Genomic DNA, 144,179 nt, shown 5'->3' with positions numbered 1-144,179 from the left:
CGCGCGCGTTCACAGGAACCAGAGGTAAACTAGCTGATCTACAGCCTGCCAGCGGCGATCGTTCGCTGGCACGCTGTAGATGCGATTTTTTAAACCCCTAACAGGTATATTAGATGCTATTTTGATAACAGCGTCTAATATACCTGCTACCTGGTCCTCTGGTGGTCCCTTTTGCTTGGATCGACCACCAGAGGACACAGGCAGCTCAGTAATAAGTAGCACCAAACACCACTACACTACACCCCCCCCCTGTCACTTATTAACCCCTTATTAACTCCTGATCACCCCATATTAGACTCCCTGATCACCCCCTGTCATTGATCCCCCACCGGTCATTGATCACCCCCTGTAAGGCTCCATTTAGACGTCCGTATGTGTTTTGCTGATCCGATCCATGGATCCGCGGATCCGCAAAACACATACGGACGTCTGAATGGAGCCTTACAGGGGGGTGATCAATGACATATAGCCCATATAGACTCCCTGATCACCCCCCTGTCATTGATCACCCTCCTATAAGTCTGGCTCCATTCAGAGGTCCGTATGTGTTTTGCGGATCCACGGATCCATGGATCGGATCCGCAAAACACATACAGACGTCTGAATGGAGCCTTACAGGGGGGTGATCCATGACAGGGGGGTGATCACCCCATATAGACTCCCTGATCACCCCCTGTCATTGATCACCCCCTGTAAGGCTCCATTCAGACGTCCGTATGTGTTTTGCGGATCCGATCCATGCATACGTGGATCCGCAAAACACATACGGACCTCTGAATGGAGCCTTACAGGGGGGTGATCAATGACAGGGGGTTGATCAATGACAGGGTGGTGATCACCCCATATAGACTCCCTGATCACCCCCCTGTCATTGATCACCCCCTGTAAGGCTCCATTCAGACATTTTTTTGGCGCAAGTTAGTGGAAATTGATTTATTTTTTATTTTTTTTCTTACAAAGTCTCATATTCCACTAACTTGGGACAAAAAAATAAAATCTCACATGAACTCACCATACCCCTCACGGAATCCAAATGCATAACATTTTTTAGACATTTGGATCCCAGATTTCTTCTCACGCTTTAGGGCCCCTAAAATGCCAGGGCAGTATAAATACCCCACATGTGACCCCATTTTGGAAAGAAGTCACCCCAAGGTATTTTGTGAGGGGCATGGCGAGTTGATGTAAAATTTTATTTTTTGTCACAAGTTAGCGGAAAGGGAGACTTTGTGAGAAAAAATTCATAAATCAATTTCTGCTAACTTGTGCCAAAAAAAACTTCTATGAACTCGCCATGCCCCTCACGGAATACCTTGGGGTGTCTTCTTTCCAAAATGGGGTCACATGTGGGGTATTTATACTACCCTGGCATTTTAGGGGCCCTAAAGCGTGAGAAGAAGTCTGGAATCCAAATGTCTAAAAATGCCCTCCTAAAATGAATTTGGGCCCCTTTGCGCACCTAGGCTGCAAAAAAGTGTCACACATGTGGTATCGCCGTACTCAGGAGAAGTTGGGCAATGTGTTTTGGAGTGTCTTTTTACATATACCCATGCTGGGTGAGAGAAATATCTCTCTAAAAGACAACTTTTCCCATTTTTTTATACAAAGTTGTCATTTGACAGAGATATTTATCTCACCCAGCATGGGCATGTGTAAAAAGACACCCCAAAACACATTGCCCGACTTCTCCTGAATACGGCGATACCACATGTGTGGCACTTTTTTGCAGCCTAGGTGGGCAAACGGGCCACATTCCAAAGAGCACCTTTAGGATTTCACAGGGCATTTTTTACACATTTTGATTTCAAACTACTTCTCACGCATTAGGGCCCCTAAAATGCCAGGGCAGTATAACTACCCCACAAGTGACCCCATTTTGGAAAGAAGACACCCCAAGGTATTTCGTGATGGGCATAGTGAGTTCATGGAAGTTTTTATTTTTTGTCACAAGTTAGTGGAATATGAGACTTTGTAAGGAAAAAAAATCATCATTTTCCACTAACTTGTGACAAAAAATAAAAAGTTCTATGAACTCACTATGCCCATCAGCAAATACCTTAGGGTGTCTACTTTCTGAAATGGTTGAGGGTTTTTTCTACTGTCTGGGCATTGTAGAACTTCAGGAAACATGACAGGTGCTCAGAAAGTCAGAGCTGCTTCAAAAAGCAGAAATTCACATTTTTGTACTATAGTTTGTAAACGCTATAACTTTTAGGCCTCATGCACACGACCGTTGTGTGCATCCATGGGCGTTGTGGCGTTTTCCATTTTTTTTCGTGGACCCATTGACTTTCAATGGGTACGTGGAAAAATCGGAAAATGCACCGTTTGGCAGCCGCATCCGTGATCCGTGTTTCCTGGCCGTGAAAAAAATATGACCTGTCCTATTTTTTTCACGGCCAACGGTTCACGGACCCATTCAAGTCAATGGGTCCGTGAAAAATCACGGATGCACACAAGATTGTCATCCGCGTCCGTGATCCGTGTCCGTGATCCGTGTCCGTGATCCGTGTCCGTTTTTTCCTATCATTTCAATGGCAAACTTGACTTAGATTTTTTTTTCATTTTTCATGTCCGTGGATCCTCCAAAAAACAAGGAAGACCCACGGACGAAAAACGGTCACGGATCATGGACCTACGGACCCCATTTTTGCGGACCTTAAAAAAAAACGGTCGTGTGCATGAGGCCTTACCCAAACCATTTTTTTTATCAAAGACATGTAGAACAATAAATTTAGAGAAAAATTTATATAGAAATATATATTTTTTTTTTTTAATTTCACAACTGAAAGTGAAAAATGTCATTTTTTTGCAAAATGTTTGGTAAATTTTGATTAATAACAAAAAAAGTTAAAATGTCAGCAGCAATGAAATACCACCAAATGAAAGCTCTATTGGTGAGAAGAAAAGGAGGTAAAATTTATTTGGGTGGTAAGTTGTATGACCGAGCAATAAACCGTGAAAGTAGTGTAGTGCAGAATTGTAAAAAGCGGTCTGGTCATTAAGGGTGTTTAAGCTAGGGGGGCTGAGGTGGTTAAATACTCTCACCTGCAGACCTCAGATCAGTGGGCGAATTCCGCCATGATCCAGCGCGCCGACTTGTAGCTCTGCCCCCCTCAGCGTGCATTCTATAGAGCGGAAGTTCCATTTGGAACGCACATGAGCCGCATACGACTTCCGGTGGCGTTATCGCGAGAGCCGAAACTATCGGATCGCGATGAGCAGCTTTCCAACAGACCGGATAGACTCACTGAGTGTCCGGTCACACATGGACTTCCGCACCCGACGCGCACAGCGGGAGGTAAGGAGCAGCAATCTGGCCATCTTCACAGCACCTCAATACCCAACTAGGGCACGGTGCTGTCGCTCCCTCATGTGCAGATAAGGCATGTCTTTTTTCTTACCGCTCTGCCTGCCTGAAACAGAACGGGCTCATAGCATGTGCCATGAGGATGATCCTTCTCCTACGTGGAGGGACAGGAAGACACTGAGGAAGAGCTGAAGGAGGGTCAAATTTATACATCCTGTCCCTACCTGGTTGGAGACGGGTCATGGTATGGTATGCCGTCATGGAGGATGAAAGGGAAAATTGGCGTTCCCATATCCCTACTACACACGTGCAAGTAAGTGTGCCGGCACACAAGAGAACCATAGGATCCAGCAGAGCATCAAGATCATTGGTCAGCGGAGGTCTTTGATATCAGATCGGGAGGGGAAGGGCTCCGACACCCCCAGTCCATCAGCTGTATGAAGAGAAGGTACACGCTGTGCACGCCTGCCGTCTCTCTTCCTGCTTGCCAGAGACACGACAGCGGCGAGCAGGACAGGAGACGACGTGCGCCTTCTCCTCATACAGCTGTGGGTGTGCTGGATGTCGAATCCCCGCCAATCCGATACTGATCACCTATCTTGAGGATAGATCATTAATATTAAAAGCCCGGAGAACCTCTTTAAAAAGTAGGTTTAAGAAATATGCGTAAAAATTTCAAGTATTGTTTCTAAACTTCTAAGGCTACTTTCACACCTGCGTTCGGTGCGGATCCGTCTCGTATCTGCACAGACAGATCCGCACCGATAGTGCAAACGCTTGTATCTGTTCAGAACGTATCCTTTTGCATTATTCTTTAAAAAAAAGTCTAAGTCAAAACGGATCCGGTCAATGGGGGACGGATCCGGTTTCAATTGCACCATATTGTGTCAGTAAAAATGGATCCGTCCCCATTGACTTATGTAACCCTGTGAAGTTACACAGGCTGCATTATCTGAAATGCCCAGTAGATGGCAGATGGACTCAGTATGCTGTTAATAAAACATTGAGCATTGGTCACATGATTGTGACATCATCGTAGGTCCTGGAAGCTTTCTGGAAGTTACTACATGCTGAGCCAGAGAAAGGACATGTTGTGAGAGACTGCAGCACAGAGATGGAACCTTGCTGAGAGAACCTGCTTCACCCAAGATCACACCTGCTGAGAGAGGGACCTGCTGGCAAAGACAAGCACTGAGTCCAGATGTCTGGTGAATCCAGTGAGAGGAGACTGCTGCTGACTGACCTGGCTAATCGTGTTGTGAGGGTAAGCCAAACCTCTCCCTGTATCACCACAGGGCACCTGTCTCCTCACTCACAGTAAAGACTCTGAGGTCCAGTGACGGACATTACACAGCTCAGGCTGCTTCAGTGACCCTGCCGAGCAGGACTTTAAGGGCCCCAACTCTCCTATGTGCACCAACGGCCACTAGGGCGAAGATAAGGGGGTGGGACACAGGCGTGCTTGTGGGTGGGTGAGGAAAATCCACATTGCATTGTTACCTGTATTACTCTATTGTATTTTCTTATGTATGTTGGTTAATTTGCTGCTTACTATATAAAGTGAATTCCAGTTAGGCTGTGTCAGTCTCATTGCACTAAGTATGTTCCCAGTGGGACCCCACATCCCTACCCCGGATGCTCCACTGGGTGGAGGCACTGCCGCAGACATGTACCCCAGCTCCCAGATAGCGGAGGCTCAGGATCCGCCTGTCAGGCATAGTGAGTTAACTAGGTTTAGGGACCCCAAAGACACTAGGGGGCGCCCTCAAAACCCCGTTACATGTGGAGGCACTGCTGAGATGAACTGGGGTACAACCAGTGAGAATAAGTTAAGTCCTCAGGCCACTCCCTCCTTTGCAAAAGAGTGGGCCCAGCAAAGAAATGTACCATTACAGCAAGCTGTGATGTTATGCAAAGTCCCATCCTGCTGTGAGATGAATCACGTCATCTTGTGTGTAGAAATTCGACTGGGAATAGAAATGGCGACCGTCAGGGATATCCTGCAGGATTCCGGAGGCCAAACTTACATGTTAATATATTGTCATACGGACTTGGGAGACCATGAGATGCCTACCAACGTTCATTTATATGGAGCCCCTGGATGAAGGATGCTCCTTAGTGTACGCTCTCCTTGATAAGAAAGAAAGGGTCTCACTGCAACAACCCTTTAAATTAGAACAGAGAGATTATGTCACAGAAAATTATTCTAAGCTCCTGACTCCCATCCCCGGGAAGACCGGAGCCATTCCTAAACAAGCTGCCCATCCTCCTAGAGGATAGGGGATGATTACTCCTAAAGCAGAATCTCATCCATCTACAGCATTACTGAAACCAGACAACCCTGAAGTACGCACCCTGCCTACAGGAGGTAGTGATGTATCGGACATACTACAGAAACTCTCAGAAGCCATAGTGACGGCAAACCACACTCATAGTTACCGCAAACTAAAGGTGTTTTCTGGGAATCAGCCTGTTCCTTCAGGAGAAGAGCCTTTTGAGGTCTGGAAGGATAATGCTATGCAGTTGTTAGAGGAATGGTCTTGTACGGATACCATAAAGAAACAGCGGTTGGTGGAGAGTCTCCGTTTTCCCGCTACAGACATGATAAGACTGTACAAGGGAGTAAATGGGCAAGCTACTGTGCACGACTATCTACAAGTTTTACAGGATGCTTATGGGAGATCAGAAGATTTGGATGATCTGTTGGTTAAGTTCCTAGCCACTAAGCAGAAGGAGCATGAAAAAAGCCACTGACTATATCAACCGGTTACAGCTATCGCTTGGAAAGTTATTCCATAAAGGAGCAGTCACTGCCTCTGAGTTGGATGCTCGGCTATCTAAGCAAATTCAGAGAGGTGGTTTGACCAATAATCCAGTTATGATTCTGCTGAGAGCCAAGTTGGATGATAAAGTTCTGCCTTATTCCACATTAATAAATACAGCCAGGAGATTGGAAGATCAGACGTGTCCACCCCTACAGAAGGAGAAAGAGGATACAGAACTGTCAGCTCTTAGGAAGAAGGTGGCTGAATTGGAGCTCTTATGCAAATCACCACCAGAGAGAGCAGATCCTCCCCCTGGAAGTGGGGGGCAACACAGGAAGACTCAGAAAAAACTGTTTCCTGAGGATTCACCCCGCCGAGGGGACTGCTTTAAATGTGGAAAGTCAGGGCATTTTCAGCGGGAGTGCCCTGCGAATTCCATGGAGGTGGATGTGGAGGTGCTGGCAACCGAGCTTGAGGAGACTCAAATGACCAGGTCTTACAAGCGACGGAAGACCCGGCCTACATATAGTTTATCTGTAGGGGCCAAGATTGGGCCAAAATCTTTGATACACGTGCAAGTAGAAGGAATTCATGCTTCAGCATTACTAGATACAGGTTCTCAAGTCACCATTATCTACAGAGACTTCTATGAACGTCATTTGAAACACATTCCTATGGAACCTGCAGGAGAGTTTCAGCTATGGGGCGTTGGGTCTCAAGCTCAACCTGTGGAGGGATGCATAAAAGTGACCATAACTATTCCCCAGTTAAACACCGGGATGATATGTCCTATGGAGCTGGAAGTTTTGATATGCCCTGCAGCCAAGAAAGTGTGTGCCCCAATAATATTGGGTACTAATGCAAAGATGGTACAGGATGTATTCAAGGCCTATCTGACCGAAGTGGGAGACGTCTCCTTAGACCGATTGATGGAGGTCAGCTCTGTCCTAGGAAAAGAGTGTAGACGACTAGCCCTTGAAACAAAACCAGGGTCGTGCCACTATTCAGGAACAGAATCCGCATTTGTGAAGCCTGGTGAGACCAAAACCTTACGAACCATAGCCTCAATGCACCATGAAATGTTGGGGGGAACTGGACAATACCTTATTGAGTCTCTGCCTGAAGAGGATCAGAAGAAGGGGTGGACTCTCATACCTGAGGTAAAAGATTGGCGAAAAAGGTGGTGTCGGAGCTTTCCTGTGATGGTACAGAATTTAACCCCCACAGAAATCCGGATTGATCGTCATCAGAAGATTGGCGTGATACACCATTTAGATCAAGTTTCGTCCATCATGTCTGTGAGTGCAGAACAGAAGGATCATGTGAAAGCACCTTTAGATTTTGATCTAGAAGATTCTCCTCTACCACAGCAGTGGAAAGACAGCCTTCGTTCAAAACTGGCCACCCGAGAGGGAGTGTTCTCCAGAGCAGAGATGGACGTGGGGTGTTCTAAGAGTGCCACCCATGCTATAAGACTTGCTGATCCTACTCCTTTCAGAGAAAGGTCAAGAAGAATACCCCCTCGAGATGTGGAAGATGTCCGGGACATACTCCAGCAGATGGAAGGAGCAGGCATCATCACAGAGTCCCGGAGCCCCTATGCCTCACCTATTGTGGTAGTGAGGAAAAAGAATGGTTCAGTTCGGCTATGTGTGGACTACCGTACTCTGAACAAGAGGACTGTGCCAGATCAGTACACTTTGCCCCGGATAGAGGATCTTCTGAACGCCCTATCTGGCAGCCAGTGGTTCAGTGTGCTTGACTTGAGGTCTGGATATTATCAGGTACCCATGAAGAAGGAGGATCAGGAAAAGACAGCGTTCATCTGCCCTTTGGGGTTCTTCCAGTTTACCAGAATGCCACAGGGAGTCACAGGAGCTCCTGCTACTTTTCAGAGGCTGATGGAGAAAACTGTGGGGGATATGAATCCCAAAGAGTGTCTAGTGTATCTAGATGACCTAATTGTCTTCGGGAAGACACCAGAGGAGCATGAACAAAGATTGCTAAAGGTGTTGGATCGACTTCAAGCTGAAGGCCTGAAGCTATCAGTGGACAAATGCCGATTTGCCCAGAACTCTGTCACTTATGTGGGGCACATAGTCTCCGCTGAAGGAGTAGCCACAGATCCTGCTAAAATTGAAGCAGTGTTGAATTGGCCAAGACCAAATAACATCAGTGAGTTGCGGTCCTTTCTCGGATTCTGTGGTTACTACCGAAGGTTCGTGAAAGACTACTCAAAGATTGCTCGAGAGTTACATGACCTACTGAAGATTACCTCTGACGTAAAGGGTGCTAAGGCACTATATCCTAAAGACCCCTTTGGAGAAAAATGGACTTCAGGATGTGAAGATGCCTTTCTGACATTGAAGAAGAGACTTACAGAAGCTCCTGTCTTAGCCTATGCAGACCCTGAGAAACCATATATCCTCCATGTGGATGCCAGTATGGAAGGCCTAGGGGGTGTATTGCACCAAAGTTATCCAGAAGGATTGAGGCCGGTGGCTTATATAAGTAGAAGTCTTACAGGAGCAGAGAAGAACTATCCAGTCCATAAATTGGAGTTTCTGGCACTCAAGTGGGCCATTGTGGATAAGCTGCATGACTATTTGTATGGAGCAACATTCGAAGTAAGGACTGACAACAATCCACTTACCTACATCCAGACTACAGCTAAGCTGGATGCCACAGGACATAGGTGGTTGGCTGCCTTGTCAAGCTACAGTTTCAGCCTGAAGTACAAGCCTGGGCCCAAGAATGTCAGCGCAGATGCCCTGTCCCGCAGACCTAGACTCCCTCCTCACCAAGAAGAAGAGGAGTGGGAAGAGATCCCTGGGCCGGGGGTAGGAGCCTTTTGTCAGATGTATGTGGTGGCCGAGAGTCAAGAAGAATTTGCCGAGCTAAGAGGGATAGACTCCATTAGCCACTCTCCAGAAGCCGTGCCTGAGGTGTTCCATGCTCCAGTCATGCTTCAGCAGTGGTCCAGTATAACCACAGAAGACAAGAGGAAGGCTCAAGCGCAGGACTGGTATATTGGGATAGTTATCAGAGCCATAAAGACTAAGAATCCTAAATTGCTGACTTCTCTACCTGTGAGTCAAAGAGAATTATACCGAAGAGAATGGAGCCGACTACATCTCGAAGATGGAGTACTCTATAGGGTTGTGAAGTATCATGATAACCCTGACAGAAAACAATTGGTACTACCGCACAGACACCGTGGCATGGTCCTGAGAGCTCTCCACGATCAACATGGGCATCTCGGGGTGGACAAAACCTATGGCCTAGTACAAGATCGGTTCTATTGGCCTCGCATGAGGGAACATGTCGAGCAACATGTAAAGACATGCAGGAGGTGTATCCAGAGGAAGACCCTGCCTGTGAGAGCTGCCCCTATGGGTCATCTGAAAAGTACGGGACCCATGGATCTTGTGTGCATGGACTATCTCTGCATTGAGAGCGATACAGCGGGAATTGGAAATGTGCTGGTGGTAACGGACCATTTCACCAGATATGCTCAAGCCTTCCCCACTAAAGATCAAAAGGCTGTGACTGTAGCCAAAGTCCTTTGGCAGAAGTATTTTATTCACTATGGACTACCCAATCGGATACACTCTGATCAAGGTAGAGACTTTTAGAGTAAGTTGATCAAGGAGCTGTTGGACATGTTGCAGGTGCAGAAGTCCAGAACCACACCTTATCATCCGGAAGGGGATGCACAGCCAGAACGATTCAATAGGACCCTCCTAGATATGCTAGGGACTCTCAAGCAAGTCGAGAAGCGGTCTTGGAGTAAACATGTGGAAGCCATGGTCCACGCATACAACTGTACAAGGCATGAATCTACAGGGTTCTCACCCTATTTCCTAATGTTCGGAAGAGAAGCTCGATTGCCGATAGATGTCCGTTTGGGAGTGTCTCCTGATGGAACAGATTCAACTTCACACTTTCAATATGTGAGGAACCTCAAACAAAACCTTCATCGGGCCTATGAGTTGGCTACCCAAGCTGCAGCAAAAATGGAAGAACGGAACAAAAGAAGGTATGATTCTAAGGTGAGATATCGGGAGATTCAAGCAGGGGATAAAGTTCTTCTCCGGAATCTAGGTGTGCCTGGAAAACACAAACTGGCTGACAGATGGAAAGATATCCTGTTTGAGGTTGTGTCCAAACTGGAAGGACTGCCAGTGTACAACATTAGGGGCCCGGAGGGCCGAATAAAGGCTTGGCATAGAAACCATCTGCTTCCAGTTGTGTATGCTGATGAAGAGGAAGAGAGTAGTGAAGAACTGGAGGAAAACCCAGCAGAGAGTCCTGGAAATGGGACAGAGGAGACCCCGGGAACTCCCAGTGCAGAGGATCAGTGGTGGTCATCACCCGCAGAAGAAACACAGCAATTGCCTCCTTTAACTCCTGTGGTTTCACAAAGTCCCGAAACCTCTCCTGGGCCACAAAGTTCTCCAAGGTTGAATCCAGAAAGTCCATGTTTTGTGCCTGGAACTTCCCTTAGAGACTCTACTTCGAGGGCAGGAGTTGAAGTTCCACAGTTGATGTCCCAAGATCCTCTCCCACAGCGAGAACTGAGACACAGCACCAGAGTGCGGCAACCCCCTAGGGCCTTAGTTTATGATAATATAGGAGAGCCCAGTTATGCCCCGCTGACACAAGCAGCATCTAAAATGGCCACTTTCCTACATGCACTAGCTGAAGTGGTAAATGTTAGCGACTCTTTACCCTAGATAACTAGCTAGCTAGGATGTTACTGTGTTAACTGTACTGTATGTATGCTAAACCTTTTTCTGTTGAGTTTTTTTGTTAAGCTCCCTGGCTAGGACTTGCCAGTGGAAGGCAAGTATTTTCAAGGGGGAGCATGTAACCCTGTGAAGTTACACAGGCTGCATTATCTGAAATGCCCAGTAGATGGCAGATGGACTCAGTATGCTGTTAATAAAACATTGAGCATTGGTCACATGATTGTGACATCATCGTAGGTCCTGGAAGCTTTCTGGAAGTTACTACATGCTGAGCCAGAGAAAGGACATGTTGTGAGAGACTGCAGCACAGAGATGGAACCTTGCTGAGAGAACCTGCTTCACCCAAGATCACACCTGCTGAGAGAGGGACTGTCATGGTCTTACCTTCTTACTGTTCTCCTTCGTTTGACATGTGCTGGCGGCCATCTTGGTTTCTGGGTTTCTTGTAGCCTCCCACCCTGCGGCTTCTCCTTCCCACTGGGAGGAGCTGGATGCCTAGCTCATATATATAGGAGGTCTGTGGCTTCAGTTCCTTGCTTGGTCCTCCTGTGTTCACATGCTTCTAAGACTGCTGCTGCTTCTGGTTCCTGATCCTGGCCTCGTCTGACTACCCCGTTGGTTCCTGATCCTGGCTTCGTCTGACTACCCGTTGGTTCCTGATCCTGGCTTCGTCTGACTACCCTGCTGGTTCCTGATCCAGGCTTCGTCTGACTACCCCGTTGGTTCCTGATCCTGGCTTCGTCTGACTACCCTTCTGGTTCCTGACCTCTGTCTACGTAGACCCTGCTTCGGTTTAGCCATCCGTTTGGACTTTTGCTTACAGCTTGCTTTTCAATAAAGCCACTGAGGAAGGGGAGAGACGTCCCCGAAACGCGTCTGGCGAGTTCACCCCCATAAAGAAGGATCCAAAGACATTGAGAAAGTCTTTCAGATATTGGAGCGCTCCATAGAAATCTGACTTACAATCATCCCGAGAAGAAACCGACCGGACCTCTCAAACAGGCAAATCCCGCGAGACTAGCATCACGTGACTATTGTCTCGAGCGAGGACGCCAAACAGCATACACAGAAGCTGATACGGCGTGGTGAATACCAGCGAGAGGGACAGACTTTTCAGCGATCGGATCCAGACTGGAGGGTAAGAAAGATTTGGCCCCGCTGTAACCCCTCGATTTGCAGCTGTGTATCCACTTTGTGACTCACCCGGCGATACACATGTATCGGGTAAAACTACACACTTTCCTTTTTGGATTATTCTTATCTGGCCATAGGCCACTGCTGGACAAGTGTTTATTTAATCAGAGGATCCTATTAGGAAGGACATTATTCTACACTAGGACGCACCTTTAAGAGATACTTACAATCACCTACAGATTGTCGTCCCCAGTGTCAATTGATTTGCGGTTTTATTCTCTTATATATTGTCATATATACATTGTGTTATATTTCCACAGGTTTTATCACCTTTTATTATAATTATTAAATGGTCTTAATTTTATGTCTGAATTTTATACGTGAATAAATCAATTTCCTGATTGATCCCACACATTTGAGTGCCAGCCTTATATTTGCTTTTGCTTTTCAATAAAGCCTTCTTATTTCCACTTATCTCTTGTTGTACGTCTGGTTCATGGTTCCATGACATTAGGACCAAGCCATGAATTTTGACGGTACAGGGCCATCCTCGCTACCTACGCTGGTTGCCAGACTTGATCAGCAGGATCACCTGTTGGGTCGGTTCGCTGTGGCGTTGCAAACCCTGCTTGAACGCACGGCTCATTTCGCTTCCGTTGCCGATGGGTCGGTTGTCGCTCCTGGGCCCGCTCCTACTGCCGCTCCGGTTGTTGCGCCAGAGTCTACCCCGACACCTGTTGCTGCGCCTGCGGTGTCTCGGGGTATGACCGGTTCTGCCCCCCTTCCACAGCGCTTTGGGGGAGAGCCAACTCAGTGCCGAGGTTTCCTTAACCAGGTGGGCATTTATTTCGAGTTGCTGCCACATGCCTTTCCTACTGAGAGATCAAAGGTGGGCTTCTTGATCTCGCTGCTCTCGGACAAGGCCTTGGCCTGGGCCAGCCCTTTATGGGAGAACAACAATCCGGTGGTTGCCGAGTTTTCCGGTTTTGTTGCTTCTCTTCGGAAGGTATTCGATGTGCCGGCTCGTGCTGCCTCTGCTGCGAAGCTCCTTATGTCCATCAGACAGGGTTCACGATCCGTAGCTGAATACGCCATTGAGTTTCGTACCCTGGCAGCAGAGGTGGGCTGGAATAATGAGGCTCTGGTCGCTGCTTTCTCTCATGGTCTCTCGGATGCCTTGAAGGATGAGGTTGCAGCTAAGGACCTACCGGTGGAGCTCGAGTCTCTTATTTCTTTCCTGATTTTGATTGACACCAGACTCAGGGAGAGACCTTCCTTTAAGGAGAGCCTGCGGAGGCCTTCTAACAGATTGGCGCCTACGTTTGCTGTCCCACCCGTGCCTCCCTCTTCTCCCACGCCTCCTGGGGATGACTTGTCTGGGGGTGAACCCATGCAGCTGGGGTTTGCTCGCCTGTCCGAGGGGGAGAGGGTACTCCGGAGACGCGAGGGCCGATGCATGTACTGTGGTCTCGGTGGGCATTTTCGGTTGGCATGTCCGAACCGTCCGGGAAACGCTCGCACCTGAGATCCTGTCGGGGGCAGATCTTGGGTGGAGTCTCCTCGTCCCCGGTTTCCCGTGTTGACAAACCACTGATCACTGTTGTCCTCTCCTGGGTCGGGGGCTCGGTGACGACCCAGGCGTTGGTGGACTCTGGTGCTGGTGGTGTGTTCATTGATAGTGTGTTCGCTGCCGCCAATTCCATTCCTCTGCAGCCTCGAGGTTCCCCACTGGCTCTTGAGGCGATAGACGGCAGACCCCTTCTGCCGCCAAACGTGACTCATGAGACCCTTCCAGTGGGGATAGCCATTGGTGCCGTTCACAGAGAGTCGGTCTGTCTCCAGGTGATTTCGTCTCCACACTACTCGGTGGTCTTGGGGTACCCCTGGCTCCAGAAGCATAATCCGACTTTCGATTGGAGATCGGCCGAGATCCTCTCGTGGTCACCGCAGTGTGGGGCTAGTTGCATCCATGGGCCTGTCAAGTTGCTGTGTACTTCCTCGGACTCTCTGTTGCCTCCTGAATACGAAGAGTACCGGGATGTATTCGATAAGGTGCGCGCGGTTGCCCTACCTCCGCACCGCCCATACGATTGTGCCATAGAGTTACAATCTGGTGCCGTTCCTCCTCGTGGCAAAGTCTATCCACTGTCGGTAGCGGAGAATGAGGCCATGGAGGAGTACGTGAGGGAGGCGCTTTTACGCGGACACATTCGCAAATCCTCGTCCCCGGCAGGGGCTGGATTTTTCTTTGTGAAAAAGAAGGGCGGTGAGTTGAGGCCTTGTATCGATTACAGGGGTCTCAATCGCATCACGATCAAGAACGCTTACCCGATACCCTTGATTTCCGAGCTGTTCGATCGCCTCAAAGGGGCCACGGTCTTTACCAAACTCGACCTGAGGGCGGCATATAACCTGGTAAGGATCAAGGCGGGCGATGAGTGGAAGACCGCGTTTAACACCAGGACCGGTCATTATGAATCCTTGGTTATGCCCTTTGGGTTGTGCAATGCGCCCGCAGTCTTCCAGGAATTCATCAACGATGTTTTCCGTGACCTGTTGCAGCAGTGTGTGGTGGTCTATTTGGATGACATCTTGGTATATTCTGAATCCATGGAGGCCCACATTATGGATGTCAGACGAGTGTTGCAACGGTTACGAGAGAACAGGCTGTTCGGTAAGCTTGAGAAATGCGAATTTCACCGATCCCAGGTAACCTTCTTAGGTTACATCATTTCCGCTGAGGGGTTCTCCATGGATCCTGAGAAGGTTTCGGCTGTCTTACAGTGGCCCCAGCCCAGTGGTCTCCGTGCCCTGCAGCGCTTTTTGGGCTTCGCCAATTATTATCGGAAGTTCATCAGGGACTTTTCTATGCTAGCCAAGCCTCTCACGGATCTGACCAGGAAGGGCAGTAATTTCCAGGTCTGGCCGCTCGAGGCCATCCGAGCTTTTGAGGCTCTAAAGTCCGCCTTTGTGTCGGCTCCAATTCTGTCACATCCCAACCCTGGGTTGCCCTTTGTCCTCGAGGTGGACGCGTCTGAGACGGGAGTAGGCGCCCTTCTGTCTCAGCGTAGAACACCCGAGGGTCCTCTGCTTCCTTGTGGGTTTTACTCCCGGAAACTGTCTTCCGCGGAGTGCAACTATCAGATTGGTGACAGGGAGTTATTGGTCATCGTGCAGGCCCTTAAAGAATGGAGGCACTTGCTCGAGGGTTCGGTGGTTCCGGTTCTCATCCTGACGGACCACAAGAATCTGACCTACCTTTCTGAGGCCAAGAGATTGACACCACGTCAGGCCAGATGGGCTCTGTTCTTGTCACGTTTTAATTACGTGGTCTCCTACCTACCCGGTTCCAAGAACATCAGAGCGGATGCCTTATCACGGCAGTACTCCGAGCTGTCCGGGGAGGAGTCGATTCCGACTTCGGTCATACCTCCGAATCAGATCCTGGCCGCCATTCGCACCAGCCTGACCTCTCCCCTGGGTGAGCAGATTTTGGCGGCTCAATCTGGTGCTCCCTCTGGGAGACCCAACGGCAGGTGTTTTGTGCCTGAGGAGTTGCGCACTCGGTTGTTGCGAACCTACCATAACTCCAAGGCCGCGGGGCATCCTGGAAAGAATCAGCTGTCCTGGGCTGTTTCACGTCTGTTCTGGTGGCCTTCTCTACGTTCCGACATCGCCGCATATGTAGCGGCATGCTCCGTTTGTGCCCAGAGTAAGTCCCCTCGGCACCTTCCGTTGGGCCTTTTGCAACCCATAGCCACTGGGGAGCGCCCATGGTCATACCTGGGGATGGATTTCATTGTGGACCTCCCTGCATCCCGAGGCCATACGGTCATTCTCATGATTGTGGATCGGTTTTCCAAAATGTGCCACTGTGTTCCTCTCAAGAAGTTACCCTCTGCACAAGAGTTGGCCACGATTTTCGCCAGGGAGGTCTTCCGGTTGCACGGTTTGCCCAAGGACATTGTGTCGGATCGGGGGAGTCAGTTTGTGTCCAGGTTCTGGCGCGCCTTTTGCTCCCAGTTGGGGATTCATCTCTCTTTCTCCTCGGCCTACCACCCTCAGTCCAATGGGGCCGCAGAACGATCCAATCAGGCCTTGGAGCAATTCCTTCGTTGCTATGTCTCCGATCACCAAGACAATTGGGTGGACCTCCTGCCTTGGGCTGAGTTTGCCAGGAACACGGCGGTGAACTCTTCCTCTGGGACGTCTCCCTTCATGGCCAATTATGGGTTCCAACCTGCCGTGTTACCGGAGGTATTCTCTCCCCAGGATATTCCGGCTGTGGAGGATCACCTTTCCGTCCTACGTGCTTCTTGGGTACAGATCCAGAGGTCCCTTGAGGTCTCTGCGCAGCGCCAGAGACTCCAGGCTGATCGCAGACGAGCGCCCGCTCCTTCCTACCAGGTCGGAGACCGTGTATGGTTGTCCACCCGCAACCTCAACCTTCGAGTGCCCACTCCCAAGCTGGCGCCTCGCTTTGTTGGTCCCTTCCGAGTGCTTCGCAGGGTAAACCCGGTAGCCTATGCCCTCGCGCTTCCTCCTGGCATGCGGATCTCCAACGTGTTTCATGTCTCCCTGTTGAAGCCATTGGTGTGTAATCGTTTCACTTCCTCGGTTCCTCGGCCCCGTCCGGTCCAAGTGGGCAATCGTGAGGAATATGAGGTGAGCAATATCCTGGACTCACGCCTGGTCCGCGGCCGGTTGCAGTTTTTGGTCCATTGGCGTGGTTATGGCCCAGAGGAGCGTTCCTGGGTTCCCTCCGCAGATGTCCATGCTCCTGCTTTGCTCCGAGCCTTCCACGCACGCTTCCCTCAGAAACCGTTCCTTACTCCGCGGAGTAGGGGCCCTTGAGGGGGAGGTACTGTCATGGTCTTACCTTCTTACTGTTCTCCTTCGTTTGACATGTGCTGGCGGCCATCTTGGTTTCTGGGTTTCTTGTAGCCTCCCACCCTGCGGCTTCTCCTTCCCACTGGGAGGAGCTGGATGCCTAGCTCATATATATAGGAGGTCTGTGGCTTCAGTTCCTTGCTTGGTCCTCCTGTGTTCACATGCTTCTAAGACTGCTGCTGCTTCTGGTTCCTGATCCTGGTCTCGTCTGACTACCCCATTGGTTCCTGATCCTGGCTTCGTCTGACTACCCCGTTGGTTCCTGATCCTGGCTTCGTCTGACTACCCTGCTGGTTCCTGATCCAGGCTTCGTCTGACTACCCCGTTGGTTCCTGATCCTGGCTTTGTCTGACTACCCTTCTGGTTCCTGACCTCTGTCTACGTAGACCCTGCTTCGGTTTAGCCATCCGTTTGGACTTTTACTTACAGCTTGCTTTTCAATAAAGCCTTCTTATTTCCACTTATCTCTTGTTGTACGTCTGGTTCATGGTTCCATGACAGGGACCTGCTGGCAAAGACAAGCACTGAGTCCAGATGTCTGGTGAATCCAGTGAGAGGAGACTGCTGCTGACTGACCTGGCTAATCGTGTTGTGAGGGTAAGCCAAACCTCTCCCTGTATCACCACAGGGCACCTGTCTCCTCACTCACAGTAAAGACTCTGAGGTCCAGTGACGGACATTACACAGCTCAGGCTGCTTCAGTGACCCTGCCGAGCAGGACTTTAAGGGCCCCAACTCTCCTATGTGCACCAACGGCCACTAGGGCGAAGATAAGGGGGTGGGACACAGGCGTGCTTGTGGGTGGGTGAGGAAAATCCACATTGCATTGTTACCTGTATTACTCTATTGTATTTTCTTATGTATGTTGGTTAATTTGCTGCTTACTATATAAAGTGAATTCCAGTTAGGCTGTGTCAGTCTCATTGCACTAAGTATGTTCCCAGTGGGACCCCACATCCCTACCCCGGATGCTCCACTGGGTGGAGGCACTGCCGCAGACATGTACCCCAGCTCCCAGATAGCGGAGGCTCAGGATCCGCCTGTCAGGCATAGTGAGTTAACTAGGTTTAGGGACCCCAAAGACACTAGGGGGCGCCCTCAAAACCCCGTTACACTTACATTGTAAGTCAGGACGGATCCGTTTGGCTCTGCATCGTCAGACGGAACAGAGACCAAAAGCGGAACAGAGACCAAACGCAGCCAGATTTATGCATTCTGAACAGATCCTTATCCATTCAGAATGTAGTGGGGCTGAACTAATCCGTTTTGGGACACTTGTGAGAGCCCTGAAACGGATCTCACAGGCGGACCCAGAAACGGCAGTGTGAAAGTAGCCTAAGCCTGTTCTAAAAAAATAAAAAGACATTTACAGAATGAGGAACATAAAGCAGACATATGGGGGATGTAAAGTAATAACTGGTTTACGAGGTATCACTATCTGCCGGAAAAGCTGAGAAATAAAAATTTTAAAAGTGTGAACTTTTCAATTTTTTTTTTGAAGGGGTTAATGCAGGGAAATCTAACCGCAGTTTGTCCATCATTTCACCATCACACATAATAAAGATGGCAGTTTGATACCTACATGGTGTAGAGATGGGTCTACACGGCTGATCTGTGGAGAAGACTTCTGGAGGGTCAGGATGCAAGACCACCGCTTCCTGTCCCACTTGCCTCCTTGCTTCCTGCGTGCCCTCTTGTCGCTAGGGACAGGGTTTCCTTCCTGAGTGTACGCGCACATAAACAAGTGGTGAGTATTACAGTGCCTTGCAAAAGTACCCCCCCCCTCCTGACTTTTTTCATATTTTGGTGCCTCACAACCTGGAATTAACATGGATTGTTTGCATCATTTAATTTACAGAACATGCCCACAACTATGAAGATGTTTTTCCTCTCTGGGGAAAATTGGCTTCTACCTCACAGTTTTTTTTTTGCCTTCATCTGGATGAACTTGCAGTATAACAGGCTGAAATGGATGGACAAATGTTTTTTTTTCAGCCTTAGGCCTCCTGCACACGACAGTATTTTTTAACGTCCCGCAAAACGTGGTTCCGTTGTACCGTGATCCGTGCCCGTTTTTTCTTCTGTGGGTCTGCCGTGATTTTTGGAGGATCCACGGACATGAAAAATGAAAAAAAAATCTAAGTCAAGTTTGCCATTGAAATGATAGGAAAAAACGGACACGGATCACGGACACGGATGCCAATCTTGTGTGCATCCGTGATTTTCACGGACCCATTGACTTGAATGGGTCCGTGGACCGTTGGCCGTGAAAAAAATAGGACAGGTCCTATTTTTTTCATGGCCAGGAAACACGGATCACGGACGCGGCTGCCAAACGGTGCAGTTTCCGATTTTTCCACTGACCCATTGAAAGTCAATGGGACCGCAGAAAAACACGTTAAATGGGACAACGGCCACGGGTGCACACAACGGTCGTGTGCAGGAGGCCTTATAAACTATGGTACTAGTTTTTTTATTTTAACAACAAATAGGACAAAATAACAGAAAAAGTCAATGTGCATAACTATTCACCCCCCTAAAGTCAGTACTTTGTAGAGGCACCTTTTGCGGCAATCACAGCTCCAAGTCGCTTTGGATAAGTCTCTATGAGCTTGCCACATCTTACCACTGGGATTTTTGCCCATTACTCCTTGCAAAACTTCTCCAGCTCCTTCACGTTGGATGTTTGCGCTTGTGAACAGCAATCTAAGTCTCTTGGCAGGTTTGCTGTTGTGCCATGTTCTTTCCATTTGGTTATGATAGTTATGATGTTGCTCCTGGGGATCATCAAAGATTTGGATATTTTTTTTAACCTAATGTCACGGCTGTTTAAGGTTAACCAGAGCATACACAGTAAGAAGAGCTACTGACCGGACCCAAACTAGGGAAGAGAAAGGGTGACCCCTGTCAGACCCTCAACACTCTCCCTATGCTGCTAAAGCACATGCCCGGATCCAAATGGTGGAACGAGGCATGCCCGCGTACCTTAGACTGATGAGCCCTGTAACCCCTACAATAGTAGAAGGGGCACGGCCACCGATGCCCTGCTCAGAATATGGAGGGAACCGTGGCCACCTCAGATCCAGTCAGGAAATCACCAGGTACACAACAAAGTCTGCACACTTAGCTGATGGAGCTGCAGCCGCAGAGAAGACGGATCCAAGGGCCACTGGCAATATCCGGAGTGCTTGCAGCAGCAGAACACAGGTCCAGAGAACTAGTAGCTTAAGAAGTGAAGATACTCAAGGCAGAGCTACAACTGAAAAGAGAAATATAATCCACGCCCTGCCATAGGAGGAGGGGTGATTTAAAGGCAGGGAAATCAAACGCAGGAGAGACAGCTGGGAGTAAAGACCTCATCACAGGGGCGGAGAAACAGAACAGTGAGAACACCTCCAAACTCTAAGTGACATCATCACAGGGGTGGAGACACAGAGCTGTGAGAACGTCTCAAAGCTCTGGTAGTGACAGTACCCCCCCCCCCCCCTCTACGGGTGGACTCCGGACACCCAGGACCCACCTTCCCAGGATGAGCCCTATGAAATGCCCTGATAAGGCGAGTGGCTTTAATGTCCGACATCGGAACCCACATCCTCTCCTCAGGACCATAACCCTTCCAATGAACGAGGTACTGAAGAGAACCGCGGACAATGCGAGAGTCCACAATTCTGGAAACCTCAAACTCCAGATTGCCATCAACCAAAATCGGAGGAGGAGGCAAAGAGGAGGGTACCGTGGGCTGGACATATGGTTTTAAGAGAGATCTGTGAAATACATTATGTATCTTCCAAACCCGTGGAAGATCAAGACGGAAGGCAACAGGATTGATGACTGACAAAATTTTATAAGGCCCAATAAACTTGGGACCCAATTTCCAGGAGGGAACCTTCAGTTTAATATTTCTTGTAGACAACCACACCAGATCACCCACATTCAGGTCCGGACCAGGCACACGTCTCTTATCAGCCACATGCTTATACTTCTCACTCATCTTTCTGAGATTACTCTGAATCTTTTGCCAAATGGTAGACAAAGACGAGGAAAATCTCTCCTCCTCAGGTAAACCAGAAAGAGCCCCTCTCGAAAATGTCCCAAACTGCGGATGGAACCCATATGCACCAAAAAATGGTGACTTATCAGAAGATTCCTGACGACGGTTGTTCAAAGCAAACTCAGCAAGAGGGAGAAATGAACACCAATCCTCCTGGTTCTCCGCCACAAAACAGCGCAAATATGTCTCCAGATTCTGATTGAGGCGCTCAGTCTGACCATTCGACTGCGGGTGAAAAGCAGAAGAGAAGGACAGCCGAACCCCCAGGCGAGAACAGAAAGCCTTCCAGAACCTGGACACAAACTGCGTGCCTCTATCAGAAACAATATCAGAGGGAATGCCGTGCAATTTAACAATATGGTCGACAAAAGCTTGCGCCAACGTTTTAGCATTGGGTAAACCAGGGAAAGGAACGAAATGAGCCATCTTGCTAAAACGGTCCACGACCACCAGGATCACCGACTTCCCCGAGGAACGAGGAAGATCCGTGATAAAGTCCATGGACAGGTGTGTCCAAGGACGGGAAGGTATGGGTAACGGGAGAAGGGAACCTGAAGGTCATGAACGAGGGACCTTAGCGCGAGCGCACGTCTCACAAGCAGCCACAAAACCCTCCACAGACTTACGAAGAGCCGGCCACCAAAATCTCCGAGCAATGAGATCTACAGTGGCTCTACTCCCGGGGTGACCAGCAAGAACCGTATCATGATGTTCCTTAAAGAGTTTGTGACGTAGCTCAGGAGGCACGAACAACTTCCCGGAGGGACAACGGGCAGGTGCCTCAGTCTAGGCAGCCTGGACCTCGGCCTCCAAATCGGAATATAGAGCAGAAACAACTACCCCCTCCGCCAAAATGGGACCCGGGTCCTCAGAGTTTCCTCCTCCCGGAAAACAGCGAGAGAGAGCATCAGCCTTCACATTCTTGATCCCAGGGCGGAAAGTAACAACAAAATTGAATCTGGAGAAGAACAGAGACCATCTGGCCTGTCTCGGATTCATACGCCTGGCCGACTCCAAGTACACCAGATTCTTATGGTCGGTAAAAACGGTGATAGGGTGCCTGGCCCCCTCCAACCAATGGCGCCATTCCTCGAAAGCCAACTTGATGGCCAACAACTCCCTATCTCCCACATCATAGTTTCTCTCTGCCGGGGAGAGTTTTCTAGAGAAAAAGGCACAAGGTCGCCATTTGGCAGGAGAGGGGCCCTGGGACAAAACTGCACCCACACCCACCTCGGAAGCATCCACCTCAACAATAAAAGGTAAGGAAACATCGGGATGCACCAAGATGGGAGCAGACGCAAAACTCTCTTTAATCTTAGAAAAGGCTGCAAGCGCCTCCTCCGACCAAGAGGAAAAATCCGTCCCCTTTTTTGTCATGTCAGTAAGGGTTTGACCACAGAGGAATAATTCAAAATGAACTTTCTGTAGTAGTTAGCAAAACCCAGAAAGCGCATCAATGCCTTCTGATTTTCAGGAAGCTCCCATTCCAGCACAGCACGGACCTTCTCCGGATCCATGCGAAAACCAGAAGCAGAGAGGAGAAAACCCAGAAATTGAATCTCCGATACCATAAAAAGACATTTCTCCAGCTTGGCATACAGTTTATTCTCCCGCAGTATCTGCAGGACCTGAAAAAGATGATCCTGATGGGTCTGAACATCAGGGGAAAAAATCAAAATATCATCAAGATACACCAATACAAATTTCCCCATTAAATGATAGAAAATACTATTAACAAAATGCTGAAAAACGTCCGGAGCATTCATCAGGCCGAAAGGCATAACGAGATTCTCGAAATGCCCGTTAGGGGTATTAAAGGCCGTTTTCCATTCATCCCCCTCTCTGACCCTGACCAGGTTGTACGCGCCTCTCAGATCCAATTTGGAAAACACCTTGGCCCCAACAATTTGGTTGAAGAGGTCCGGGATCAGAGGAAGGGGATAGGGATCGCGAATCATGATACGGTTCAGATCCCTAAAATCTAAACAAGGTCTCAGAGAGCCATCTTTTTTTTTAACAAAAAAAAAACCCGCGGCAACAGGTGACTTTGAGGGACGAATATGCCCCTTCTCGAGACTCTCAGAGATATAGGTTCGCATTGCGAGTCTTTCCGGTTGTGAGAGATTGTAGAGGCGTGCTTTTGGCAGCTTGGCGCCGGGAATGAGGTTAATGGGACAGTCAAACTCCCGGTGAGGAGGTAGCTCCTGAACACCGCTCTCGGAAAACACATCCGAGAAATCAGAGAGAAATGATGGCACAGTTTTAGTAGACACCTCTGCAAAAGTCGCTGTGAGACAATTCTCTCTACAAAAGTCACTCCACTCATTTATTTGCCTTCTTTGCCAATCAATAGTGGGGTTATGTCTAGTGAGCCAGGGTAGCCCCAAAACTAGAGGAGAAGGCAATCCGTTAAGGACAAAACAAGATATCTCCTCCACATGAGTGTCACCTACAGCTAGCTGGATATTGTGAACAATGCCTTTCAGAGATCTCTGCGAGAGTGGAGCAGAGTCGATAGCAAAAACAGGTATATCCTTTTCTAATGTACAAACCTGAAAACCATGCAATGCTACAAATTGAGTGTCAATAAGATTGACGGCCGCTCCACTATCGACAAAAATCTCACAAGGAATGACTTTGCTCTCTAGCGCCACCCTGGCAGACAGGAGAAAACGGGAACTGCAGGTCAGAGGAATAGCATCAATTCCCACATCAACTTTGCCCAAAGTAGCAGATGAAGCAGAACTTGATGATCTACCTCTTGAGGTTTTTCTCTTATTATCGCTCTTAGTACAGTTCAGGAATCTCCTAGACGGACAAACATTTGCCAAATGACCTATGCCCCCACAACAAAAACACACCATATTCTGAGGACTAAATCCTCTTTTATCAGGGGCAAGTCGGCCTAGCTGCATGGGCTCCTCCTCAGAGGGGAGCGAGACAGGATGAGACCCCTGCATACTGAATGAGTCCGCACCATTGCACCTAGACTGACAATGGCTGGACGGAGAGGTCTTGTTTCTTTCCCTTAGACGCCTGTCAAGGCGTACCGCCAATGACATGGCAGACTCTAAGGACGTTGGTCTCTCATGGAAAGCAAAGGCATCTTTCAAACCCTCTGAGAGACCATGACAGAACTGACTTCGGAGTGCAGCATCATTCCAGCCTGAATCAGCTGCCCATCTCCGAAATTCAGAACAATAAAGCTCCGCAGACAGTTTGTTCTGGCATAAAACACGTAAGTTCGATTCTGCCAGAGCAACACGATCCGGGTCATCATATATCTGCCCCAGGGCCACAAAAAATCTTTCCACGGATCGAAGGGAGGGATCCCCTGATGACAGCGAAAAAGCCCAGGTCTGAGCATTACCCCTGAGCAGGGAGATGACAATCCTCACCCTCTGTTCCTCATTACCAGAGGAGTGGGGACACAAACAAAAATGGAGTTTACATGCCTCTCTGAAGCGAACAAAATTCTCACTGCCCCCGGAGAACATTTCCGGAAGTGAGACCTTTGGCTCGCAACAGACTCCATGAGCCGGAGCAGAGCCCAATGTTTGTAGCTGAGTCACAGATTGACGGAGATCCGCTACTTCCAAAGAAAGACCCTGCATGCGGTCAACCAAGCCAGAAAGCGGATCCATGTCAACAAGGACGGTTTTGGTGGATTATAATGTCACGGCTGTTTAAGGGTAACCAGAGCATACACAGTAAGAAGAGCTACTGACCAGACCCAAACTAGGGAAGAGAAAGGGTGACCCCTGTCAGACCCTCAACACTCTCCCTATGCTGCTAAAGCACATGCCCGGATCCAAATGGTGGAACGAGGCATGCCCGCGTACCTTAGACTGATGAGCCCTGTAACCCCTACAATAGTGGAAGGGGCACGGCCACCGATGCCCTGCTCAGAATATGGAGGGAACTGTGGCCACCTCAGATCCAGTCAGGAAATCACCAGGTACACAACAAAGTCTGCACACTTAGCTGATGGAGCTGCAGCCGCAGAGAAGACGGATCCAAGGGCCGCTGGCAATATCCGGAGTGCTTGCAGCAGCAGAACACAGGTCCAGAGAACTAGTAGCTTAAGAAGTGAAGATACTCAAGGCAGAGCTACAACTGAAAAGAGAAATATAATCCACGCCCTGCAATAGGAGGAGGGGTGATTTAAAGGCAGGGAAATCAAACGCAGGAGAGACAGCTGGGAGTAAAGACCTCATCACAGGGGCGGAGAAACAGAACAGTGAGAACACCTCCAAACTCTAAGTGACATCATCACAGGGGTGGAGACACAGAGCTGTGAGAACGTCTCAAAGCTCTGGTAGTGACACCTAATCCTGACTTGTATTTCTCAACAACATTGTCCCTTACTTGTTTGGAGAGTTTCTTGGTCTTTATGGCAGTGTTTGGTCAATGATGCCTCTTCCTTAGGTGTTGCAGCCTCTGGTGTGTATATGTAATGACAGATCATGTGACACTTAGATTGCACACAGGTGACATCATCTCACTAATTATGTGACTTCTGAAGGTAATTGGTTGCACCAGAGCTTTTTATGGGCTTCCTAACAAGGAGTTGAATACATACGCACATGACAATTTTCTATTTCTAAACAATAGTTTTATTTATATATATTTCTCCTTTCACTTCACCAACTTAGACTATTGTGTTCTGATCCATCACATAAAAGTCAGATTAAGAAAACATTGAACTTAAGGCTGTAATGTAACAAAATACAAAAAAAGTCAAGGGGATGAATACTTATACAAGGCACTGTATATTATACACTGATATAAAAGGCTTCTCACACACAGCAGCGCCAACCCCAAGATGAAGGCAGCAGCTGAAACGCACGTCGGGGAGGACACATCCCCTACAGATGTCTGTCATATGGGTTGGTGATTTTACTATTGTTTATTTTAGTCACTTTACGTGTGAATTTCCTTTCGCCGTTCTATGATTTCTGTCTCGTCAGCGCCTCACACTGGAGACCTGCGCACTTCTTCTCCATTATTAGTAATTCTATATTTATTAATATCTTTTTGGAGCCGTTATATCATATTTATCATCTACAAGCAGAATTACCGGCTTCACACCACCCCCCCATAACAGGGACATTTACAGCGTCTCCCCATAACAGTGTCATCCACAGCGTCCCCCCCATAACAGTGTCATCCACAGCGCCTCCCATAACAGTGTCATCCACAGCGCCCCCCATAACAGTGACATCCACAGCATCCCCCCATAACAGTGACATCCACGGTGTTAAATGAAGTCGGCCACTGATCTCACACTGCCAACATACAGAGGGTGATGCCCCACATCATATACATTTCAGTTCAGCCCGGCCCAAATTCATTTAACCCTTTAAAAACACCAGTTACTTATTGAAATCAGTGACAGTGTCCGTCTGTCCACTTTGCTGCCAGTTCTTGTGCCCAGAACCTGTTTGGGCTGAACTCCCCAATAAAACGGCTAGGGCAGAGCTAAAGCACGCCCATCAGAGCTGGTGACGTCACCAAACACACTGCTGAGCGTAAGCTTCCGCCAGGCAGTGTTTTATGGTAAACAAAAGAGCCCGTGCCCTGCGCGATCTAGCGCAGGGCAAGGGAGCGCATCGGAGCATGAGGTGTTCCGATGCCAACATCAGTGGGGCTGCCAGGGTGAAAATAAGGGTATGTCCGGGTTCCGCTCTGATCCCGGAAAACCCCTTTAAAATGCAATGAATTATCGCTATAGTGCATTGCATTTTAATGTCAGTCCGGGCTGTTAGAGCAGGGCCGCTTTGTGCTACAGGAGAAGGAACGGGACCTGTGTTGACCATGTGACTAAATGTGGGACGAGTTAGGCTACAGGAGGAAGTAAATGACCTGTCATGATGTCACAAATAGACAAATAGAATAGGACTGTTTGATTATGGGCCGGACGTTCCATAAAATGCGGTGTTTTATTATTTTAGAGTGGTATCGAGTATCGCAATACTTTTTTATAGTATCAAAACTGAATCAAAATTTTGGTATCGTGACAACCAGGTGCGTAACGATCGCGGTCGCAGAGGGTGCAGCCGGCTCCGGCGGGGGGAGGGGGCCTGCTGCGCTAGCATGTAATAGGAGCGCTCTAACGGGGCCCAGCATGAAGTACAGTGACAATACCAGGCCCCGATAGAGCGCTCTTCAAACATGTACATTATGCGCGGGGTGCACATACTCACGCGGCAGTTCTTGTCACGTCTGGGCTGTCATCTCCAGAGTAAAGCAGGGAGCTCTCTCTGCTCCCTGCTTCACTTTTCTTCTGAGCGCCGGCGCTCCCCCTGCAGGCTGCACATGGCACTGCAGCCCAGCCAGCAGCACGATTTGAGTGGGAGCACATCAACAGGGAAGAAGGTAAGTATGTGTTTTTTTTTTTTGTTATTTCATGCAGAGTGGAGGCAAAAGGGGGGCCACAACAAGAGTGAGGGTGCACAAAAGTCGGCATTTTTACTGAGGGGGCACAAAAGTCGGCATTTTTACTGAGGGGGCACAAAAGTCGGCATTTTTACTGAGGGGGCACCTAATCTGCCATAACTACTGTGAGGGGGCACATATTTGGGCATAACTGCTATGAGGGGTCACATAATCTGGCATAACTGCTATAAGGGGGCACATAATCTGGCATAACTGCTGTAAGGGGGCACATAACTCGGTATAACTAATGTGAGAGGGCAGCTATCTGGCCATAACCACTATGAGGGGGCACATATCTGGCCATAACCACTGTGAGGGGGCACATATCTGGCCATAACCACTGTGAGGGGGCACATATCTGGCCATAACCACTGTGAGGGGGCACATATCTGCCATATCTACTGTGAGGGGGCACATATCTGGCCATAATTACTGTGAGGGGCACATAACTACTGTAATGGGGCACGTAATCTGGTATAACTACTGTAAGGGGGCACATAACTGGGCATAACTACTGTGAGGGGGCAGATATCTCCCCATAAAGACTGTGAGGGGGCACATATCTTGCATATCTACTGTGAGGGGGCACATATCTGACCATAACCACTGTGAGGGGGCACATATCTGGCCATAACCACTGTGAGGGGGCACATATCTGGGCATAGCTACTTAAGGGGGGGACATATCTGGGCATTACTACTGTGAGGGGGCACATATATGGGCATTACTACTGTGAGGGGGCACATATCTGGGCATTACTACTGTGAGGGGGCACATATTTGGCCATAACTACTGTGAGAGGGGCACATATCAGGGCGTTACTACTGTGAGGGGGCACATGATGGGATATTGGTAACGCCATTTTGTCTCTTTAAGCAAATGTGTATTATGATTACATCTGACCAGTACACTGTTTCAAGATCTCCCTTCCCCCTTACCCCCTTTGGAATGTGAGAATCTTCCTGTGCGGTTTCAAGATACCCATGCATTCCTAAAGTTTGTAGTTTGAACAGCTTTACCTTATAGGGTCATCATGGCTCAAATGCATAGTAGCCTATGTGTCCATACCTGATTGGTCAAATGCTGTTACTATGAGTCATCTATTATGTTAATGCAGAGCTCATGTGTATTCATGCTATAGGTTGAAACAAATGCTAACATATGATTGGATTTAAAGAAAGTTCAACCATTCCTTTATCAACTGTTGCTTCCCTGCAAATAAACCAGAGTGAATTGGAACAAGGCACAGGTCTGGTCTTCATTCTTATTCACCCTCCTGGTACCAGTACAAGGCTTAATCCAAGCTTACTACCGAGATCATTGTCAGGGACACAATAAGGTAAAGGGGTCCATATTGCCTTACAGCACATATCTGGGCATTACTACAGTGAGGGGGCACATATCTGGCGATAACCACTGTGAGGGGCACATATCTGGCGATAACCACTATGAGGGGCACATATCTGGCCATAACCACTGTGAGAGGGCACATATCTGGGCATATCTACTGTAAGGGGGGAACATATCTGGGCACATCTACTGTAAGGAGGGAACATATCTGGGCATTACTACTGTGAGGGGGCACATATCTGGGTATTACTACTGTGAGAGGGGCACATTTATGGGCATTACTACTGTGAGAGGGGTACATTTCTGGGCATCACTACTGTGAGGGGCACATATCTGGCCATAACCACTGTGAGGGGCACATATCTTACCATAACCACGGTGAGGGGGCACATATTTGGGCATATCTACTGTAAGGGGGGAACATATATGGGCACATCTACTGTAAGGGGGGAACATATCTGGGCATTACTACTGTGAGGGGGCACATATCTCGGCATTACTACTGTGAGAGGGGCACATTTCTGGGCATTACTACTGTGAGAGGGGCACATTTCTGGGCATCACTACTGTGAGGGGGCACATATCTGGGCATTACTACTGTGAGAGGGGCATATATTTAGGGATAACTACAGTGAGGGAGCAAAAAAGTGGGCATAACTACTGTGACAGGCACAAAGGTGGGCATAACTGCTGTGAGGGGCCACAAGGTGGGCTTAATTACTGTGAGAGGGCACATATCTGGGCATTACTACTGTGTGGTAGCACTGAGGGGAAATGTCCTAGATTACCCTGCTATACATTGGCATGGCTCAGTCTTACAGGCCAGCACAGCGCCCCTACTGGTGATTTTACAGGGGCATTAACCATCCCTTCCATATGTGATTCTTTTTTTTCTCAACACAGGGACCTTGTTCTGGATCCAGCGGACATCACGCCGACACCAGTGACACCCTGGATAAGGTAGGACCAGATTTTATTAGGACTGGGTGAGTGTAGCCATGCATTGGGCTTAGGGCTCTTTGACACGAGCGGATCCAGTACATGGTATCCACTGCGTGAAAGAGAGCCAAGCCCTGCTCCGGACAGCAGAGACACGGAGCAGTAACATGATTGATAATCCTCAGTGCCTCTCTGTGATCTTTTTACTACAAAATCACGGTGACAACTTTATCTCACTGATCACAGAGAGGCACAGAGCATTATCAATCATGTTAATGCTCCGTGTCTCTGCCCTCTGAAGCGGGGCTTGGCCCTCTTTCACGCAGTGGATTCCACGCATGGCATCCGCTCGTGTGAACAGAGCCCTTAGTGTAAAGAAAATCTGCTGCCTCTTTGTAAAAATGGAGGGGGGCCCCCAATCCAAACTTTGCACTGGGGCCCATAACACTATAGTTATGCCACTGGTGACAACTCTTGTAGTGACGTCTAACAACATCTGATTTCTTACATTTCAACCACTTCGTGGCCTGCTTAGAAATCGGGCATGTGTCACTTCGGCAGAGAATAACCAAACTCTAATAGTTTTGCTCATCCAAGTAATTCTGACATTGTTTTAGTCAAATATTTTACTTTATTATACTGAAACAAATTGCTTAACTTTATTGAAAATTATATATATATAGTGACGTACTGCACCTCGCAGCTGCGCCTGGCATCACTGTACGTCGGGATGATGCAGTACGGTTTCGGCACTGGTCACCAAGACTTGATGTTACTCCATCCTTGGTAGTATGTTAGGTCAGCTTGGCACATTTTTACACAGACAGCTCTTGTCCACACGGGCGCAGGGATTGAGAGAGGGTTGCCCACGCTACCTCCGGCATGGCACAACACTCGCTCACAAGCCTGACAGGCTAAGAGAGCCCTTTCACTGCCCCAGTGAGACAGAGCCCTGCTAGCCCGGTAGACGGCCACCAGTTCCTCGTTGGATATAAGCCCGGTCCATTAACAGGGTTATATCGGGTCAGAAACCAACCCAGGCAGCATGTAATGTAATACCGAGATACGGACGCGTGGATCGAGACAACAGAACAGCGAAAGATTAAATTATACATTTAATTGCCTTAAAGGGGTTGTCTCACGTCAGCAATTGACATTTATCATATAGATTAAGTTAATACAAGGCATTTACTAATATATTGTTATTGTCCATATTGCTTCCTTTGGTGGCTAGACTCATTCTTCCATCACATTATACATGTCTTGTTTCCATGGTTACGACCACCTTGCAATCCAGCATTGGTGGCTGTAATTGCACAATAAAGAAAAAAGCACTGACTTCTCTGTTGGCCGGGACCATAGGAACGCACATAGGCCGGCACTTTTTCCTATAGTGTGCAAACACGGCCACCAATCCTGGATTGCATGGTGGTCGTAACCATGGAAACTAAACATGTATAATGTGATGGAAAAATTTGTCTACCCAGTAAAGGAAGCAATACGGATATTAATAATACATTAGTAAGTGCCTTGTATTAACTTTCTCTACATAATAAATGCCATTTGCTGAAGTAAGACAATCCCTTTAAGGGGGCACTAGAGAAAACACTTTATACACAGATTATATACAATGGTCATTTATGCAAATACAGGTGATGGTACAGTGAGAGTTAACAGATATAAGTCAGTTACCAGATACATATGAGGTCCAGTGAAGTTGTAATCTTGTAGAATTCTTGGATGATGTCACATGGGTGGCAGTGAGGACAGCGAGTTTCTAGGTCTCTCCAGACATGACACCCCATGACCTCCCTTAAGAGAAAGACAATCACCTCTGCCTTGTACGTGCACTTAAACTTTAGGCGGTCACCCCCCCTCCATCACCCCCGGAGGATCACACTCCCCCTTCTTTTGGCTTGGCAGCCAGAAATCCAAAAACCCATTATGGATCCTAGCTCCTCATCGGAAGGAGTTCTCCGTATCTCCCCTTCCCTATGTCCCACAGGCAAACGAAGACCGGGAGAACGTCCGTCTCAGTCCCAGAGTCTTAAAGACGTCAACGGTGTATTTATGAGATGTACATGCAGTTCATCATTTCTTTTGAACTCCCGGTTCCATGATGTCTGGGGAGTTTCTTTATAGTTGTTGACCAACTCAGCCCCCATCAGTGGAGCTGAGCTGCCAGCTTGACATGTAACCACAGGGTCTGCTTTGGAGCAGCGCCACCTTTGGAGCTTGTTTCCTCTGCCAATTCCCTTCACCTGAGCAAATGGGCAGGCATTAAATCCTAACTCCACATATTCCATATATATTCAAAATATTTATCAGAAATATATTCCCATCTGCTTAGTTTTTATGTTAAATATCTATCAATTGAAGAACAAAGTCGTCTGAATCAGAAGGTAGGCAATCTATCTCCTGCCGACAGTGAGACAACCAGATAACACACGATACAATGGTCAAGCTCTGCTAAGCAGCTGTCTGATTATACTTGGAGTCCAGGCTTTATATAAGGTTCCTTATGTAAGCAATAAAGAAATATGCTATATAATAATAATCTCTATAACTAGGCAGGTTGGTCGATACTTTGCACATATAACAGGAGGTTTCTATAGAATATGACAGGATGATGAGGCAGGATGTTCTATAAACTGTTGACCCAGATGTTCTCTGCAGTTGTGCTTTATTACCCAAGTCAACAGTCTTTACAAAAATCTGTTAACTCTTAAAATGATATGAATTTCAAAAACGTTTCCTACATGGTGTAGTGGATGAATCCGGTTATGTCAGAGCTGCTTCAACTGAAGAGATTGGTCACCACTTCTGTCTAAGGCACAATGGGTCTGTGGAGTTCTGGTGCCAGAGCTACTGTAGACCAGCTGATTGGTGGGGTGCCAGGTGTCAGACCCCCCCCCCCCCACCTATCTAATACCTATGGCCTATCCTGACAACAGGCCATCGAGATCACATTACTGGAAAACCCCTTTAATGACATATACATTATTGTCATTTAGAGCATGGGGCAGTTTTTACTTCATGTGCAACCCACCAAATTTTTGCTATTGTTTTTACATGTCACATAGTGGTTCTTAATTTATGTTTTTAGAGATTTTTTTTATCTTTAGTTTTATTTGGGGGAAAATGTCATTTTATTTCAAACTCCAGCTGCTTATTCTTTGAATATGCAAATTGACACCATAATAAATGGTTAAAATTGGTTCACTGTTTTGGTCATTTTAAAGGGCTTCTATCACCCCCCAACCCCCAATTTTCAGTTTTTGACTTATTATATTTGTTAATGTAAGCAGATTCCATATATGCCCCTCTTACCTCGGGCAGTGCAGTAATTACAGTAAAAAACATACTTTTATTATATGGAAATTTCTTCACTACCAGCAAGTTGGGCGGACTTGCTGGTAGCCGTCGCATCCTCTGTTTGAAAATACGCCCCCTCCTCCACTTGATTGACAGGGCCAGCGAGCGCTCTCCTCCCCTCACTGGCCCTGCCTGCAGCCTCAAATCCCGCGCCTGCGCCGTATCGGTCGTCATTTGACGCAGGCGCTCTGAGAGAAGGACGTCCGCTTGGCCACTCCTTCCTCAGTGTGCCTGCGCCGATGACATCAGCCCTACACCCGGAAGAGAAGTATGTTTTTTACTGTAATTACTGCACCCACCCGAGGTAAGAGGGGCATGTATGGAATCTGCTTACATTAACAAATATAATAAGTTAAAAACTGAAAATTGGGGGTTGGGGGGTGACAGAAGCCCTTCAATATTATTATTTTTTGTTTCATGTGAAAAAGCCGACTATGCTGACGGTTTCGGCAGGTGTGGACTGTTTTTCTATTTTATTCTCACTTGTATTATATGATATATTTTGATACTCTTAAAACACATTTTGGCAGGTGGGACATTTAAGCATTTTTTCTTATTATTCAATTTTATTTATAACTGGCGCATCCAAATGTGACAAGTGAAGCTTCTGCACCATAACGGCCCTGCCTGGCAAGGTAGAAACCACTATGAGCACAAAACAAGCAATCACTGACAGAATATATTAACGGCAGCGTCCAAACCCATCCATAAGAACAGTAAAGGATCACTACTACCTCCCCATCTGAGTTATTGTCATTACTTCTAGAAGTACAGATGTAGCAGGGGTAACACACAAACTCTTAACTCAAAATGGTCACAAATGCAACATATCCAATGAATATATTTTATATCAATAAAACTAAACAATCCAGAGCTGGTGGGACATACAATAAAAAATAATCAAGGATTCCCCCACTGGTAAAATCATGTGAGGTGAGTGAACCATATGACTTCTACAAATACAGGGGTGGCAGGGACCCCACTTGTTGAATTTATCTACAGGTACATTTTGGTCAGGGTGTGCAGATTAACATGGTATACCTTGGGTCAGTACAGAGATCTATCCCATCATCTATTTATCCCCAGGAATGTGACGAGGGGACATCCTCTGCGTCTGGAGGAAAGAAGGTTTGTACACAAACATAGAAGAGGATTCTTTACGGTAAGAGCAGCGAGACTATGGAGCTCTCTGCCTGAGGAGGTGGTGATGGTGAGTACAATAAAGGAATTCAGGAGGGGCCTGGATGTATTTCTGGAGCTTAATAATATTACAGGCTATAGCTACTAGAGAGGGGTCGTTGATCCATGGAATTATTCTGATTGACTGGAGCCGGAAACAAATTTTTTCACCCTAAAGTGGGGAAAATTGGCTTTTTTTTGCATTCCTCTGGATCAGGCTGAATAGGCTGAACTGGATGGACAGATGTCTTTTTTTTCAGCCTTATAAACCATGTTACATCCTATCTGTCATTCCACTTGACTGCAAATAACTGGCCATTTACAAGTGTGAATGACGCCCCTTTTTCCACATGTCTAGACACCAGCTCTTGTGGGAATCCAGCTCTATTTTTTGGACTTTCACATATAGGCCCCTGTATTTGCAGTTTTAAAGGAATGGAGGGGTCCCCATACCGATCACAGGGAGGGTGGAATACAGTTTTTTTTAGTTTTTTTTTCTCTTACCAAACATTTGTGTTTAGAGGAGATATATATATAACACCTTAGTTTAACTTTTAACTGGATCTGTCCTTTGATTACCAATATTCATTCAATACAGGAGACTATGTTTGGGGAGCTCTCACAGCGGTCCCAATCATCGCTCCAAGCCCTTAGCTACCTCTGGTATTTGAAAGCAAGGCGCTGTTTTATCTCCCTCTAAAAAGGAGTATCTGAAGGAATAAAGCCAGTTAGTGACCACCATAAAAACACATAAGGGAGGTCACTAACGGGCTAACCATGAAGATGGCTTCTCTTATATGTGTTTTCTTTATGTTTAACAAGAGATGATTTATGGTTGAAACGCATATCACATTCTGAACATAAAACTGGCTTCTTGTGTGAGTTCTCTGATGTACAACAAGAGTCAATTTACATAGTAGCATAGTATATAAGGCCGAAAAAAGACATTTGTCCATCCAGTTCGGCCTGTTATCCTGCAAGTTGATCCAGAAGAAGGCAAAAAAAAAAACTGTGAGGTAGAAGCCAATTTTCCCCATTTTAGGGGAATAAAAAATTCCTTCCTGACTCCAATCAGGCATCAGAATAACTCCCTGGATCAACGACCCCTCTCTAGTAGCTATAGCCTGTAATATTATTACACTCCAGAAATACATCCAGGCCCCTCTTGAATTCCTTTATTGTACTCACCATCACCACCTCCTCAGGCAGAGAGCTCCATAGTCTCGCTGCTCTTACCGTAAAGAATCCTCTTCTATGTTTGTGTACAAACCTTCTTTCCTCCAGACACAGAGGATGTCCCCTCGTCACAGTCCTGGGGATAAATAGATGATGGGATAGATCTCTGTACTGACCCCAATATATTTATACATAGTAATTAGATCTCCCCTCAGTCGTCTATTTTCTAAAGTGAATAACCCTAATTTTGATAATCTTTCATGGTACTGTAGTTGCCCCATTCCAGTTATTACTTTAGTTGCCCTCCTCTGGACCATCTCCAGCTCTGCTATGTCTGCCTTGTTGACAGGAGCCCAGAACTGTACACAGTACTCCATGTGTGGTCTGACTAGCGATTTGTAAAGTGGTAGGACTATGTTCTTATCACGAGCATCTATGCCCCTTTTGATGCAACCCATTATATTATCAGCAGCTGCCTGACATTGGTTTTTGCAGCTTATTTTGCTGTTTATTAAAATTCCTAGATCCTTTTCCATGTCAGTGTTATCGAGTGTTTTACCATTTAGTATGTATTGGTGACTTGCATTATTCCTTCCCATGTGCATAACTTTACATTTGTCAGTGTTAAACCTCATCTGCCACTTATCTGCCTAAGCCTCCAATCTATCCAGATCCCTCTGTAGTAGTATATGGTCATCTTCAGTGTTAATTAGTTTATACAGTTTCGTGTCATCTGCGAAAATTTTTATTTTACTATGCAAGCCTTCTACAAGATCATTATTTTGAAGAGAATAGGGCCCAATACTGACCCCTGAGGTACCCCACAAGTGACAGTGACCCAATCTTAGTGTGTACCATTAATAACCACCCTCTGTTTTCTATCACTCAGCCAGTTACTTACCCACATACAGACATTTTCTCCCAGTCCGAGCATTCTCATCTTATAAACTAACCTTTTATTTGTGCTTAAAACATTTCCCTCATTCTGAACATGAAAATGGCTTCTCTCCTGTGTGATTTCTCTGATGTATAACAAGTACTGGTTTTGTCTTAAAACATTTCCCACATTCTGAACATGAAAATGGCCTCTCTCCTGTGTGATTTCTTTGATGTACAACAAGAGCCCGTTTCTGCTTAAAACATTCACCACATTCTGAACATGAAAATGGCTTCTCTCCTGTGTGAATTCTCTGATGTATAACAAGTTTTGATTTACAGTTAAAATATTTCCCACATTCTGAACATGAAAATGGCTTCTCTCCTGTGTGATTTCTTTGATGTACTACAAGAGCCCATTTCTGCTTAAAACATTCACCACATTCTGAACATGAAAATGGCTTCTCTCCTGTGTGATTTCTCTGATGTATAACAAGTACTGGTTTTGTCTTAAAACATTTCCCACATTCTGAACATGAAAATGGCTTCTCTCCTGTGTGATTTCTTTGATGTACAACAAGAGCCCGTTTCTGCTTAAAACATTCACCACATTCTGAACATGAAAATGGCTTCTCTCCTGTGTGAATTCTCTGATGTATAACAAGATTTGATTTACTTTTAAAATATTTCCCACATTCTGAACATGAAAATGGCTTCTCTCCTGAGTGATTTCTTTGATGTACAACAAGAGCCCGTTTCTGCTTAAAACATTCACCACATTCTGAACATGAAAATGGCTTCTCTCCTGTGTGATTTCTCTGATGTATAACAAGATTTGATTTACTTTTAAAATATTTACCACATTCTGAACATGAAAATGGCTTCTCCCCTGTGTGATTTCTCTGATGTTCAACAAGAGTCAATTTCTGCTTAAAACATTTCCCACATTCTGAACATGAAAATGGCTTCTCTCCTGTGTGATTTCTCTGATGTACAACAAGACCTGATTTCCACCTAAAACATTTCCCACATTCTGAACATGAAAATGGCTGCTCCCCTGTGTGATTTCTATGATGTATAGCAAGATCTGATTTTCGGTTAAAACATTTCGCACATTCTGAACATGAAAATGGCTTCTCTCCTGTGTGATTTCTCTGATGTATAGCAAGATCTGATTTCAGGTTAAAACATTTCCCACATTCTGAACATGAAAATGGCTTCTCTCCTGTGTGATTTCTATGATGTATAGCAAGATCTGATTTACGGTTAAAACATTTCCAACATTCTGAACATGAAAATGGCTTCTCCCCTGTGTGATTTCTCTGATGTATAACAAATTCTGATTTACTCTTAAAACATTTCCCACATTCTGAACATGAAAATGGCTTCTCCCCTGTGTGAATTCTCTGATGCATAACAAGAGCTGATTTCTGGTTAAAACATTTTCCACATTCTGAACATGAAAATAGCTTCTCTCCTGTGTGAATTCTCTGATGTATAACAAGTAATGATTTACAGTTAAAACATTTCCCACATTCTGAACATGAAAATGACTTCTCCCCTGTCTGAATTCTCTGATGTCTAACAAGGTTTGATTTAATCTTAAAACATTTCCCACATTCTGAACATGAAAATGGCTTCTCCCCTGTGTGAATTCTCTGATGTATAACAAGATTTGATTTACGGTTAAAACATTTCCCACATTCTGAACATGAAAATGGCTTCACCCCTGTGTGAATTCTCTTATGTGTGACAATCTGAGATTTAAATCTAAAACATTTCCCACATTCTGAACATGAAAATGGCTTCTCACCTGTGTGAATTCTCTGATGTATAACAAGATTTGATTTATGGTTAAAACATTTCCCACATTCTGAACATGAAAATGGCTTCACCCCTGTGTGAATTCTCTTATGTGTGACAATCTGAGATTTAAATCTAAAACATTTGCCACATTCTGAACATGAAAATGTCTTTCCTCTTACGTGAGCTGTTTGATGTTTAGCATCTCTTCTGTGACTTTTATTCTGTGTTACAGTTGATGATGAATCAGAAGATCGGACCTTTTTAAAAGAATCAAATGATGCATTGTTGCTGTGATTTGATGAAGATATATCTTGGATATTGTTATGCTCTTCAAATGTATCTCGTGTGATACCACAATCATCTTCTTCAAAATCTTGAGATCTGGTATCTGGTTTCTCTAAGTTCCTGGTACAGTTATCTGCCAAAAATAAAACACATTTTATTATTGATGAATAACATTAAAATTGTATTGAAGTTTTATAACTTATCCAATAAAAAAAGAATCCATTGAAATTACAAGACATGGCACAAAATTCAAGTATCAATTGACTAAAACAGTGGTGGCCAAACAGACCACAATCTAATAATAGAAATTGCTAGCTCCCACCTTGAGCAACTTTCCTGCAACCCCCACCCAATCAGTGATTTAAAAGATTTAGAAATAAAACATTTACTAGCGCTGGACAAGAAGCGACAAATACCCTCTTAGTGCCCCACACAATAGTAATCTCCCCTCAGTGTCCCTTTTTTTTATAGTGGAATTCCCCTTTAGTGCCCTTGTGGGAGATAGGAATCCATTTTGTATTTCTGAGACAGAGGTTAGTGAAGCAGACCTATCTACGTGCAGCTGAGAGGGAGCAGTTGACCCCCACCACTTGTGTTCCCGGAATGGTCCTTCGTTGATAGAAACTGATTAAACTTCACTGTCCTTGTGGTTTTTGCCCAAGTTGTGTGACGCCCACAGCTATTGGACTTCTGCCAATAATCATGCTATAAAGATTGTATGTTTTTAAACAATAAACATATTACTTGATTCAGCCATCTTGACACTGTCAGTTTTCTCTGTGTGCACATAAAACTTTCCTGGATTTGGTCCCCGATAATCATAGAGGAAGGGGTAATTGCCCTGACACCCTCTTCACAGTACTGATGCTGCCTATGTGCCCCTACTCAGTAGTTTTGCCCTCTAAGTGCCCCCACACAGTAGTTATGCCCCCTTTGTGCACCCCTTCAGTAGAGCTGTCCCTTTGTGTCCCCTTTACATCAGTGAAGCTCCTGTACTGTGAATAAAGATAAAAAAGTAATACCGAGCACATCATGCTCTTCCCAGCAGCAGGAAAATATCTGGTGTTCAGTGGTGAGACCTTTTTGTATGACTTCTTAAGGCTACACTCACATGTGAAAAAAAGGCCATAAAAAACTGACTCGCTCATGGCCATTTTTCAATCGTTTTTGCATCCCATTCTTGGTCGTCTGGACTTTTTGCATACATTTTTAATGGCCATTATTTGAGGATTATTAAGATGATTTTTATTTGCTTTTCTTATTTAATTACCAACCCCCTGCAGTATACATAATGTCCCCCATAGTGGCCCAAGTTAGTAGTAATGTTCCCCAGGGTGGCCCCCATCAGAAATAATTAATAATGTTAATAATGTGCAGGGTTTTGTTTTTATGGGAGAAAAACTAATAAAAAATTACTCCTCTCATACACTTGCACGCGTAGAGAAAAATCGCTCTTCATTTAGTGCTAAAGGACCTACACTCTCAGTGGGATGATGTCACCATGCGCTCCTAAGCCATCACGTTGGTAGCACAGGTCCTTCAGCACCAAGAGAGACTTGTGTGTGCACAAGCGGATAAGGCAATTTACTTTTATTTTAACCCCTAAATGGCCATTTTCCACTAGTGTACCCATTTTGAATGGCCATTACATGGATGCTCTCCTCTCTAATGGCCATAAAAAATAGTCCCATTGATTTACACGGGGTCCATCTGGCAGTGAAAACGGTCACAAATAGAACATGTCCTATTTTTCACAATGCGGTAATTCTGCGATTTTTATACAGTGCGGTTTTTAAACAATCACATTGCGTTTTTACTATAGTCCGGTTCTCAACCAGTATTTAATGTAGTTGTTACTCTTGGGTATGTGTTATCCCACATTCAAATCATACAATCATACATTGCTTCTAATTCTGTATATAATAAATGTATAAAATCATTATCACAACTGATAGTTAAAATTATCTATATTGTTAAGAGGTAAAGGACAATATATACTCTTATAGTAGGATAAATAATGTGCGGTCGACAGTCATACAAAGAGTTTTTACAAAAAGTTTTGATATGTTCAGGAAAAATGTTCAATTCAGGAGAGAAGTAGAAAAGTATTTGGGAAAGGGTATGGAGAGGGGGCCATCCACCAGGGGGAGGACTCGGAGAACCACAGTAACTCACGGGTCCCTCCTCGGTGAAGAACCCCCTCCCCCCATTGTAACAAATCATAGGAACCCATATATATCAATTTCAGCATTTAATCCTGCTGGTAACAGGATATTGAAGTCAAAGATATGTCTTGATTCAATCCTTGACATTCTTTTGATGTGATTTCCACCTCTCCAAACTGTTTCTACTTTTTCAAGAGCCGAAAATGTAAGTCCCTTTGGGTTCTGATTGTGTGTGGTTTTAAAATGATTTGACAAGGTATATTTCTCATAACCGTTCCTTATGTTAGAGATGTGTTCAGCTATATGGACTTTAAGTTGTCTTTTGGTTCTACCTACGTATTGTCTTTTGCAGGGACATTGTATAATATAGATGACACTATTAGAATTACACGTAAGAAAGTGTTTAATCGTGTGCTGGTGAGTACTTGTCGTGGACTTTACTATAGATGTCTTTTTGGAAAACGTAGTGCTTTTACAACCCATACATTTTCCACACCGGAAAAAACCTGTGGTGTTTGTCCATTTTTGTATGGATGAATCTACTCTGTTTTTATAGGTTTTTGGAATTGTTGGTGCCACCATAAGTGCTAGATTAGGTGCTTTAGTGAAGGTGACCTGTGGATATTGTGAAACTAAGTGACCTATTGTTTTATCTTTGTTTATAAAGTGCCAGTGCTTATTGATTATATATCTCACTTTTTTGTGTTGAGTATTAAAGGGTAAAATAATCCTTGTGTTGTCATCTTTCTGTTCCTTTCTGGTTTTTATATCAAAAAAAGACTTCCGATCTAATTGTCTAACCGTGTCTAATGCTGTCTCCAAAATTTCTGTAGGGTGTTGTTTTTCCAAAAATTGATTTTTCAAAACTAATTCCTCTTCCTCAAAATCCTCTATTTTTGAGCAGTTTCTCCTAATTCGCCTGAACTGTCCTGTTATAATCGTTTTTGTTGATATCTTCCAAGAATTTATCCAGTGATTCCTGATAATTTTTCCATATGAAGAGGACATCGTCGATGTACCTCTTCCAGAGCACCAGGTCTGTCCCCAGCTTGGGATCAATGATCTTTTGCTCCCAACTCACCATAAATAAATTAGCGTAGCTGGGGGCAAACCTGGTGCCCATCGCAGTGCCGCATATCTGCAGATATATGTCTGAATTAAACCAAAAAAAATTATGGTCCAGAATATATTGTGTAACTGTCTGCAGATATTCAATATAGGTAATTGGCTATTTTGTTGTAGTTTTTATCCCCTGTTTATGGTTTATTACTGTGTATAGGGACTGTACATCTAATGTCCCTATGATCCATTCGGGGTTATACTGCATTTTCTCTACCATCTGTATTATTGAAGTTGTATCTTTTATGTAGGACTTAATTGTTTTAACTACAGGCTGTAACAGTTTATCTATGTAATGTGACAGGTTTGCTGTAAGTGAGCCTATGCCGGAGATTATTGGTCGTCCTGGCAGGTTAATGGGATCTTTATGCAGTTTGGGGATGCAATAAAATACTGGTAGATTACATTGACTGTTGGTAATGTAGTGATGTTCCTGTTGAGATAGAATGCCCAATTTCTGACCTTCTTCACATAGGTTTATCAATTGTTTATGGAACTCTGTAGTGGGGTCAATGCGTAAACGTTTATACGTAGTTGTATCAGACAATTGTCTGATACACTCTTTATTATAATTGTCTATATCCCACACAACTATAGCTCCACCCTTATCTGCTGGGCGTATTATTATTTTTTGGTCTTTCTGTAGCTGTTTTATTGCCTGCATCTCTGCTTTTAATAGGTTATTCTCTCTGCTATTACTCGTTTTTATTTTCCTGATATCAAATTCCACTGCTTGCCTGAAAGCTATAATTTCCTCACTGATCTCTTGACGTGGATATTTTACCGATTTACTTTTTACATCTGTGTGTATGTATTTTCTTACCTCTATTGGGTTCTCTCCACTCATCACTGGATTTTTAATGAAATATTTCTTTAGGCATAGCTTCCTAATATATTTTTCTATGCCTATTAGTGTATCGAATTTATTAAATTGATTTGAGGGTGCAAACTTAAGACCTTTATTTAATAATTTTATCTGTGAAGGGGTGAGAGTGATCATGCTCAAATTTACAATTGCGTCTGAATCCTCTAATTGTAGTGATTGTTGCATCTTCTTCTGTTTGAGTCCTCTACGTAATTTCCTTTTTCGTGTCTTTGTGGTTTGTATTGGTGTCTTTGTGTGTTCTGGGACTCCTCGTATCGTGTTGTTATTCGTGATTGTGGTGTCTTGTATTGTTAGTGTGTTTTATGATAATATTGGTCCCGACTGATGTCCCTGTGTCTCAAGTTGTATCGGTGTATTGGGGACTCTATCTGTGTTGGGTGTGACTGTGGTGATCGCCTTGGTGTTTTCTGTCGTGATCTTACTTTGTGGTGGGGTGGGGTTTGATCAAAAAAATGATTCTCTCTAAATATTTCATATCTGTTGGAGGTTGGTATACTGAATTCCCCTTGATCTATATTATGTACTATCTCTGTTTCTGTGGTTTGTTTTGTATATTGACTATTAGTCTTTTTTTGTGTTTGTTTTTTCGGTTCCTTTTTTGCATTTCGAATTTTCTTACTTTTTTTTAGAGATTATATCATATTAAATTTTATCTATATTTTTACAGATCCTTTCTGGCCATAATTTGTACTCCTCATTTTTGGGTAGATTTGTCATAATTACTTTTAGTTCTTCTATCTAGATTGTCAATTGCTCCAAAATCTGGGATCTCCTCTTTATGACCATTGCCATTAATACAATGGATTGTGTCCGCAGGAAATTATCCCATTCTTTTTCGAAATCAATATTATACAGATCATGTGCTGGGGTTTTGGTCAATAGCAATCCAGTTGGTATTATCCCTTGTATAATGTATTGTCTAAGGGCTCTAATTTCCCAACGTTGTTTTAACTGTTTTTGCAGCAGAGCTTCCAATTCTCTAAATATATCCGCCATCTTTTTCAAACGTGAAAGCTTCCACTTTCAAACGTTTGTTCTCCATGTGACTCCAAATATCCATTCTTTGAGAAGAGGGAGCTCGCTCTCAATGGGTGTTAGTATAAAGTCAAGAATAAATATTAGAGAGGGCTCACCTACTAGTCAAGAATGGTATGGGTGCTCCTACAGAGAGGATTCACCCAATCCTCTAAAAATGATTAAGAACAAAAGTGAAGAGTAGTAGGGCACACCACCATTTGGTTCCACAAGGAGAGTTAATATAACAATATATTTATTTGTCGTGATATACAGTATTTATTCAAACATACTAAAATATAGCTAAAACTATTACTTTAAAATTCATAAAACACTTAAAATACAGTAATATAGTTTGGTAATACTCTGTACTTTGACCAGAGCTTCAGAGTCTTTTATATGATAGGGTATCGTCTATCCAAAGGGTTAATTAACCCAATCAATATCCCAGTAGAAAGTACTTGAATAATGAAGATCGATCTAGTATTTGGATACAGTCTTTTGAATAATCACTTGTATCTTTACAACTTAATCGCCACTTCACATATTTAATATAATACCGCTACAATGTCACTGCCTGTTTGCGAAAATAAACCGGAGCTATTTTACTCACTGTTTTGGATTGAGTAGTGCCAGTTTTTGTTACATCACTACTGTAATGGAGTTCTTTACAGGCTGCGGTGTATTGCGGTTTCCACAGGACTTGTAGAGGTCTTTTGTACAGGATTCGGGATCTTCGGTGATCGTGTGTAGCTGTGCTGTATTGGAGATCGCCTGGTAGTGTATTCTTTCTGCGTTTTTAGTTTGTATCACGCAGGGTTAAGTCTCACCAGAAAAGATCTCTCCAAAAAGAAGCAGATGTCCAGCTTTTCTTTACTTTAAGAACGAATATTCACCGATCGCTCTCCTCTACCTTTTCTTCAAGCGCTTTTGATCCTCTGGTTCTGTACTTTATTTCATGGGATTAATTACCATAGTTTTATACAACTGAACAGGTGTGGTCTGAATTAATTAGCTTGTGCTGTGTATAGGAAGTGACGTGAGTTTCTTTTTGATTTCATGATGGAGAGGTATTATTTAAAAACCATTGTTTCTCAGGTTAAAAAATATATTAAATCAACATATAAGTATATCACCTTATATTAAGAGACAATAGAATACATAAATAAAATAGATCTAAAAGTAAATGACATAAACTATATATAAAAATCGGGACCACATTTTTCTACATTATGAATAGAATCTATGACATTATTTCGTTTCATATATATCCCCATATTTCGTGGTACTAATAATATGAAATAAGAGTAGAGAACCGAAGAACTGAAAAACGCAAAGTCGACTATGCAGTAATTCTGCGATTTTAATAATGTGCAGGGCTTTGTTTTTATGGGGGAAAAACTAATAAAAAATTACTCCTCTCATCCACTTGCACGCGTAGAGAAAAATCGCTCTTCATTTTGTGCTAAAGGACCTACACTCTCAGTGGGATGATGTCACCATGCGCTCCTAAGCCATAGTGCTGGGAGAGCATGGTGATGTCATCACGTTGGTAGCACAGGTCCTTCAGCACCAAGAGAGACTGCCTTGTGTGTGCACAAGCGGATAAGGCAATTTACTTTTATTTTAACCCCTAAATGGCCATTTCCCACTAGTGTACCCATTTTGAAAGGCCATTACATGGATGCACTCCTCTCTAATGGCCATTAAAAATAGTCCCATTGATTTACACGGGGTCTATCTGGCAGTGAAAACTGTCACAAATAGAACATGTCCTATTTTTCACAAACCCTATTCACTCGCCTTTAAAAAAAATGGTGAATAGCGCCATTGAGTTCAATTCATTCTAAAATCAGCTATGTGCCATTTTTCACTGTTGTGTGTATGTAGCCTTATCCTGCAGCCTTTCCGATTACACAACTACATATAGCGCCAAAGAATAATCCTGTGACCCGAACATCATCACTGCTGCTAGGACACTGTGCACACGAGATCTTTCCAAATCTCAGTCCTGTCACTTTCAAGTAAACAAACTGCATGGCCCATACCATAACATCTTCCCTTTTTCGTGCATTTATATTAACCCCTTAAGGACCCTGCCATATTTCACCTTAAGGATCCGGCCATTTTTTGTAAATCTGACATGTGTCACTTTATGTTGGGAAAACATTAAAACGCTATTATTTATCCAGGCCATTCTGAGATTAATTTCTCGTCACATATTGTACTTCATGACAGTGGTAAAATTGAGTCCAATTTTTTTTTTTTATTAATAAAAAATACCAAATTTATAAAAAAAATTGAAAAATTTGCAAATTTGCAAATTTTAATTATTACTTTTATAATAGATAGTAATACCTCCAAAAATAGGTATTATTTTACATTCCCCATGTCTACTTCATGTTTGGATCATTTTGTAAATTACATTTTCTTTTTTGGGGACGGTAGAAGGCTTAGAAGTTTAGAGGCAAATCTTTAAATTTTTCTGAAAATTTCCAAAACCCACTTTTTAAGGACCAGTTCAGGTCTGAAGTCACTTTGTGAGGCTTACATAATAGAAACCACCCAAAAATGACTCCATTTTAGTAACTACACCCCTCAAGGTATTTAAAACGGATATTACAAACGTTGTTAACCCTTTAGGTGTTCCACAAGAATTAATGGAAAATAGAGATGAAATTTCAGAATTTTACATTTTTGGCACCTTTTTTCACCTGATGGGTTAGCTCATGTGCTATTTTTATAGAGCAGGTTCTTATGGACGCGGCAATAGCTAATATGTCAACTTTATTTTTTATTTTTTACATTTAACATAAAAAAGCATTTTTGAAACAAAAAAAATCATGTCTACTTTTTTTTTTCCCCCTATTTTTTGACAATTTTTTTTAACTTTATTTGGGGAAAATGACGTGTTTTTTTTTGTTTTTTTTTACTTGAAACTTTCTTGGGGGAAAAACTTTATTTTGTCAACTTTTATTTCACTTTATTTTTTGTCCCACTTTGGGACATCAACTTTTTGGGGTCTGATCCCCTTTACAAGGCATTCCAATACTTCTGTATTGGAATGCATTGGCTGTAAGTGTAATACAGTGTGTATTACACATACAGCTTCCTGCCTGTGAGATCTTGGGAGGTGGATATCACAGGCTCTCCCCCGGAGGGGAGCCCCGATGCCTAAGGAAGGCATTGCGCTGCCTTCCCTGCTATTGGGTCGCTGTCACAGCAGCACGGGGACCCGATGGCAGCTCCGAACCCCGCCCGATATCGCACGTGACACTGTCAGTGCTGACCGCGGCACATCAAGGGTTAATGTGCCGGCATCAGTGATTTCACTGATGTCGGCACATGCAGCAGGGATCCGGTTATCAGTGACTGCCGGACTCCTGTCGCTGATCGGGTGGGCGCAGCTCCTGCACCTGCCTGATCACTATGAAGTACTTGTACGTCACGGGTCTTTAAGTCCTGGACAGAAATGACATATATGTACGTCATGGGTCCTTAAGGGGTTAAAGGAGTTGTCTCATCTGAGACAATGGGGGCGATTCGCTACCACTATTGTCTGATAGGTGCGAGTCCCACCGCTGGGACCTGCACCTATCTCCTAAATGGAGCCCCGAAAGTGGTGGAGGATGCATTGTGCATGCGCAGCACTGGCCCGGCTATATCAGTCAGGCCCATAGAAGTGAATGGAAACGGTGGCTGGTCCTGCTGGTCAATAAAAATCACTCCCATCGATTACATTCCGAATAACCCATTTAACAGATTTAGTAACCTACAAAAAAGAGAAGTGTATTGGATCTACCAACTCGATACCCTAGTACCCCACGGACTAAATGAAATTAGTGAAACTATAATGTGAGAGACCTTATCTCTACAAGATCATCTCACAAAATCAGACTGATAAAAGACAATAGGTAAAAGACATATAGACATATTAGGTATCGTCGCGTCTTTATCGACCAGCTCTATAAACATATGACATAACCTAACTCCTCAGATGAACACCGTAAAAACTGTGCTAAATAAAAAAAAAATTGTCACCTTACATCACAAAAAGTACAACAGCAAGCACCTCATCCTGCAAAAAATTAGCCCCTACGTGAGACAATCGCCAAAAAAATAATAAAAACTATGGCTCAGAATATGGAGACACTAAAACATCATTTTTTTTGTTTTAAAAAAGCTGTTATTGTGTAAAACGTACATAAATAATAGAAAAGTATACATATTAGGTATCGCCACATCCGTATCGACCGGCTCTATAAAAATATCACATGACCTAACCCCTTAGGTGAAAACTGTAAAAAAGTTTAAAATAAAAACTGTGCTAAATAAACAATTTTTTTGTCACCTTACATCACAAAAAGTGTAATAGCAAGCGATCAAAAAATCATGTGCACCCCAAAATAGTTCCAATCAAACCGTCATCTCATCCCGCAATAATCATACCCTACCTAAGATAATCGATCAAAAACTGAAAAAACTATGGCTCTCAGAATATGAAAACACTAAAACATGATTTTTTTGGTTTAAAAAATGAAATCATTGTGTAAAACTTACATAAATAAAAAAAGTATACATATTAGGTATTGCCGCATCCATATCGACCGTCTCTATAAAAATATCACATGACCTAACCCTTCAGATGAACTTCGTAAAAAATAAAAAATAAAAACTGTGATAAATAAACCATTTTTGGGCACCTTACATCACAAAAAGTGTAATAGCAAGCAATAAAAAGTTCTTATGCACCCCAAAATACTACCAATCAAACCGTCATCTCCTCCCGCAAAAAATGAGACCCTACCTAAGACAATTGCCCAAAAACTGAAAAAACTATGGCTCTCAGACTTTGGAGACACTAAAACATGATTTTTTTTGTTTCAGAATGTTGTAAATAACAAAAAAAAAATGGTGCCAAAACAGCTATTTCTTGTTACCTTGCCTCACAAAAAGTGTAATATAAAGCAACCAAAAATCATATGTACCCTAAACTAGTACCAACAAAACTTCCACCCTATCCCGTAGTTTCTAAAATTGGGTCACTTTTTTTGAGTTTCTACTCTAGGGGTGCATCAGGGGGGCTTCAAATGGGACATGGTGTCAAAAAAACAGTCCAGCAAAATCTGCCTTCCAAAAACCGTATGGCATTCCTTTCCTTCTGCGCCCTGCCGTGTGCCCGTACAGCAGTTTACGACCACATATGGGATGTTTCTGTAAACGACAGAATCAGGGCCATAAATATTGAGTTTTGTTTGGCTGTTAACCATTGCTTTGTAACTGGAAAAAAAAATTAAAATGGAAAATCTGCCAAAAAAGTGAAATGTTGAAATTTTATCTCTATTTTCCATTAATTCTTGTGGAAAACCTAAAGGGTTAACAACTTTTGTAAAATCAGTTTTGAATACCCTGAGGGACTGTAGTTTCTTAGATGGGGTCACGTTTATGGAGTTTCTACTCTAGGGGTGCATCAGGGGGGGCTTCAAAAGAGACATGGTGTAAAAAAAAAACAGTCCAGCAAAATCTGCTTTCTAAAAACTGTATGGCATTCCTTTCCTTCTGTGCCCTGCCGTGTGCCCGTACAACAGTTTACAACTACATATGGGGTGTTTCTGTAAACTACACAATCAGGGTCATAAATATTGAGTTTTGTTTGGCTGTTAACCCTTGCTTTGTTACTGGAAAAAATTGATTAAAATGGAAAAGTGCCCAAAAATTTAAATTCTGAAATTTTATCTCCATTTGCCAATAACTTGTGGAACACCTAAAGGGTTAACGACATTTGTAAAATCAGTTTTGAATACCTTGAGGGGTGTAGTTTCTTAGATGGGGTCACTTTTATGGAGTTTCTACTCTAGGGGTGCATCAGGGGGGCTTCAAATGGGACATAGTGTCAAAAAAAACATTCTAGCAAAAGCTGCCTTTCAAAAACCGTATGGCATTTCTTTCCTTCTGTGCCCTGCCGTGTGCCCATACAGCAGTTTACGACCACATATGGGGTGTTTCTGTAAACGACAGAATTAGGGCCATAAATATTGAGTTTTGTTTGGCTGTTAACCCTTGCTTTGTAACTGGAAAAAAAAATTAAAATGGAAAATCTGCCAAAAAAGTGGAATTTTGAAATTGTATCTCTTTTTTCCATTAATTCTTGTGGAAAACCTAAAGGGTTAACAATGTTTATAAAATCAGTTTTGAATACCTTGATGAACTGTAGTTTCTTAGATGGGGTCACGTTTATGGAGTTTCTACTCTAGGGGTGCATCAGGGGGGCTTCAAAAGGGACCACCTAAAGGGTTAACGACGTTTGTAAAATCAGTTTTGAATACCTTGAGGGGTGTAGTTTCTAGAATGGGGTCATTTTTGAGTGTTTTTTATTATGTAAGCTTCACAAAGTGACTTCAGACCTGAACTGGTCCTTAAAAAGTTGCTTTTTGAAAATTTCTGAGAAATTTCAAGATTTAATTCTAAGCCTTGTAACGTCCCCCAAAATTAAAATGTCATTCCCAAAATGATCCTAACATGAAGTAGACATATGGAAAATGTAAAGTAATAACAATTTTTGTAGGTTTTAATATGTATTATAGAAGTAGAAAAATTGAAAGTTGGAAATTTGCTAATTTTTCAAAATTTTTGGCAAATTTGGTATTTTTTTATAAATAAAAATTATTATTTTTTACTCCATTTTACCAGTGCCATGAAGTACAATATGGGACAAAAAAACTATCTCAGAATGGCCTGGATAACTTAAAGCGTTTTAAAGTTATCACCACATAAAGTGACACTGGTCAGATTTGCAAAAAATGGCCTGGTCCTGAAGGTGAAAATGAGCCCGGTCCTTAAGGGGTTAAAGGGGTTGTCTCATCTGAGACAATGGGGGCAATTCGCTAGGATATGCCCCTATTGTCTGATAGGTGCGGGTCTCACCGCTGGGACCTGCACCTATCTCCTAAACGGAGCCCCGAAAGTGATGGAGGATGCACTTTGCATGCGCAGCATGGGCTTGGCACTGGCTTGGCTATATCAGTCAGGCCTATAAAAGTGAATGGGAATGGTGGCTGGTCATGCGCATTCACTATGGGGAGAGCGCTTGGTGGTGGACGGACCAGAGTCCTCCAGCCACCACTTTGACATGCTCCGTTCTCAATATAGGTGGGGGTCCCAGCGGTTGGACCCGCACCTATCAGACAAGTGATATGCCCCCATTGTCTCAGATGAGACAACCCCTTTATGTGCTTACGACTCATATATACTGTACATACCATCCAAAGATTATGAAAAGTATTTCACTAGAGAGAGACCAATTTCTTGAAATACACTGCGTGTCCAAAAAAATAGTCACCACAAAAAAAAAATATATATAAGATTCTCAATGGGGTTAAGGTCTGGATTCTGTGGTGGCCAATCCATGTGTGAAAATGATGTCTCATGCTCCCTGAACCACTCTTTCACAATTTGAGCCCAATGAATCCCGGCATTGTCATCTTGGAATATGACCGTGCCATCAGGGAAGAAAAAAATCATTGATGGAATAACTTGGTCATTCAGTATGTTCAGGTAGTCAGCTGACCTCATTCTTGGAGCACATACTGTTGCTGAACCTAGACCTGATGAGCTGCAGCAACCCCAGATCATAGCACTGCCCCCATAGGCTTGTACAGTAGGCGCTAGGCATGATGGGTGCATCACTTCATCTACCTCTCCTTCTTACCCTGATGCCCCCATCACTCTGGAAAAGGGTAAATCTTGACTCATCAGACCACATGACCTTCTTCCATTGCTCCAGAGTCCAATCTTTATGCTCCCTAGCAAATTGAAGCCTTTTTTTTTCTGGTTTGGTTCACTGATTAGTGGTTTTCTTACGGCTACAAAGCTGTTCAGTCCCAATCCCTTGAGTTCCCTTCACATTGTGCGTGTGGGAATGCTTTTACTTTCACTATTAAACATAGCCCTGAGTTCTACTGTTGTTTTTCTTCGATTTTATTTCACCAAACGTTCAAGTGATCGCTGATCATGATCATTCAGGATTTTTTTCCCGTCACATTTCTTCCTTGAATACGATGGGTCCCCACTATCATTCCAGTTTTTAATAATGCGTTGGACAGTTCTTAACCCAATTTTAGTAGTTTCTGCAATCTCCTTAGATGTTTTCTCTGCTTGATGCATGCCAATGATTTGACCCTTCTCAAACAGACTGACATCTTTTCCACAACCACGAGATGTGTCTTTCAACATGGTTGTTTAAGAAATGAGAAGCAACTCATCGCACCAGTTGGGTTTAAATAACTTGTTGCCAGCTGAAAGATAATCACCCATGCAGTAATTATTCAAAAGGAGGCTCATAACTATTTCCTTAGTTAAATCCAGGCTGGCAGTGTACATTTTAGGTGTAATTCTGAAGAATCAGTCAGAAGAGAGAACAAATAAATTTGACCAGAATCGAACCTGCTCCGATTTAACTGATAATCTGTGTATGACTCTCTGGCAGATCTACTCCTTGGCATCAGCAGGAGGTGTGTGATGATGCCACCTGCCACACTGAATACCCTGCACTGGAGGCTGGACAAGACAGTACACATATCAAACTGGGCCAGTTCCAGCCACTGTTCCAATCTCCACCCCAGAAGTCCATGGAGTCAGGGGACAGGCTATGTGCAGAAAAAAGGGCATAGTCCAGGTATGACTGAACCCGGTTGTTCAGGCGATGCTTTTGCTGATATGCATCAGATTGGCACAGCACTTAAAAAACTTCCATCACATTAAGAAAACTAAATTGGCTGCTTCTGTGCATTCTGAAACTTATTGTAGGGGTAGCACCACCAGAGAGGGCGGGAAGTCTCTGATTCTGCCAGGTTGGAGATGGGACTCCTGGTCAGAAATGCAGGTAACAGGCATTCTCCCCTTTTTGCTTTGATTGCAATGATCTAAAAGTATGGCTATCCAGCAGTCATCACCTTGCTTGATGCTAACCACATGCTTGCCAGAATGTAGGCCACCAAGCATGCAGTTTGTCATGCTCACCAGCATGCCCGAGGACCCAGTTCTTTAAGACCCCACTGCAATGGTTGGTCATAGCCAATGTCATCGTCGTCATCATCATCAGCATATCTATCATACCGAGCGCCAACCTCCCTACCTAGTTGTGCCTGGGAAAACTCCATGTCTCCCTGTACCACAAACTTCTCCCCCTCCACTTCCTCCTTTATGCGACTTCGTCCGTCCAGGTTTCTATCAGCTACAGGATCCCCAGAAAGCTGTGGAGATTGTTGTTCTTCTGCTAGTCCTTGTTGCATCAGCGTGAGCATTTGTTCAAATATAAAAGTCAGGGTGATGCCATGTTAATGCTTGTCCCTATTCTGGTGGCCTCTTTGAAGGGGTTGAGTATGCTACACATGGCCCTGATGAGCCGCCACTGCCTGCGCTCAAAATAACATATGCTCTGCTATTGTGGTCTCATGCATCATGTAAATCATTAATCTCTTTATGCTGCTCATAGCAATGCTTCAGCATATGTAAGGTGGAATTCAAACGGTACAAAGGCAGACCATTTTGTCACTTCAAGTTCAAAAGACCTTTTTAGCCACATATGCCCTGGACATGACCAACACCATCTGCAAGCCACGTTACTTTTTCACAAATTGATGCATTACTAAATTTATGATGTGTGCCAAGCAGGGAACATGTGTTATTTCCCCCAAATGAAGAGCAGTCACAATGTTCCTGCCATTGTCACCAACCACGTTGTCCAGTTGTAGATGGAGGAGAGAAATCCATCAGGAAACCAACTGATCTATGTAGCTTCTCTCGCCCAAGCTCACCAGCTTTAAAGAGGACCTTTCATGTTTTTATTTAGTTTAGATAAATACATTTCCTTACGGGGTACCCCCTACCCATCCGCCAACCCCACCCTACCCCACCCCTACTGATGCTGCCACCCTGCCTGTTTTTTTTTCAATTATCGCCCCAACTCCCCGCTGGGCCCCCTGCAGTTTTTCCGCTCAGTATGTTAATACTGAGCATCGGTACAGGGAGGAGGAGACGCCAGGGTTTCTCAATGGGCATCTCCTTCTCCCTGGCTGTGCCACGATGCATTCACAGAGGAGAGCGTCACAGCCAGGGAGAAAAAAAAGCTCAGCATCAGTGGGGGGTACTCCGCAAGGAAAGGTATTTATCTAAACTAAAAATAAAAAAAAACATGAAAGGTCTTCTTTAAGACAACATGGCAATGCTTCAGTTTGCACATACAAAAGAAGGTAGAAAAAGTCTGCTCTGTTTTTGTTAGAGATAGGAGGATGTCCATTGAGGAGGACGAGGAGAAGCACCTTGTGTAGGGTACCAGATAATCAGCAATTGCAAGCTGCAGCATGGTGGCCAAGACCATACAATAGTTTAAGAAGACAGGTACCACTCTCACACTTGCTCACACTCTCTGATTATGGTTACTGGAAGTTCAACATGGCACCTCATGGCAAAGAGATCTCTGAGGATCTGAAAAAAAGAATTGTTGCTCTACATAAAGATGGCCTAGGCTATAAGAAGATTGCCAACACCCTGAAACTGAGCTGTAGCTGCAAGACCATACAGCGGTTTAAGAAGACAGGTTCCACTCAGAACAGGCCTTGTCATGGTCGACCAAAGAAGTTGAGTGCACATGCTCAGCGTCATATCCAGAGGTTATCTTTTCAAAATAGACATATGTCATCATGGAGGAGTGTAAGAGGATTCAAGTGGCAACCTGTAAAGCTCTAGCGGACTCCATGCCCAAGAGAGTTAAAGGGCTTCTGTCACCCCACTAAACAGTTTTTTTTTTTTGTTTACTTATAATCCCTATACTGCGATTTATACCTACATAATCTAATTAATCATTTTGGTTCAGTAGATTGAGTTAAAAACTTACTGCTACTTGCTGGTAGCAGCCGCATCCTAATGACGCCCCCTACGCATGTTGATTGACAGAGCCAGGGAACGGGATCGTCCTCTGCTGGCCCTGTCTGCTATCAGACCGTCTCGCGCCTGCGCCGTACCTTTCTCTATTGGTGCAGGCGCACTGAGAGGCGGACGCTCGCTCGGCCGCTCCATCCTCAATGCGCCTGCGCTGGGTGTAGATGTGACGTCATCGGCGCAGGTGCATTGAGGATGGAGCGGCCGAGCGAACGGCCGCCTCTCAGTGCACCTGCGCCGACTGAATACCGTTACGGCGCAGGCGCGAGATCTTGATAGCAGACAGGGCCAGCAGAGGACGATCCCGTTCACTGGCCCTTTCAAACAACATGAGGAGGGGGCGTCCTTAGGATCGGAGGATGCGGCTGCTACCAAGATTTTCCTCAGCATAGTTCTTCAATATGAGATCAGCAGAGGTCCGGTCCCTGCGCCCCCACTAATCAGCTGTCTGAGGAAGCCTCAGTGTTCACCGGAGCTCCAGTTAATACAAAGCCTCCTCACAGCTTACCGAGCACAGCGCCGTCTGTTTAATAGTAGCCGTGCTTGGCATTGTAGCTCAGACCCATTCACTGGAATGGGACTAATCTGTGCCTAGGCCATATGACCGATGAACGTCACATTGCATGGCCAGGAAGAGGCCTAAGAGCGCGCAGAGCACTGTGTCCTCTCCTTACATCTGACCGACAAGGCTGCCGGAGTTGAATCCGCCTCCGATCTGATATTAATGACCTCTCATGAACTATATTTATCATATACATAGTGTATATCACCTATAACGCAGAATTTTAGCTTGAATTTTAGCTGAATCTGTGAATATAATGCTGAAAAAACTGACCTAAAAATGTAACATAAAATTGTATCATCCAGTGAATCTGTGGGTCTTCTCTGCTTTACTTAGTGGTCACTACTCACCTGGGCAGTTATCTGTAGGAATGTCCTCTGTACTCTGCTCATCACCCCTCACATATGTCTCTGTAGGATTAATATTGTTCAGATCTTCACCCGGATTCACAAGCTGTGAAAGAAATATTGTAGAAGTCATTAGACGGTTGGAGAAGTCGTGTGGAAGGTTTTATATGACCTGAAAAGACGACCAAAAATGACCGGACAGCAGGAGTTATCTGACCCAAATATCTGCAGGTCTCCTGTATAAATCCAATCTGATTGCTTTGTTATTCCAACCAGTTTGCAATGCAGGGAGAGGAGCCCTTATATTCCATCCCTAACATTACATTGTGTGTATATAACATTACATTGTGTGTATATAACATTACATTGTGTGTATATACCATTACATTGTGTGTATATACCATTACATTGTTTGTGCACCTGTTGCCCTTGCTGGCCGCCCCAGGGCTGTGAAGACGGTAAGCCAAGGTTCCTTCGGTCCATAGCTTGTTTAACTCCTCGGAATGGGCATAATCATCTGCTCTGCTGCAGCCAATGACTGGAAGCAGGTGACCATGTCTGTGCCAGCGAGGAAGCAAACAACATTTACTGGAAGATGGACATAATGTGTTATGGAATATGATGGACACTTGCTTGACACAAAATGGTGTCTGTCCGAGAGACAACCCCCAGTATGCATTCTATGATTTAAACTATTTGCAACAAAAACTTGAAACTGTCAGGAATTCCTCTCAGTCTATCAGACATATGCCTTAAACTTTTTCCTGTTTACATTCCTTCTTGCTAAAAGACCAATCATGTGAGCCCACTCCTCACACTAATATGGAGGGTATATAATGTGAAGCCCCCACCTAATAAATTAGAGTTATGCTTTGACCTTATATAGAGTGTCAGTGTTATTTCTCTCGCCATGCATGCACGTATCTATCTATCTATCTAATTTGGAGCAGTGTATCAACCTACCTGACCATTGATTAGAACCAGTACAAATTGAGCCAGCGTTACTTATTCCTGAACAAACCCTTTAATGCTGTCTTCCTGTTCTGTCTACTAGTTTTGGGATGACTGCAGGCAGGAAGATACTGTACCTAGTATAAGGGGACAAGGGACAACTGATTAACCCCCCTAGAACACCCTGCTTATCACTGTATATAGTATAAGGACAGGGGAGAACACAGGAGAGGAGAGGACTGATTATCTATCACCACTAGAACACCCTGCTTTTCACTGTATATAGTATAAGGGACAGGGGAGAACACAGGAGAGGTGAGAACTGATTATCTATCATCACTAGATCATCCGGATTATCACTGTTTATAGTATAAGGACAGGAGAGAACACAGTGGTGTAACTAGAGTTGTAAGGGCCCCAGGGCAAACTTTGGATAGGGTTCCCCCCCCTCATAATAAGTTTGAATGGGTTGTAGTACACTGCCGCTGATCACTACACAAACTCACAGCGTCTAAACCCCAACAGCTATAAAGCCCCTGTAAGGCCCCCTACGGTGTCCTAGTAGTTAAATGTCCCCTTATAGTGGACCCAGCAATAATAATGCCCTGGTTGTGTTACCAGTATTAATAATACCTCTGACAGTGCCTTCAGTAATAGTAATGCCCCCCCATACTTCCCCCAGTCCACAATCCCATCCTCTTTGTCCTCAATAATAATTTAGCACTTTTCATGAGCCAGGGAGAACTGTGGCCAACTACTACTACTCCTGGCCGGTACTGATACCCACATTCTAACTCGGGGAGGACGAGGCATGGGTCTTTCGTTATGCACTCTTCCCTTTTCCAAACATTTTATTATGAGGCCTATAAATGAAAAGTCAGGGGTTCTGTACACAGATTATTAAACAGTACTAGCAAAATTGCAAGTGTGTTTTCTGGAATTTAAAGACAGAGGCACAATTATAGAGCAACTAAACTTTTTTCACTCAGATGGACTGTGTAAGGGCATAGTTTTTTTTACAGTCTTTTTTTACAGCTTTTCTTTTTCAAAATCTCAAGTTGCTACATTGCTAAATTTTGTTGCTAAATTCTACATAAAGATCATGTGGTCCAATCCCTAAACTTGTCACCCACTGCCCGTGCCCAAATACATTTTGTCTATGTCTCCAAGGACTGTGTAGAGTGTTGGTGGCTCTACCGAGGAGCGCTCGTCCCCGCTATGGTCACATGTTTCTAGTCCCATGCGGTCACATGGTATAGATACAGTTGAAGCAGCTCAGGTAAACCATGTGACCGTAGCGAGGACGAGCGCTCCACAGTAGAGGGGACCTAAACAAAAACTGAGGATTGATAACCCAAAAAATAGTCCCTGTACAGGGTCACCCTTATTGAGATAAAACATAACTTTTACTATTTATGCTAAAAGGAAATAAAAGTGTGATCCATTAAAACTATGAGGGTCCCGCTGTCACTATTATGTTATGGTGTACAGATCACGTCTATCATCTGATAGGATATTGGAGTGAGGTGGTGGCTCAAAGTGCACATGAATTTCTGGTGGGGGGTTGATCCACAAGTATTTTAGGCTGAATCTATAGGCATCTAAATTACCCAATATGTCCCAGGTCTAGTAGTCTCTATGTGGTCTGGCTGCAGGTTACCTACTGGATTCTTCTAAAATAGCAGAGGAGCACTCGATTTTTTGAACACTCGCTTTAGTGAGCAGTCGTACATAGGTGTGGAGAGTGTCCACTCCTGTGGTCTCCCCTTACTCCTATTTTACACCACTAAGCGGGGGAAGGAGAGAGGGGAAGTAGGTACGTTCAGATCACACATACACACTCCTATCAGAACCTGGGTGTGGAGAAAGATCTCCTCCACTGCTGGGGTCTCCCCTTGCTCTTTTCCTACACCCCTAAGCAGACGAATTGTTGCAAAATTATTACTGAATCTGAATACTAATCAATACAGGGACTTAACATTTAAATATGTGCTTTCCCAGTTTATTGGATAATGTAGGAATGATATCTTCAGCAGCATGCCATGTTTAGGGACATACAGAAGACAAGGAGGAGTAGCTGGTGGGGAGGGAGCTCTCAAGAGGGATCTGATAACTGATGCTGTAATCTTGTAGTTCACAGGACGTCAGCCACACAAGACAGACTGATCTCCTCTGACGGGTGGTCAGACTGGAAATTACATGGCCAGATGTCCATAATCAAAGGGTCTAAAATGTACAGATGCATCTGAGCGTCTAGAAAATTGCTGGTGATTTGACATCATTTGTGCTGATGAAAATAACCCCATACTGCTTTTCCAATGGTTCCCTGGCCCTGGGGGGGCTTCACTATTGGCTATGAAAACAAAAGGCGGTTGCAGGATTACAATAAAATGTGGCAGATCCTTGAGCTTCCCCTTAGTACAACCCAAACTCCCCTGATGAAGCCAGTGCCCTGGTGAAACATGTGGGAGGGTTTGCACATGGGCATCTTTTTTTTAGGCAGGGAACCACTATTCTACCTCTGGCCCAGGATAGTGCTTGCTAACAAACAGACCTACAGAATCTACCTCCTGATGGAAGTGTGTGTGCTGGAAACTTTAGAAAACTGAAGGTGAGTTAGAATTATATGTGCTGATGAAAACAATTCTACATAGCTTTTCCAATAATCAACTGCCAATATTATATTATACTCTATAAGTAAGAAGGGTGACTTTTATCTATGTGCTAGAACTAAATCCGTGATAGGGCCTTGGTACTGCCACCCTAGACTACAAAACCTTTGAAGATAATGATGCTTTTATCTCCTGATGTTCATGTTCAAGCTGACAATCCGAGCACAACTATGGTTGACCATTTGTATTGTTGTATGGTCCAGGCCGAGGACCTCTCATAAAACTGTTGTGCCACTCATGTGCAGCCACAAAAGATCTGCAGCAGTTCACAGAGAAGGCCATGTTAAAAGTCTGTACAGGCAGAAAATTGTGAGAAGAACCAGACAACATGTAATGTCTATGGTCAGTTGTAATCCTGCCATCTCCACCTTACTCATTATACAAGGATAAATCATATAATACTGGTGGAGAAAACAAGACTGATCACAAGATCTTCACAGACTTCTACAGATCATAGGGAAAATTTCATGAGAGCTTATCTCCATCTACCTGATCATCCAGTGGGACATTGTGATGTTCTTCTGAACCGTCTTGTGGAAGAAGAGGACTGGGACATCTCTCCGGTGTACTTCTCTTCTTCTTTACTGTAGGAAACACATCCAGTGACTGAATTCATTCCTTACATACAAATAATGAGAGGATGTGTGTATTTAGTTATATCTATTACCTGGTGACGTGAGGGGCTGGTGATCCTCCGTCATGACGTCCTTGTACTGATCTTTGTGTTCTTCTAAATACTCCCACTCCTCCATGGAGAAATATACGGTAACATCCTGACACCTTATAGGAACCTGACAACACAATGATACAGTCATCACCCAGATCCCAATATAGTTTTCCTGTATAATGTCCCACCATTCCCAGCAGTGTCACCTCTCCAGTCAGCAGCTCATTTATCTTGTTGGTGAGTTCTAGGATATTCTCTCTATTGATTTCCTCATGTATCATGAGATGAGGTGAAGGCTCCGTGATTGGGATCAGGGTTGTTCCCCATCCTTCAGACACAGGATCTTGACAGCGCTCACTAGAGGTCTTCTTCAATACTGTGTAGTCCTGGTTATGAAGAGACACAGTAATAAGTATCAGTCCATACATCTCCAGAGTCCCTCACCTCTCCAGTCATGTCCATCTGTTAGTAACATAGATAAGATAATGTACTGTGACATCATCAGAATCTCTCACCTCTCCAGTAAGCCGGAAGAGGATCTCTAGGGTGAGATTTATTATACTCTCTGCCATCTTGTCCCTGTCCCTATCCATCCTTGCGAGGTCAATCAGAAGAAAGATCTTATATAGAAGATCTCCACTGAGAGGATATATTGTAGGAACCTGAATGGAAAAAAGATGAGAAGATGTAAACTGAAAATATCACGTACAATACCATTACTGGAGATAATAAGAAAAGACATCGGAGGAGATAATAAAGTGTAGATGTTGTGTTCTCTGTTTTTGCATAAATTTGAAAAAAGGGTACACTGTGGACTTTCAGGGGTTAAATAAAAAAAGAAAAAAAAGAAAACCTCATTCGCTAACACACGCAGGACTACTTGCTCATCACTGGAGGCAGCAGGACCTGTGGATGATGCCACCATGCTGAGAGTGCAGGTCCTGCTACATCCTGTGAGGAGACAGTGTCCCTGCACGTGCACATGGATAAGATGAGAATAGGGAGCATTAATAGGATGGAATTGTTCTTTACTGGGGAAAACTAACAGGTGGCATTATTCCTGGCAAATTACTCATCTTCTTCTGTTATTCAGGTTTCTCATCTGCAGTAGAGGTCTCCAGCAGGTTGTTCCAGCAGAGAAGAGCCTGCCAGGTTTCTCTGGATCCCGCATTACTGGATACTGCCGCCTGCTCCAGCTCACTATAATGGGGTCCGGCAGAGATCTGGCCTCTACATAACAAATACCGCTGCATGCAGAAGATTTTATCCAGTCTATTCCAGGCATTCTGTGGAGGAACAGCCAGCCACAGATGTGAAAGAATGAATATATGTTTTGGGGGCGTTAGATTTAATCACCTCTGTATTGTATCTATGGATATCAGAAAGTCGGTGGAATTCTGTCTTTATAGTAACTTTTTATAATCTGCTTTTCATATTTCTTACCCTGTTCCAGTCTATCTGAGATCTCCTGGATGTGTCTTCTATATAACGCCCCCTGTTTCAGTCCACGTCTCTGAGATCTCCTGGATTTGTCTTCTATATAATGTCCCCTGCTCCAGTCCACGTCTCTGAGATCTCCTTGATATGTCTTCTATATAACGCCCCCTGCTCCTGTCCACATATCTGAGATTTCCTGGATATGTCTTCTATAAAACACCCGCTCCTCCAGTCAACGTCGCTGAGATCTCCTTGATATGTCTTCTATAATAACGCCCCCTGCTCCAGTCCACGTCTCTCAGATCTCCTGGATATGTCTTCTATATAACGCCCCCTCCTCCAGTCCACGTCTCTGAGATCTCCTAGATATGTCTTCTATATAATGTCCCCTGCTCCAGTCTACGTCTCTGAGATCTCCTGGATATGCCTCTATACAACGCCCCCTGTTTCAGTCCATGTCTCTGATATCTCCTGGATATGTCTTCTATATAATGTCTCCTTCTCCAGTCCACATCTCTGAGATCTCCTTGATATGTCTTCTATATAACGTCCCCTGCTCCAGTCAACGTCTCTGAGATCTCCTGGATATGTCTTCTATACAACGCCCCCTGCTCCAGTCCACGTCTCTGACATCTCCTGGATATGACTTCTATATAACACCCCCTGATCCAGTCCAAGTCTATGAGATCTCCTGAAAAATGTCTTCGATATAACCTCCCCTGCTCCAGTCCACATCTCTGAGATCTCCGGGTTATGTCTACTATATAATGCCCCCTGCTCCAGTCCACGTCTCTGAGATCTCCTGGATATGTCTTCTATATAATGCTCACTGCTCCAGTCCACGTCTCTGAAATCTCATGGATATGTGTTCTATATAACGCTCCCTGCTATAGGCCACATCTCTGAGATCTGCTGGATATGTCTTCTATATAACGCCCCCTCCTCCAGTCCTCGTCTCTATGATCTCCTGGATATTTCTTCTATATAACACCCCCTGGCCCAGTCCACGTCTCTAAGATCTTCTGGATATGTCCTTCTCTTTAACACCCCCTGCTCCACTCTACGTCTCTGAGATCTCTTAGATATGTCTATTATATAAAGTTCCCTGCTTCAGTCCACGTCTCTGAGATCTCCTAGATATGTCTTCTATATAATGCCTCCTGTTTCAGTCCACGTCTTTGAGATCTACTGAATATGTCTTCTATATAACGCCTCCTGTTTCTGTCCGTGTCTCTGAGATCTCCTAGATATGTCTTACATATAACGTCCCCTCCTCCAATCCACGTCTCTGAGATATCCTGGATATGTCTTCTATATAACGCCCCCTGTTTCAGTCCACATCTCTGAAATCTCCTGGATATGTCTTCTATATAACGTCCCCCTGCTCCAGTCCATGTCTCTGACATGTCCTGGATATGTCTTCTATATAACCTTCCCTGCTCCAGTCCACATCTCTGAGATCTCCGGGATATGTCTTCTATACAAAGCTCCCTCCTCCAGGCCACATCTCAGAGATCTCCTGGATATGTCTTCTATATAACGCTCCCTGCAATAGTCCACGTCTCTGAGATCTCCTAGATATGTCTATTATATAATGCCCCCTGCCCCAATCCACGTATCTGAGATCTCCTGGACATGTCTTCTATATAATGCCCCCTCCTCCAGTCCACACCTCTGAGATCTCCTAAATATGTCTTCTATATAACATCCCCTGCTCCAGTCCACATCTCTGGGATCTCTTGGATATGTCTTCGATATAACGCCCCCTGTACCAGGCTTATGTTGTACCTGAAGAAGGTGAAGGCCGGTTTGCGAAACACGTTATACGTTAGAAGCAAACTCTTGTCAATTGTTTCTTATTTTAATATTTTTGAGCTTGTTTCCTGCCTTAGAAGCCTGCCTGCTTACTTCCTCATTTATGTTCTCGGCAATCTGTTGATTTCCAGCAGACAGGTCTACAGGATCTTTCTGGCTGTGGAGTCTTAACATGTGTGGATCTGGTGAGTGTTTCACTTACCTGGATGGAGTGTGCCTCCTCTTCCTCTGACAATCCTTCACCAGGGAGCGCCCTGTGTTTTAATTTCTTCCAGCATATGCAGGTACAGCATATGCAGGAGTCAGGCACCAGGCTGTGCTACAGGAGGAAGTAAAGGACCTCTGGTGATGTCATGACCATGTGATTACAGTGTGTATGTAGCAGTGCTGTAGACCTGTATTGTTTATGTAGTTGAACTGTATGTGTGTAATAACAGTGTAGTGTAGTTTTATTTTTTTTCCAACCAAGCTATTTTTGTGTGATATGTCTGTAAAGAGCTGTCTGAGTCTTTGCCATGTCCATGTAGCAGAGCCGGCAATGTAATCTGCTGGTATCGGGGCTCTGTGTGTGCTCAGGAGATGTTTAGGGGTCACTCTGCCCCTTTTCTCCATATCAGTTATTAGAAATGATGTCAGCGATACCTTATGTTGGGGCAGATGTAGGATTTCCACTGTGGGGGAAAAGGAGGATTAAACTTCTCTTCTGTTATTTCTAGTGTTAGCACATAAATGGCCGCGCTGTGTCTTATCACTGGGGATTGTCTTTGTAGTTGATTTGAGCTTGTCTGCTGCTCCAATGGGGGAACATGGGCCCCGTTCTCCTGACTGGCAGGGGCCCCTATGGACCTCCACAATCAGTGGATAGGAGATAAGTTCTTCTCATGGGACATCCCCTTCCGACCCTTTAATAGCGCCGCCTTGCGTCATTCTTGTGTCATTGGTCGAATGAGATTTTAGTCTTTGGAGATTAGAAAAAACGCATTGGGCGACGCTGGAGAACCGAGGAAATGTCGGACAGATTGTGATCGGAGGCAGAACCGGCTCGGGGAGGTAAAGCAGTGATTAGTGTGACGGGGGATGGGGAGAAGACGGGAAGGTTGTCCTCAGTGACAGCGGTAAAGCAGGTTATGTGGGAAGAGCAGCGAGTAGTAACGTAGAGAGGCCGAGAGGACGGCGGCTCCGAGCTTCATCTAACGCTGCCGATGGTTTAGAGATAAGAGGCATAGTCCTCAGCTGAGATGAGGGGTGTCAGACGGCGTACGGGGGGCAGAGGGAGGTAAAGGTATGAAATAATTATTTGGGGTTGTGGGACAGAGACGACGTAATAGAACTGAAGAAGTCCTGCTGTGAGGAGGTGAGAGCGGACATGAAGCTGCTTCTCTGTAGGCCATGAAGTCTTCCTGGGGATTTCTTCCGGCTTCGTTCTGGACTCTGGAAGCTTGCCTTGTAGCTGGCCAGGTAAGACCTGTCCTAGGTTGCTAATATGGCTTATATGTGTATACAGTTAGACCTGGCAATAACCTTAATACAGTTCCTATGTTTATATGTCAGAGACAAAAAGGAGAGGTTTGTTTTTCTGTTATTTCATGTTTTTGGATGTCATATAACAGTTATATATTGTGTTCATAGAAGCAGAAAAGATAATATGCCTTTAAGATTCATTATATGAATGTAAGGTAAGCTCAATGACACAGCTGAATTAAAACCATAAAGCATGGAGTTAAACTGTTGTTACTGAGCAGGAGTCTTGACCAACCAATCACAGCCAGCCTCACACTGAGCAGGAGTCTTGGCCAATCTTAAATCCCAAATTTACCAAAAATGTTGAAAAATTCTCAATTTTCTAAATATCAATTTCTCTGCTTTTAAAACAGAAAGTGATACCTCATAAAATATTTATTCATTCCGCATATGTCTACTTTATGCATCATTTTAGAGATGTCATTTTATTTTTTTGGGACGTTAGAAGGCTTAGAAGTTTAGAAGCAATTCTTAAAATTTTTTAGAAAATTGCCAAAACCCACTTTTTAACCCCTTAGGGACACATGACGTACCGATACGGCATGTTTCCCGAGTCCTTAAGGACCCATGACGTACTGGTACGTGATGTGTTGTTCCGATCACCGCCGCCCGGCGGGCGGTGATCGGAACACTGTGCCTGCTCAAATCGTTGAGCAGGCACCACGGATAAATGCGCGGGGGGGGGGTCCTGTGACCCCCCGTGTCGGCGATCGCCGCAAACCGCAGGTCAATTCAGACTTGCGGTTTACAGCTTTTTATTGTGCGGGCGGCAGTAGTCTGCGGCGCCATAGGGTCTTCATGGGGCTGTGGGGGGGACCCGATGGCATGGAAGGCAGTGCGATGCCTAAGGAAGTCACAGGCCGGAAGCTGTATGAGTAATACACACAGTATTACTCATACAGCCAATGCATTCCAATACAGAAGTATTGAAATGCATTGTAAAGGATTAGACCCCCAAAAGTTCAAGTCCCAAAGTGGGACAAAATATAAAGTGAAAAACAAAGTTAAAAAAATAAAGTTTTCCCCCCAAAAAACTAAACTAAGTTTCAAGTAAAAATAAACAAATGCCCTGGAGGCTGGTTTTAAAGTCAGTATAAAACTGAGTCTGCTTATTTAGCACCTACCAGTAGCCATTTGGCTCCAGGAGAAGTATATAGTGGGCTCAGCATGCATGTTGGCACTTGCATCCCTGGATCCGATGAAAGCTGTAATGGCACCGGACGGGGTTAAAAGCAGAGTGTGCTTGGCGTGCATGCTGTACCTGCGCTCCCTGGACTTTATGTGGCTGTCATGACCCATAACAGGTAGGAACTAGTGTTAGGGACCACTCATGGAGGCGACCTTGACGTGGTGAGTGGCTTATTACGCTTTGGCCAAAATGTACACCAATGCCTCATTCAACATCCAGCATAAAGGCAGGGCAGAGGGCTGGTTTGCAGAGTGCGATTGCATTTGTGTTTTTGCGTTTAAAAATAAACAAAAACGTCATTTTCCCCAAATAAAGTAAAAAAAAATGGTAAAAAATAGGGGGGGGAAAGTATACATATTAGGTATCGCCGCGTCCGTATCGACCGGCTCTATAAACATATCACATGACCTAACTTCTCAGATGAACACCGTAAAAAATAAAAACTGTGCTAAATAAACCATTTTTTGTCACCTTACATCACAAAAAGTACAACAGCAAGCGATCAAAAATGCGTTTGCCCACCAAAATAGTACCAATCTAACCGTCACCTCAACCCGCAAAAAATGAGCCCCTAATTGAGACAATCGCCCAAAACAAAAAAAAACTATGGCTCAGAATATGGAGACACTAAAACATAATTTTTTTTGTTTGAAAAAAGCTGTTATTGTGTAAAACTTACATAAATAAAAAAAAAGGACGACGCGTTTGTATAGACCGGCTCTATGAAAATATCACATGACATAACCCCTCAGATGAACACCGTAAAAAATTAAAACTGTGCTAAATAAACAATTTTTTGTCACCTTACATCACAAAAAGTGTCATAGCAAACGATCAAAACGTCATTAGCACCCCAACATGGTGCCAATCAAACCGTCATCTCATTCCGCAAAAAATGAGACCCTACCTAAGATAATCGCCCAAAAACTGAAAAAACTATGGCTCTCAGAATATGGAGACACTAAAACATGATTTTTTTTTTGTTTCAAAAATTATATTATTGTGTAAAACTTACATAAATAAAAAAAGTATACATATTGGGTATTGCCGCGTCTGTATCGACCGGCTCTATAAAAATATCACATGACCTAACCCCTCAGATGAACACCGTAAAAAAATGTAAATAAAAACTGTGCTAAATAAACCATTTTTTTTGTCACCTTACATCACAAAAAGTGTAATAGCAAGCGATTAAAAAGTCACACGCACCCCAAAATAATGCCAATAAAACCGTCATCTCATCCTGCAAAAATCATACCCTACCCAAGGTAATCGCCCAAAAATTTAAAAAATTATGGCTCTCAGACTATGAAAACATGATTTTTTTTTTGCTTCAAAAAAGAAATCATTGTGTAAAACTTACATAAATAAAAAAAAGTATACATATTAGGTATCGCCGCATCCGTAACAACCTGGATTATAAAAATATCACATGATCTAACCTGTCAGATGAATGTTGTAAATAACAAAAAATAAAAACATGCCAAAACAGCTATTTCTTGTTATCTTGCCTCACAAAAAAGTGTAATATAGAGCAACCAAAAATCATATGTACCCTAAACTAGTACCAACAATACTGCCACCCTATCCCGTAGTTTCTAAAATGGGGCAATTTTTTGGAGTTTCTACTCTAGGGGTGCATCAGGGGGGCTTTAAATGGGACATGGTGTAAAAAAAAACAGTCCAGCAAAATCTGCCTTCCAAAAACCGTATGGCATTCCTTTCCTTCTGCACCCGTACTGCTGTTTACGACCACTTATGGGGTGTTTCTGTAAACTACAGAATCAGGGCCATAAATATTGAGTTTTGTTTGTCTGTTAACCCTTGCTTTGTTACTGGGAAAAATGGATTAAAATGGAAAATTAGCAAAAAAATTGAAATTCTGAAATTTAATCTCCATATGCCAATAAGGCCTCATGCACACGACCGTTGTGTGCATCCGTGGCCGTTGTGCCGTTTTCAGTTTTTTTTCGCGGACCCATTGACTTTCAATGGGTCCGTGGGAAAATCGGAAAATGCACCGTTTTGCAGCCGAGACCGTGATCCGTGTATCCTGTCCGTCAAAAAAATATGACCTGTCCTATTTTTTTGACAGACAACGGTTCACGGACCCATTCAAGTCAATGGGTCCGTGAAAGAACATGGATGCACACAAGATTGGCATCCGTGTCCGTGATCCGTGGCCGTAGGTTACTTTCATACAGACGGATCCGAAGATCCGACAGTATATTCTAACACAGAGGTGTTCCCATAGTGATGGGGACGCTTCAGGTTAGAATATACTAAAAGAACTGTGTACATGACTGCCCCCTGCTGCCTGGCTCCTCATACTGGTAAGTGACAGATCATTAGGCAATGCACCGCACAGACCTGTCACTTACCAGTAGGAGGAGCTCCCGGCCGGTCACAGATATCGCAGCAGCAAGCAGGTAAGTATGATGCTTCTACAAATTGCTAAGTAACCATGGCAACCGGGACTGCAGTAGCTCCCGGTTGCCATGTTTACTGATCGGAGCCCCAGCTATTAAACTGGGACTCCGATCGGTACTCTCCACTGCCACCAATGATAGGGGGGAGATTTTAATTAGGAGGGAGAGGGAGGGGAGAGGGTCCACTGGCCACCAATGAGTTAACTACAGGGGAGGGAGGGGGGGCCCACTGGCCACCAATGAGTTAACTACAGGGGAGGGTGGGGGGGCTGGCCACCAACGAATTAACTACAGGGGAGGGAGGGGGGGGGGGCCCACTGGCTACCAATGAGTTAACTACAGGGGAGGGAGGGGGGGCTGGATACCAATTGAAAGGCGAGCACCAAAACGACATTTTTTTTCATGTCAGTGGATCCTCCAAAAATCAAGGAAGACCCACGGACGAAAAAACGGTCACGGATCACTGACCAACGGACCACATTTTTGCCGACTGTGAAAAAATACTGTCGTGTGCATGAGGCCTAAGAGTTTCCTTTTTCTGTCACCACCTCTTATTACTTTTTTAACCTTTTCAATACCTTGTACTGACATATAGGAGACATCACCACCATGTACCATAGCAAAATGGAGGCACAACAGTCTGTGAGCTGAAAGCCGCAAGCGCTGCTGCAGCGTTGACTGACCGACTGAAGCTGTGGACGACTTGCAGAAATGGGCACACACGCGGCGCACCTTCACTAGTAGCTCTGGCAAATTAAGTAGGTTTTGAGAAACTGATGAACCACTAAGTTTAAGATGTGGGCTAGGCATGGGATGTGTGTCAGGTTGCCGAGCTGCAAAGCCGCCACCAAGTTACGCTCATTGTCAGACACAACCATGCCTGGTTGTAGGTTAAGTGGCGAGAGCCACAGCTCGGTCTGGTCCCTTATACCCTGCCACAGCTCTGTGGTGGTGTGCTGTTTGTCCCCTAAACAGATCAACTTCAGCACGGCCTGTTGACGCTTACCCACAGCAGTGGTACACTGCTTCCAGCTAGCGACTGATGGCTGACTGTTGCTGGAGGTGGAAGTGGAGGAGGAGGCAGCAGAGGAGGAGAAGTGGGGGTTGGAGCCAGTAACATAGCTTCTGGCGGAGACCCTGATGGACGTAGGGCCCGCAATCCTGGGCGTGGGTAGCACCTGTGCCATCTCAGGGTACCACTCACTCCCGGCCTCCACAACATTCACCCAGTGTGCCATCAGAGAAATGTAGCGTCCCTGGCCACCAGCACTTATCATTGTGTCCGTGGTTAGGTGGACCTTCCCAGTAACTGCGTTGGTCAGGGCACGGGTGATGTTCTGGGACACATGCTGGTGTAAAACAGGCACGGCACAGCGTGAAAAAACGGCCGCCGACATCAGGCTGCGGAAGGCCTCAGTGTCTACAAGCTTAAAGGGGTTGTCCCACTTCATAAAATAGGTTTTATCTAATCTATTTACCCCCACACAACATATCTTCCTATCCATGTTATTATCCAAAAGCTACCTTTCATTCAAAAAATCATGTAAAGCGATTCCTTTGTTGTTTTCTGTATCCCATGGATATGGCCTCTTTCGTCCGGCCGCATCGCTGTGCCGCGCCTGCGCACAACAGCTGAACAAGTACTCGGGCCGCCTCTCCATTCTTACAAGTACGCGCACGCCCGCGCATGCGCAAATACAGCAGGCGGGTGCCGGAATCAAATAGCCGGCACCCGACCTCTATGACAGGGAGCGGGACTTTAGGGGTTAACTGCCGCTGATCGCAGCCCCCTATCATAGAGGTCGGGTGCCGGCTATTTCACTCCGGCACCCACCTCCTGCATTTGTATTAACATTGGTGGCGCAGTGCGCCCCCCCCCCCAGTATAATATACATTCAGTGCGGCCACCCCCCCCCAGTATAATATACATTGAGGGCGCCCCTCCCCCTCCCCAGTATAATATACATTCAGTGCGGCCACCCCCCCAGTATAATATACATTCAGTGCGCCCCTCCCCCCCCCCCCAGTATAATATACATTCAGTGCGGCTCCCTCCCAGTATAATAAACATTGGTGGCGCAGTGGGAAGTGCCAATGAGGGTTAAAAAAAAAAAAATAAAAAAAAAAAATTAACTCACCTCCACCAATTGATCGCACAGCTGCCGGTCTCCTGTTCTATCTTCAGGACCTGTGGTGACGTCACTGAGCTAATCACATGGTCCATTACCATGGTGATGGATCATATGATGTACCATGTGATGACCACAGTGATGTCACCAAAGGTCCTTTCACAGGTCCTAAAGATAGAACAGGAGACCGGCAGCTGTGCGATCAATTGGTGGAGGTGAGTTAATTTTTTATTTATTTTTTTAACCCTCGTTGGCACTTCCCACTGCGCCACCAATGTTTATTATACTGGGAGGGAGCCGCACTCAATGTATATTATACTGGGGGGGGGGGGAGGGGCGGACTGAATGTATATTATACTGGGGGGGTGGCCGCACTGAATGTATATTATACTGGGGAGGGGGAGGGGGAGGGGCGCCCTCAATGTATATTATACTGGGGGGGGTGGCCGCACTGAATGTATATTATACTGGGGGGGGAGGGCCGCACTCAATGTATATTATACTGGGGGGGTGGCCGCACTGAATGTATATTATACTGGGGGGGGCGCACTAAATGTATATTATACTGGGGGGGGCCGCACTCAATGTTTATTATACTGGGGGGGGGGCGGGACCTCACATACGGCTCCATGTGGATGACTCATACACATGAACGAGCACGCAGGGTGAGTCATGAGGAGGCGTGGCCTTCACTCAACTGCCTGAGAACCAGGAAGTTACCAGGACATCTACTGCTGGTAAGATTAAAAAAGCGAAGTGGGACAACCCCTTTAAGCAGCAAATTTTCCAATTTCCAATATTTATGTAATTCTCAAAACTTTTGGCCACGACCGTAGAGTTTATTATAAAGGTGTCACGGATGGTGTTGCAGAAAACTAGAAGACACAAATGAAGATCCGACTGACTTGATCCAAAACTAAGGAACAAAAGGGTAAGCCCTGTAACAGCCCTAGAACTCTCCCTTACTGCTCAGCATATGCAAAAATCTCTATGGTAGATCATTGCATACCCTCGTTCCTCGACTGTATAACACCTGAACACCCTATAATAGTGAGGGGATACGACCACCGGCTCCCTACACTTAATACGGAGAGAGTCAGGGTCACCTAAGATCAAGACCACAGGAAAACAGGAATAAAGGAACAAACTTATCTTGTGGATGCAGCAGTAGCAGCTTCTAGCATCAGCACAGTCCAGGAAGTTGTATAAACCGCAAAGTGAGATAGTATGGGAGGAGATATATAAGAATGCAATCACTGCTAATAGATGACAGCCGGGAGAGGGAGGAGAGATGTCAAAACAAAAGCAAAACAAGAGAAGATCATGCAGGAAGTACTGAAGAACGTCTATCAGAACTTCTCAGAGATCTGGTGGTGAACCTTGACTGGTGCCATTATGTATGTGGAAAGGTGGGGATAGGCCTCCATTAACCATTACAAGGGCTGTGGCTTGAGCATACATAGCAAAGACAGCCTGTACATAGGGATCAGGCAGGCTGAAGTTCAATAACACTTGTTTCAGGTAGACCCAGTTGATTCTATCAAATGCTTTCTCAGCATCTCTGCTAAGAAGGATGAGTGGGGAAGAAGTGTGTTTAGCATGGCACAACACATTGATAACTCTAGTCGTGTTATCTCTACCCGCTCTATTGCGAACAAAGCCTACCTGATGCACCAAAAGGGGAAGGAAGTTTGCTAGTCGATTGGCCAGCATTTTGGCTAGAAGTTTGAGGTCTATATTTAAGAAAGAAATAGGCCTGTAGTTTGAGTATAGCTTAGAATCTTTTCCCTCTTTGGGTATCAGGGCTATGTGGGCTGTCGTCATGTCTCTAGAGAGCGGACTGCCTTATAGGGATAAGTTGCAAACATTGAGGGGGTGAGGCAGGAGTTGTTTCTTGAAGGTTTTATAGTAAGAGGCCGGAAGGCCATCAGGGCCGGGGCTTTTGCCTAAAGGCATCTGGCAAAGGGCTGTGGAAAGTTCATCAATAGTGAAAGGGGTAGCCAACAAACGTTTTTGAGGTTCGGTGAGCGAAGGGAGGGTGGTCGATTCAAGGAAAGGGGAAACATGGGAAAGATGAGATTCAGGGGAGGCAGGTGGGGGAAGGTTGTATAGTTTTTTGTAGAAGTTCCTAAATTGTTTAGCTATTTGATTAGAAGAAAAAATGGGATCTTCACTGGGTGAGGATAGTTGGTGTATGTAGTTATCCGCTCTTCTGGCCTTGATTCTACTCATCAGGAACTTAGTTGTTTTGTCACCATGAGCGAAGAACTTGTGTTGAGAGTTGAGGTAATATTTGGCGGATTTAGTTTGCAATAAAGCTTTCATTTCTGCTCTCAAATTAGAAAGTTCCTGAAGTTGCGAATCAGACAAGGAGCGTTTGTGTAAAGTCTTGAGATTTTTTATTTTAGAGAGGAGGGCTTCAACATTTCTCTCTCTAAGTATTTTGAAATGGGATCCTAAACTAATAAATTGTCCCCTTATGAAAGGTTTATGTGCGTCCCATGTAGTCTGGGGAGAGAGGGGAGGGTGATTATTCAACTCAAAATATTCATCCAGCTAATCCATAACAAAACAAAGGGCTCCGATTGCCACAGTGGAAATTGGATACTTGCGCTTGACCACGTTCCCTACTCTGTCCTTAGTGACCAAAGTATGGTCTAAATTTAAAAGTATGATTGGTATCAATGGTTTTTGTGGTGCTACCCCTTTATGGTGTAATCCCCAAATGCCTGAGATATTTCGCCTGGAGCGTTTTTCTCCATGTGAGAGAAAAGGTTTATTGTTCCTGGGACAACTTCAATAAGAAGGAGGTTTCAAATCCTTTACGCAGTTGCAGGAGGAGTTTAGCTTACCTAACAAATTTTTCTACCAACATTTACAACTGAGACATGCGTTTCAGACGCAATTTCCCAGGGGTGTACGAATTTCAGATTTTCCCCCAGTGGTTAAACAGTTATTAAAAGCCTCTTCCACTAAGGGCCTTATATCTTTGTTATATAGGCATATTATAGATATCTCCTCCGCTTCTACTACCATTAAGGCAAGGGTCCAATAGGAGAGGGCTCTTGGTGCATTGTCCTAGGAACAATGGACAGATATTTTGACCCTCACTCCCTCTCTGACGGTTAGTGAATCCCAGCCCAGACTATCACAACTGTATCTTATACATTGAGTATAAAGAACCCCACAATTTATTTTCAGAATTGGAGTGCGTTCAGATTCAAAGTGTCCCAGATGTGGGGAAGGGGACGCGACACTGCTCCATATGATTTGGAATTGTGTACGATTGCGATCCTACTGGGAGGATGTCAAACATATTATAACAATGGCAACTCAGATACGTCTACCTGATGACCCTAGGGTTTGTATACTGGGTATACTGGACTCTCTGGGACTGGGAGACAGGAACTCCCTATGTATTCAAAGAATCCTGTTCCAGGCTAGGGTACAAATAGCTAAACACTGGATATGAGAGGCCCCGCCCACAAAACAAGAGTTCATTAATAGGATGAATATAATTTTGAGATTAGAAAAGGGAGTATACGCTAAACGAAAATGTCCAAATAAGTTTCTATCTTTATGGCAGGGGTGGGTTGAGTCAGCACACCTAGCGTCCCAGGCATTAGTTCAAGACTGTATACGGGGACAAATGTCTTCCTTACACTCCCTCTCCAGGGGAAACATATAGTTACCGTATAATGGCCTATTGTAGATAGACGGAACTGTTTTGGCGTTCAATTGTATAACTACTCTTAAACATACAGATACGGATGTCTCTCTGCTCAAGTTGGCTTAGGGTGGGGGGAAGGGTGTTACTGTGTTATTTTATACAAGGTATAATGTTCAATTACCTAAATGCTGTAATATTTATATGGATCTTGATGTACCATAAATTGTCATGGGTGTCTGCGTACACCAATGTTTTTGTAAGTTGATATACTTATGTCCGACTGTACAAAAAACTACGGACTCCTTGATGATATTCATGTGATAATGTTTATTTCAATAAAAAATTAACTGATTTAAAAAAAAGAAATATTCATCCAGTAAGGAGGCAATTCTCTCAATGGTGTTGGAGTCCCCTAGAAGGGATTTATTAAGGCGCCAGTTGAAACAACTAGGATTTTGTGAAGGGGAGAGAACCAAGAGGAATACAGGAGCGTGATCAGAAATATGGGGAGAACCAATCTTGGCTTCAGGACATAGCTGGAGGTGTTCTTTGAAAATGAAGATATAGTCAATGCGGTGGTAAGTATTATGGACATGGGAGAAGAAGGTATACTCTTGGGCATCTAAGTGTAGTGCATGCCAGGAATCTACCAAGTGAAGGCTCCAAAAAGTGTCCCTAATAGTCCTTAGTGAACGTAATTGATGGGCTCATTTATGGGAGGAGGAGTCAATTTGAGGGTTGAGAGCAACAATTATGTCTCCTGTCACAATCACTTTGCAATCTTTGAAAGAAGCAATAGTCTGGGAGATATCAGAAGGCCAGGAGGCTTGTTTAGCATTGGGAACATATAGGTTTATGAAGGTATACATATGGGGACCCATGTAACCTTTGACCAGGAGGAATCTCCCCTCTGGGTCTTGAATATGTCTAGTGTATTTAAAGGGCACTTTTTGCCTAAACCCTATGCTCACTCCTCCAGATGCAGAACATCTCCCCCCACAGTGGAACCGTAGATGATAATGTGAAAATTCCAGGTTAGGGTAATGATTAAACCTGAAGTGCATCTCCTGGAGGAGCAACACATCTGAACCCGCTTTACGCAGCATTGTGAAAATATGGCTTCTCTTCGACGGGGAGTTGAATCCCTTTACGTTGTAGGTTGCAATATGGAGATCAGCCATGGTCCTGGATCAAACTAGAAACATAGTGTTGCTGTGTGTTGGCCCCCCAGGAGAGAACACATACAGATTGGATACTACTCATCTGATCTGGAGAAGAAGCCCGGGTCCAAAGGCCAATGTGCCACCTCCCAAAGGAAAGGAATATGAGTATCGTGCACCTTAAACCAAACAGGGGAGAGGGAAAACCATGAGAACATAGGTTATAACAAAATAATAACAGTATGTGTGTAGGACCACACTTACATAAAGCATGGAGGGGGTTTTGGTCACTAGACCTGATCATGTACCATCAAGCACATTATATAACAACGAACATGGTGAGATAGACAAAATACAGTGAGGGAGAACATATAGGGCACAAGTAGAGAGACATCAGGTAGGACATGGGTTATAAGGCAGGCAAGAAAGCAAAACAGACAGACAAGAAGGACACAGAGACAAGAAGGCCTGGAAACAAGGAGACAAGGGGGACAAGGAAAAAATCAAGAAGGAACAACTAGATAGTGTTGGGGAGACACAGGGAAGAAGCTTAAAGAGACAAGCAGCCTTCTCCACATGTCAGTTGCTAGAGTCTCTTCTTGTACTTCTGCGCTGTTGGGGTATGCTGATGTACAAGAGGCTATTTTTTCAACGGATCCAGTAGGTCAGTAGCGTCTCAAAAAAAGTTCCCAAGCAACGAACAGCAGTGAGGGAAAACCAGCTAAGGAGAAGCCTCTGCACTTCACTCCTGGGTCCGGATTATGCTCTGGATATAGTTATAGAGAGAGCCCACAGGGCATTACGCCCTAAACCTAAGCCTGAAAACCCCCTAGGGATGTGATTTGTAAGTTCCTTAACTTCCAGGTAAAGGTGGCAGTCAAAGAGGCTGCTAGGAACCGTCCTGACATATTATTTGAGGGTGCGCAGGTAACCATATACCAAGACCTAGCCCCTTTTACACTTAGAAAACGCAGAACCTTAAAACCCCTTACAGAATGGCTACGTGCTAACAGAATCCAATACAAGTGGAACTTTCCGTTCGGTCTCTCCTTCTCCCAGGGTGTCGTTTCAACATCTCGGCCCACTCCGATTTGGATGACATCTATGATTACCTGAAATCCCTCCCCTGAAGATAGACAACTGGGATTTGTTTCAGGACATTGCCGCACTTCCAGAGGTTCCGACAGTTGCACCATTCACACTGCAACACACCCCTAAAGCACAAAGAGTTGGTAAAAAGAGCCGCCAACTAATTCCAAAGAGACTCGCTCAAGATTCATAGGGTTTTCACCGCTGCCGGGATATCCCCAGGTATTACAAATTCTGGGATCCCTCTAAGGCGCAAGTTGTTGCGGCGCCCCCTGTTTTCCTGGTCCTCCAGGGCATTGTGCAACTCATTGAGGTACAGATATAGCATCGCTAGCGCTCCCTTCAGAATCGCGGCAGCCCAAAAGCGATTTCCAATTCAATTAGCAAACCCGAATTGCGTAACTAGCCATTGAGAAAATTCAGGGTGCAATGTTGGATTGTGAACACCAGATAGCGCATGGAACTACAGTCAGTTAGTTAGTTCCCGTGCACTATACAGTAAATATCAAAGTTTCGCTGTGGAGATAGGAGTACTGTAGATGGCAAGGCTTATTCCATTACAGAAGTCCCGCATAAAGTACTATAAACTGATCGCCAGTCCAAATTTGCCCCATTTTCAGGATTAATTTATGAATAATTAAAACAACCAGAAGCGCTGAATGGAACCATACAAAGGGGAGTACAGCTGTCACATCTCATGGACATTTGGATGCGCTGCAAACATCAGAGCAATGATAGCGCACAGCATCTCTGTACACACTGATGCCGTGCTCTCCAGGGCACCAGCAGTGAAAGGGTCTCCAGCAGGAATCCTGTGCCCTGGAGAGCAGGAGGCCAGTGGGGCGCTGCTCAACACCTAATGTCATTGTATTTAACTAATATAAAAAAAAATGGCAGCATCTCTGTATCCTAATAACAGTAATCTGCCATTTTCTTCACTGCCAGGTCTTTTTATAGCTGGAGCGCTCAATACAGAATATTCAGCCAATCACATTCTAGTTCCCAAGGTCATGGGAACCAATCAGAAGCCGGTTCTCTAGCAATCCAGCTTAATTGGTGATGACAGCTTGTCAAAACAATTATGTCATATTGGTTAACAAGGTATTTACCCTTAATTTCTGTGAGAACCGGTCTGTGATTGGTTCCCATGACAGTGCTATAAAAAGACCTGGCAGTGAAGAAAATGGCAGATTACTGTTATTAGGATACAGAGATGCTGCCAACACACAGGTGTTGAGCAGCGCCCCACTGGCCTCCTCTCGATTAACCTTTTAATCCCCTTTCTACTAGCATTTTTCAGTAGTAAAATTTAATATATATATATATATATATATATATATGTGTATATACATGTGTGCATATATGTGTATATGTGTGTGTGTCTGTGTATACATGCATGTATGTATATATATGTTTGTGCATATATATACATATATCTATATATATATATATATATAAAAAAGAAAAAAAGAAAAGACAGTGGCAGCACCGTCCCTGATGCAAGCTGGTGGGTGCAGCAGCCCAACACGGATTAAGGCCAATCCCAGAATACAAAGTAGAAAGGATGGGCAGCACTCCAAATGGTAAAAAATACTGAAAATCTTTATTTACCCCAGTGAGACATGCGACGTTTCGGCTCTAGACAGGAGCCTTCCTCAAGCAGTGTACAGAGACAAAATGCCAAGAATATATACCGTAGCAACATACTCATTGGTTAAAATTGGCCAAACATGTGCAATTAATTCATGATCGTTGTTGATTTACAAAACACATGCAATTAATTGATAATGATATATAATAAATATCACAAAATACAAAATATAAACCAGTGACAATGTAATTCATATTAAATATAACCCATATTGTATACACTAATGGTGTGCTCATAAACACATATAATTAAAGAAAAACCGCCATACAATATTAATTGCAATAAAAATCGCAATCAATTTCATGTGAAAATAATAATCAATAGGTGTCAGGTGCTTACTAGGAGGCTTTGCAAGCGGAGGATGGAAGAGGAGTAGGAGGGTGAATGGCTGCCATCCCAGATACCGCATGTTGCTCGGCGTGTCTGGAGCGTCTCTGCGCATGTCAGGATGACTTCCCTGAATCACTTCCGGTCATAGCCGCATAGATCATTGCGCGGCTGCGCATTGTAATTCCGACACTGCGTCCACCATATTTAGTGAGGGAACCAGACATCAACAACGGACGTCAAATACACTCTGTTGCGCACAAGTGCAGGGCGGTGCCAGCACCTACTCGTGTCAGCATACCACAGATGGCAGTGAGGGATCGCACAAAGAGTATTCCTACCAGACATAGGTGCAGTCTCCACCCATGACCCGCGGTCAGTAGCGCAACTACATGTTAATGCAAGGTCGCTCTGTGCCCCCGGTCAAAACCCGCACATCACCACCATTTAAGAGGGATCTCCTCAATACCGCCCCTCATGTGGGTAACAGACTGTGGCCATATACAAAGATGACAAAGAATGAATAATAAAAATAAATAATAAAAACAAGTTCCCTTTTTTTTAAAAAAATATTGGCTCTATCACCGCCTCTCCGGCTTGCTATTCCATCCGGTTTGTGTTTAGTTGGACCATCATTTATTTTTCAACAGGACAATAACCCCAAACACACCTCCAGGCTATTTGACCATGAAGGAGAGTGATGGGGTGCTGCGCCAGATGACCTGGCCTCCACAGTCACGGACCTGAACCCAATCGAGATGGTTTGGGCTGAGCTGGACCGCAGAGTGAAGGCAAAAGGGCCAACAAGTGCTAAGCATCTCTGGGAACTCCTTCAAGACTGTTGGAAGACCATTTCAGGTGACTACCTCTTGAAGCTCATCAAGAGAATGCCAAGAGTGTGCAAAGCAGTAATCAAAGCAAAAGGTGGCTACTTTGAAGAACCTAGAATATGACATATTTTCAGTTGTTTCACACTTTTTTGTTATGTAAATAATTCCACATGTGTTAATTCATAGTTTTGATGCCTTAAAGATAAAGAAAACTCTTTGAATGAGAAGGTGTGTCCAAACTTTTGGTCTGTACTGTATGCTTCAATAGCGGGTTCATTAATAACAGGATTAAAATTGCTTTTAAGGGAGAGATCGAACATGCCAAGAGAGAGTTCCGCTTGCAAAGCCTCCTAGTAAGCACCTGACACCTATTGATTATTATTTTCACATAAAATTGATTGCGATTTTTATTGTAATTAATATTGTATGGCGGTTTATCTTTTATTATATGTGTTTATGAGCACACCATTAGTAAAATTTATACAATATGGGTTATATTTAATATGAATTACATTGTCACTTGTTTATATTTTGTGATATTTATTATATATCATTATCAATTAATTGCACGTGTTTTGTTACTTAACAACTATTATGAATTAATTGCAGATGTTTGGCCAATTTTAACCAATGAGTATGTTGCTATATATTCCTGGCATTTTGTCTCTGTACACTGCTTGAGGAAGGCACCTGTCTAGAGCCGAAACGTCGCATGTCTCACTAGGGTAAATAAAGATTTTTAGTTTTTTTTACCATTTGGAGTGCTGCCCATCCTTTCTACTTTGTATTCTGGGATTGGCCTTAATCCGTGTTGGGCTGCTGCACCCACCAGCTTGCATCAGGGACGGTGCTACCACTGTCTTTTCTTTTTTTGTATTCAGCTAATTTGTGGCATCTGCACGTCTGTTAAGCAAACCATATATTTTTTACCATGTCTATTCATGAACAAGACGCACCCGGAGGATTCACCCATACGCAGGATGCAGTTGACAAGATCCTGTGTGGTATTGAGGGAGATGCCGCCTTTCTTATTACCCCAACCACTAAGGAGTTAAAAAGGAAATACGAGTTTTTATCCAAAAGATCTATTTCCCTGCGGTTGCATATGACCACCTTGGAAGAGTACTACAAGGCGCAACGTATCCCAAGAGGGATGAGGTCCAATTTGCGCCCAAATTTATTTTCTGGCTGCCCTTCCTATTGTAAAAGGTTTGAGAGTCTATCAAACCGCTACGCATTGGACTTTATACTTTTAAATATAGAGTATCTGCAAAGTGAATTAGCCAATGTCACACTGGAGTTGTCTAATGTGGAACAGCAATTGATCAATCTATCCTCAGCTGAGGACTATGGAAAATTCCATGACACATCTTCCACTCAACTGCAAAGCTTCCGTATGGATATGGAGGAGGGCAAGCGTTTCAAGTGGAACCCCGATCTTGACGACTACAGAAAAGGCAATATTTATTCTTGGCAAGCTGACGACAAAAATGTCCAAACCAACAAAGATACATGGAAAAGAAGAAAAAGAACCACCCAGGCCGCCACAGATCAGTCTTTTTTAGGTGTGAAGGAAAAGAAGGTACCCGAAATCAGGCGTGGAGGCTGCAGACACCGAAGGGGTCAAAAGGCTGCGCAACAACAAGCTGCGACTACCAGCCAGCAGGAATGTACCTTACAGGAAGAAATGACTGTAGTGAACCTCTCATCAAAGGACTTAACAGATTCCCAAGTGAGTGTACTTAGCAAGGGTCTTTCATTTTGCCCTAAAATCACTGCTGACTGGTTTGAACTTGAGTTTGACTTACATGCTTTTTTTCGGGCTATTAAGCTAAAAATCTGGTTTCGCAAAAGGGGACGGATCGAGCATACCAAGATGAGTGAACTCTCTCTTGGCATGTTCGATCTCTCCCTTAAAAGCAATTTTAATCCTGTTATTAATGAACCCGCTACTGAAGCATATATGGCCGCTGTCATGGCTGAGAACAGGCATTGAGATTAAAGCAATCTGATTCACTGTTTAATCATCCCAATGTGACTGTAGATTAAATGGTGGCACTGAATGAATTGAAACACGATCATGAGCTTACAATTAAGGCCGCCGATAAAGGTGGCGCTGTGGTCGTGTTAGGGTGACAGCACCATTTACAGGCACATTGACATGGATCCCAGGTTCAAGATCTCTGGACTTATTAGGGATGTGTTGACTGGGGCTTTAGAGGCGGGGATCATTGACGAGGGACTTGTGGATTTCCTTACTATAACGCATCCGGTCACTCCTGTGATCTATGTGTTGCCTAAGATCCACAAGTCCCTCGTCGATCCACCCGGCCGCCCCATTGTTTCCGGTTCGGATTCGATTTTCAGTCGAATAGCCATTTTCTTAGACAAAGTGCTGCGGAGTTTCTCATGTGGGGGAAGCTCCTATATACAGGACACAACCGATTTTTTGCTCAGACTTCGGATGGTCGATCTGGAAGGGGTAGAGGGGGTGACATTGGCTTCCTTTGATGTCACCTCCCTCTACACCTCGATCGACCATCGGAAGGGACTGGCCGCAGTTGCATATATGCTTGAGAATTCGACACTCACGAATCAATGTCAACAATTTATTTTATCTCTATTAGAGATCATTTTGAGGTACAACTACTTTTTGTTCCAAGACTCCTACTATATACAGGAACAGGACGTGGCCATGGGGTCCAATGTGGCCCCAACCTACGCCAATATATTTATGCGTCGATTTGAGGAGGATGTCGTCTATGGAAGCCACCACTTGCCATTTGTCAGGGCGTGGTGGCAGTACATAGACATCTTCCTCATCTGGACTGGTAGTGTCGAGCAGCTCCATGATTTCTATGGATTCCTTAATGGGATTGATGGTGCGCTCCAATTCACACTGGTGCATTCACAAACTGAAATGCAATTTTTGGATACCCGCGTGATTCTGACAGGGGGCAAGGTGGACACAGAATTGTTCACCAAACCCACTGACAGAAACACGCTGTTGATGCACAGTAGCAATCACCCCAGACCAATGGTAAGATATTTGCCGTATTAACAGTTTTTAAGGGCCAGACGTGTTGTCTCGGACCCCAAGGTTTTTGAGAAAACCCTTGACACATTGGTAAATAAGTTCCAGAGGTGGGGTTATCCAACTAAATTGCTAAAAGAAAAAAGGAAGTGGCCAGGGATTTAAATAGGGAGGACACCCTTAAAAGAAAAACAGAGCATCCCAAAATGATGAGGATTCCCTTTATCTCAACTCACTCTGAACAGAGTGTAGATATAGGGAATATCATACGACGACACTGGGGCATTTTGAAAGGTTGCCATAATACAATTGCAGAGTTCCATTCTCCCCCCTTAATGTCCTATAGAAGATCCCGGAGTCTAAAGGATCAACTAGTGAAAGCTGATGTTGGCTCTTTGAAAAAAGGCAGACAGACAACGTTAACAAGCCCTAGCTTGGGCTGTTTTCCTTGTCTGTCTTGTGTTAATTGCAGATACATGATCAAGGGTAAAACGTTTGTGCATCCTCAAACTGGCGCTGTACATGGAATAGGACACTATTTGACGTGCGATTCCAGTTTTATCATCTATGTATTGATCTGTCCATGCAACCTGTTGTATGTTGGAGAGACGACTACGGACTTCAAGTCGCGTCTCAACAACGACAGGTTGAGTATAAGAAAGAAGAGATTAGACCTGCCGGTCTCAAAACACTTTGCGGAACATAAACATGTTAAGAGAGATATGAAATGCTGTATCATTGACTCTGTTCCAATGCCAAGGAGAGGTGGTGATAGAGCCAGTATAAAAAAAAAAAAAGTGAACTCAAGTGGATTCATGTACTTAATTCACTTAAACCGCATGGTCTGAATGTGGATTATAACATTGGGGCAATATAGGTTATACTGTAAATAGAAAGAAGACGGCTGGCACTCACTATGTGGTTTCACATCTAACAACAATTTATTAATCACTGTACCGCTAATATAACAGTAAAATACAATTGATATAAAAATAATATTTAAAAAATCCCCTAAAAAATAAATACTAAAATGCAAAGTGTCTTGATGTATCGGATCACAAACCGCACCAAAAAATGAACAAAGTCTTTGTTGGAGAATATATAATTCTCTGCTTGATTTGGGCAGTATGCGTCCAATTGAAAATCAAAGCCGTCACTTTGAATGCAACATATAACCCAGTCCACAAGCTGTATGAAATGCTGTTAAGGAGTAGTGTCACTCACTTTATATTTGTTTTTCACAGTTCTTATAGCAATCTTGTCACTTCCACTTTGAGGTATATGATCGATTTTTAGGGTAAATGTTTATAGCTTACCCTCCCAGACGAAATTCCGGCCGTCTGTTTGTGCTGCTTCTGCTCGCTCTCAGCGTCTCCGCTCTCCGGCGTTTGTCACGTGGTGTACCGGAGTTATCGCGGGATTTGGGTGTTTCAGTCCGAAGATCTGATGAGAGCTGCAGAGTAGATAGAAAATGGAGCGCTCCACTTGTAGAAGGTAACTCAAATATCGTCGATCATGTAGAAAGCTTGTACAAAGCTTGTTGTTGGCAGGGATATAACGCTAAACGCGTTTCGAGGACTTCAGTCCTCTTCCTCAGTAGCTATATCCCTGTTGTTAAATCCCCTCCTTTTATATTTTCATCAGTGATCCACAAAATCTGGACTGGAATCGCTTTTCCTCCTATTGCGGTTTTTTGGTGCGATTTTTGGTGCGGTTTTGAAATCGCATATGCGTTTTTTATGGCATTCAAACCGCAATCTATTTGTTAGTGTAAATACATCAACTAACTATTTTTCACAAATATAAAATCACAACAATAATACTAGATACATAAAATAATGTTAAAAATATATAATCTAGTCCAGGAGATCAATGTTTTTTTAAAGACAACATAATAATTTATGACAAATATTCATTCATAAAGGGCATCTAAATCATCTAGGGCCTCATCCTCTATAGATTTTCTTTTTTTCTTTCTTATACTATTCATATCTTTGTGGGAGAATAACGAAATTGGTGGTGTGCTCATCAAACAAGAGGGGACCACAGAGCCGATAAACGGCTAACCATGTGATCTCCAATTGAATAAGGGGCACACCACCTAATCTATAAGAATCCAAAAATTTCCAGTTCTGCATTTAAACCACCTGGCATCAGACTTCCAAAATTGTATATTTGTTTGGATTCTGCCCTAGACATCCGTTCAATATGGTTTCCTCCTCTCCAGTGTCTATCAATTTTTTCTAATGCTACAAATGACAGACCTGATGGATCTTGTCCGTGGGCTTCTTTAAAGTGCCTTGAGAGTGAGTGTTTTTCGTACCCCTTTTTGATATTAGAAATATGTTCCGATATCCTCACTCTCAAGGTCCTTTTTGTCCGTCCAATATATTGTCTTGCACATGGACATTTAACTAAATAAATCACGCTTTCCGAATTGCATGTAAGAAATTGTTCAATCTCCCATATAAAAGAATTTTGTGTGGAGGATACTGTCTTAACATTTCTAGGGATTTTTGTGGTTTTGCAACATATACATTGTCCACATTTATAAAAACCTTTTAAATTCGTCAGTCTCCCAGAATTTGATGTTATTCTTTTTTTAGTTTTAATCGATGGGGCGACTTTTATCCCTAAATTGGCTGCTCTTGTATATGTTATTAAAGGTCTGGCTGGTATTAACCTACCTAGTATTTTATCCTGTAGTAGGTGATGCCAATGCCTTTTAATAATTTCCTCCACCTTCCTTCTCTGTGTTGTGTATGGCAGAATAATCCTGAATTGGGAATCCGTTTCTTTTGATTCTACTGTTTTTACAGTTAGCAATGTGCTTCTAGGTAATTTCCTAACCTTTTCCAATGAATTTTCTAATATATTGGTTGGGTATTGTTTTACTAGGAATTTGTCCCTCAGCTGCATTGCTTCCAATTCGAATTGTGCCTCTTCGGTGCAATTCCGTTTCAGCCTACGGAATTGTCCGAAGGGCACATTCAACAGCCAGTTGGGCAAATGGCAACTGGAGTGCAAGATAAAAGCATTTCGAGAGGAGGGTTTTTGGTATGTCTTGCAGATGTATTTATCCTCTGTCCTCATAATTGCCAAATCTAGAAATTCTATTTCTGTCATATTAATATTTTGGGTAAAAACTAAGTTCAAATTATTATCGTTGAGTCCCATTAAAAAACTATTAAGACTGTCTTGATCTCCCTTCCAGATTAAAAGGACATCGTCGATATATCGACGCCAGAGCACCAGGTTACCCCCTCTATGCAAATCAATAGTTTCCTGTTCCCATTGTGCTAGGAACAGGTTTGCATAGCTGGGGGCAAACCTGGTGCCCATGGCTGTTCCTCTAATTTGTAAGTAAAAACATCCCTCAAAGTAAAAATAATTGTGTTCTAAGATGTGTTTAATACCTTCTAAAATAAAATCTGATTGTTGATCTTTCATTCTCTTATTATTTTCCAATTGGGTTTTAATGGCTCTTATTCCAGCTTTATGGTCTATCACTGTGTAGAGGGACTGGATATCGAGTGTAGTCATAATCCAGTCCTCTCCCACATTTAGCCCTTCTAAAATTTGAATTATTTGAGTGGTGTCTTTTAAATATGATGTAGTGGTTTTCACTATGGGCTGTAGCCATGTATCGATGTATCTGGATAAATTGGATGTTAAAGAGCCAATGCCTGATACTATGGGGCGGCCGGGAGGACTCTCAATGTCCTTATGTACCTTGGGAAGGCAATAAAAGACCGGGAGTCTTCCCGGCGTCCCCATAATATAATCAGATTCATGTTGAGACAAAATACCCGTCTGCATGCCTTTCTGGCAGTATTCTTCTAATTTGTCAATGAATTTTTTTGTAGGATCTGTATCCAATTTTTTATATGTGCAGTTGTCGGATAATTGTCTTAAACATTCCTGTATGTATTTGGCAGTATCTAAAATCACGATTGCTCCCCCTTTGTCTGCGGGGCGAATCGTGATTTTCTCATTTTTTTGAAATTCTTTAATTGCAGACACTTCTCTATTTGTTAGATTTTTTCTATATAGCTGTTTATTTTTAATTTTTCTGAGATCAGCTTCAACGTTTTTCTGGAAACTTCCCATTTCTGGGCCAATTTCATTTCTGGGAAATTTTTTTGATTTTTTCTTCAGATTAGTATGTATAAATCTTTCTTCTGTTTGTCCGGTTATAGAGATCGGATTTTTAATGAAATATTTTTCAGACATATGTTCCTCATAAATTTTTGGATCCCAATGTAGGTATCAAATTTGTTTAATTGTACACTAGGTGCAAATTTTAAGCCTTTATTTAAAAGGGAAATTTGTGCTATTGTTAAACTCGTATCACTTAAATTAATGATGTTATCCAAATCCTTATTACATGTGTTTATCTGTGAGTTCTTCTTTTTCCTCCCCCTTCGTGTCTTGTTGTTTCTTGTTGATAATTGTGATACATTTGTTTCTGATTTTCTCTCTGAGTGTATATTGGTGGTGTTTTGTGGTGATCCCTCTGTCCTACTGGACGTGCTTGATGTGGTGTGTAATAGGATTCCTCCTGTCTGTGATGGTTGTGATGTCTTAAATTGTATTGATGTTTCTGTGGTGTTTGTACTCTCCTGTTGTGTTCCGGTGTCCGTGCATGTCTGATTTTTACTCTGGGTGAATGATGTGGTGGGGTCCCATCTAAAAAAGGCTGCTGCGCTAATGTTTCAAACCTATTTCTAATTGGTATTGTAGGTTTGATTTGTTCCACAGAGGGTCTAATTCTATTATCTAATTTATTATGATCATTTTGTATTATCTTTGGGACAGAATTATGTTTTTTACTCTTTTTTATAATGATCTCAGATTCAGTTTTGTCTAAGCTCTTACATATTCTGTCCTGCCATGAATCCAGAACACTATCTCTCGGTAATTGTTCTATTTTTGTTTTCATCTTATTGATTTCTTCTGTAATGTTACCTAAAATTTGTACTCTCCTTTTTATAATTAATTCAACTAATGCCCTCGATTGTGTGTGTAGGAGATTGGTCCATTGAAGATTAAATTCCTCCCCATATAAATCCTGTGCTGGGGTTTTCAACAGTTGTAAACCTTTTGGGATTTTATCTTGATCTAAATAATGACGTAGAGATCTGATCTCCCAATTTTGTTTTAATTGTTTTATAGCTAAATATTCTAATTCTCTGAATATATCATGTACAGATATAATCTCTGTATTGTCCATCAATGGGACTTCAAATAGAAAGGTGTCTGCTTTTTGTTTCTTTGATTCGATGTGACTCCCACAAAGATATGAATAGTATAAGAAAGAAAAAAAGAAAATCTATAGAGGATGAGGCCCTAGATGATTTAGATGCCCTTTATGAATGAATATTTGTCATAAATTATTATGTTGTCTTTAAATCATTTCTAAAAAACATTGATCTCCTGGACTAGATTATATATTTTTAACATTATTTTATGTATCTAGTATTATTGTTGTGATTTTATATTTGTGAAAAATAGTTAGTTGATGTATTTACACTAACAAATAGATTGCGGTTTGAATGCCATAAAAAACGCATATGCGATTTCAAAACCGCACCAAAAATCGCACCAAAAAACCGCAATAGGAGGAAAAGCGATTCCAGTCCAGATTTTGTGGATCACTGATGAAGATATAAAAGGAGGGGATTTAACAACAGGGATATAGCTACTGAGGAAGAGGACTGAAGTCCTCGAAACGCGTTTAGCGTTATATCCCTGCCAACAACAAGCTTTGTACAAGCTTTCTACATGATCGACGATATTTGAGTTACCTTCTACAAGTGGAGCGCTCCATTTTCTATCTACTCTGCAGCTCTCATCAGATCTTCGGACTGAAACACCCAAATCCCGCGATAACTCCGGTACACCACGTGACAAACGCCGGAGAGCGGAGACGCTGAGAGCGAGCAGAAGCAGCACAAACAGACGGCCGGAATTTCGTCTGGGAGGGTAAGCTATAATTCACCCTAAAAATCGATCATATACCTTCAAAGTGGAAGTGACAAGATTGCTATAAGAACTGTGAAAGACAAATATAAAGTGAGTGACACTACTCCCTAACAGCATTTCATACAGCTTGTGGACTGGGTTATATGTTGCATTCAAAGTGACAGGCTTTGATTTTCAATTGGACGCATACTGCCCAAATCAAGCAGAGAATCATCTATTCTCCAACAGAGACTTTGTGCATTTTCATGGTGCGGTTTGTGATCTGATACATCAAGACACTTTGCATTTTAGTATTTATTTTTTAGGGGATTTTTTAATCATTATTTTTATATTAAATGTATTTTACTGTTATATTAGCGGTATAGTGATTAATAAATTGTTGTTAGATGTGAAACCACATAGTGAGTGCCAGCCGTCTTCTTTCTATTTATTGTACTCTCTTGGACTGTTAGAGTGAGCAGTCTTTCGGCTAGAGCACCCCTACCTTACTGAGGAGGGTGGTGAGCTATCCACATACCTTTGCAGTTTTTATTTTCTCAATCACTCGTTTGTGGATTTAGCTCCCACCAGACTCAGGATGGATATGTGGAGTCACATCGAATCAAAGAAACAAAAAGCAGACACCTTTCTATTTGAAGTCCCATTGATGGACAATACAGAGATTATATCTGTACATGATATATTCAGAGAATTAGAATATTTAGCTATAAAACAATTAAAACAAAATTGGGAGATCAGATCTCTACGTCATTATTTAGATCAAGATAAAATCCCAAAAGGTTTACAACTGTTGAAAACCCCAGCACAGGATTTATATGGGGAGGAATTTAATCTTCAATGGACCAATCTCCTACACACACAATCGAGGGCATTAGTTGAATTAATTATAAAAAGGAGAGTACAAATTTTAGGTAACATTACAGAAGAAATCAATAAGATGAAAACAAAAATAGAACAATTACCGAGAGATAGTGTTCTGGATTCATGGCAGGACAGAATATGTAAGAGCTTAGACAAAACTGAATCTGAGATCATTATAAAAAAGAGTAAAAAACATAATTCTGTCCCAAAGATAATACAAAATGATCATAATAAATTAGATAATAGAATTAGACCCTCTGTGGAACAAATCAAACCTACAATACCAATTAGAAATAGGTTTGAAACATTAGCGCAGCAGCCTTTTTTAGATGGGACCCCACCACATCATTCACCCAGAGTAAAAATCAGACATGCACGGACACCGGAACACAACAGGAGAGTACAAACACCACAGAAACATCAATACAATTTAAGACATCACAACCATCACAGACAGGAGGAATCCTATTACACACCACATCAAGCACGTCCAGTAGGACAGAGGGATCACCACAAAACACCACCAATATACACTCAGAGAGAAAATCAGAAACAAATGTATCACAATTATCAACAAGAAACAACAAGACACGAAGGGGGAGGAAAAAGAAGAACTCACAGATAAACACATGTAATAAGGATTTGGATAACATCATTAATTTAAGTGATACGAGTTTAACAATAGCACAAATTTCCCTTTTAAATAAAGGCTTAAAATTTGCACCTAGTGTACAATTAAACAAATTTGATACCTACATTGGGATCCAAAAATTTATGAGGAACATATGTCTGAAAAAATATTTCATTAAAAATCCGATCTCTATAACCGGACAAACAGAAGAAAGATTTATACATACTAATCTGAAGAAAAAATCAAAAAAATTTCCCAGAAATGAAATTGGCCCAGAAATGGGAAGTTTCCAGAAAAACGTTGAAGCTGATCTCAGAAAAATTAAAAATAAACAGCTATATAGAAAAAATCTAACAAATAGAGAAGTGTCTGCAATTAAAGAATTTCAAAAAAATGAGAAAATCACGATTCGCCCCGCAGACAAAGGGGGAGCAATCGTGATTTTAGATACTGCCAAATACATACAGGAATGTTTAAGACAATTATCCGACAACTGCACATATAAAAAATTGGATACAGATCCTACAAAAAAATTCATTGACAAATTAGAAGAATACTGCCAGAAAGGCATGCAGACGGGTATTTTGTCTCAACATGAATCTGATTATATTATGGGGACGCCGGGAAGACTCCCGGTCTTTTATTGCCTTCCCAAGGTACATAAGGACATTGAGAGTCCTCCCGGCCGCCCCATAGTATCAGGCATTGGCTCTTTAACATCCAATTTATCCAGATACATCGATACATGGCTACAGCCCATAGTGAAAACCACTACATCATATTTAAAAGACACCACTCAAATAATTCAAATTTTAGAAGGGCTAAATGTGGGAGAGGACTGGATTATGACTACACTCGATATCCAGTCCCTCTACACAGTGATAGACCATAAAGCTGGAATAAGAGCCATTAAAACCCAATTGGAAAATAATAAGAGAATGAAAGATCAACAATCAGATTTTATTTTAGAAGGTATTAAACACATCTTAGAACACAATTATTTTTACTTTGAGGGATGTTTTACTTACAAATTAGAGGAACAGCCATGGGCACCAGGTTTGCCCCCAGCTATGCAAACCTGTTCCTAGCACAATGGGAACAGGAAACTATTGATTTGCATAGAGGGGGTAACCTGGTGCTCTGGCGTCGATATATCGACGATGTCCTTTTAATCTGGAAGGGAGATCAAGACAGTCTTAATAGTTTTTTAATGGGACTCAACGATAATAATTTGAACTTAGTTTTTACCCAAAATATTAATATGACAGAAATAGAATTTCTAGATTTGGCAATTATGAGGACAGAGGATAAATACATCTGCAAGACATACCAAAAACCCTCCTCTCGAAATGCTTTTATCTTGCACTCCAGTTGCCATTTGCCCAACTGGCTGTTGAATGTGCCCTTCGGACAATTCCGTAGGCTGAAACGGAATTGCACCGAAGAGGCACAATTCGAATTGGAAGCAATGCAGCTGAGGGACAAATTCCTAGTAAAACAATACCCAACCAATATATTAGAAAATTCATTGGAAAAGGTTAGGAAATTACCTAGAAGCACATTGCTAACTGTAAAAACAGTAGAATCAAAAGAAACGGATTCCCAATTCAGGATTATTCTGCCATACACAACACAGAGAAGGAAGGTGGAGGAAATTATTAAAAGGCATTGGCATCACCTACTACAGGATAAAATACTAGGTAGGTTAATACCAGCCAGACCTTTAATAACATATACAAGAGCAGCCAATTTAGGGATAAAAGTCGCCCCATCGATTAAAACTAAAAAAAGAATAACATCAAATTCTGGGAGACTGACGAATTTAAAAGGTTTTTATAAATGTGGACAATGTATATGTTGCAAAACCACAAAAATCCCTAGAAATGTTAAGACAGTATCCTCCACACAAAATTCTTTTATATGGGAGATTGAACAATTTCTTACATGCAATTCGGAAAGCGTGATTTATTTAGTTAAATGTCCATGTGCAAGACAATATATTGGACGGACAAAAAGGACCTTGAGAGTGAGGATATCGGAACATATTTCTAATATCAAAAAGGGGTACGAAAAACACTCACTCTCAAGGCACTTTAAAGAAGCCCACGGACAAGATCCATCAGGTCTGTCATTTGTAGCATTAGAAAAAATTGATAGACACTGGAGAGGAGGAAACCATATTGAACGGATGTCTAGGGCAGAATCCAAACAAATATACAATTTTGGAAGTCTGATGCCAGGTGGTTTAAATGCAGAACTGGAAATTTTTGGATTCTTATAGATTAGGTGGTGTGCCCCTTATTCAATTGGAGATCACATGGTTAGCCGTTTATCGGCTCTGTGGTCCCCTCTTGTTTGATGAGCACACCACCAATTTCGTTATTCTCCCACAAAGATATGAATAGTATAAGAAAGAAAAAAAGAAAATCTATAGAGGATGAGGCCCTAGATGATTTAGATGCCCTTTATGAATGAATATTTGTCATAAATTATTATGTTGTCTTTAAAAAAACATTGATCTCCTGGACTAGATTATATATTTTTAACATTATTTTATGTATCTAGTATTATTGTTGTGATTTTATATTTGTGAAAAATAGTTAGTTGATGTATTTACACTAACAAATAGATTGCGGTTTGAATGCCATAAAAAACGCATATGCGATTTCAAAACCGCACCAAAAATCGCACCAAAAAACCGCAATAGGAGGAAAAGCGATTCCAGTCCAGATTTTGTGGATCACTGATGAAAATATAAAAGGAGGGGATTTAACAACAGGGATATAGCTACTGAGGAAGAGGACTGAAGTCCTCGAAACGCGTTTAGCGTTATATCCCTGCCAACAACAAGCTTTGTACAAGCTTTCTACATGATCGACGATATTTGAGTTACCTTCTACAAGTGGAGCGCTCCATTTTCTATCTACTCTGCAGCTCTCATCAGATCTTCGGACTGAAACACCCAAATCCCGCGATAACTCCGGTACACCACGTGACAAACGCCGGAGAGCGGAGACGCTGAGAGCGAGCAGAAGCAGCACAAACAGACGGCCGGAATTTCGTCTGGGAGGGTAAGCTATAAACATTTACCCTAAAAATCGATCATATACCTCAAAGTGGAAGTGACAAGATTGCTATAAGAACTGTGAAAAACAAATATAAAGTGAGTGACACTACTCCTTAACAGCATTTCATACAGCTTGTGGACTGGGTTATATGTTGCATTCAAAGTGACGGCTTTGATTTTCAATTGGACGCATACTGCCCAAATCAAGCAGAGAATTATATATTCTCCAACAAAGACTTTGTTCATTTTTTGGTGCGGTTTGTGATCCGATACATCAAGACACTTTGCATTTTAGTATTTATTTTTTAGGGGATTTTTTAAATATTATTTTTATATCAATTGTATTTTACTGTTATATTAGCGGTACAGTGATTAATAAATTGTTGTTAGATGTGAAACCACATAGTGAGTGCCAGCCGTCTTCTTTCTATTTATTGTACTCTCTTGGACTGTTAGAGTGAGCAGTCTTTCGGCTAGAGCACCCCTACCTTACTGAGGAGGGTGGTGAGCTATCCACATACCTTTGCAGTTTTTATAGGTTATACTGTACCTGCGTATTATTTGTGATCAATTGTATAGGGACAAAACAATAGTTCCTTATGGATTGCCAATTTTTAATACTTTTTATATTTTATCACAGATGGCTTGCAATGGAGTATGGTGTGAGGAAGTTCGAGGAGACATTTGAATGGCGTGCGGTCAAGAACCACATTTTGCAAAGGATGTCGGTGCTTGTCTTTGTTTTTATTATTTATTTTTATTATTCATTCTTTGTCATCTTTGTATATGGCCACAGTCTGTTACCCACATGAGGGGCGGTATTGAGGAGATCCCTCTTAAATGGTGGTGATGTGCGGGTTTTGACCAGGGGCACAGAGCGACCCTGCATTAACATGTAGTTGCGCTAGTGACCGCGGGTCACGGGTGGAGACTGCACCTATGTCTGGTAGGAATAGTCTTCATGCGATCCCGCACTGCCATCCATGGTATGCCGACACGAGTAGGTGCTGGCACTACCCTGCACTTGTGCGCAACAGAGTGTATTTGACGTCCGTTGTTGATGTCTGGTTCCCTCACTAAATATGGTGGACGCAGTGTCGGAATTACAATGCGCAGCCGCGCAATGATCTATGCGGCTATGACCGGAAGTGATTCAGGAAAGTCATCCTGACATGCGCAGAGACGCTCCAGACACGCCGAGCAACATGCGGTATCTGGGATGGCAGCCATTCACCCTCCTACTCCTCTTCCATCCTCCGCTTGCAAAGCCTCCTAGTAAGCACCTGACACCTATTGATTATTATTTTCACATGAAATTGATTGCGATTTTTATTGTAATTAATATTGTATGGCAGTTTTTCTTTAATTATATGTGTTTATGAGCACACCATTAGTGTATACAATTGTCACCACCAGACATCTGAGAAGCTCTGACAGACGTCCTTCAGAACCTCCTCCTTGAGGTTCCTTTTGTTTTGCTTTCATTTTTTATCTCGTTAGCCTCTCTCAGCTGTCATGTAGTTGCACTGATTGCATCCCTTTAAATCCCTCCCCATACTGCATCACTTTGCGGTTTATATTACTTCCTGGAGTGTGTGCACGCTGATCCTACTTCTGAGTCTTCTACAGATAAGTTTTGTTCGTTCATTTGTGTTTTCCTGTTTGCTGGATCCCAGGTGACCCTGACTCCCTCCGTATCAAGTGTAGGGAGCCGGTGGTCGTCTCCTCTCACTATTATAGGGTGTTCAGGTGTTATACAGTCGAGGTACGAGAATATGTGATCATCTACCATTGGGATTTTCGCATAGGCTGAGCAGTTATGGAGAGAGCCAGGTCTGATGCAGGGGTCTCCCTTTTGTTCCTTAGTTTTGGATCTAGTCAGTTGGATCTTCATTTTGTGTCTTCTAGTTTCCTGTACACCTTCCGTGACATTATAAACCACCAAAACCGTCTCACGCATGGATCCGGTTTCACTTTTGACTGAACGCTTGCAGGGTCTTTCATTGGAGGTAGCAGATCTCGGTAAGACTCTTTCTCAGTTTCAAGTGACCGGTTCAGCTTGCATTCATGGAGTTTGTTCTGAGCCTAAGATCTCGCTCCCGGATACGTTCTCGGGGGTAGTGAGAATTTTGTTCATTTTAGAGAGGCTTGCAAACTCCATTTTCGCCTACTTCCCCATTCCTCTGGTGATGAGGAACGGAGGGTGGGGATCATCATCTCGCTGCTCAGGGATAACGCTCAGTCCTGGGCTTTTTCGCTGCCGGTGGGGGCACGGCCCCTCCATTCAGTGGATGAATTATTTTTAGCCCTGGGTCAGATATATGATGATCCGGATCGTATTGCTCTGGCTGAGTCTAGACTACGTCTTTTATGTCAGGGTAAACAATCCTCAGAGATATACTGCTCAGAATTTCGGAGATGGGCAGCTGATACTGGTTGGAATGATGCTGCACTCCGAAGTCAATTTTACCATGGTCTTTCAGAGGGATTGAAAGATGCATTTGCCTTTCATGAGAGACCTACCTCCTTGGACTCTGCCATGTCTCGGGCCGTTCGTATTGACAGGCGTCTTAGAGAGAGAGGAGAGATCACTATTTCCTGTCATACTCAGTCCAAGGACAGTGCGGCGGTCTCATTCAGTGCACAGGGGGCTCAGTCGCTCTCAATCCCTTCTGAGCAGGGGCCCATGCAGCTGGGTTTGCTTGCCTCTGACAATAGAGGATTCAGCTCTCATAGGAAGGTTTGTTTCTGTTGTGGAGGTATAAATCATTTGGCAAATGTTTGTCCCTCTAGGAGATTCAGGCAGTTTTTTGAGAGTAATAAAGAAACAAAAAGAAAAAAAAATCCTCTAAAAACGTTCCATCTGTTACTATTGGCAAGGTTGATGCGGAAATTGAAGGTTTTCTGTTTGCTTGTAGTTCCCGTTTTGTCCTACCTGCCAGGGTGGCGCTAGAGAGCAAGAACATTTTTTTGTGAGATTTTTGTAGATAGTGGAGCAGCTGTCAATCTCATTGATAGTCGATTTGCTATAACTCATGGTTTCCAGGTATGCACTTTGGAAAAGGATATACCTGTTTTTGCTATTGATTCCGTTCCACTTTCTCAGAAATCGTTAAAGGGCATAGTTCACAATATCCGTTTGATTGTGAGTGATACTCATGTTGAGGATGTGTCATGTTTCGTCCTAAGCGGGTTGCCTACTCCTCTAGTGTTGGGGTTACCCTGGCTCACTAAACATAACCCCACCATTGATTGGCAAGCGAGGCAAATAAATGGTTGGAGTGACTTTTGCAGAGAGAATTGCCTCACAACATCTGTTTCTGAGGTTTCTACTAAGACTGTACCATCTTTTCTCTCTGAATTTTCGGATGTGTTCTCTGAGAGTGGTGTTCAGGACTTGCCCCCCGCACAGGGAGTACGATTGCCCTATTAATCTCACCCCAGGCGCCCAGCTGCCTAAATCTCGTTTATACAATCTCTCCCAACCTGAAAGGGTCGCTATGCATGCTTATATCTCTGAGAGTCTGAGAAAGGGACACATACGACCCTCGAAGTCACCTGTTGCTGCTGTTTTTTTCTTTGTTAAGAAAAAAGATGGTTCTTTAAGACCATGTCTGGATTTCAGGGAGCTGAACAGTATAGCAATTCGCGACCCTTATCCGCTTCCTCTGATCCCGGACCTATTTAACCAGATTGTTGGGGCTAAAGTTTTTTCCAAGTTGGATCTAAGAGGGGCATACAACCTGGTCAGGGTCAGAGAAGGAGACGAATGGAAGACGGCCTTCAATACCCCTGAGGGCCATTTTGAGAATTTGGTCATGCCTTTTGGTTTGATGAATGCTCCAGCCGTCTTTCAGCATTTTGTGAACAGCATTTTTTATCATTTAATGTATTAGTGTATCTAGATGACATTTTGATTTTTTTCTCCTGATTTCAAAACTCATAAGGAACACTTACGTCAGGTCTTGCTCATCCTGCGGGAGAATAAATTGTACGCTAAACTGGAAAAATGTGTGTTTGCGGTTCCAGAAATTCAATTTCTGATGTTTCTTCTCTCTGCTTCTGGTTGTCGCATGGACCCCGAGAAGGTCCACGCTGTGCTTGAGTGGGAGCTTCCTGAGAATCAGAAGGCGCTGATGCATTTTTGGGGTTTTGCCAATTATTACAGGAAGTTTATTTTGAATTATTCCTCTGTTGTTAAAGTACTCACTGATATGACTAGAAAGGGGGTGGATTTTTCCTCCTGGTCGGTAGAGGCGCGTAAGGCCTTTTCTAATATCAAGGAGAGTTTTGCTTCCGCTCCCATCTTGGTACAACCTGATATTTCTCTACCCTTCATAGTTGAGGTTGATGCCTCTGAGGTGGGTGTGGGTGCGGTCTTGTCTCAGGGTCCCTCTCCTGCCAAATGGCGACCGTGTGCCTTTTTCTCGCAGAAACTCTCCTTCGCAGAGAGAAATTACGATGTGGGAGATAGGGAGTTATTGGCCATCAAGTTGGCTTTTGAGGAATGGCGCCATTGGCTAGAGGGAGCCAGACACCCTATTACCGTGTTTATTGACCATAAGAATCTGGCCTACTTGGAGTCAGCCAAGCGTCTGAACCCGAGACAGGCCAGATGGTCTTTGTTCTTTTCAAGGTTTAATTTTGTTGTCACGTTCCGCCCTGGGGTTAAGAATGTGAAGGCGGATGCCCTGTCACGTTGTTTTCCGGGAGGTGGGAATTTTGAAGACTTCCCTTACCCATTCCTTCCCGTCCTTGGACACATCTGTCCATGGACTTCATTACAGATCTGCCTCGTTCCTCGGGGAAGACTGTGATTCTGGTGGTGGTGGACCGTTTTAGCAAAATGGTGCATTTCATTCCTTTTCCTGGTTTGCCCAATGCTAAGACGCTGGCGCAGGCATTTATTGATCACATTGTCAAATTGCATGGTATTCCTTCAGACATAGTCTCTGATAGGGGCACACAGTTTGTTTCCAGATTCTGGAAGGTTTTCTGCTCTCGCTTGGGGGTTCGGTTGTCATTCTCTTCTGCTTTCCACCCGCAGTCGAATGGTCAGACAGAGCGCGTCAATCAGAATCTGGAGACATATCTGTGCTGTTTTGTGGCGGAGAATCAGGAGGATTGGTGTTCTTTTTTGTCCCTTGCTGAGTTTGCTTTAAATAACCGTCATCAGGAGTCCTCTGATAAGTCACCATTTTTTGGTGCATATGTGTTTCATCCGCAGTTTGGGACATTCTCTGGAGAGGGGTCTTCCGGTTTACCTGATGAGGACAGATTCTCCTCGTCTTTGTCATCTATTTGGCAAAAGATTCAGGATAATCTAAAGAGCATGAGTGAGAGATATAAGCGTGTGGCGGATAAGAGACGTGTGCCTGGTCCGGACCTGAATGTTGGTGATCTGGTGTGGTTGTCTACTAAGAATATCAAATTGAAGGTTCCCTCCTGGAAGTTTGGTCCTAAGTTTATTGGGCCTTACAAAATCTTGTCCATCATCAATCCTGTTGCCTACCGTCTTGATCTTCCTCAGACTTGGAAGATCCATAATGTTTTTCATAAGTCCATATTAAAACCTTATGTTCAACCCATTGTACCCCCGCCTTTGCCTCCTCCTCCGATTATGGTTGATGGTAATCTTGAATTTCAGGTCTCTAGGATTGTGGATTCTCGTGTTGTCCGCGGTTCTCTCCAGTACCTCGTTCATTGGGAGGGTTATGGTCCTGAGGAGAGGATGTGGGGCCCAGTGACGGACATTAAGGCCACTCGTCTCATCAGGGCTTTCCATAGGTCCCATCCTGAGAAGGTGGGCTCTGAGTGTCCTGAGTCCACTCGTAGAAGGAGGGGTACTGTCACCACCAGACATCTGAGAAGCTCTGACAGACGTCCTTCAGAACCTCCTCCTTGAGGTTCCTTTTGTTTTGCTTTCATTTTCTCATCTCGTTAGCCTCTCTCAGCTGTCATGTAGTTGCACTGATTGCATCCTTTTAAATCCCTCCTCATACTGCATCACTTTGCGGTTTAGATTCCTTCCTGGAGTGTGTGCATGCTGATCCTACTTCTGAGTCTTCTACAGATAAGTTTTGTTCGTTCATTTGTGTTTTCCTGTTTGCTGGATCCCAGGTGACCCTGACTCCCTCCGTATCAAGTGTAGGGAGCCGGTGCTCGTGTCCCCTCATTATTATAGGGTGTTCAGGTGTTATACAGTCGAGGTACGAGGATATGCGATCATCTACCATTGGGATTTTTGCATAGGCTGAGCAGTTAGGGAGAGAGCCAGGTCTGATGCAGGGCTCTCACTTTTGTTCCTTAGTTTTGGATCCAGTCAGTCGGATCTTCATTTTGTGTCTTCTAGTTTCCTGTACACCTTCTGTGACAGATATACTAGGACTTGGTGTAATGCTTAATGGGGTTTTCCAGTACTTACATATTGATGACCTATCCTCAGGGCTTGTCATCAAAATCAGATTGGCGTGGGTACAACACCCTCAACACCTTCCCAGAGCCAGAAACAAATTAGTGTATGGAAGGATCTGTCCACTATGTAGTTCCGACCCCAGCGTACTTAAATAGGAGCTGAGTTGCAGTACCGAAGGCACAGTCATTACACTGTGGATGGATCTTTATGCTTCTAGTTCCATCTATTGTATAGTTTTTACCCAGCAACGGCTGCCCGAAACAGCTGATTATGGGCAGGGACTTGTTCTAAGGAGAGGCCATCAATATGCAGTTCTGCAGTCCTTTTAAACTGATGATCTATCCTCTGAATAGATCATCAGCATCTGATCGGCTGGGGTCCAACACCCGGGACCCCCACTGATCAGCTATTTGAGAAGGCAGCCGTGGCCTTCTCTCTGTTTCCCTCAGGCCCAGTGACTAGTGTTGATCGAGCAAGCCGAATACCGCATGTGCTCGAGCACAATGCTTAAGTTTCCTCCCTACGTGTTTCTTGGCTGCTATGCAGCCAATAAACATGCGGGTAAGTACTGCCCTCACTGTAATGCCATAGCCATGTTGGTTACTGGCATTACAGTGATTGGCTGGCGGGAACGCATCATCGGGTGCTATATAGCACCCAATGACGCGTGTTCAGCTAAGTCTTATTAAGGGAGAGCTGTGCTGACGGTGAGGAAGGGACAGACAGTGTAGGGAGTGATATAGGAATATTTTTATTAGAAAAACTTTTCAGAGACCCAAAAGTCCTTTTAAGGACTTTTGTGTGGCAGCAATATCAATTTTTAGCACATCCTGCGCTAAATAGCGTGCAATAGTTAGGCCGCTGCAGACAGCAACATTAGCTGCGCCATATCTCCTGTGTAAAGTGTGCGCATCCCAAAAAATCTGTCACATACAGTGTACTTTTTATGTAGATGCTGCGGACAGTGACATTACCAGTTGTAACTCTCCTGTATAACGTTTTCTCATCCAAAAAACCTGTGTGTGACGTGTCCACATCCCAAACACCTTTTTAAATTTATTTGCGCATACACTTCCAAATCCTACGCTATTGTATGTGTGACATACTTTCAAGCATATATAAAATTGAATATGAAGAAGGCGGGCAGTAAGGGACTGGGAAGTGGCTGTGATACTGATGGTGCACGCAGAGGCTGTGGCACTGGGTGCGTCGAAACTGTGCCTGCTGCCAGAGCATAAGAAAAACAATCATCAACGATACCTAGCTTCATGTCCCAGTTTACAGGGCGGCGCAGAAAACAACTCTTGAAGTCAGACCAGTGCGACCAGGTGGTCGGTTGGATTGCAGCAGATAATTCTTCCAGTTAAGCACCACCCTGTTTTCCACCATGTCCAGTCTCATTAGCCAATAGTCTGCTCAACACAATCCTCACCTTGATCCTCCTTCCTCCCACCATAGAGAGTCTGGGCAAACAAGTGATCCCAAACTTGGATATTCCAATGACCTCTTTTCATCGCCATTCCTTGATTTGGCCCTCTTGCCAAGCACGCTTGAAGAGGGACAGATCTTGTGCCCTGATTCCAAAACTTTTGAGCATCCACAGTCACAAGAAGATGACGGTGGGCAATTACTGTTCAATAAGGTGGATGATGATGAGACACAGTTGCCAATAAGTCAACGGCAATTACTGTCTCAAGAGGTTGATGAAGAGGATGAGACAAAGTTGTCAATCACTGAGGTTGTGGTTAGGTCAATAAGTCAGGAGGATAAGTAGAGTTAGGAAGTAGAAGAGGAGGTGGTGGACGATGAAGTCACTGACCCAACCTGGGAAGGTGGAAAGCAGAGCGAGGACAGCAGTACAGAGGGGGAGGGATCTACAGCACCACAAAATCCTGGAAGAGGCAGTGGGGTGGCAAAAGGGAGAAGGCGAGCCACACCAAACAGGCCCCTAACTGTTCCACGGAGCACCCCCTTGCGGAAATCTCCCTACGCCAAAGGGTAGGTGTTCCGCAGTATGGCACATTTTTTTAGGAAAGTGCGGACGACAAAAGAATAGTAGTTTTCAACCTGTGCTGTACAAAAATGAGCCGGGACGTTAACACTAGCAACCTCACCAAAACCAGCATGATCCCCCATATGGTATCCAAGCACCGTAATAAGTGGGAAGAACGCCTGGGTCCACAATCTGTGTCTGCGGGTCATGCCACTGCCTCCTCTTTTCCTGTCGAAGGCGCAGGCCCGGATGCCTCCCACCCTGCACCTGGACCTTCGCAAGCACCATCAGCAACCACATCCACTTCCAGCGTCCAAATGTCCTTACCCCAGCCCTTTGAACGCAAGCGCAAATACCCAGCCAGCCACAGGTCATAGCACTAAATGTGCAGCTTTCCAAATTACTGGCCCTGGAAATGTTGCCTTTTAGGCTTGTGGACACTGAGGCCTTCCGCAGCCTGATGTCGGCGGCCGTCCCACGTCACGCAGTCCCCAGCCGCCACTATTTTTCAAGGTGTGCCATGCCTGCCTTACACCAACATGTGTCCCGTAACGTCACACGTTCCCTGACCTACTGGGAAGGTCCACTTAACCACTGACACATGGACAAGTGCATTTGGCCAGGGACGCTACCTTTCCCTGGCGGCACACTGGGTGAACGTTGTGGAGGCCGGGAGTGAGTCGTACCCTGGGATGGCACAGGTGCTACCAACTCCAAGGATTGCAGGCCCTACATCGATCAGGGTTTCTGCCAGCACCTACGCTATTGGCTCCAACCCCCACTTCTCCCCCACCTCCAAATTATCTGCGTGCAGCACCAGTCAGCCATTAGTCGGTAGCTGGAAGCAGTGTAGCACTGCAGTGGGGAAGTGGCAACAGGCCCTGTGGAAGCTGATATGCTTAGGGGACAAACAGCACACAGCCGCAGAGCTGTGGCAGGGGATAAGAGACCAGATTGAGCTGTGGCTCTCGCCACTCAACCTAGAACCAGGCATGGTTTTCTGGCCGTAACTTGGTGGCGACTTTGGAGCTTGGCAAGCTCACACACATCCTATGCCTAGCCCATGTCTTAAACTTAGTGGTTCAGCAGTTTCTCAAAACCTACCCCAATTTGCCTGAGCTACTGGTGAAGGTGCGCTCCGTGTGTGCACATTTCCGCAAGTCATCAACAGCTCCCGCTGGTCTGTCAACACTGCAGCAGCGCTGGAAATTGCCAGCTCACCGGCTGTTGTGCGACACGAGCACGCGCTGGAACTCCACGTTCCACATATAGGCCAGGCTTTGTGAGCAACAGAGGGCAGTAGTGGAATACCAGCTGCAACATGGTCGTCTCCTTTCCAGTCAGCTTTCTCTCATCACAAGCCATATGGTTTTTGGAAGGCAGATTTTGCTGGACTGGTTTTTTGACACCATGTCCCATTTGAAGCTCCCCTGATGCACCCCTAGAGTAGAAACTCCAAAAAAGTGACCCCATTTTAGAAACTACGGGATAGGGTGGCAGTTTAGGGTACATATGATTTTTGGTTGCTCTATATTACACTTTTTGTGAGGCAAGGTAACAAGAAATAGCTGTTTTGGCACCGTTTTTTGTTGTTGTTATTTACAACATTTATCTGACAGGTTAGATCATGTGGTATTTTTATATACCAGGTTGTCACGGACTCAGCGATACCGAATATGTATACTTGTTTTTTATTTATGTAAGTTTTACACAATGATTTCATTTTTGAAACAAAAAAATCATGTTTTAGTGTTTCCATTGTCTGAGAGCCATAGTTTTTTCAGTTTTTGGGCGATTATCTTGGATAGGGTATGATTTTTGCAGGATGAGATGAAGGTTTGATTGGCACTATTTTGGGGTGCTATTGACTTTTTGATTGCTTGCTATTACACTTTTTGTGATGTAAGGTAACAAAAAATGGCTTTTTTTACACCGTTTTATTTTTTTTACGGTATTCACCTGAGGGGTTAGGTCATGTGATATTTTTATAGAGCAAGTTACTACGGACGCGACGATACCTAATATGTATACTTTTTTATTTATGTAAGTTTTACACAATAATATCATTTTTGAAACCAAAAAAATAATCATGTTTTAGTGTCTCCATATTCTAAAGAGCCAAAGTTTTTTCAGTTTTTGGGCGATTATCTTATGTAGGATCTCATTTTTTGCGGGATGAGATGATGGTTTGATTGGCACTATTTTGGGGTGCATATTACTTTTTGTGATTTGTGATGTAAGGTGAAAAAAAATTGTTTAATTAGCACAGTTTTTATTTTTTATTTTTTACGGTCTTCATCTGAGAGGTTAGGTCATGTGCTATTTTTATAGAGCCGGTTGATACGGACGCGGCGATACCTATCATATACCCTGACAGGAATACAGATCAGCACACACTCCATGTAACTATCAAACAGCGGTTGCTACTATTGGCAACAGCAGATAGTTTACTACAGGAGACAAACACATATAAACTTTCTCTACCGTAACCTGACAGTTTTAAAGTATATTCCCTTATTAGAATTTGTGTTTCACTATCTTAATCAATAATTAATGAAGATATATTTTTAGCATTAGTTAGAGACCCCTACAGGGATTATTTTTGGTCTTATGACCGCTTGTGATATTTGATTACTACATCCCGAGGGTCCCTAAATAGGGCGTTTGTTTGTTTCATAGTAATACAGTGTGTATTACTCATACAGCTTCCGGCCTGTGAGATCCAGGGGGCTGGACCTCACAGACTATTCACCGGAAGGCAGCGCGATGCCTTCCTTAGGCATCGCGCTGCCTTCCATGCCATCGGGTCCCCCCTACAGCCCCACGGGGACCCGATGGCACCGCCGCCCGCAACATAAAAAGCCGCAAACCGCAGGTCTGAATTGACCTGCGGTTTGCGGAGATCGCCGACACGGGGGAAGGGTCACAAGACGTACCGGTACGTCATGTGTCCTTAAGTACCGGGACAACATGCCGTATCGGTACTCATGTGTCCTGAAGAGGTTAAAGACTGTTTTAATTGTCGGGGTAGACGGACTGTAGAAAGTCAGTTCCTTGTCAGAAAAAATTACATTTGCTTCAAGCCGCCATTTACTTTTATCACATTGCATGCTCACAAAACCAGCCATTACAATTATACACTGCTGATAGGTGGAACAGTCGGCCTTCAAAGAATACTTGTAAAAGGAGTTTCACTGTTCAGACAATAACCCGTCTGCAGATCTTATGTGTTTGGGGTGGCAAATTCCAATTAACAATGTCACAGGTAAGAAAACAACACAACCCTCCAACACAAACCACATAACAGTAAAATAAGAAAACAAGATGGAAGATATCATTAGGTTGATACTTAGCTTTGGGGGAAAGCTGGGTAATAACTCGGTAAAGATATCCAACACTGGGAAAGGTGGGTAATAACTCGGTGAAGATATCCAACACTGGTAAAGGTGGGAAATAACTCGGTGAAGATATCTGACACTGGGAAAGCTGGGTAAAAAGTCAGTGTAGATCGCAAATATTCTAAATCGCGAATTTTTATTGCGAATTTTCTATGCAAAAGGCTACACTAATAAGCTTGTCATAACACTCATAGTCTAATATTCTTGTCAGAAGACTATAAAACCAATAGATGGCGCTATTGAGTTATGAACAGCGCCATCTATTGGTTTCATAGTCTTCTGACAAATCTATTATTCTGTTGTCATAAGACTGTGAAACCAATAGATAGCGCTGTTCACAACTCAATAGCGCCATCTATTGGCTTGCATAGTCTTATGACAGCTGAAAAACAAGGCAGATTCTGCTCATTTGCATGTCTTTCCCATAAGCCCATGTTTATGCAAATTAGTTTTTACATGACAAAACTGTATAGAAAGGTTATTAAATATTATCTTAGGACAATCAGAAAACTTTTTGTCACCCTAATGATATTGATCTAGGTGCACAGGTCCACCCAACAGATGCAAAATAACTATGAGGTTTACTGGTTCTCAGTCAGATGAGAGCTGGTTAGGAACATCTCATAGTGCACAAGGCTGCCATTGTAAGGTATGCTGGCTGTTATCTGTCTCATGGATAGATTGACGGTTTGCACATACCTGGCTTTTGGCATATAGACTTTGTGTGGTTGTCTATTGTATGTTGTACATAATTGGAGTCTAAAATGCATCCAGCTATCCTATTAATGCTGTTTCCAAACCATTTTGATGGGGTTTCCATCAATTTCTAACCTTTTTTTTATAAACCAGACACCTGCTTCTCTTCCGAGAAAACACACGAGCATACCGATGTGTTTGGCCAGAGCACCCAAGTGCTCGCTCAACACTAAAAGGGACTAGTGGATGTCAAAAGGAGGGACTGCAAATAAGGAAGGCCTAATACAGTTCCAAGGGTTCTTAGGTCCCCCTACCCCATGTGGGAATTAACTCTGGAAGAGGCAGTATTGGCCGGTTTGCAGACAGTCAGAGACAGTGACACACGGGATTAAGTCCAAGCAAAATTCTACCTTATTGTGGTTTCAACAGCAAAACAAAGGGCCTTTACATTTCAGGCAAACACAAAAAGAAATCCTGCTCATCTGTGCACTACCTAAACAGTGTTTCACTAACTGTCCTATACACGGTACTGTCAGCCCTGAAGTTCCTCTCACAGCAAGTTACTCACAAGCACCAGCATATCAATCCCAGTTCTTTTCCAGCTCTCAGTCCAGCCTCTTTTATGAAAGTACTGCAGGTGCAGCTAATCAGAGACAGCAGGCTAGAACTCTTACCAGAAGTGGACTGCGGATTGGGGAACCCACCCAACTCTTCCCCAATCCAAAACTCCAGGCTTTATGTTGGCTTTTTACAAAGCCACTTCAGGAAAGCTTGGGCTTTCCACTACATACTCGGCACTCCCTGGAGCTTAAACTGCATATGACAGGATTCTGGGGGAAAAATACCATCGCCATCAATCACTCTACCTGTCACTGTCTCACATACCCTCCCCCTCTGTTTGAACCTGTGGGGTCAGACACTTCTAGCTATCAGACAATGTGTTCTAGACAGAGAATCTGCATTTCCTTGTAGCTTTCCTGCTCTGTGCTCAACGGAAAAGTAAACATTTTATAAAGTGAGAAACTACCTTGTCACTCGTGCATTTCTCTCTTTTTGCTGACTAATCCATGCAAGTGGAGAGTGGTCAACCTAAAGTGGCGACCCAACAGATAGTACTTAAGTGAGTCCAGTGCCCACTTAATTGCTAAGCACTCCAGTTCAACAATGCTATAATTTTTTTCCAGCAGAAGGCCTATATCTGGCAACAATGTAAGTAGGAAGAGAGACTATATAGTAGCTAGGGGTGGCAGACAAATAACAGCTGAAAGGAAAACTACCAATACCTAGATAGGACCAAAGGGATCGCAAACCAAAACCGGAAAACCTGGACTGGAATCCATTCCTACAATTAGGTCATGGAGCAATACCTTGAAATCGAGCGAGTAGCTACCCTCTATGACCTTCTGAACCCAGGCACCACAAGGTCAGTGAATGGTCGTGACATTGGGGCTGGAATAGGCAGATTGTTATCCTTTTATATCAGGCCCTAGTTTTTTGCTTCACCAGGTATGGTTGAAAGATACACTATTCCCATAGATTTACGATGTGTCATGCAGACAGACTTACTCTCATCAGTGGTAGCCCCTCTCTATATTACTACCCCTGTGCTGTCCCATGCTCAGAGGTATGTGGAGCATCCTTAAAAATGATTTTAGGGATTTAGGTCACAAGCTTATGGCAAGGACCTCAAACGCAGTGTTTTCCAAAATACTACCTGTACCACGAGCCACACAAGAAAGGCAGCGGGAGATTAGGGAGGTTAACAAGTGGCTCAAGAACTGGTGTAGGAAGGAGGGGTTTGGGTTCCTGGAGAACTGGGCCGACTCCTCTGTTGGCTTCAGGCTCTATCGTAGGTATGGGCTGCACTTCAATGGGGGAGGGGCAGCTGTTTTGGGGGAGAAGATGGATAGAAGGTTGGAGGATTGTTTAAACTAGGGACTGAGGGGAGGGTAATTACGTTATAGGAGGGGGAGATAGTGCAGATAGAGACCTGGGGCAAGGTAATGGGACTGGGGTAGGAATGGAAGGAGGGAGTAGAACAGTTCGGAAGGAAAGGTGTAGGGTAAAAAATATACATAAACCTCTTAATTGTATGTATACTAATGCCAGAAGCCTGACTAATAAAACTGGTGAACTGGAATTAGTGATGTGTGAGGAGGACTATGACATAGTGGGAATAACTGAGACATGGCTGGATGATAGCTATGACTGGGCGGTTAACATACAGGGATACAGTCTGTTTAGAAAGGATTGTCAAAACTGGAGAGGGGGAGGGGTCTGCCTTTATGTAAAGTCCGGTCTAAAGCTTACACTCAGGGAAGATATAAGTGAGGGACATGAACATGTGGAGTCACTGTGAGTAGAAATACATGGAGAAAAAAAAAACAATAATAAATTAGTAATAGGAGTTTACTATAAACCACCTAATATCCCAGAGTCCACAGAAAATCTACTACTAAACGAAATAGACGAGGCTGCAAATCATAATAAGGTGGTTATTATAGGGGACATCAACTACCCAGATATAGACTGGGAAACTGAATCCTGTACATCTCATAAAGGAAACAGGTTCTTGGCAATAACCAAAGACTATTACCTTTCCCAACTGGTTCAGGACCCGACTAGAGGGCCATACTGGACTTAGTATTAGCTAAAATCGACCTGACAGAACAACAGATGTGCAGGTCGGGGGACACCTGGGAAATTGTCATTCAAAAGAGTGTTTCTTCAGGGAGGAACAAAAAAAACAAACTTCAAAAAAGCTAAATTTAGCCAACTAAGAGAGGCCATAGGCCTAACTAACTGGGACAAAGTCCTCAACAACAATGGGAATAAAAGGTTAAGGAACAAGAAAAGGTGGGGCGTGGCCTGACTGGGGATGTGAGTGGACATGCAGAGCTGAGCTCCCGGCTGAACATCCTGTAATCTATTCTTCTCCCCGTCCATCTGGGGCTGTAACGGCTCACCGATACAACGGAGTGCTTCCCCAGGGGTCCTGCTACCGTACCGCTCCGCCATGCGCCGTCAAAAGACCAAAGAGTAGGAGGGAAAGGACGGTGAAAGAGCCACCCCAGCAAGGCAAGATGGCGCCGGACAGTCAGTGAAGCTGCTGGATGTGGCAGCGCGACTGGAAAAGTTTGCTCACACCACTGAATCTGTTCATCCTGCGCCGGCCCTGAACGCATACACTGCCGCTGTTAAGAAGAATTCTCCAGTGCCTCCATCGCAAGATGACATTTCAGAGGACTCTGAGGTCAGTGATCTTAATGGCAAGATGGCCGCCTCAGCGCTTGAGCCTACTATCAAGGATGTCTTTTCAGCGGTGTTACAACACAATAATGCAATCACTGCGCTTACTACCAATGTGGGTGGCCTGAAAGAGGATATAGGGCTACTAAGGCAAGACATGAGGCAAGTCAAAGAGCGTATGAGTGAAATGGAGGGCCGCTAAAGTGATTTGGAAGACCAAATGCCGCCAGTTAAAAGGGACATGAAGCGGGTGATTCACAATGTCACCATGATTATCTCCAAAACTGACGACCTGGAAAACAGGCTGCGGCGAAATAATGTGTGCATGATTGGTGTACCATAATGTACTGAAGGAACAGATGCTGTTACATTTGTGGAAAAGTGGCTAACAGAAAAAATAGGAAAGGAAAAGCTGTCTCCTCTGTTTGCTGTGGAACGGGCACACAGGGTGCCGTTTCGCCCCCCACCACCAGATGCACCACCGCGCCCTTTATTGCTTAGAGTCCTCCATTTTCGTGACCGGGATGCAATTTTGAGAGGAGCAAGAGACTGCACTGATTTGTCTATTGATGGGAACCGGATCTCTTTGTTTCCTGACTTCTCACCTGACGTCCAAAAGAAGCGTGCACGTTTTATTGATGTTAAACGCAGACTGCGACTATTACAGCTTCCATATTTTTTCTGCTATATCCTGCGAAACTGCGAGTCGTGGCGTAAGATAAAACGCACTTATTTGAGGATCCGGGTGCGGCATGTCAGTGGTTGGATTCCACTGAAAAGGATTTAAGGGAGGGCACTTAATCTGCTGATTGCCACAAGTTATTATGCTATCACCTTCTACCTTTTGTCTATATGCCAGTTGATAAATGCGGGGTCATGTTGGTTAGATGCCTGCAAATAATAATGTGGGGGGCAGACTGAGTGCTTGAGTCAATGATTTGCCCAGTACCGGAGATGGCATTTATTAATATCTGTTCTTTTCATCAGTTAGGAGTGTTATACTATAAGGGGGAGATCTGACATATGCTAGCATAGCCGGGAATGTATGCCACTTGCTAGTTTTTATTCAACGTTCCCCTTGTTTGCTATTACATATTTGTTTGTATGGCCCAAGTTCAGGAAATTATTTTCCCCAGGGTTTCACGTGTATGTGAAATGTCTCTATTTGTTATGTATAGGTTAGGAAGGGGAGGGGGGGTGGGAGGGACTGTGAGACCTTATTGACTAGACACCAGTGGTTACATGTATATGACCGGGACAAGGCTGCTTACGGACCTGTACTGCTATGGTTTAAAAACATAAATGGGTACCCTTAGAGTAATTGCCTGGAATGTGAGGGGGCTGCATCAACCTGCTAAACGTAATGCCGTCTTTTATGTCTTGCAAACGTATCAACCGGAAATTCTGTGCCTCTCAGAAACTCATCTCACTTCTGAGAGAACACATCTTATTCATAAGGCTTGGGTGGCACAGAAGTTTCATTCTTCCTATTCCACGCAGTCGAGAGGGGTGAGCGTGTTGGTGCATAGAAATGTTCCCTTTATATCGAGGGAGGTACATGTGGATGATGAGGGTCGCTTTATATGTATTAACTGTTCGGTGTTTCATCACCAGATGATACTAGTGGCAGTTCATATACCTTCCCCATATTCCTGTGAAGTTCTCAAAAAAGTATTATCCTTCACTTCCAAATTGCCAGTTCTCATAATATGTTTTTGGACAAATCCCTAGATAAATTCCAATCTGATAGTGGGGCCTCTGGCCCTTCTCTATCCTCATTAGCCAAGACGCTCGCTGAAATAGACTTGTATGATTTGTGGAGGTCCAGAAATCCCGGTGTGAAGCAATACTGCTACTCATTATCACATAGTTCTCTTTCTAGGATAGATCTCGCTGTGGGATCTAAGGGAGTGTTAGATAAGGTCCAGGATGTTAGGTACTTACCCCGTAGTATTTCTGACCCACTCCCTGTTATTGGTAGTAATGGATTTAGGGAGAGGGATATTGGGTCTGAGACAACCATGGCAACTAAACCCTTTTTGGATCCAGTTAGTTGATACTGGTGCTGTGATATCTGCTACTCTGACTGACTTTTTTTTACCAATAATGAAGGTTCAGTTAGTCACTCTATTATCTGGGATACAATGAAAGCTTATATTAGAGGGATATACATTAAACTGATTAGTTCCCATAAAACTAAAAGCAGGGCACCTACAACAGAACTGCTGGATAGAGTTCAGACTACGGAAGCTAAGTACATCTCTGACACCTCCCTAGAAAATTCCTCGCATTGGACGGAGGCGGAGATCTACTGAAGGAACATTAGTAGGGCTGGGGACAAACAATTTTTTAAGACTCAACATTATTTTATGGAAGTGGAATGTACGGGCCACCTACTAGCTACTATTATTAAGACCCAATCGGGCCCATCTTGTGTATTGGGAATCACTAATAAAATGGGCGTACAGGTATCGGGAGATGATAACATAATGAACATATTCCATGAGCACTATGCAGATATCTATAAGTCCAGACTAGGGATTGACTGTAGTGACAGAGAGCAATACCTGCATAATATCCAGATGCCCAGCCTGTCTGATGATCAGGGGTTATTACTTGATGGGGACATTCGATTGGAAGAGATGGTATTGGCGGTGCAGTCGCTTCCTAACGGAAAAGCACCTGGGGGAGATGGTCTGCCTGGGGAATTCTACAAAAAACATCAAGAAGTTTTGCTCCCGCATCTCCTACAGGTGTTTAATGAATCTTATAGGACAGGTATTTTACCTAGCTCTATGAGAGAAGCATTGGTGGTGGTGATCCCTAAACCAGATAAGGATCCCAATATGGTAGATTCATATAGACCCATCTCACTCTTAACAGTAGATATAAAAGTGTTGGCCAAGGTACTTGCTAATAGGCTCCTGAATGTTATCTCCCACATTATACATGAAGATCAGTGCGGGTTTATGCCAGGAAAATCCATGTTATTAAACCTTAGGCGTCTGTTCCTCAATATTCATTTGAGGGGAACAGAATGGGATGTGGGATGCCCTGCAGTGGTCTCTTTAGACGCCGCAAAGGCCTTTGTTAGTGTTGAGTGGGAATACTTATGGGCGGTTATGGCCAAACTAGGATTCGGCCCTGGATACATTAATTGGGTAAAATTGCTCTATAGTCAACCGAGAGCTAGGCTGCGAATAAATGGTAAGCTATCCCCAATGATGAAACTGGAGAGAGGCACCAGGCAGGGATGCCCTTTGTCACCCCCTCCTGTTTGCCATTGCTATAGAGCCCCAGGCTTGTATTTTGCGTTCTACGCCACTGATTCGAAGGTCTGGAGAGGGGGGCGGCGGAGGAAAGAGTCTCGCTATATGCGGACGATATGTTATTATATGTGGGTGATCTGACATCATCAATAGATCCCATTATATCGTTAATCTCAGACTTTGGAAAAGTCTGGTTTATTAATCAATTGGAACAAGTCAGTTATTCTTCCGCTGTCCCCTCTTCCGGAATCTCTTTGCTAAGATCATGTTAACCTGAAAGTGGTCTCCTCCTTTAAATATCTTGGAGTTACTATTTCAGTCCAGCCCCGATCTTATGTAGCGAATAACCTAGTACCACTAATGGATAGATTTAAACAGAAAGCGGTTACCTGGCATAAGCTTCCATTGTCAATTATAGGTAGAGGTAATCTTCTTAAGATGATATGGATACCGCAATTGCTCTACATATTGCATAACTCACCAGTATGGATTCCCATGCATTATTATTATAAGTTACAGAGAATATTTAGATCCTTGTTTTGGAAAAATAAAAATAGTAGAATCCAATATGAAACATTACGGCGTGGTAAAGAAGCGGGGGGACTGGCGTTACCTAACCCCTTTATATATTTCTTAGCAGCTCAGTTGCAACACTTTAAGGACTGGGGGTCCCTGAGAGAGATGGGAAGATGTGGAGAATTGGTGAAGTGGGCATCTGGGGTCTGCCAGCCTATTTTGATTATGGAGAAAGATTTACCTGACTCTTTTAAACCCCTCCCAGTAGTAGGATTAATGAGGAGGGTCTGGGGAAAAGTTAGAGAAATTCTGGGTGTTCAGGAACTATTGGACCTGTCTCCTGTTTGGAATAACCCTCATTTAATAGAATTGTCCAAACTTCAGGGATTTTCTGATTGGGAACGTGAATGACTATGGAATTTAGGTCAACTATATTCACAAGGTATCCTAAAACAATTTGCATAACTTTGCACTGAATATGGCCTAGTGTCTACCCATTTCTATAAATACCTTCAGTTACGGCACGCTATTAGTTCACAGGATAAAGTGCACCCCCTACAATTTGTATCACATCTCATGCTTAAAAAAAATGGATAGAACCAGGTCCTGTAAAAGGAGCTATTTTGGATGCTTATAATACTTTGCTATATGAGCAGCTGAAAAAATATTCGCAAAAAGTTAAAGTGGAAGTAGGAGAGGGATGTGGGCCCCATCTCAGACAGCCAATGGGAAGAAATTCTTGCACAGATTCATACTCTAACCCCTAGCGAAGCGGCTAGACTGTCTCAACTCTATATGATACACAGGGTATATAGAACTCCAATCTTCCTATAGAAGGTGGGATATAGATCTGACTCCAAGTGTCCGAAATGTGGGGAAGAAGGGTCCGGATTGCTCCATATGCTGTGGAATTGCAGTGCGCTATAGGGCTATTGTACAGATATAATCAATTTATTAAACAACATTTATAGTGCTAATTATAATGTGGATCCTAGGTTTTGCTTGCTTGGTATGTTAGCTTCAGATAACTTGCCACCAAATGTTACAATCGGAATCAACAGAATCTTATATCATGCACGCAAAACCCTAGCTGCTAAATGGATACAACCGCTTCCCCCAAGCATATCGGAATTAATTACCAGAATTAATACAGTCATAAGATTGGTAAGAGGAGTATACATGAAGCGTAATAGCATGTCGAAATTTTATACCGTTTGGGGCCCCTGGATTGACAGATCTGGAGTTTGTAATTGTCATGGTCTTACCTTCCTGCTGTTCTCCTTCGTTTGACATGTGCTGGCGGCCATCTTGGTTTCTGGGTTTCTTGTAGCCTCCCACCCTGCGGCTTCTCCTTCCCACTGGGAGGAGCTGGATGCCTGGCTCATATATATAGGAGGTCTGTGGCTTCAGTTCCTTGCTTGGTCCTCCTGTGCTCACATGCTTCTAAGACTGCTGCTGCTTCTGGTTCCTGATCCTGGCCTCGTCTGACTACCCTGCTGGTTCCTGATCCTGGCTTCGTCTGACTACCCTGCTGGTTCCTGATCCTGGCTTCGTCTGACTACCCTTCTGGTTCCTGATCTCTGGTTTCGCAAGACCCTGCTTCGGTTTAGCCATCCGTTTGGACTTTTGCCTTACAGCTTTATTTTCAATAAAGCCTTCTTATTTCCACTCATCTCTTGTGTACGTCTGGTTCATGGTTCCATGACATTAGGACCAAGCCATGAATTCTGACGGTACAGGGCCATCCTCGCTACCTACGCTGGTTGCCAGACTTGATCAGCAGGATCACCTGTTGGGTCGGTTCGCTGTGGCGTTGCAAACCCTGCTTGAACGCACGGCTCATTTAGCTTCCGTTGCCGATGGGTCGGTTGTCGCTTCTGGGCCCGCTCCTACTGCCGCTCCGGTTGTTGCGCCAGAGTCTACCCCGACACCTGTTGCTGCGCCTGCGGTGTTTCGGGGTATGACCGGTTCTGCCCCCCTTCCACAGCGCTTTGGGGGAGAGCCAACTCAGTGCCGAGGTTTCCTTAACCAGGTGGGCATTTATTTCGAGTTGCTGCCACATGCCTTTCCTACTGAGAGATCAAAGGTGGGCTTCTTGATCTCGCTGCTCTCGGACAAGGCCTTGGCCTGGGCCAGCCCTTTATGGGAGAACAACAATCCGGTGGTTGCCGAGTTTTCCGGTTTTGTTGCTTCTCTTCGGAAAGTATTCGATGTGCCGGCTCGTGCTGCCTCTGCTGCGAAGCTCCTTATGTCCATCAGACAGGGTTCACGATCCGTAGCTGAATACGCCATTGAGTTTCGTACCCTGGCAGCAGAGGTGGGCTGGAATAATGAGGCTCTGGTCGCTGCTTTCTCTCATGGTCTCTCGGATGCCTTGAAGGATGAGGTTGCAGCTAAGGACCTACCAGTGGAGCTCGAGTCTCTTATTTCTTTCCTGATTTTGATTGACACCAGACTCAGGGAGAGACCTTCCTTTAAGGAGAGCCTGCGGAGGTCTTCTAACAGATTGGCGTCTACATTTGCTGTCCCACCCGTGCCTCCCTCTCCTCCCACGCCTCCTGGGGATGACTTGTCTGGGGGTGAACCCATGCAGCTGGGGTTTGCTCGCCTGTCCGAGGGGGAGAGGGTACTCCGGAGACGCGAGGGCCGATGCATGTACTGTGGTCTCGGTGGGCATTTTCGGTTGGCATGCCCGAACCGTCCGGGAAACGCTCGCACCTGAGATCCTGTCGGGGGCAGATCTTGGGTGGAGTCTCCGCGTCCCCGGTTTCCCGTGTTGACAAACCACTGATTACTGTTGTCCTCTCCTGGGTCGGGGGCTCGGTGACGACCCAGGCGTTGGTGGACTCTGGTGCTGGTGGTTTGTTCATTGATAGTGTGTTCGCTGCCGCCAATTCCATTCCTCTGCAGCCTCGAGGTTCCCCACTGGCTCTTGAGGCGATAGACGGCAGACCCCTTTTGCCGCCACACGTGACTCAGGAGACCCTTCCAGTGGGGATGGCCATTGGTGCCGTTCACAGAGAGTCGGTCTGTCTCCAGGTTATTTCGTCTCCACACTACTCGGTGGTCTTGGGGTACCCCTGGCTCCAGAAGCATAATCCGACTTTCGATTGGAGATCGGCCGAGATCCTCTCGTGGTCACCGCAGTGTGGGGCTAGTTGCATCCATGGGCCTGTCAAGTTGCTGTGTACTTCCTCGGACTCTCTGTTGCCTCCTGAATACGAGGAGTACCGGGATGTATTCAATAAGGTGCGTGCGGTTGCCCTACCTCCGCACCGCCCATACGATTGTGCCATAGAGTTACAATCTGGTGCCGTTCCTCCTCGTGGCAAAGTCTATCCACTGTCGGTAGCGGAGAATGAGGCCATGGAGGAGTACGTGAGGGAGGCGCTTTCACGCGGACACATTCGCAAATCCTCGTCCCCGGCAGGGGCTGGATTTTTCTTTGTGAAAAAGAAGGGCGGTGAGTTGAGGCCTTGCATCGATTACAGGGGTCTCAATCGCATCACGATCAAGAACGCTTACCCGATACCCTTGATTTCCGAGCTGTTCGATCGCCTCAAAGGGGCCACGGTCTTTACCAAACTCGACCTGAGGGCGGCATATAACCTGGTAAGGATCAAGGCGGGCGATGAGTGGAAGACCGCGTTTAACACCAGGACCGGTCATTATGAATCCTTGGTTATGCCCTTTGGGTTGTGCAATGCGCCCGCAGTCTTCCAGGAATTCATCAACGATGTTTTCCGTGACCTGTTGCAGCAGTGTGTGGTGGTCTATTTGGATGACATCTTGGTATATTCTGAATCCATGGAGGCCCACATTCTGGATGTCAGACGAGTGTTGCAACGGTTACGAGAGAACAAGCTGTTCGGTAAGCTTGAGAAATGCGAATTTCACCGATCCCAGGTAACCTTCTTAGGTTACATCATTTCCGCTGAGGGGTTCTCCGTGGACCCTGAGAAGGTTTCGGCTGTCGTACAGTGGCCCCAGCCCAGTGGTCTTCGTGCCCTGCAGCGCTTTTTGGGCTTCGCCAATTATTATCGGAAGTTCATCAGGGACTTTTCCATGCTAGCCAAGCCTCTCACGGATCTGACCAGGAAGGGCAGTAATCCACAGGTCTGGTCGCTCGAGGCCATCCGAGCTTTTTAGGCTCTAAAGTCCGCCTTTGTGTCGGCTCCGATTCTGTCGCATCCCAACCCTGGGTTGCCTTTTGTCCTCGAGGTGGACGCGTCTGAGACGGGAGTAGGCGCCCTCCTGTCTCAGCGTAGAACACCAGAGGGTCCTCTGCTTCCTTGTGGGTTTTACTCCCGGAAACTGTCTTCCGCGGAGTGCAACTATCAGATTGGTGACAGGGAGTTATTGGCCATCGTGCAGGCCCTTAAAGAATGGAGGCACTTGCTCGAGGGCTCGGTGGTTCCGGTTCTCATCCTGACGGACCACAAGAATCTGACCTACCTCTCTGAGGCCAAGAGATTGACACCACGTCAGGCCAGATGGGCTCTGTTCTTGTCACGTTTTAATTACGTGGTCTCCTACCTACCCGGTTCCAAGAACATCAGAGCGGATGCCTTATCACGGCAGTACTCCGAGCTGTCCGGGGAGGAGTCGATTCCGACTTCGGTCATACCTCCGAATCAGATCCTGGCCGCCATTCGCACCAGCCTGACCTCTCCCCTGGGTGAGCAGATTTTGGCGGCTCAATCTGGTGCTCCCTCTGGGAGACCCAACGGCAGATGTTTTGTGCCTGAGGAGTTGCGCACCCGGTTGTTGCGAACCTACCATAACTCCAAGGCCGCGGGGCATCCTGGAAAGAATCAGCTGTCCTGGGCTGTTTCACGTCTGTTCTGGTGGCCTTCTCTACGTTCCGACATCGCCGCATATGTAGCGGCATGCTCCGTTTGTGCCCAGAGTAAGTCCCCTCGGCACCTTCCGTTGGGCCTTTTGCAACCCATAGCCACCGGGGAGCGTCCATGGTCACACCTGGGGATGGATTTCATTGTGGACCTCCCTGCATCCCGAGGCCATACGGTCATTCTCATGATTGTGGATCGGTTTTCCAAAATGTGCCACTGTGTTCCTCTCAAGAAGTTACCCTCTGCACAAGAGTTGGCCTCGATTTTTGCCAGGGAGGTCTTCCGGTTGCACGGTTTGCCCAAGGAGATTGTGTCGGATCGGGGGAGTCAGTTTGTGTCCAGGTTCTGGCGCGCCTTTTGCTCCCAGTTGGGGATTCATCTCTCTTTCTCCTCGGCCTACCACCCTCAGTCCAATGGGGCCGCAGAACGATCCAATCAGGCCTTGGAGCAATTCCTTCGTTGCTATGTCTCCGATCACCAAGACAATTGGGTTGACCTCCTGCCTTGGGCTGAGTTTGCCAGGAACACGGCGGTGAACTCTTCCTCTGGGACGTCTCCCTTCATGGCCAATTATGGGTTCCAACCTGCCGTGTTACCGGAGGTATTCTCTCCCCAGGATATTCCGGCTGTGGAGGATCACCTTTCCGTCCTACGTGCTTCTTGGGTACAGATCCAGAGGTCCCTTGAGGTCTCTGCGCAGCGCCAGAGACTCCAGGCTGATCGCAGACGAGCGCCCGCTCCTTCCTACCAGGTCGGAGACCGCGTATGGTTGTCCACCCGCAACCTCAACCTTCGAGTGCCCACTCCCAAGCTGGCGCCTCGCTTTGTTGGTCCCTTCCGAGTGCTTCGCAGGGTAAACCCGGTAGCCTATGCCCTTGCGCTTCCTCCTGGCATGCGGATCTCCAACGTGTTTCATGTCTCCCTGTTGAAGCCACTGGTGTGTAATCGTTTCACTTCCTCAATTCCTCGGCCTCGTCCGGTCCAAGTGGGCAATCGTGAGGAGTATGAGGTGAGCAATATCCTGGACTCACGCCTGGTCCGCGGCCGGGTGCAGTTTTTGGTCCATTGGCGTGGTTATGGTCCAGAGGAGCGTTCCTGGGTTCCCTCCGCAGATGTCCATGCTCCTGCCTTGCTCCGAGCCTTCCACGCACGCTTCCCTCAGAAACCGTTCCTTACTCCGCGGAGGAGGGGCCCTTGAGGGGGAGGTACTGTCATGGTCTTACCTTCCTGCTGTTCTCCTTCGTTTGACATGTGCTGGCGGCCATCTTGGTTTCTGGGTTTCTTGTAGCCTCCCACCCTGCGGCTTCTCCTTCCCACTGGGAGGAGCTGGATGCCTGGCTCATATATATAGGAGGTCTGTGGCTTCAGTTCCTTGCTTGGTCCTCCTGTGCTCACATGCTTCTAAGACTGCTGCTGCTTCTGGTTCCTGATCCTGGCCTCGTCTGACTACCCTGCTGGTTCCTGATCCTGGCTTCGTCTGACTACCCTGCTGGTTCCTGATCCTGGCTTCGTCTGACTACCCTTCTGGTTCCTGATCTCTGGTTTCGCAAGACCCTGCTTCGGTTTAGCCATCCGTTTGGACTTTTGCCTTACAGCTTTATTTTCAATAAAGCCTTCTTATTTCCACTCATCTCTTGTGTACGTCTGGTTCATGGTTCCATGACAGTAATACATGGCTAACTAGTCTGAGGCTAGCCCGGGAGGGGAGAGATGGGGCCGATTGTGCTTGTTTAAGCCTAGTGTGCTGAAGCTTTATAGTGCATAGGTGATGTCATGGTCTGTTACTAAAACAAATAGGTCTTACACATGTTTATGCTTATCTACTCACAACAAGGTCTCACAGTGGGTGGGGGGAGGGGAGTATGGTTGTTGGGATCTTTATGTTAAGGATCCTGTTTATTGATTATCCTGTTTTGTACAATGAGTATTTTTGCTCTGTGTTGAACATAATATATGACACAAGAATTTTGTAAAATGATATTGTTTATTTTTACAAAATAATACAAATTTATCAGATTTAAAAAAAAAGGAAGAAAAAAACAATTTGGATAAATAAAGATGTAAAGAAAGCAATAAATGACAAAAAGAAAGCATTTAAAAATCACTAAAACAGGAGGGCAGCGAGGAAGCATAAAAAAACTACAAGGAAAAAAATTTAATATGTAAAAGACAAATAAAAGCAGCCAAACTATAGACATAGAGATTCATTGCCAAAGAGAGTAAAACTAACCCAAACATTTTCTTCAATTGTATAAATGGTAAAAAGTATAAATCTGAAGGTGTTGGCCCTTTACAGAGTAATGAGAGGGAAGTTGCAGAGAGCGATGAGGAAAAAGCAAAGCTATTAAATATTTTCTTCTCCACTGTATTCAGTGAAGAAAATAAACTGTCAGATGAAATGCAGAATGTAAAAGTAAATTCCCCATTAAAAGTGCCCTGTCTGACCCACGAAGAAGTACAATGGCATCTTAAAGAGATTATAAAATGGACAAATTGCTACGACCAGATGGCAGACACCACCGTATCCTAAGAGAATTAGGTAATGTCAAAGCCAGACCCTTATTTCTGATATTTAAGGACTCTATACTGACAGAAAATGTGTTGCCAATATTCAAAAAGGGTCCAAATACAGAGCCCAGAAACTATAGGCCGGTAAGTTTAACATCTGTCGTGGGTAAACTGAAGGTTTCCTAAGAGATGCTATCTTGGAGAACCTCAATGAAAATAAGCAAATAACGCCATATCAGCATGGCTTCATGAGGGATCAGTCATGTCAAACTAATTTAATCAGTTTCTATGAGGAGGTAAGTTCTAGACTTTACAGCGATGAATCAATGGATGTCGTATATCTGGACTTCTCTAAAGCATTTGACACTGTACTACATAAAAGTTTGGTATATAAAATAAGAATGCTTGGACTGGGAGAAAATGTCTGCATGTGGGTAGGTAACTGGCTCAGTGATAGAAAACAGAGGGTGGTTATTAATAGTACACACACAGATTAGGTCACTGTCACTAGTGGAGTACCTCAGGGGTCAGTATTGGGCCCTATTCTCTTCAATATATTTATTAATGATCTTGTAGAAGGCTTGCACAGTAAAATATAATTTGTTTGCAGATGACACTAAACTGTGTAAAGTAATTAACACGGAAGACTACAGTATACTGCTACAGAGGGATCTGGATAGATTGGAGGCTTGGGCAGAGAAGTGGCAGATGAGGTTTAACACTGACAAATGTAAGGTTATGCACATGGGAAGGAATAATGCAAGTCACCTGTACATACTAAATGGTAAAACACTGGGTAAGGCCTAGTTCACACGAACGTGTGTGACCCGTGATCGTGCTGCGGGCCGCAATGCACGATCGCCGGCCGTAGGTCAGCCGCATCGGATCGCGGACCCATTCACTTTAATGGGTCCGCGATCCGCCCGTTCCGCAAAAAGATAGGACATGTTCTATCTTTTTGCGAAACGGAAGTACAGGACGCAACCCCACGGAAGAACTCCGTAGTGCTTCCGAGTGGTCCCGTTCCGTGCGGCCGTTCCGCAATTCCGGTTTTGCGGACCCATTGAAGTGAATGCACACGGAACTGTGGCCGTGTATTGCGGCCCGCAATACGGCCACGGGTCACACACGTTTGTGTGAACTAGGCCTAACACTGACATGGAAAAGGACCTAGGAATTTTAGTGAACAGCACACTAAGCTGTAGAAACCAGTGTCAGGCAGCTGCGGCCAAGGGCAATTAGATGATGGGTTGCATCAAAAGGGGCATAGATGCACATGATGAGAACATAGTCCTGCCACTTTACAAGTCACCAGTCAGACCACACATCGAGTACTGTGTACAGTTCTGGGCTCCTGTGAACAAGGCAGATATAGCAGATCTGAAGAGGGTTAATAGGAGGGCAACTAAAGTAATAACTGGAATGGGTGAACAACAGTTCCCTGAAAGATTATCAAAATTAGGATTATTCAATTTATAGAAAAGACAACTGAGGGGAGATCTAATAACGATATATAAATACATCAGGGGTCAGTACAGAGATCACTCCCATCATCCATTTATCCCCAGGACTATGACGAGGGGACATCAGAGGAAAGAAGGTTTGTGCACAAACATAAAAGGATTCTTTACGGTAAGAGCAGTGAGACTATGGAGCTCTCTGCCTGAGGAGATGGTGATGGTGAGTTCACTAAAAGAGTTCAAGAGGGGCCTGGATGTATTTCTGGAGTGTAATAATATTACAGGTTATAGCTACTAGAGAGGGGTCGTTGATCCAGGGAGTTATTCTAATTGGAGTCGGGAACAAAGTTTTTTCCCCCTAAAGTGGGGATTTTTTTTTTTTTTGCCTTCCTCTGGATGAAGTTGCAGGATAACAGGCTGGATGGACAGCTTTATATACTATGTTACATCTGTTATTCCACTTGACTGCAAATAACTGTCCTTTTACAAGTGTGAACGATGCCCCTTTTTCCACATGTCTGGACACCAGCTCTTTTCGGAATTCAGCTTTTTTTTGGGACTTTCACATATAGGCCCCTGTATTTGCAGTTTTACCGGAATGGAGGGTCCCCATACCGATCAAAGGCTGGGTGGTCCCTTTGTGAAATTTTTTATTTTTTTTTCTCACCAAACATTTGTGTTTAGAGGAGATATTTTAAAAAAAAAAAAACAGTTTCATTTTTAACTGGATCTGTCCTTTGATTACCAATATTCTTTCAATACAGGAGACTGTTTGTTTGGGGAGCTCTCACAGCGGTCCCAATCATCGCTCCAAGCCCTCAGCTACCACTGGTAACTGAAAGCAAGGCACTGTTTTATCTCCCTGTAAAAAGGAGAATCTGAAGGAATAAAGCCAGTTCGTGACCACCATAAAAACACATAAGGGAGGTCACAAACGGGCTAAGCATGAAGATGGCTTCTCTTATATGTGGGTTTTTTGATGTTTAACAAGAAATGATTTATGGTAGAAACACATATCACATTCTGAACATGAAAATGGCTTCTCCCCTGTGTGAATTCTCAGATGTATAACAAGAGTTGATTTACGGTTAAAACATTTCCCACATTCTGAACATGAAAATGGCTTCTCCCCTGTGTGAATTATCTGATGTTTAAAAAGAGATGATGTATTGGTAAAACATTTCTCACATTCTGAACATGAAAATGGTTTTTCTCCTGTGTGATTTCTCTGATGAATAACAAGAGCTGATTTATGGTTAAAACATTTCCCACATTCTGAACATGAAAATGGCTTATCCCCTGTGTGATTTCTCTGATGGTCAACAAGAGCGGATTTCTGCTTAAAACATTTCCCACATTCTGAACATGAAAATGGCTTATCCCCTGTGTGATTTCTCTGATGTTCAACAAGAGCTGATTTCTGCTTAAAACATTTATCACATTCTGAACATGAAAATGGCTGCTCCCCTGTGTGATTTCTCTGATGTGCAACAAGGTGTGATTTTTGTTTAAAATGTTTCCCACATTCTGAACATGAAAAAGGCTTCTCCCCTGTGTGATTTCTCTGATGTACAACAAGACCTGATTTCATCTTAAAACATTTCCCACATTCTGAACATGAAAATGGCTTCTCCACTGCGTGCTTTTTCTGATGTTTACGAAGAGATGAATTCGAAGGATAACCTTTCCCACATTCTGAACATGAAAATGGCTTCTCCCCTGTGTGAATTCTCTGATGTACAATAAGAGCTGATTTCTGGTGAAAACAAATCCCACATTCTGAACATGAAAATGGCTTCTCCCCTGTGTGAATTCTCAGATGTGCAACAAAAGCTGATTTATATTCAAAACTGTTACCACATTCTGAACATGAAAATGGCTTCTCCCCTGTGTGATTTCTCTCATGTCTAGCAATACCGGATTTAAATCTAAAACATTTTCCACATTCTGAACATGAAAATGGCTTCTCTTTTACGTGAGCTGTTTGATGTTTAGCACCACTTCTGTGACTTTTATTCTGTGTTACAGTCTGTGATGAATCAGAAGATTGGACCTGTTTAAAATAATCAAATGATGCATTGCTGTGACTGGATGAGGGTATATCTTGCATATTAGCATTTTCTTCACATGTATCTCGTGTGATACCACAAACATCTACTTCAAAATCTGAAGATACCAGATGTTTCTCTAAGTTCCTGGTACAGTCATCTGTCAAGAATAAAACACATTTTATTATTGATGAATAACATTAAAATTGTATTGAAGTTTTATAACTTTTCCAATAAAAAAAAAAAATCCACAGAAATTACAAGGCATGGCACAAAATTCAAGTAACATTTGACTAAAACAGTGGTGGCCAAACAGACCACAATCTAATAGTAGACCGAGGGGCATAACTAGAAAACGTTGACTCCCACCTTGAGCAACTTCCCTGCAACCCCCACCCAGTCATTTATCTCCTTAAGGACCCAGGAGGAGAATGCTCGTCCTAAATGGCTTATTGTGCACCAGGAAGAGCATTCTCGTCCTGCGATCCTTTCTATCCCCCATGTGCGGTGCCGCGATCAGCGGCAGGAATCCGGCTGTTACTGACAGCCGGATCCCTGCTGCATCCACCAGCATCGATGATAAGGCCAATGCCGGTGGATCAACCCCTCATATGCCACGGCATATGGGAGGTTTGCGCTCCCTCTCCTTAGCCATCGGATCCTTGTGCTGCGCTGGCGGGGAACCGATTGTTGCCATGGCAGCCCCGATGCCATACACAGGGCCTGCCAGCTACAAAAGCTCAGGAGATCCAGCCTGAGGGTTGGGTCTCCTAGGCAACTGTCAGCGTCTTACTGTGTAAGACGCTGACCGTTCAATTCAGTACAATACAGAAAACTATGGTTCTCAGACTATGGAGACACTAAAACATAATTTTTTGTTGTTGTGTTAAATGTAAAAAATAAAATAAAAAAAGTAGACATATTAGGTATCGACACGTCCGTAACAACCTGCTCTACCACCCAAAAAATGTTAAATAAACTATTTCTCTCTGACTATGGAGACACTAAAACAAAAAATATTATTGTGTAAAACTTAAATAAAATAAATCATACATATTAGGTATTGCCACGTCCGTAACAAACTGCTCTATGAAAATATCACATGATCTAAGCCCTCAGATGAACACCGTAAAAACAATAAAATAGAAACAGTGGCAAAAAAAAGCAATTTTTTTGTCACCTTACATCACAAAAAGTGTAATAAGCAAGCGATCACAAAGTCATACCCACCCTAAAATTGTACCAATCAAACCATCATCTCATCCCACAAAAAATAAGACCCTACCAAAGACAATCGCCCAAAAAATAAACTATAGCTTTCACAATATGGAAACACTAAAACATGATTTTTTTATTATTCAAAAATGCTGTTATTGTGTAAAACTTAAATAAATAAAAAGTATACATATTAGGTATTACCGCGTCCGTAAGAACCTGCTGGATAAAAATATTACATGACCTAAACCCTCAGGTGAACAGCGTAAAAAAAATTAAAGTGTGTCAAAAAAGCCATTTTTTGTCACCTTACATTACAAAAAGTGTAATACCAAGCGATCAAAAAGTCATAGGCACCCAAAAAATAGTACCAGTCATCTCATTCCAAAAAAAAAGTAGACCCTAAATAAGACAGTCGCCCAAAAATTTTAAACATCTAGGTGTTTCAGAATATGGAGAAAAAAGTAGTCGTATTTGGTATTATCGCGTCTGTAACAACCTGCTCTATAAAAATACCACATGATCTAACAGGTCAGATGAATATTGTAAATAACAAAATATAAAAACTGTGCCAAAACAGCTATTTTTTGTTACTTTGCCTCACATAAAGTGTAATATAGAGGAACCAAAAATCATATGCACCCTAAAATAGTACCAACAAAACTGCCACCTTATCCCGTAGTTTCTAAAATGGGGTCATTTTTGGGTGGTTTCTATTATGTAAGCCTCACAACGTGACTTCAGACCTAAACTGGTCCTTAAAAAGTTGGTTTTGGAAATTTTCTGAATAAAAACTCAAGATTTGCTTCTAAACTTCTAAGTCTTCCAACGTCCCCAAAAAATAAAATGGTATTCACAAAATGATCCAAACTTAAAGTAGACATATGGGGAATGTAAAATATTAACTATTTTGGAGTTATTACTATCTATTATAAAAGTAGAGAAATTGAAATTAGGAAATTTTTCTACATTTTTGGTAAATGAAGTACAATATGTGACGAGAAAACATTCTCAGAATGGCCTGGATAAGTAAAAGTATTTTAAAGTTATTATTACCACATAAAATGACACGTCAGATTTGCTAAAAATTGTGTGGTCCTTAAGGGGTTAAAAGATATATAAATAAAACATTTCCTAGCGCTGAACAAGAGGCAACGAATCTCCTCTTAGTGCCCCACACAATAGTTATCTCCCCTCTGTGTCCCTTTCACAGTGGAATGCCCCCTTAGTGCCCTCTTCACAGTACTGATGCTCCCAAAGTGCCCCCACTCAGTAGAATGTCCTCAAGGTCTCCAAACAGTAGTTATGCCCCCAAGTGTCCCCACACAGTAGTTCTGTCCCTTAGTGTTCCCTTTACATCAGTGAAGCTCCTATACTTTGAATAAAGCTGAAAAAGTAATACCGAGCACATCATGCTCTTCCCAGCAGCAGGCAAATATCTGGTGTTAAGTGGAGAGACTTTTTTTGTATGAGCTCTTAAGTGAAAACACGTGAAAAAAAAAGGCCATAAAAAACTGACACATTTTTCAACCATTTTTTCCATTGCTTTCTTGGTCGTCTGGACGTTTTGCATTCATTTTTAACGGCCATTATTTGAGGATGATTTAGATGATTTTTATTTATTTTAAGGGAAAATAATAAAGATCGGGTTCCCATCCCGATCGTGTCTTAGCAACCATGTGTGAAAAATTGCACCGCATCCACACTTGCTTGCATATGCTTGCGATTTTCACGCAGCCCCATTCACTTCTATGGGGCCTGCGTTGCGTGAAAAACGCACAACATAGAGCATGCTGCGATTTTCACGCAATGCACGAGTGATGCGTGAAAATCACAGCTCATGTGCACAGCCCCATAGAAGTGAATGGGTGTGGATTCAGTGCGGGTGCAATGCATTCATCTCACGCATTGCACCCGCGCGGAAAACTTGCCCGTGTGAAAGAGGCCTGAGACTTATCGTAGGGGTAGCACGACCAAGGAGGGTGGAAGGTCTCTGTTGGAGATAGGACTCCTGGACAGAAATACAGGTGACAGGCATCAGTAAAAAACTTTCTCCCAATTTTGCTTCGATTGCAATGATCTAAAAGTATGGCTATCTAGTAGTCATCACCTTGCTTGATGCTAACCATATGCTTGCCAGCATGTAGGCAACCAAGCATGCAGTTTGTTATGGAAGCCTGTGGACCCAGTTATTTAAGACCCCACTGCAATGGTTGGTCATGGCCAATGTCATCGTCGTCATCATCATCATCATATCTATCATACCGAGCGCCAACCTCCTTCCCTAGCTGTGCCTGGGAAAAGTCTATGTCTCCCTGTACCACAAACTTCTCCTCTTCCACTTCCTCCTTTATGCGACTTCGTCCGTCCAGGTTACTATCAGCTACAGGATCCCCAGAAAGCTGTGGAGGTTGTTCTTCCTCTAGTCTTTGTTGCATCAGTGTGAGCATTTGTTCAAATATAAATATCAGGGTGATGCCATGTTAATGCTGGTCTCTACTCTGGTGGCCCTTCGAAGGGGTTGAGTATGCGACATCTGGCCCTGATGAGCCGCCACTGCCTGAGCAACAAACCAACATATGCTCTGCTGTGGTGGTCTTGTGCATCATGTAAATCATTAATATCTTTACGCTGCTCATAGCAATGCTTCAGCATATGTAAGGTGGAATTCAAACTGTACAAAGGCAGACCATTGTGTCACTTCAAGTTCAGCCGCATAAGAATGGCTGGACAGTCCCTGGACATGACCAACATCATCTGCAAGCCACTTTGCTTTTTCAAAATTTGATGCACCACTAAATTTATGATGTGTGCCATGCGGGGAACATGTTTTTTCCCCCAAATGAAGTGTTCCTTCTATTATCACCGACCACGTTGTCCAGTTGTAGACGGAGGAGAGAAATCCAGAAGGAAACTTGCTGCTTGATGCAGATTACCAACTGATCTTTGTAGCTTCTCTTGCCCAAGCTCATCAGCTTTAAAGAGGTTGTGGAGCACCCCCCACTGATGCTGCCACCCTGACAGTTTTTTTTTTCAAATATCGCTCCTACGCCCCACTGTGCCCCCCTGCAGTTTTTCCGCTCAGTATGTTAATATTGAGCATCGGTACAGGAAGGAGGAGACGCCAGGGTTTCTCAATGGGCATTTCCTTCTCCATGGCTGTGCCACGATCCAATCACAGCGGAGAGCATCATAGCCAGGGAGAAAAAAAAAAAAAAAACACAACACATGAAAGGTCCTCTTTAAGATAACATGGCAATGTTGTAGTTTGCACACCTAAAAGGAGGTAGAAAAAAAATAAAATTTTTTCTCTTTCTCGCTTAGTTCATTGGGGGACACAGAACCGTGGGTATAGCTGCTACTGCCACTAGGAGGCGACACTAGGCTGAAAATTGTTAGCTCCTCCTCTGCCAGCTATACCCCCTCCAGCCTGGAGAGAGCATATCAGTTTGTGCCCAAGCAGTAGGAGAAAAATAGAACAATAATGGGTGGGAGCTGTGATCCCCAATGAACTAAACGAGAAAGGGATTTTACAGGCGAGTCCACAAAAATCTTGTTTTCTCGCTCGTAGTATCTGGGGACACAGGACCGTGGGACGTTCCAAAGCAGTCCACGGGGAGGGAAGAACTACACACCCATGAACAACGTCCTCACGGAAGCTTAAGACATCGCTGCCTGCAAGACCTTGCGGCCCAGAGCGGCGTCCGCTGATGCAAAGGTATGCACCTGATAGAACTTATTGAATGTGTGCAAGGAAGCCCAAGTCGTTGCCTTACACAGCTGTGAGGCGAAAGCATGGTGGAAACGAGCCCAACAAGCGCCCACTGCCCTGATCGAGTGGGCCGTGCCCCGGGAGCGGTATGCCTCAGCAATTTCAGAGCGAATTCACCTAGCAATCGTCATCTTAGAGGCTGGCAAGTCTTTGCGGGGACCTTCAGGCACAACGAATAGGGAGTCCGTACGGCGGAATGAACTAGAAAGGGACAGGTAAATCCTCAGAGCCCGAACCGCATTCAGATGATGGACAGCTCGCTCCCTAAGATGTGAGGGAGAGGGGCAAAACGAAGGGAGAACAATGTCTTCGTTGACGTTGAAGGCAGAGACTACCTTCGGCTGAAAAGAAGGTAACGGGCAGTGGAAAACAAGAAAGGGCTCCTTACAAGAAAGCGCTGCCAATTCCGAAACGCACCTGTAGATGCGATTACCACCAGGAATGCAACCTTCCAAAAAAGAATACAGAGGGAAACAGCGTCTAGAGGCTCAAAAGGAGCAGATTGGAGTGAACCAAGGACAAGGTTTAAATCCCAAAAGGGCAAAGGGTAGGGGGGTGATACGGAGGGACAGTGTGGGCCACCCCTTTTAGAAAGGTCTTAACCTGGGACTGTTCTGCTAACGGACGCTGGAAAAGAAATTCACAGCGCCGACACTTGTCCCTTTAAGGAACTAAGAGAAAAACTTGAATCCAGACCCGATTGCAAAAAGGAAACGATAATGGGAAGTGAGAAGCGCAGTGGAGGGAGGCTACGTTCCGCGCAGAAAAGACCTCCAAGTCCTATAATAAATTTTGGACGACGCTGGTTTCCTGGCCTTAATCATGGTTTGGATGACCTTGTCAGGGAAACCTTGCTGCTTCAGAATGGTGGTTTCAACAGCCACGCCGTCAAACGTAGCGACTCTAAAACGCTGGTGGAAGACAGGTCCATGAGAGACTAGATTGACTCTGAGCGGAAGAGGCCACAGTGTATCTCCTAGAAGGAGCATGATATCGGTGTACCATGCACGACGGGGCCAATCCGGAGCAATGAGAATCATCTGGATGCCCTCCAACCTGATTCTGTGCAGAACTCGGGACAGGAGGGAGGGGGAGGGAATACATATTGTAGAGAGAACCTGTCCCATGGTGCCAGCAGTGCGTCTACGGCGCACGCTCAGGGATCTCTTGTTCGAGAGAAAAAGGCGGGAAGTTTGTTGTTGAGTCTGGATGCCATCAAGTCCACCTCCGGTTGTCCCCAACGGAGACAAATGGAGTCGAACACCTCCGGGTGCAGAGACCACTCTCCCGGGTCCACGGTCGTCCAACTGAGGAAATTTGCCGTCCAATTCTCTACTCCCGGAATGTAGACCACCGATAGAGTTGGTACATGAGTCTCCGCCCACTGCAGGATTTTGGCCCTATCCTCCATTACCACTTGACTGTGGGTGCGACTCTATTTGCGGGTAGGCCTGAAAAGAAGCCGGGGCCTGAGGTAGTGAGGTGGCCGGCCTGCCTAACGGTGGCGCCAGGGGAAAAGTGGGGGCCTCTTTAACCTCTTGGGGACATATGACATACCAGTATGACATGATGTCCTGGTACTTAAGGACACATGACGTACCGGTACGTCATGTGTAGTTACGATCATCGCTGCGCGGCGATCGGAACTGGGTGTTTGCTGAAATCAATCAGCAGGCGTCTTGGGACAATGCGCGGGGGGGGGTCCTGCAGTTTGCGGCATGTACGGGTTGCTGCAGCGGGCGGTCGTCGGTGCGGCTGTAATGGGGACCCGATGGCATGGAAGGTGAAGAGCCCGTGAGATCCATCCACCTGGATCTCACAGGCAGGAAGCTGTATGAGTAATACACACTGTATTACTCATACAGCCAATGCATTCCAATACAGAAGTATTGGAATGCATTGTAAAGGGGATCAAACCCCCAAAAGTTAAAGTCCCAAAGTGGGAAAAAAAATAAAAAATGAAAAAATAAAGTTTTCCCCCCCAAAAATTAAAAGTTTCAAGTAAAATCAAAACAAAAAACGTAGACATATTAGGTATCGCCGCGTCCGTATTGACCCGCTCTATAAACATATCACATGACCTAACCCCTCAGATAAACACCGTAAAAAATAAAAACTGCTAAATAAACCATTTTTTGGCACCTTACATCACTAAAAGTACAACGGCAAGCGATCAAAAAGGCGTATGACCACCAAAATAGTACCATTCTAACAGTCACCTCATCCTGCAAAAAATGAGCCCCTACCTAAGACAATCGCCCAAAAAATAAAAAAAATATGGCTCAGAATATGGAGACAATAAAACATCATTTTTTTGTTTAAAAAAAGTTAGTGTAAAACTTAAGTAAAAAAGTATACATATTAGGTATCGCCACGTCCGTAATAACATGCTCTATAAAAATATCACATGACCTAACTCAGATGAACACTGTAAAAAAATAAAAAAAATTCTATAAATAAAAAAGCTATTTTTTGTCACCTTACATCACAAAAAGTATAATAAATCAATCAAAAAGTCATATGCACCCAGGGCTCCAATTGGCGAACAAAATTCCAAAATGGCGACAAGACTTTGTAGTCTTGTCGCCATTTGCGCCTAGACCCTCCGCTGGCGCAAATATGGTTCACTGGCTTTTTAGTGTCTTGACCAGCGCGGGTATCCTATTAACCCTTTACATACTTAACATTAGCAAGTGGCGAGATGACTGATTATCACCTCGCCACTTGCTTTGGCTGCCGCTGCCCAGTATCCCCCCCCCCGCCTACGTAACTCTCTCTGCGCGTCTCCTATTTTATGCTGAAGTGTGGGGGGGGGATTTTCTGGTGTGAGCCTGATAAGTGCGACAGCAAGCAGTAATTTTTTTATTTTATTTTTTAGGCTCAATACTATGATTTGAATATTTGATTTTTTTTAAATTAATTGTTATTTCTATTACAGGCAGCTCGTCCCGTTGACTCCAATAGAGGTCGTCAAGCAAAAGACAGAGGAAGTCGGGGAGCACGCGGCGGTCGTGTTCGTGTGAGTATTTTCTCAATGAGTGTTTTTAATTGGAAATATGTCAAACATGAGGTTCTAATTTATTTTCTATTTTTAGGGTTCCAGAGGCTCCAACAGAACGGATGAGGAGGAATTTGGCGGTTTGATTATCGACAATGAACTCCTCATCCAGATGGTGGAGGACAGACCACCACTGTGCGACCACACCGACCGCCGCCACGCAGACCATCATGCTACCCGGCTTCTCTGGCTTGAGATATGCGAAGTCATAGTGCCAAATTGGGACAACCTCAATGAAAGTCAACAGGAGGAGTGCCTTAAGTATACAGTATAACTTTGTATAATGCACATGTCTAATTTTCATTCAAAATTGGTTTTGTGTCTGGTTGAAGTTGGTCACTGCTACCTATAGTGAACATAAATATTTTTTATTGTTGTGGCAGGTTCAATCAAATACTAAACCATTTTTTATGTAAAAAAATTATAATATTAATTTTAATTATTTTATTTTTCTTGTGGACAGGGACGAGGATCCTGGTGCGGTGGCGGTCAATGAGGGACCGCTATAAGAAGGACTATAACGAGGGGGTCAAGCGCCAGAGTGCTTCAATAGCGAGCCAAAAGCGGCCGTACCGTTATGCGGCCGCATTATGTTTTCTCCGTCGAACCCTACAGCTGCGAAGGTAAGCTCTAATGTTTATAATAATTATGAATGTTAATCTCCAATCTATGTGTGTGGCCCAGGCAGACTGTCATTTGACACTCTGTCCGGGACATCCACATATAGTTCTCTATTTTTTCATAAATTTTTTATTTTTTTTCCTTTACAGCACATCTAGCAGTACTCGGGCGCCCGAACCTGCTCGTGAAGTCCTTCCAGAAGCTGGAGCACCAGAGGCGGTACCCGAAGAGCCGCCCACCGCGGCTCCCTCTCGTCCCACTCCAACAGCTGGTTGGGACCTCAATGTTCCCCTACCTGTGCCCTCTGGCTAATCAACAATGGCACCACTTTTTGAGGCATTGATGCGTCGCCAGAGGACCGGTAGGAGCCGTCAGGCGGACTACGAGGATCTCACAAGGGTTATTTACGAGTCCTTGATGGGATTTACCAATAAAGTTGCCGCTTTGAGGACACAGTGCGACGAATGCAGGAGGGGGCGGTGCTGACGCCGCAGTTGGGTCCACTGCATCACTATTGGTTATCGTTGCTCCCTGTGATGGAACGATTTACGCCCGACCAGCTGTTTGAGGCCCGAAGACAGGTGGACAGTGTCTTGTGGCAAGTACAGCACTGCCCCACATCCTATCCCCCATCCATGCCCCAACCCCCATCCGCCATCACAACCTCAACAACCCCCTTCCCAAACCTACCCCACTTTCCAACCTCCTCAGACCCCATCCCAGCCTCCCCATCCCCATTCCCAATCCACCGAGCACTTTACTCAACATTTTTCCTCTTCTCCTTGTTACTTTCCTGCTACCAGTTTCAACACTCCTTCTACTCATGCTCGGTCAACTCCTTCTCCTGCTCCCCCATCCAGATTGCATACTCCCTCTGTTGTGCTTGCCCCAACACACACTTATATGTCCACAGGGGCACAGGAACAAGGGGGACCAACCAGTGTTCGCCCCTCCACCACCCAACCTTCTACTCCCACCGGTCCTACCTATAGGCATTTGTATTTTTTATTTTTATATTTATTTATATTATTTAAAAACATTTATGTATCAAATAAAATATTTTTTGTTTGAAAATTTAATTTGTTTTGTATTTTTTTTTTTAAGTGTTAAATAAAATGTAAAATCTTACATCGCTTTTGAAGCTACCTATACTCGGTTTGCTCCACCAGCGATGGGATATAACTTTAGTGTATGTAGAACAGGTCTTTAAAAATGTCTAATCGCCAGTGGAGCAACACAAGTATGTGTTGCTTCTCTAGCGTGGGGAGATTGAAAATTAGTTTCTATAAACATGCCTCACATAATATACCATCGCCATTGGAGCAACGCAAGAATGTTTCTCCTCTATCGTGTGCAAACTATCAATATGAGCTGACCTCGATGGTAGTAAAGCTCATACACAGGAACCTTGAGCCCTACAAAACACTGCAAGGCCCTGGAATAGTGTCAGGGCATGAGAGACGACACATTCCTCCACCAGATGGATGAACAGGAGTCTCCCTCAGGCCTAGATACAAACAACAGGAAAATATAACAAACAAAATACAAATAGGGAAGACAAGACTTAGCTTCAAGGAGAACAACAGCAGCACCTGGAGCTCATCAGAGATCCAAACAACCAGCTAGCTTGAAGTCCAGGGAAATAAACTATAAACCGCACCCCTGAGAGGGAGAGACGGCACTAAATAGGCAAGGTCAGATGACCAAACATACAACACCTGAAGCAAAAGGGTGTGGCCATTACCAAAACAACAAAACCCTAATTGATCCACAAGGAACTTGTAAGATTAACGTGTTGCCAGTCTTTCTGATCTCCTGACACCTGTTATAGGAACATTCATGACAATAACGCTCCCTGCTCCAGTCCATGTCTCTGAGATCATCTGGATATGTCTTCTATATAACGCCCCCTGCTCAAGTCACTGTCTCTGAGATCTCCTCAATATGTGTTCCATATAACGTCAACTGCTCCAGTCCACGTCTCCGAGATCTCCATGTCTTCTATATAACGCCCCCTCCTCCAGTCCACGTCTCTGAGATCTCCTGGATATGTCTTCTATATAGCGCTCCCTCCTCCAGTCCACGTCTCTGAGATCTCCTGGATATGTCTTCTATATAACACCCCCTCCTCCAGTCCACGTCTGAGATCTCCTGGATATGTCTTCTATATAACCCCCCCCCCCCCTGCTCCAGTCCACGTCTGAGATCTCCTGGATATGTCTTCCATATAACATCCCCTGCTCCAGTCCACATCTCTGAGATCTCCTGGATATGTATTCTATATAACGCCCCCTCCTCCAGTCCACATCTCTGAGATCTCCTGGATATGTCTTCTATATAACACCCCCTGCTCCAGTCCATGTCTCTGAGATCTCCTGGATATGTCTTCTATATAACGCCCCCTGCTCCAGTCCACATCTCTGAGATCTCCTGGATATGTCTTCTATATAACGTCCCCTGCTCCAGTCCACATCTCTGAGATCTCCTGGATATGTCTTCTATATAACGTCCCCTGCTCCAGTCCATGTCTCTGAGATCTCCTGGATATGTCTTCTATATAACGCCCCCTGCTCCAGTCCACGTCTCTGAGATCTCCTGGATACATCTTCTATATAACGCCCCCTGCTCCAGTCCACGTCTCTGAGATCTCCTGGATATGTCTTCTATATAACGCCCCCTCCTCCAGTCCATGTCTCTGAGATCTCCTGGATATGTCTTCTATATAAAGCCCCCTGTTCATGGCTTTTGTTGCACCTGAGGAAGGCCGCCTTGAAATGCATTGTATACTAGAACCAACCTCTTGTGATTTGTATGTTATGTTATTATCTTTAGGCTGGTGTCCTGCCCCAGAAGCTGCGTCTTTACTTCCTGCTTCATGTTCTCTGGAGTTTGTAGATTAGGCTGAGTTCACACTTCAGTTATTTGATCAGTTATTTCCATCAGTTATTGTGAGCCAAAACCTGGTGCGGGAGAAAACCACAGAACAAGTGCGGATCTTCCCATTACACCTGATCTCTGAGTCGCTTCACTGCTGGTCTGGGCTCAATAACTGAAGGAAATAACTGCAGTGTGAACTTGGCCTGAAGGGCGGATGGAGCTGTGTATCTCTGTGGCTGTGGAGCCTTATATGTGTGGATGTGATGAGTGTTCCACTTACCTGGGGGCAGGCGTGTCCTCCTCTGACAACCCTTCACTATGGAGCCTCCTGGGCTGTAATTTCTACCACCATGCAGGAGTCGGGCTCCAGGCTGTGCTGCAGGAGAAGGTACAGGACCTGTGATGATGTCATGACCATGTGATCAGGTGTGGGAGGAGTCAGGCTGTGCTGCAGGACAAGGTACAGGACCTGTGAAGATGTCATGACCATGTGATCAGGGGTGGGAGGAGTCAGGCTGTGCTGCAGGAGAAGGTACAGGACCTGTGATGATGCCATGACCATGTGATCAGGTGTGGGAGGAGTCAGGTTGTGCTGCAGGAGAAGGTACAGGACCTGTGATGATGTCATGACCATGTGATCAGGTGTGGGCGGAGTCAGGTTGTGCTAAGGAGAAGGTACAGGACCTGTGATGATGTCATGACCATGTGATCAGGTGTGGGCGGAGTCAGGTTGTGCTGCAGGAGAAGGTACAGGACCTGTGATGATGTCATGACCATGTGATCAGGTGTGGGCGGAGTCAGGTTGTGCTGCAGGAGAAGGTACAGGACGGTAGATGCTAAAGTGGAGTTGTTAGAACGAGGTCTGTGACGTCACTGGTCACATGCTCCTTCATGGTCACATGGTCAAGTGTGGGAAGTGCTTATAAACCCAGACTGCAGGAGCTTGTGAAGGAGGAGGAGCTGTGTGTGCTGGATGAGCTGCAGACCTAGAGTCCATAGGAGCTCATACATAAGGAGGCAGGGACAGATCTGTGAAGGGAGGGAGGAGGGCATGTGGTGTATTCTGGGGATGAGGGGGGCATGTGGTGTATTCTGGGGCCATTAGGGTGCAGATCTATGGGGGGGTGTAGGTCTGTGGGGGGGTCAATATGTGAGGGGGGGGGGCATGTGGTGTATTCTTGGGTCATGAGGGTGCAGATCTATGGGGGGGGGGGGGGTCATGTGGTGTATTCTGGGGCCATGAGGGTGCAGATCTATGGGGGGGGGGGGGTGTAGGTCTGTGAGGGGGGGTTATGGGGGGGGGGGCATGTGGTGTATTCTGGTGCCATGAGAGTGCAGATCTGTGAGGGGGGGGTTATGGGGGGGGCTCAATATGTGAGGGGGGGGCATGTGGTGTATTCTGGGGTCATGAGGGTGCAGATCTATGGGGGGGGGGGGGTCATGTGGTGTATTCTGGGGCCATGAGGGTGCAGATCTATGGGGGGGTCATGTGTATTTTGGGGCCATGAGGGTGCAGATCTATGGGTGGGGTCATGCGGTGTATTCTGGGGTCATGAGGGTGCAGATCTATGGGGGGGGTGTAGGTCTGTGAGGAGGGGTTATGGGGGGTCAATATGTGAGGGGGGGCATGTGGTGTATTCTGGGGTCATGAGGGTGCAGATCTATGGGGGGGGGGCATGTGGTGTATTCTGGGGTCATGAGGGTGCAGATCTATGGGGGGGGGGGGTCATGTGGTGTATTCTGGGGCCATGAGGGTGCAGATCTATGGGGGGGTCATGTGGTGTATTCTGGGGCCATGAGGGTGCAGATCTATGGGGAGGTCAATCTGTGAGGGGGGTGGGTGTGGTGTATTCTGGGGAAATGAGGATGCAGATCGATGGGAGGGGGGCTTTATGGGGTGTATTGGAGAGGGGGCAGATCAATAAGGGGGGTGTAAGCTTCTGTGTATGGGGCTGGGTGTATCTTGTAGCCGGTGTGTGGTAACGTTGATGTGTATTCACCCAATAGATTTTGTTCTTGAGAGCAGACTGGCCGAGCAGAGGGGTTGCCATAGAGACGAGCAGAGGGGTTGCCATCCAGCAGAGCCGGAGGAGCTGAGCACACAGTGCCCACCGCTGTACAGTCTGATAGCAGGAAGTAGGGCTGCACGATATGGGAATTTTGTGCGATTGCGATTAGGGCCCTAAAAATTGCGATAACGATATGCGATGCGATATTTTAAGGGAATTGTGCTAGAGGTCTATTTGCTTGGATTTTCCCATATGAGCCGCTGACCCGGCTGGGTATGACATAGTTGTGGGGATCTGTGGAGGGCGCTGTGTTGTGGGGGGGGGGGCAGCATAAGACATATAGCATCTTATGCTGGTCCCCCTCATTGCCCGATGTGTCCTAAACTGCGCACATAACTGCCTTTGCGTGTAAAGTATTTTACTCCTGTGTGAAACAATCTCTCTCCTATTGATAACAGGTCCGGCCTCTGTACTCACTGTCACTATGAATAGACTGCAGCGAGCTGGCCGGCCGGCGCGTGACTGACGTCACTTAGTAACTCTCCTGCTTCCTGAGGTGGGAGGAGCGTTACTAGGTGACGTCAGACGCGCCGGCCGGCCAGCTCGCTGCAGTCTATTCATAGTGACAGTGAGTACAGAGGCCGGACCTGTTATCAATAGGAGAGAGATTGTGTCACCCACACACACACTAGTAAAATACTTTACACGCAAAGGCAGTTATGTGCGCGGGGCCCCTTTATATATAATCGCGGCATTTTCGGGTCGGCCAAATCACCATATAGCATTTGCCGATTATCGCGATTTGATTATTTTTTTCGATTTATCGTGCAGCCCTAGCAGTGAGTATGCTGTATGCACCACTACACACTATGTATAAGGGCTTGTTGTGTCGCTGTCATGTCTCGGGGGCAGTCAGTAAACAGAATCTGTCCTAAAGACACGGCAGGATTGTGTCAGAAGAGCTGAAGTCCCGTGTAGGGCTGCAACGGTTAATCCATGTAATCGATAACTGGATTCGTTGCTATGCGGGCGGGCGGTTTACTTTAAATCACTGCATCTTTATTTTACCTTACAATGACGCTCCAGTAACAGGCAGAGCGGACGGCGGCGTAACGTCACTTACTCATGTGACACGCCTGCTCCGCCTCCTTCATTCATAAAGTGGGCGGAGCAGGTGCGTCACGTGAGTGAGTGACGTTACGCCGCCGTCAGCTCTGCCTGTTACTGGAGCATCATTGTAAGGTAAAATAAAGATGCAGTGATTAGTCTGCTGTGAGCAGCGGGGCCGGGGCTGTTATGGGGAGAGGGGGATATCGGTCTATGGCACGATTATGGGGAGGGGTGGATCGGTCTATGGCACTGCTATGGGGAAAGGGATCTGTGCACTGTTATGGGGAAACATAACGGCGTCGTCCACAGATCCTCCATAACGGTGCCGTCCACAATTTGTTTTGATATGGCCTTTGAACATAATTTTTCAAGTAAAATCATGTAAACCTCTTTGTTTTGTAATTTTGGTGTTTTTTCCCGATTAATCGTTTTAAATTAACGACAACTAATAGATTATTCAAATAATCGTTAGCTGCAGCCCTAGTCCCGTGTAAGCACCTTAGCTGGGATTCAATTTGATGATGTCAGCTTAATGGCATAGTAGAGTGTTTCTATGGCGGTGTGGGTGCATTCCAGTGTGCCATTGGCACTTTACTTGTGTAATTACACTGGATTCAGATGGCATAATGGCAGTGCTTATGTGCCTATACACCACAGCGTCTAGACTCCGGCCTTACAGCAGACACGGGCTAGCCCTAGTTTGGAAGCAGTGTCCAAAATATGCTGTCCTAATCCAGCCTTGCTTCTCTACCTTAGGGTGCCCATACTCTAGGCTTAGGGTGCCTGACCCCACTAAGCCACACCCTGACCACGTTAGCCAATACTCCCTCCGATTCCGCAGCCAATACAAAATAAACTTCATGTCATCTGCTGTGAGGAGATGGTGACTCTCCCTGCACCGTGCTGCTGTATGAGAGGGAGCGGAGTCCATTCAGGCCCTGCGTCAGACGGAGGACAGGGAGTCTGAAGCTGGGCCTCTGGCCGCCCTACTTTACCTGCTGAAGTAGCAAACAGCCTGAAAGTTTATTACAGGCCAGATAACGTCTGTCCTTTTGGAGAGCGCACACAGACAGGTGAACTGATAAGCAGAAGGACACAGGCCAATGTGTGGGGGGCCAAGTTCAGATGACGTAGTAGAAAGGTATCATGGCTTGTCTGTGCCGTCTCCCCAATGGGCGGGGGGCGTAAGCGCACTGTGAATACAGCGACTGAACTTGGCCTACATGCACTTGGTTTAATAACGACATCCCTCATATTTCAGTCACTTCAGCTGTCTTGCGTATGGAGGCCGGGTTACCAGGAACAAGAGGCAAATGGCCAATGTTATATACTTAGAGTATCATTAACTTTATTTTTTATTTATTTCTTGTAGGTAAACAAACTGATCAAATTGGTGAAAGTGGCGTTACTTTTTTTTTCATATGCAAGTCTGTATTTAATGTATAAAATTGTAAATGGTTCTGAAATGTTGGTAACAAACACTTTATTAATAACGGTTTCTCACTTTTTTTTTTCTCTTTTTGGTGTTGGGTGGCTGAAAATGGACAACCAAATGTTATTATTGGTCTCTCAGAACATGTCAAAAATTTACATTAAGGTGCAGTGTTCTCAGACATACAGACACCCTGCAGTTATATCTGTGCACACACAGGACAAGTGGTATTCATTGAAAGGTTTTTAAATAAAGCATATATTTAATAAATCAAGTATGTGACTTTAATTTGTGTGTATGTGTCAGACCAAGTTTGGACACACCTTCTCATTCAAAGAGTTTTCTTTTTTTTCACGACTATGAAAATTGTAGATTCACACTGAAGGCATCAAAACTATGAATTAACACATGTGGAATTATATACATAACAAAAAAGGATGAAACAACTGAAAATATGTCATATTCTAGGTTCTTGAAAGTAGCCACCTTTTGCTTTGATTACTGCTTTGCACACTCTTGGCATTCTCTTGATGAGCTTCAAGAGGTAGTCACCTGAAATGGTTTTCACTTCACAGGTGTGCCTTGTCAGGTTTAATAAGTGGCATTTCTTGCCTTATAAATGGGGTTGGGACCATCAGTTGCGTTGTGGAGAAGTCAGGTGGATACACAGCTGATAGTCCTACTGAATAGACTGTTAGAATTTGTATTATGGCAAGAAAAAAGCAGCTAAGTAAAGAAAAACGAGTGGCCATCATTACTTTAAGAAATGAAGGTCAGTCTGAAAAATTGGGAAAACAATGTGAGAAAAAGAGTCCACAAAATATCGTAATACAAAAAGGATTGCGCTGCTAGAGGAAGTTCTTTTACTATTTCAGTTGATTCTTATGCTTTTGCATTCGGAAAATGCCTTCAATTAATAGGACCACATACACACATCTATCCCAGCAATGGCATGGAAACCTGAAAAGAATGGGAAAACCGCACTATGGTGTAGTATGTATGCAATAGTTACCGCACCTTGTGAATAAGTTATACTCGCAAGACTCCACTACAAGCGCGCATGGATAGAAGTCCGGTCGATGTCAACAGGAGTGCTTTGCAGGTGAGATGAACATGCCCCTCAAGCCGTCGATTAGGTGGATATTCCTCTACACCACAATAGAGAGGGGTGAGATGTCACTTCACTTTCAAAGGTAAGATTCCAAGAATATACCACACTAGTGAAAGTCCCGACGGTATTCTTTGTAGGGGCACTCTGTGTGTGTGTAGTCAACCCGAGCCTGGAGCCGTCGATTCAATGGAATTTCGAACCAAACCGCAATCCAATCAGTAAAAGGCAGTTTACCAGGGATGACACCAGATTCACACTTCCAGCGATCTCAAGGGAAGGAGGTCACAATAGTGAAATACGTACCAATATGTCACATAAAAGATATTTATTATACTCACAAAAGTACAATTGTAAAAGCGTGTTAAAAACAGTCAGTAGTGCCCGACCCGGGTTTCGCCGTAATGCTTCATCTGGGTCGTTGATTACCAAATGGATACCACTGGATTTAAATTATCAAGGAACACCTCCCCTATCATGTGTCATCTAGAGCTCTAATGTGCTCTTTTTCTTTAAAAAGGAATCGGTCTTCAAACTTTATTTCGAACAGCAGATGCCGGCAATTTTAAAACAAATAAAAAAGAGATAAAAACTTGTGTCTCTCCCTCTCATAAATACACTCCAGAAATGGGACAAAGCGCAGCACCTAAGTCTAAGAAAACCTAGAATCAGTATTCAAACTATACAGGCATTTACATCACATTCAATATTTAACCCCTGAGGCTGAATGTCAAGTAAAAACATCCACTCCACCTCCTTTTTATTTATTATCACAATGAAGTCTCCTCCGCGTATAGGAGTGTGGACCAACTCAATGCCTGTAAAACAGAGACCCCTCGGATTTTTTTGATGGTGAATCTTAAAATGCAGAGAGACGCTATGCGTCTCAAGCCCTTTTTTTAATATTGTGGATATGTTCCTGGACTCGGGTCTCGAGGCTCCTTGTGGTTCTCCCCACATACTGGAGGCCACACGGGCACTCCAGCACATAAATGACACCCACATTATTGCACGAAAAATTACCTCTTATTTTAAAAAGGCAACGTATTTATAAAAATTGCACTAAAATAGAAGATTATAGGGAACAGGGTGATAGGTTATGAGGAAAATCACCTAGACCAATGCAGAAAAGAGAGAGAAAAAAAAAGCTATAAGCCCCCAACAGACAAAAATAGTGAGCAACAAAAGAAAGATTGTAGATATATGTTTCTAACACAATACAACAGTAAAGTGGGTCATATCAAAAATATGATCAGTAAGAACTGGCATAGTCTAAAAAAAACAATCCTGTTCTCAGAAAGGTTTTGCCAGATAAAGCTCCAGTAGTTTTTAAGAGGGCTAGCAATCTTACCAACAGACTGGTCCATAGTGCCAGCTTTGCCACCAATAAAAAAAAATGCATGGTCACACACAAGAGTAAATTCACATGGTGCGGTTTTTGCATACCTTGCAAAACCCGCATCCAAAAGGATCGAGAGAGATCTGTGGATACCATATCATTCAGAAAAAGAGAAGGTGCAAATTTTAAAATAAGAGGTAATTTTTCGTGTAATAATGTGGGTGTCATTTATGTGCTGGAGTGCCCGTGTGGCCTCCAGTATGTGGGGAGAACCACAAGGAGCCTCAAGACCCGAGTCCAGGAACATATCCGCAATATTAAAAAAGGGCTTGAAGGCATACTGAACCAGCATGGCTACCACAGCATCTTGCAGCGGCATGCTATTCCATCTGGTTTGCGTTTAGTTGGACCATCATTTATTTTTCAACAGGACAATGACCCCAAACACACCTCCAGGCTGTGTAAGGGCTATTTGACCATGAAGGAGAGTGATGGGGTGCTGCGCCAGATGACCTGGCCTCCACAGTCACCGGACCTGAACCCAATCGAGATGGTTTGGGGTGAGCTGGACCGCAGAGTGAAGGCAAAAGGGCCAACAAGGGCTAAGCATCTCTGGGAACTCCTTCAAGACTGTTGGAAGACCATTTCAGGTGACTACCTCTTGAAGCTCATCAAGAGAATGCCAAGAGTGTGCAAAGCAGTAATCAAAGCAAAAGGTGGCTACTTTGAAGAACCTAGAATATGACATATTTTCAGTTGTTTCACACTTTTTTGTTATGTATATAATTCCACATGTGTTAATTCATAGTTTTGATGCCTTCAGTGTGAATCTACAATTTTCATAGTCATGAAAATAAAGAAAACTCTTTGAATGAGAAGGTGTGTCCAAACTTGGTCTGACACATACACACAAATTAAAGTCACATACTTGATTTATTAAATATATGCTTTATTTAAAAACTTTTCAATAACTACCACTTGTCCAGTGTGTGCACAGATATAACTGCAGGGCGTCTGTATGTCTGAGAACTCTGCACCTTAATGTAAATTGTTGACATGTTCTGAGAGACCAATAATAACATTTGGTTGTCCATTTTCAGCCACCCAACATCAAAGAGAAAAAAAAGTGAGAAACCGGCATTAATAAAGTGTTTGTTACCAACATTTCAGAACCATTTACAGTTTTATACATTAAATACAGACTTGCATATGAAAAAAGTAACGCCACTTTCACCAATTTGATCAGTTTATTTTTGGTAAACAAATTTAATGATACTTTAAATATATAAAATGGGCCATTTGCCTCTTGTTCCTGGTAACCCGGCCTCCATACGCAAGACAGCTGAAGTGACTGAAATATGAGGGATGTCGTTTTTAAACCTCATGCATGTAGGCCAAGTTCAGTCGCTGTATTCACAGTGCGCTTACGCCTCCCACCCATTGGGGAGATGGCACAGACAAGCCAGGATACCTTTCTACTACGACATCTGAACTTGGCCCCCCACCCCCACACATTGGCCTGTGTCCTTCTGCTTATCAGTTCACCTGTCTGTGTGCGCTCTCCAAAAGGACAGACGTTATCTGGCCTGTAATAAACTTTCAGGCTGTTTGCTACTTGAGCAGGTAAAGTAGGGCGGCCAGAGGTCCAGCTTCAGACTCCCTGTCCTCCGCCTGACGCAGGGCCTGAATGGACTCCGCTCCCTCTCATACAGCAGCACAGTGCAGGGAGAGTCACCATCTCCTCACAGCAGATGACATGAAGTTTATTTTGCCTTCGTTTTTTTTAATCCCTATTGGCTGCGGAATCGGAGGGAGTATTGGCTAACATGATCAGGGTGTGGCTTAGTGGGGTCAGGCACCCTAAGCCTAGAGTATGGGCCCCCTAAGGTAGAGAAGCAAGGCTGGATTAGGACAGCATATTTTGGACACTGCTTCCAAACTAGGGCTAGCCTGCGTCTGCTGTAAGGCCGGAGTCTAGACGCTGTGGTGTACAGGCACATAAGCACTGCCATTATGCCATCTGAATCCAGGGTAATTACACAAGTAAAGTGCCAATGGCACACTGGAATGCACCCACACCGCCATAGAAACACTCTACTATGCCATTAAGCTGACATCACCAATTGAATCCCAGCTAAGGTGCTTACACGGGACTAGGGCTGCAGCTAACGATTATTTTAATAATAGATTAGTTGTCGTTAATTTAATCGATTAATCAGGAAAAAAACACCAAAATTACAAAACAAAGGTTTATATGATTTTACTTGAAAAATCATGTTCAAAGGCCATATTAAAACAAATTATGGACGACACCGTTATAGAGAGGGGGGGGGGGGGGAATCTGTGGACGATGCCGTTATGGGGGGGGGGGGAATCTGTGGACGACGCAGTTATGGATGGGGGGGGGGGGGAGAATCTGTGCATGACGCCGTTATGGAGAGGGGGGGGGGGGGAATCTGTGCACGACGCCGTTATGGAGAGGGGGGGGGATCTGTGCACAACGCCGTTATGGAGATGGGGGGGGGGGGGGAATCAGTACACAGATCCCTTTCCCCATAACAGTGCACAGATCCCTTTCCCCATAGCAGTGCCATAGACAGATTCCCCCCTCCCCATAGCAGTGCCATAGACAGATTCCCCCCTCCCCATAGCAGTGCCATAGACCGATCCCCCCTCCCCATAGCAGTGCCATAGACCGATCACCCCCTCCCCATAGCAGTGCCATAGACCGATCCCCCCCCCTCCTCCTCCCCATAACA

General features: G+C 44.3%; 1 protein-coding gene across 1 annotated transcript; it reads right to left on the bottom strand.

Annotated features, from left to right (window-relative positions):
- Positions 1–36,204: 36,204 nt before the first annotated feature.
- Positions 36,205–134,828, bottom strand: LOC122940402 (zinc finger protein 850-like). Its single transcript, XM_044297068.1, has 3 exons — positions 134,703–134,828; positions 121,869–123,039; positions 36,205–38,208 (listed from the first exon to the last, which is right to left on the bottom strand). The coding sequence occupies exons 2-3, from the start codon at positions 122,939–122,941 to the stop codon at positions 36,342–36,344; spliced, it is 2,940 nt and encodes a 979-aa protein (XP_044153003.1). The 5' UTR covers positions 122,942–123,039; positions 134,703–134,828; the 3' UTR covers positions 36,205–36,341.
- Positions 134,829–144,179: the final 9,351 nt, after the last annotated feature.

The sequence above is a fragment of the Bufo gargarizans genome, chromosome 6 (assembly GCF_014858855.1).
Source record: "Bufo gargarizans isolate SCDJY-AF-19 chromosome 6, ASM1485885v1, whole genome shotgun sequence".
Taxonomy (NCBI): Eukaryota; Metazoa; Chordata; class Amphibia; order Anura; family Bufonidae; genus Bufo; species Bufo gargarizans.
This window is presented reverse-complemented; position numbering and strand designations above follow the sequence as displayed.

Coding starts and splice junctions, on each gene's coding strand:
- LOC122940402 (XM_044297068.1), bottom strand. CDS start 122,941: ATGCAAGATATACCCTCATCCAGTCACAGCAATGCATCATTTGATTAT. Junction 38,209..121,868: donor ATTCACACAGGGGAGAAGCC/ATTTTCATGTTC, acceptor AAGAGGAAAGAC/ATTTTCATGTTCAGAATGTG.